The 144,179-nt window shown below is 48.2% G+C and overlaps 4 protein-coding genes and 2 pseudogenes across 7 annotated transcripts in view; 2 read left to right on the top strand and 4 right to left on the bottom strand.

The window, feature by feature from the left end:
- LOC144107604 (acyl-coenzyme A thioesterase 13-like) overlaps positions 1 to 16,777 on the top strand; it is a 17,971-nt gene extending 1,194 nt beyond the window's left edge. The window contains exons 2-4 of one of the 3 annotated variants that reach the window (XM_077640704.1): positions 3,402 to 3,589; positions 12,675 to 12,878; positions 16,382 to 16,777. In XM_077640704.1, coding sequence (XP_077496830.1) covers positions 3,402 to 3,589; positions 12,675 to 12,846 — 360 coding nt within the window. In that variant the 3' untranslated portion in view covers positions 12,847 to 12,878; positions 16,382 to 16,777. Of the gene's footprint in view, positions 1 to 3,401; positions 3,590 to 12,674; positions 16,303 to 16,381 lie in introns of those variants that run through there. The other 2 variants (XM_077640703.1, XM_077640705.1) reach the window with 2 other exon arrangements.
- Positions 16,778 to 16,833: 56 nt separating this feature from the next.
- LOC144107606 (heat shock protein beta-1-like) lies at positions 16,834 to 31,457 on the bottom strand (annotated as a pseudogene). The gene is made up of 3 exons (XR_013309329.1): positions 31,161 to 31,457; positions 23,262 to 23,600; positions 16,834 to 18,055 (listed from the first exon to the last, which is right to left on the bottom strand). The product of XR_013309329.1 is annotated as a heat shock protein beta-1-like (transcript).
- Positions 31,458 to 54,273: 22,816 nt separating this feature from the next.
- LOC144108799 (carbohydrate sulfotransferase 1-like) lies at positions 54,274 to 113,305 on the bottom strand. The gene is made up of 4 exons (XM_077641980.1): positions 112,274 to 113,305; positions 74,224 to 74,318; positions 59,349 to 59,637; positions 54,274 to 57,193 (listed from the first exon to the last, which is right to left on the bottom strand). The coding sequence occupies exons 3-4, from the start codon at positions 59,530 to 59,532 to the stop codon at positions 55,905 to 55,907; spliced, it is 1,473 nt and encodes a 490-aa protein (XP_077498106.1). The 5' UTR covers positions 59,533 to 59,637; positions 74,224 to 74,318; positions 112,274 to 113,305; the 3' UTR covers positions 54,274 to 55,904.
- LOC144106617 (solute carrier family 22 member 4-like) lies at positions 76,046 to 79,391 on the bottom strand. The gene has a single exon (XM_077639465.1). It carries the CDS (start codon positions 78,962 to 78,964, stop codon positions 77,606 to 77,608), a length of 1,359 nt encoding a protein of 452 aa, XP_077495591.1. The 5' UTR covers positions 78,965 to 79,391; the 3' UTR covers positions 76,046 to 77,605.
- An 18,705-nt stretch (positions 113,306 to 132,010) lies between the features above and the next one.
- LOC144108947 (U2 spliceosomal RNA) lies at positions 132,011 to 132,163 on the bottom strand (annotated as a pseudogene).
- A 1,758-nt stretch (positions 132,164 to 133,921) lies between these two features.
- LOC144108266 (protein unc-13 homolog 4B-like) lies at positions 133,922 to 136,219 on the top strand. Its single transcript, XM_077641539.1, has one exon. It carries the CDS (start codon positions 133,922 to 133,924, stop codon positions 136,217 to 136,219), a length of 2,298 nt encoding a protein of 765 aa, XP_077497665.1.
- The last annotated feature ends 7,960 nt before the right edge of the window (positions 136,220 to 144,179 follow it).

Below are 144,179 nucleotides of genomic sequence, written 5' to 3'. Positions count from 1 at the left end.
GGAGCGCAATTTATTTTCCCGAGACTTGAGGCATTCACTTGACGTTGCGGGCAGTGCTTCATGCATTGAATTGCTCAGTTAGGTGCCTCGAAGTACTTTCCCATTTCTGCTGCTCTGCTATTTTTTGCACAACATTTCAGCACAATTTCCACGTGCACAGCATTCAAAAAGCGACTGTGGTTCATGGCTTTACAATACACTCAGACGGAGCTGCTTGTGTGCTTGCTACCTAGAGTGGGTCCTCATTTGCATGAATAGACCTGAGCACAACCTGCGATAATATTTCTTCTAGATCCCACTTGCCTCTATACAAAATGAAATACACTCCTGTTAATAAAAAAAAACGAGGCCATTGTATATCCTGGCATAAATACCTGTGACTCGGGCTGTGATTTAAACCTGGGGAAAGTTACAGTGCATGCTATCAGTGAACTTATCTTTTTAGTCTGTTGCTATAAGTTTAAACACAGAAGTTTGTTGTGTGCCATATCTCTGGAATGGATTTTTCCTGAACAATGCATATTAGAGCCATGGCACAGTCAGTATTGCTGTGTTGTGTCACTGAGAGGGCAGTCCGTTTTCTTGTATGAGAGCTGGTTTATTTCTGCTTTGTCATATCTGGACTAAAGATATTGCGAGTTTCGCTGGAGGAACTTTGCTGCATATGCCCTGATCTAGTCTACTCTGCTGGTCATTTCCTCGCCATATAGACCAACTGTTGCATAGATAACTATGGCTTCACATCACAAGAAATGTGAAAGTGATAGAGCAGTTAGGATGAAAAGTCAAGACTCGTTAGAGTTTACTGATTCAATGCATAGCTATTTGCAATTAACTACGAGCTATATTAGTACCCTGATCAGCACACCCACCTTGACGGCTCAGTGGCTTTGGTGTTTGGCTAGTGATCTCAAGGTCGCATGTAATCCCAGCAGCGGTAGCCGTATTTTGATGGAGGCGAAACGCTAAAGATGCCCGTGTGCTGTGCAGCTGCTTTTAAGCACATATTTCTTGCTTGAACCATCTCCGTTTAAAGTAACCTCACTAACATCAAAGGGTTACAGTTGTCAGTGATGTTGCTCACACAACATATTCCCTACTTTGTGTTGTTTTATTGCCTAAGTTACTATTTTATAGTGGTGTTGTTTTGACATCATCTTTAAATAATTGTATTTTATTGGTGATGATGGTAACACATCAAGTGGGATCACAGTATCAGTAAATGAATAAAGTGAAGTGGTGTATGTGCTCTGTTCACAACTCTGGTGCAAAGTATACAATATGGGAGAGAGATTTACCTTACTTGGCACTCCTCATAATTCGCATGTGTTATTCTTGAGAATTATGGCATCATTTTCACATTACGTTACTGTCGGTGCAGTATCCGGAATAGGCAGCGTATACTATTTTATGAATTTTCTTGTCATTTTTCTCCCTTTAAGATATAAAAAACAATTCACAGAGTAGGATTGCAGTTTTGCGGTAAAGTATGTCGCATGCCATCTGATCACCCTGTGGCCAGCACATCATCTCTCATAGCTGCTCTTTTGCAGAGTACCAAAGGGAAAAGGAAGCTTTGCGTTTTGTGTCCTTACCATCCAGAGATTGCTGCTTGTGCCACATGCAGTTGGGCATGCTTATAACTGCAGTTTTCAATTGTGACAAGACAGCTGGAAAAAAATCTCCAGTTGAATAAAAGAGAGAACATTTGTTTACTTCTGGTACAGAATCAGTTTGAAATTAAATTTTGCAAAGTATTTATTTGTCATCCTTGTGTAGCAAACATATCAGTTTCACAGTGTTGTTGTAAAACTTTAAATTTCAAAGTAAGAGTAATTTTCTTTTTTTTTTGCTGCACGAACCAGGAGATAAATGAACAATGCTCTAGTGTTCTACCGACCAGCACTCTTAACCCATTCATTTCCGAAGCCGGCACTTTGCCAGCCGGTGGCAACTTGGTCAAAGCCCCAACGCCGGTGAATCAGCGACCGCTTTAAATATGTCTGCTTTAAAAAAATTATAACAGGCGACAGTGCTGAAAAACGTTTTCTTGTTTTTTTAGTAGCTTACACACCAGATGACAGTACTTGTTCACTAACTTCACAAAAAGTTTCATGGGGAAAAATTGTTTTTTTGGAGCTTCTTTTCAACGCTAACATGGTAATTGATGTCGCGAGGACGCAGGAATATCAGTGTTCTCAGCAGTCCATAATTTTGCAAATAAAAGAGGTGCAGCAAAGGAAAAGAAAAAAATTCCCAGCCAATCCTAAGACCTCAGGTTATATTGAATTATAATAAAAATATTGGGGGCACAGACCATGAGGGTCAACAGTTGCCATCATTCACCATACCGAGCTGGTATGCCAAAAGTTACAAGGCAGTATACTTTTGTGCAGTGAACTTGGCTGTTTACAGGAGATACATACTGTGCCAAAAAGCTACTGGGAGAAAAATTTGCTATACCAACTGGGAAGTTGGCCTTGTTGAACCGATTATTGAGGAGGCTGTGTCACTTGAATACATATGAAGGGTAAAATCAGTTGTAGCGCCATTCCCAATGCATCTAGAAGCTTGTGAATGTAGCCATTTTGCTTATCCAATAATTTGCAGTGCTGTTAAACAAAACCCATCGCATAAGTACCTAGCTTGCAAAGCATGGCAAAAAGAGGTAAAGTCTTTGGGAGTGTAAAAAAATGCTATGGTGTATTTCACATGCCTAAACATTTCAAGATTTTTCACACCAAGAAAAATCTCTAAATGCCTTAGATTTACTCATGTTCAGAAAAGAAAATGAAATCGGAATTGGTCAACTCTAACATTTACAATGCAATATTGTTTCTTTGTAGGCACCCGAGGTTGGTATAATATAGCAATTCTTTCTCAAGTTGATTCCACTTTTGAATTTCGTGCTCTTCGCCATTGGCTGAATTGGTGCCACGCCCTATGCTTCAACCAATAATGAAGACTGAACATGGGGCTTGACACTACTTTAGCGAATGGTGAAAGGTGGGAAATTCAAAAATTGCATGGGATCGGTTGCAGTACCATTATATTATACTGGCCCAGGCTGTGCTTCGTCCCCAAATAGACTGCGCAGAACACTGCTCTTGGAACCTGCACGAAAGCTTAGAAGTGAATGGGTTAACATGCAATAACTACTCCTGTACACTGAGGTAAAGATTCTTTGCCTGCTGCATCTATGCACTATTGCATCCGCGACCCATGGATTATTGCCACCTCGCCCACATAGCCACCTTTATTCATCGAATTGATTTCTTCCATGTCAAACGAAAAGTGTCCTGAAATGCTTGTTTCAGCTTTTTTGCTGCATTTATTTTTACCAGTGCTCTTTACAGAGTTGCACAGACTGTTCATCTTCCTTTTTGTTGTTCATACCGCAGCTGAAGCTGATTTCATGCCAGGATCAAGTGGCCCAGTTCGAGTTGCAACTGGAAAAGCCCCACTGCAACTTGAACAACACGCTGCATGGTGGCATGGCTACTACTCTCATAGATATTTGCACGTGTGTTTTAATGAGCACAGCGTATGAGGAGAAAGTGCTGTTTGCTACGACTGAGCTGAAAGCGAGGTGAGCATTGTGATTTTTTTCTCATTTCATGGGATTCTTTAACTGTAATGTAACAACAAATAACAAAGAAAGAACTGGAAGCCTGTTCCCAAAGCAGCACAAGAGCCAAGCAGGACCTCAAAAACAAAGACACTGTTTTTAAGAGACAGTTTTCCATAATTAAGAATGTTTAGCATTGATCACGGTGCAAGATTAGGGGAGCTTTCTGGACAGCGCGCCTTGAATATGGAGCTGGCATGTTGCGCCAGGTACGGACGTTTCAGCCACTCCCCGACAAATGGCGTGGAAGTAGCAGGGGCCTACAATAGCACTGCTCGCGGTTGGCACAAAGCGTGCTCTTAAGCTTTTTTCAGGTAAGTTTTTGTACGGCAGTGTTTGTAGAAAGGAAGCGCTCGATTTTTCACTGCATGACGAGATGCAGCTTTTTTGTCTTGATGCTTTTAGTCTGTTCGTCTCGAAGGTGATGACTGGGTGAACTCCACATAGAGCTTTTCAATGAACAACCACAAATAATATATTTGAGAAAGCAACTGTTTGATTGAGATTGAGGATTATTTATTTCTTGGCACCCAAATTTGATGTAGTCGGAAGAATTCCACGCTGGATCGAGGTATAGAATTTAGGATCTCGCTTCTTCATTGGACTGGTTGAGTATGTAAGGAAACAAAATGACACAGTGTGTAAAAAAATATCAAAGGTATGTTTATTAAAATAGGAGCCTACTGATGGCCTTCATTTTACTTTTTTTTCTGTTACAATATTTAAGGTATCTTCTGAAAGATTGTGACTGCGAACATTTTTCAACGTACAACAACTGTCATCAAGTTGAATTGAATTGGTTTTTGGGGAAAGGAAATGGTGCAGTATCTGTGTGGCATATCCGGGGACACCTAACCCAGGCCACGTCATCAAGTTCATATTTTTTTTATTCTTTCGGCTGGCTGGCACTCAGAATCACTGCTGGTCTGTATATCTTCACCTCTACAAAATGGCACCTGTTTAGAACTTATTCAAGGCCGCCAAGTATGTAAATTGTGGAGTTTAGTTTAGAAAGTTACACCCGTTCCGATGTTCTAAGAGTTAAAACTTGCCTTTGATTGCAACCCCGGCTTTACAAAAAGCTAGACAGCACTGTACTTTGTTGTCAGGACGGGAACTGGAATGCGTATTTGTCTGACCTCCTATATGCACCACCAGCAGCTGTAGACTGTGCGCATTATTATTTAGGATACCGAATGCTACAAAGCTACATCATGCCAAAAGGGCCATGAACACTTGTTAAACGAAAGTACAGATCACATAGAACATGCACGCTGAAACCTTGCTACCAAAGGCCTGTTCTAGTAGCTACATGCTAGAGGGGTGCGAAACGTGGCACAACTTCCTTGCCGCATGGACAGCATTCATGAATCCACCTATCATATTTTTCCACCGTAGTATTGCTTGTACAGTTCACCGTGAGTCATCATCACAAGACTGCTGCCGTTTGTCTCACTGCTAGGTTATGAAGTGGCTTAAAAATTAGCTTTAAAGAATGTGGAACACAAATTAAGGGAGGCAGAGAAATGGGCAGCAAGAACAACACGGCTTAAGAAAGTGAAAACATTTAACTTCAAGCAGTGAGATCAGCTCATAATTTAGTTACACAAATGTCTTTCTGTTCAATCACTTGAACTTGGAACCTACAAAGGGTGTTCAGAATGCTTTTCCTCCTTGATTGTAATTTTTTTTATTCAAGCGATGGAACTGACAGAGAATGTATTCACATTGTAGCTTGCAAGACTTTTTTTTCTATACGTCACCACTTTTCAATATAGTCCATACCAGGGGCGATGTACTTTCTGCACCAATGCACTAGCCTCTTCTATGGCTCTTTGGGAACATCCAGAAGTGAAACGGTGCAAGGTACAGGTTGCAAAACGGATGGGGCAAAGCGGTCGGCATCATTATTCGATAACAGTGTGGCAAGACTAGTGCACTATTGGCAAAACACTCCGCCAGTGCTGGTAATTAAGTCAAAAAATGTCATGCTCCCGGAAAAAGAGAACCTTCTAGTTTTTCATTTGACTGCAACATCTTTTGGTTTCATCACTTTGTAAAAGAAAGCTACTCTGCAGGTGGTAAAAGTTATTGAACAGCCTTCGTAGACAGAAAAATCTTCTGTGGTGGTCTTCCACTGACACAAAAGCCACAGTCTTGGTGTTTTGCATCAAGATATCCCGGGGCATCAAATTATTTGTGTCATAAACAATGGTGCCACAAGCAGTGTATCTCACAGTGGTTTTGTTGCAAAAAAAAAAAATACCATGACAGAGAACTCTGCACGACCTAGATGTAAAAGAAACTGTACTATTCCCAAATGACTCTGCAAAATCTGATACTGCATGACATGCTGAGAGGAAATACTCATAAGTCATACTGTATTTTACTATATTTCTTTCTCAGTGTCTGTCTTGTGCCTAGCCTTTGTAAACCAGTGAGCATTTCATTTGTAATGCCATGGGTAGCTATCTATGCTTTGGGAACAGGTGGAAAGATGTGTGTAAAAAAAATGGTATAAAGCAAGCAAATTTTTTTCAGTACATATACACAAGAGATTAGTGCTATAAGGCATGCAAGCATTTTTCACCTGCATTGCTGTATGTATTTAAATCTTTTTTTTTTAACTATCACCTAGCAACCTTTCCTTTCACAGACATGCATTACTCTCCATGTGGTAGCAATTCATAGTCGATCTCTTTCTTGTTTGTTTTTTTTTTGCCTTTTGTATGCCCACAATAATAACGCTAATTAAGGCAGTTGGCCCTGGGCCAACTCTGCCTTGACCTAGGTATCTTAGCTGCTGGATTCGAGAAGCACACTGATGTACGTGCCTTCCTATTTTGCTGGGCAAAAGTGTTTATTTGCTTACGCAGCACTTCAATTTTGTCTGTGCTGCCCACCAGTGCATTCACTTCAGTGCACAGTAGCGGAACGAAAGCAATGGGTGGCTGTGCATGGCTTTTGATACAACCATAGAACCCGAGAAACTTATTAGGTGCCCGGACATTTATACTGCTGCATCTTTCACATTTGCAATACAACTGACAAAGGACGGTACTGCAACATATTGTGGTATGGTGTTTTAGCTTTAGAGAAATACATCAGTGAGTGGCAAACACGCAGTGTAGAAAATCAGGCGTGATCCACACAGTGAATTTATTGCAGTTGTTGTAATACTTGGAAGATTAAAAATAGCAGGGCCTGCCCCTCCATGTGGCTTTTTGTGGTCACAGGCATCGTACCTAGTACTGAACAGCTATTTTCAGGCATTGCTGTCTTGCTCATTGAGTGCACTTGTTGCATATTGCATACAAAAGCAGTGGAGTCTGAATATGCTTATCCTTCTTGTTGTGCATTTTATCACATGATAGTCAAAAGGTGTGGCTGATAAAGCGAGCCTCCAGTCCTGAGTTGTCCACTTGTATCTGCCGTTGCAGAAAAGGGTACTGTCAAACCCTATCAAGGTTAACATATGTATTATGGACCCCTTGAAACAGTGAGACATAAGGTACACCTTGTCTTACTTGGTGGGAACACAAGAAATGGTTAAACCAGCTCTTAAGGAAAGTAGATTTCACCGCGAAGCAAAAAAAAGACACAAAGAGCTCAAGAGAAGCTTGAAGCCACATTCCTGCTTTGTGGGGAAACGTAGTAGTTTTTCAGCACGTTAAGAGCCTGTTAACCTTTTCTCGTGTTCCCTGTAAGTATGATGCATAATATACATTCCTATTAGTCAGGAATACATATTAATGTGTAATTTAATTCTCACTAGTAAGGCACCTTTGATGGAGAAATGGATAGAGTGTCCTTCCTTCACTAAGTTTAGTTATGCACATTGCAGGCACTTTGTTTGAGGTGTTTGTCAAAAACTCAGCTGCCTTGCGACTAAAGAAATAAAGCCTAGAAGTGGTGGATACAATTCTCTCATACCTGTTTTTTATTATGATATGCTTCAAGCCATCAGCTGTTCTGTGAACTCAGCGTCTCGTCTGGTGTCATGACACCAAAGTGTATCAGTATTACTCTTAAGCTGTAGCTATGTGTAAGGAAAGTATTGTAAGAATTAAAGAGAGGAAAGCAACATCACAAGGTCAAGTGGCTGGTGATCTTTGAAAGACAGCGGAGGTATTGTGTTTGAAAAGCCTGATGCCCTGTGTACACAATGCCTCATGACCTCAAACATATTGGGGACTTAGAAGAGTAGTGGCATGGTACTAGTACACATAGAGAGTCTGTGTGAGAGGTTTGAAAAATTATGGCCTATTTATCTTGGTGCCTGTTGCCTGCAAGGCAAGCGTACGAGTAGTTAGTAATAGAATTAGAGCTGTATCAGTTCAGTCAGCTGGCGAACGCGTTCATTTCAGTAAAGTACATCGCATCAAACAGGTTTAAAGAAATTTGTGGTATAACCATTTCTCATGAACATTGCCTTTATGAGTTGCAGAATATCATAAGATTCCATGCAAACATCAGCAGTCATACAGGCTTTGCATAGACAGAGCTTGGGGAAGGATTTAAATGTTACAGAAGGTATACAGGGGTTGCACAGTAAATATAGTTCCCCCATAGGAAGAATGAATGGATGCTAATCAGAAAGAGTTCACTGCACATCTCCAAGGAATGTTTTTTGGAGAGTAAGATACCCAAAAAGAAGGTTTGTAAATGATGTATCCTGCAAGTTCCCACTTGTGGTGTTGAGAGTTGTCAGTTATTGAAAGCACTTTATATAAACTTTAATCAAACTAAGTTTATTACAGTGACCGATGAAAAGAAGATTGTTAGGTGTAGTGTTGAAGGTATACTGAAAAGCCTGTCGACACCAAATTTTTGCTTGCATGTTTTCTTCTTTCAAATGATGCGTTACACTTTAACATATATATATGAATCACCTCGTGATATTCGCTTAAAACCACTAAATAATTAGTGATTGCATTTCTTCTTTACGTTGTTTCGGTTTCATCGACCAAACATTGGCTGTGACGTGTAGTTGACCTTTAGGTCATGTGAGCATGAAAAAAATGGCAATACAATTGAGCCCACTTCTAACGAACCTGATGGTAACGCGGATTGCGTTTGTTCTATCTGATGTTCGTACTAACTGGACTCCCCATATTACAGCCAGAAATACTGTCTTCCAAAAGAGGAATTCATTCCTTAAAAATTGCGTTACGCGTCTGTTTCTTCAAAGCAGACCCTACTGGGGTGCTTTCTAGGCCCTCCAGTGCGTTTGTGTTCTCCTCGCCGAGATACTTGCTACCAACAATCTGTTTTAGGAACGGGATATAAATCATCGCAACGGCTTCATCCGAGCATGGCTCTGTGATGTTCTCGTCCGCACGAGTGTAGTCATGAGAGGCAACATCGGGCCAGCTGTGCATTGCCACCAATCTGCATGCATATAATCCTGTGTGCCATCGACATCCTCATCTATCATTCTTTAGCCCATGCTGTGGCAAGCGCAGCGCAAGGCAGAAAGAATGTTTTAGCTGCGCTGTCTGCTATCTCACTCTGCCTGCACGTGGTAGCAGCACAATAGGTAATACCACCTGGCCACACGACGCATTCAACTTGAGCAGCGGGGCCAGCAAGACATTCAAACATTTCAAATCGCTGCCATTACTTGGTCTGCGACCATGCACAGTAGCTCTGCTTTTGGTGTTGCCTCTGTCTCGCACCCATCAAGCTTCTGCTTCTGTTTGGGATGCTTCGCTTGTCGCCGCGCATGCAGGCTATGACTTGCCATTTAGGCAACTAAATTTTTACCTCTACAGGCCTGGTCTGGCGATCTCCCCATTGTGTCCGTATTGTGCTGAGCCGGAAACAATAGAGCACTTTCTTCTCTTTTGTCGTCGCTACTCATCGATCCAGAGGCGACTATTAGAGGTCCCAATGCAGAATCTCAATTTGCATCTGTCTTCTGCGGTTGTTCTGTCTCTTGGCACTTCTATGCTTGGCCATACCAATGGGAATGTTTGCTCTGCCGTTCAAAATTATCTCCTAGAATCAAAACGTCTACCATCATAAGCTTTCGTATTTGGGTAACTACTTTTTGCAATTCCTACTCTCTCTCTCTCTCAAACTCTTTTTTTTTTTTACTGATTCCCTTACCTAATTTTCAGTTTGTTAGGTCGCCCTAACCTCCTGCAAGCCACCGCGGTGGCTGAGTGGTTACGGCGCTCGGCTGCTGGCCCCAAAGACGCGGGTTCGATCCCGGCTGCGGTGGTCGAATTTCGATGGAGGCGAAATTCTAGAGGCCCGTGTACTGTGCGATGTCAGTGCACGTTAAAGAACCCCAGGTGGTCGAAATTTCCGGAGCCCTTCACTACGGCGTCTCTCATAGCCTGAGTCGCTTTGGGACGTTAAACCCCCCTAAACCAAACCTAACCTCCTGCAACCTCCTCTGCTACAGAATCAGAGTTACACAATTTTTGTTAGGTCATCCCACGCTTGCCATATGCAATCTGCAATTTAAATACTCACCGCCTGGTTATGGCCAATCCCCCTTGTGCGTTTGTGCCATTTTGTGAGGGGAACAACAACAACAACAGTCGACGTGCGCTTGGCTCGTGGTTATGCGCAATTTCAATGCCGTCCTTTTCTTGCTTTTTTGGGTCAACACATTCTTTTCAGGGCGGTCTCGAAAGAACTGATAGACACACCGTAGGCGCCGCACAGGCTGGATTATGTCGCCTCCTCGCTCGCTATAACCCAGTGGTGCATCCACACTTGTTCCTTGTATCTGAAACAAACTGCCATTGCCTGAACGTATATTTTGACGGTATCACCGCACATGTTCGTAACAAGCGACTGTTCGTTATATCTGCGGCCGTTATAAATGGGCTCAACTGTATAACTGTTGATACATTGTTTGTTGTCATTCCAGCTCTTGAATCAGGCTGGATTAAGTGTTGTAGTGAATTAAAACTGTGTGTCAGCGTTTATATTGCAGGTCTTTTTTGTACCTCATTTGGCCTAGGGTCAACTGCACATCACAGCCTTCGTTCATATAATGAAACTGAAACTGTAGCAGTATGAGAGCAGAAATTCAGTTATAAATTATTTAGTGGTTATAGGTGAATACCACGTGGTGATGCATGTATTCTAATGTCTAACTTATCATTTGAAAAAAGAAAACATGAAACTAAAATTAGGTGCCTGTAGTTCTTGAAAGAAAATATAAAGTAACTACAAAGTCATTTAAATCATACTAGAGATGATTTGATTGCCTCGTGTTTAGGTGTTTTACTTCATGTTGTACAAAGTGAATATATTTCTAGCACTTTTCGAGTGTGTACCAGTCACCTGATGCTCATGCCAGGTGCAAATGCAGTGCCACACGTACTGCGGCCAGGTGGTATTCACCTTCTACACTAGTCTGTTTATTGTTGGTGGTGTGAGTACCATTTAAACATGGACAACATGAACATTGCCACCCTTGTGTAAGTGGCAGTTGAAGCAACAAGTGGAATTCAGCTTTCTGACTTTACTCTGATCATCGTTCCTTTAGCGCTCAGAAAGCAGCTGCTGTGCCTGGATTTACAGTAGCTGTGTAAATTGCAAGAGGAAATGAGAATAGGGCCTCTCCTTGCACTCTGGTTGAATGGTACCAGCAGTGCGTTGAGTGCTTGCATTCTAAAAGCAGCCAGAGAAGCCAGGCGAAGTGAATTACCATAGCATAAGGTATGCTGCAGCTGTAAATGTTGTTTACTATGCTATCAAGCTTGCATTCATGGGTAACTTCTTTGGTAAAAGGACTTAGCCCAGGGTTTGTTTTTTTGCTTTACGTTGCAGATTGCAGGGGCTTTTACATAACCTTGGCATCGCTGCTTCCTGCCTAGCCTTGGCAAGCATTAGGAAACTGTTATCACCAGTTTTACTTTGCAGTTCAATTCAGGCACTTCATTCCTTCATCCCCCTAGTTTATTTCAATTTGTGGAACACAAATTATGTGGTAAGGGCAGGAGTGGTTGGCATGAGGGCCGTCCCAGATGTGGGTTGCTGAGCTTTCCTTGGAGATGTGCAGTCTTGCTCGTCAGTGAATAGATAGCCTCTGAGCATGATGGTATAGAAGGAGTCATTGTATATCCTGGTTTGATGGGCTTTGAGTTGGTGCAGTAGCAGCTAGTTATTCCAGCAGGGCATACATGCACACTACTTTCAACACAACTGAGCTAATTGAGAAGTTCAGTTTATGACGAGGGAATGGATCTTGCTGCTACTCGACAAATTTATAATTTGACAGCATTAAGGCAGCTGACAAAAATATTGAAAATATTTTGTACCCTCTCATTCTTATAATCAGAAGACAACTTTTACGGACAAGGTAGCCTTCAGCATGCCTGAATACTTTAGCCGCTAGCGTGCAATTTGGAGAAGCCACAAGCCATCTCTCAGGGCAGGGTAAAAGCAAAATTGCTAATAAGTAGTACATTTAAAAGGCACAGGCGGGCTAGTTGGTGGTTAACAGGGGTACACAATTGTCCTGAAAAAAATTACCGACTCAGCTTAGCAGGGAAATTTTTGAAGCCTACAGCATTAGAAAAGAAAATGACTGTTGCATAAGCACCACTTCCGTATCCTTATCCAAAAAGGAATTCAACTATCTTGATGCTAACTTGTGCCACGCGCACCCGCATGCCAGTGTCATGTGATGGTGTCTGCTGTATATCAGGTGTGATTACGAATCTTGCATATATGTGGTTTTCCTTGTAGTAAACCTTAGCTGAAGTTCCGCGTTGTGTCTTGTGAATTTTTCTCTTCATCCCTGGTCGTTTTGCGCGGTTGCAATATGCACTCCCCTAAGAAGTAGTGCTGACAGGATTACACAGCTCTTCCTCTTTTGAATGCAAAAGTCATCTCTAAGCTGAATTGTAAATTGCAAATTGAGTTCAATTGCAAATATGACAATGGCGGAACTGGTTTATGAATGTGGTGTGCTGTGCATCGTCACGTATATGTATATAATTATTTTGTAATTAAGCGTAGTTGTGCAGCGTTACAGTTTTTGTTCATGCCTGCAATGCTCTTTTTGATTGGGTTGCAGGTATCTTCGCCCTGCCAGAATGGGAGACATTATCTTGATGGAGGCACGAATCATGCACCCGGGAAAAACAGTTGCCTTTGCTGAAATGGACATTCTTGACAAGGCCACAAAAAAGATTTGTGTTCAGGGGTCGCACACAGCACTTCTAGTTCCTCCAGAGTCAAGGACCTGAAGATAGTGATGACCATTTCAGTTTTGTTAAATGTATGTTCCAGGTTGTATATGTAACTCATACTATTAGGGACAAGAGTGTCCCCAGGGCATATGAGTGGCAACTGTAGCTGATAGCTCTGTTACCTCAATTCTGGAGGTGAAGGTGAAAGTCAGATTCACATGCTCTAACAAGTGGTAGTAAATAGGCATCATCGTTGGAAGTCATGGCAGTTACATGCCTAGATTCTTTTTGCATGTCCTGAAGACTTTTGTCCCTGACAGTAGTTGCATGTGGTATAGTACAGCCATTTGCATACAGGTGACTGCTTTGTAGCTTTGCCGCATAATTGAGCCCCGAGACACACCACGAGATGCCACTGATAGCTTTTAACTTCCAGTACTGCTAAAAGTTGTTTTATGATGTACAGTTTGTTGCGCACTCGAATTGAATCTTTCACCTAATTGCAATGCTTAAAGGGAAGCTGAAACGGTTTTCAAATCGCATGAAACGCTGTGGTTTGGAAGAAAGGACGTTGAAAATCATGTGTGTAAATTTTTTCCCGATTCTATCCGCGAACACAGCTGCAATCGCTTCTTAAAAACCCTCCGCCGGCACGCCCTCGTCGCTTCCGGAAGCGCATGGTGGGGGGACGGCAGAGAGAGAGAGAACTGGCGGAAGTGACGCCATTCACGGAGAGACGGCCGGCCGTCTGGCTGCGCTTGCTTCGCTGCGGCCCGCGCTTTACGGAACCACAGATCAATGTAATCTTCTGCCAGTACCGTTTACTTTCTCTCGTTCGGGCGTTCCGTGTAATGCTTCAAGCCTGTATATAAACCATTTTGGCATGGTACTCCATTCGAACAGTGCTCAGCCCACAGCTTGGTAGAATCCGTCGGTTGTTCTCCCCAAGCCTCTCCCACGTTAACCAGACAATCTGGAGGTACGCAGCATGTCGAAGCTGCCTGCACAAAATATGTGCATCAATATTTCTCTTTTCGTTATATTACTTTCTTACCTGTTTGTAAATGCTTTGCCTTTTCCAGCTGGTTGACATCCATGCTGAGCTAAGGCCACTTCCAGCACTGTCTTTGAGGCACACAGTCTTAAACTCTTTTGAGCTCGTTACGCACTGTGTGCCTTTTGGCTTTTTCCTGATTACTTGCACCTCATGGCAGCACAAGCAGTTCTCTTAATCTTCCATCAGCGCGCAGCACGTGCAGCTGCACCTAACTGAACAAAGCGATTATATAAACCTAGCATACTTGAGCAAAGCAAACATTTGCATTCATGAGCGCTTGGTCATGGCTGACGATCAACAGTGGCGCCAGAATTCATGCAAATTTGTCCTTGAGTCAGAACGGCAAAGTTGTTGAGCCGCGATACGCATATATCTACCACAAGCAATTCGGGCAGTTATCTCGACACGCAACAGCAGCAACTATATCTCGCAGCACACTAGTTTTGATGAGCAGCACTGCGAGCTCCGAAACGCAGCCATAATTATTGTTCAAAAGCGTGTTCAGCATGCAAAAAAAAACAACGTACGGGGGTAAGTGCAGAAGAGTCATGGTTGAACAGTAGTAGCCCGAACATGCGACAGAAGGAAAGTGCACACGGGAGCTTCCTCCCGGTCGCCTCGTCTCTTCGCGCTGCAGTACAGCAGTGAACCCACTCCAACTCATCCAGTTTGGCATTCTTCTCTAGTTCTAAAAGGCATTCGGGAGTAATTAGGCAAGTAACTATAAATAAATGAACAAACAAATGCTTTACCTCGCGTGACTTGTGTAAGCTTGCCGGTGATCTGAATTAGATCATGTTTAGAGGCGTTACAAGAAGTTGGTGGCCAGGTTTTATGCAGCAGCGGTACACAAAAACATTTCGGCGCAATTTACTTTTTTTTTATTGCTATTTGCACCTACGCACCTATATGCAACTACGCAAAACATACGTATCAGTCGAGATTTGGTTTTCGGCCCATACTGGGTTAACGAAATTTCCGGCTTGCAGGCGTCGCCATGCGGTCGCTTCTCTATTACTTAGCTTCTTATCAGGCGGTGGCACCAGTTTTCTGTTTAGTCTGTATAGTTCTCAACGATTTCGGAATAGGTTTGCGCGCGCTCGTTCAGGTTCCGACAGTCCGGCGGTTCCACAGTTACCCGGAAGCAGAGAATATGGGAATGCGCCGACTACCCCGGAGTAGACGAAGATATTGACAGCAGAGAAAGCTGGGGAGCCCTGCTGCGCAGCGAAGAACCCGCTCGGCAGGAACAAGCCAATCCACCTAGCGGCTGATGCCACGAAGAGATAAAATCTTTGTTAACCTTTAGTCACGAAGGCTCGGGCCCCCGCCCTCCAGGCCTGCGTGCCGGGGGCGGTGAGTAGAAAGAGGTCATCATTTCCGGTGGAAATAAAAGCTGTCATCCACCCATCCATCCAGGCGAGATTTCCAACACGTGAAAATGTCACGACTTGACTTTCTCTGCCGGCGCACAACGCGGCGTCGTTGATTCCGCCGTTTTCTGAAGCTGCTAATGGCTCGAACATGTATGGCGAAAGTCCAAACTGTTCAACACTGCTTGAATTAGCCATAATTTCTAAAACGTAGTCCTTAAAAGCCAGCTGAAGCAACGGGCTACGCAGCAACGCCGTTGGTGCCGGCCGGAGATCCCCGTGGATGACGTCATGACTGTCCCGGCCAATCGCAGGCAAGAGCGGCGTTCGCTCGGCGCCCTGAGGCGATGGGGCGCGTTTTCTTCTAAAAAACAACTTTTTGTGTTTATTTCCACTCTTTTTGAATGAGATATTCTTTTTCAGCTGACTAAAAGCTATAAAATGACGTAGAGAACTCATTTTTTTCGAAAAGTGCTTCAGCTTCCCTTTAAGGGCACCAATTTGAGCATGCAGACACTTTTTAAAAGGTATTGTTGTTATGGAATTATTAAAATGTTTTCTGGCCACAAGGCTCTCAAGCTATCTAGAAAATATTTCCTGGAACAGTGCACATTGCTTTTCTATAATATTTGCATACTTCACGTTGACTTAATTGTTTACGTTGCAACTTGTTAAGGTTTTTAGATTTTATCAAATACTAATGCCAATATGTACAGTATATATTGTTACGGGAATAAACGCCCGGGCGCGGCGTGCGCCGACCATGTGCCCTGCGCCGAGGAAGATGAGGCACGGGGAGCGGGCGAAGGAGCGAGCGCGCAGAGGAAGATAAAGATTGTAGCCCGCCGGGCGGTGTTCCTGGAGCTGTCTCCGAGCTGGCGTGGTTTGCTTTGGGCGGGACCATCGTCCCGTTTTATTTTCCCGTAACAATTATTCCCGTAACAATATGTATAGGCTGTGACAATGTTTTTGGAGCAGTTTATGTCTGTTCATGAAAGTGGCAGGCCAATGAGCATTTCAACCGGTGACACACTGTAAATGTTCAGTTTTGCAATAATGAATGGTATCTTTGATTATATTTTATTGATGTGTCCGCAGTCCACCTTTATCACAAGGTTTGATGCCCTATTGTGAAGAGCGAAAAAATTCGCCTTCTCTGCAGAAAGCCAGCTGAAAATGCAGCCAATGCGATTTGGTTCTGCGAGCAACCACTCGCACCTAACACCAACCCGGACTGTGCATGTGCTCCAAAAGCTGGTGGTTTGTTTTCAACCAGCAATTCGTGGGATACGGAAGAGGGGAAGAAACATGCATGTGCAGAATGGCCGTGTAAGAAACGCAGATTCTGTCCTGGGTAGGTACTACACTATCAAATGTACTTTGTGGATGTGGGCACTGGATTCACAATTCATTGTGGTTTTACTACAGCTATTTACAAACCTTTGGAGTGTGCAGGCAGCTGTAAACAATCTTAACTGGCTGGTATTACATCTGCTGGTTTATGAAACAACAACATGGCTGCACTTTTTGGATAGAATAAAGAAATTGCAGCATTTGGTACCATTGACTCGATTAGTGGCTTTGTGAATTACAAGGAAGGCTGACTCAGACAAATGGAGTTATGAGAATTCTTCTTTACTTAAGCAGTAAAATAAAGAAAAGAAATGCTTCTGAGAGATCACAGAACACAATAAACAGCCCTTGATGATGCTTCTTGAACTTGTGCGCTCCTTAGATGAGCCTGCAGTGATATCTCAGAAAACTTTCCCCTATTTTCCATCTTTTGGAACTTCAGAAAGGCTAAAAAAAATAATGGAAAGCTTTATCTTGGCACCCCAAGTATACCTCAATGTGCCAAGAAGGAAGTGAAAGTTTCTGCATTCTTTAATTGTCGGCAAAAAGCATGGGGAGATTACAAGCACCAAGATTTGTCAAGGAAGTGACACCATTGTAGCGAAAAAAAAAAAAGAACATGGCATTGATGTCAGTTTGTAACTGTGTCATCCTGAAATCCCATATTGCATTTAGGCGTAATGGGCTCACTAGAATCAATCGCACACCTTACTAACTGCCATTTTGACCCAGAAAAGCCAACACCATGACACTTTTTTTTATAGTTTGTGGCAAGCTCAACACCCATTCAAAATATTCGCGTTTCGTTTTATGATTGCTAAGTTCTCAGCCCTTTAGTATTCTAGGAAACAAGGTTTGCTGATACGACAGGGAAATCAGGTTCTTCTCAAGCCTTTATCGAGGTATACACTTCTTCACTGCATCTGCCTTTGGGGCCTGGTTGCACTTAGGTGATTTTTGTTAGGCCGCAACTTTTGCACGTGCGTTCGGCTGGCAGGGAAAAAGAAATTCTTGGCCAGATAAGAGGCTCCAGTAGGATTGCAGCTCAAGCCGCTTTGAGGCTGGTCGCTGAGACTCCACAAGTCCTGGCAGCAAGCCATCGTAGCCGTGGGATTGACTGCAATCCGAGGCTCATGTCTTAATTTGGCTCTTAGTTCGGTAGCGTTGTCGGTGCGAACAGCATCCCTGTGTGTACTGCCCCTTCTCTTTAGTACAGGCTCATGCGAACGGGGACGTGTCGTTCGTAGATGTTGGAGGTGTAGCGCGACGACAGGTTGCGGGGCGACTTGATGGTGAGCACTCCGGTGGGGCTGAGCAGCGCGCGTACAGTGAGCGGGTCGACGCCGTCGGGCAGCGGCACCTTGCGGTCAAACTCGCGTGTGATGTTGCCGTCGGTACGCTTGGCCGTGATGAACACCATGCCGGCCCTGGTCTTCACCGACAGGTCATCCGGCTTGAAGTGCAGGCCGATGTCGAAGGAAACCTGCAGTCGGTGGTAGGAAGCGAGAGAACCACAGCATTTAGACGCGTTGCATGGCAATATTTGATGGCACAGTGCCATGCGGTCAGTGCGTGACACTCGATGAAATCTTGAGAACTGAAGCCTTGAAAGTCCTGTCGACCATGTGTACTAACTCAGTGGAACAGCTACCTTGGCTATGGATAAGTTCATATGTGGCCTAGAAGTCTAGTGACGTGCCGCCCATTAGCGAAGCCACAGCGGTGTTTTGGAGCTAGTCACCACCTATCATATGAGGTCAAATCTTAGCAGTGCACCATAAGCAGGATTCTTTCACTAAAATTAAGATGTAGTTGATATCCTCAACGTCTTCGGCAATGAAGCAGGCCGGGCGAAAACCGCTGAGAGCATTCAGCCTGTTAGGCAGACTTCACGACATGACAACCGATGTACGGAACGACGGCTTTTCCGCACGACAGCGGTGTTACATGGAACATGGGTACGCTGGATCGAAGGCTACCCGTCCAGAGTTGTATGTTATGTGTTGCAGGTAACTGATTTCTTGTAATCAACTGCATTTTTTTGTAATTAATCGATTACTTTTTTCAAATGGTAATGTACTGGGAATTCAATAACTTTTTTCAAATGGTAACATATCAGGAATTCAGTAACGTTTTTCTGTATTTGGTTATTGGTAATCAGGTACTTTTTTTTCAAAAACAAGTTGTAAGGAACTGTACAGTTTTGAGAACCTTAAATGACGGCAAACACTGGTGCTAGCGAGGGTGTTTCCTTCATTGAAGTAATTACAGAGCGGCAACGGACTGTCTGCGGAGAAACATCGCGCGCGATCATGTCCGGACCATAGCCAGTTCACTGCAATCTTATACTGCAGTTCTCTTCGCGAGAAATATCATGTGACCGCTCTGTACAGATCCCCCGTCCTCTTAGATAGCGCCGCAACTTCCCGCTACACCCATGTCTGAGGCTTCCACACAAAGCATAGAGCTACAACGAAGGGCAGCGCTTCATAAAGGATTTGGACGCTAGCATCGATGCATTGTGCAACTACGAGCTGGTGCTCAAGGTGTTCATATGTTACAATACCGCCCTTTCTTCCAGCGCTTACATTGAGAGAGTGTTCAGTGTAGCCACAGGTGGTATAGGCTAGCACGTGTTGTCGCCATGTGCCTAAGGCCGCGCAGCCGACACGGCTGACACACGGTGGTGCCATTTTTCATTAAACGCGAAATCGATTTAGTCGAGAGTTTGACAGCAATCCATCCTCTTAGGCATGATGATCTGCTGAAATGAAGGAGCAGTCACTGACCATAGCCGAAACGTCTTTTCTTCTCGACCATGGTCAGTGAGACTGCTTCATTTCATCAGTTTACGAGAAATCGATAAATGCAAACAGTAATCTACTTTAGCATGGTATTTTCAAGGCGATCTTCTCACTGTTCGATAAGAAGTAATTAGATATATCCAGGTTCGGCTGTAGGAAGGGATGTTGACTCCTTAGGGTTGTTCTTGTTTAGTAAGATTAAAACAGGCAACAATGCTTTCATGCGATTTCACTGAAGCAAGGAAAAAAAAATCACTATGACGAAAGGGAATGTGGCAGCTTGAGTGATATAACGAGGAAACTTTACTGCTACTTAAACGGCGCGTGTAGTTTTTTCTTCCAGTACTTTTAACTGAATGCATGCAAAATAGAAAATAAATATTCAGCGTTCCTTCAAATTCTTAATAATGATGCTTACCTATACATGCTTTCCTGAGAATGAGCTCAGGCTCATCGTATACTGGCAGTGTTCGCATTAACGGGCTCTCTTAGATTTAACGAACTCTACTTGAGGTGAGGAGCGCTGAAAGCTTTGGAGTTGACTGAACACATTAGGCGATACCAGAAAGGAAATGTTCGAACACTTCCTAAATTGTAACTCTAACTTGCCTAAAGAATGCAGAATTATTGAAGCTAGAGCTAGCATCAGAATTTGGATTCAGTTAAATTGGTTCGCACATATAACAGCTGTTATCGATTTTCCAGCGTCCATGAGCTTGCCGGTCACAGTATAAAGACTTTACGTCGACAGCTGTGCTGGGCAGTCGCAAAATCCGTCGGAAGTGAAAAAGTAACTATAGCAAAAACACGGCACCTTGACATTTTCGCAACAGAAAGACTCAATGAGTTGAGATATGTGTGATAACAGTATGCTAACAATTTTTGCATAGAAGGATGCAGAAAACGGTTGTGCAATCAGTAGAGAACTGCAGGCTCTCAGCCAATGGCATTTGAGAATCGAGGTGTATGCATCGTGGCACTATTTCACGCGACACCTGGCTTGAGTCATCAGCATCGACAGATGTCTCCTTTGTTTTTGCGTTTCGTGCTTAGAATAAAGATCACCAATGACTTCTGGAGCTTACAACACAACACAGCAAAAAAAATGAAATTAACTTTGGGGCCCTTTTATTGGACACCGGGATTATCTGACCACAAGATGATCTGTTTGAATGTGCGGTTGAACACACAAGTTCGCAAAAAATCGCATGTTTTAATACGGGTCAAAGATTACAGCCGGGCAGACGATACGTCTATCTTAGACGTCTTAGAAGAAAACTTGAATCAGTTTGCAACTGCATCACACCATGAAAGTGTCGAGGAATTGTGGCAACGTTTTAAGGGCACACTAAAATATTGCATTGATAGGTTTGTTCCCACTCGCTCAAAGAAATCGAAGCAGCTCAATCCTTGGATCACTAGAGAGATCATTCAGTTAAAGCGCAAGGTAAAAAGGCTGCGAAAGCAAAAAAATTGAGCGACAGAACTTTCAAACATCAAAAAGAAGCTGAAAACAGTGTTATTAGATTCGAAAAAAACTTACTTCAATACAACACTGACTAATTTTCTCACAAGCTCACCACAAAAGTTCTGGCGATATTTTTCAGCGAAAAAGAACGCAATCACACAGGTAATGGATGGGGACGATGAGGTGACTGATAAAAATGATATTGCAAATCTGTTTAATGATTTCTTCCAGTCGGTCTTTAGTAGGGATGACAATGATATTGAGAGTGATCATACAATAATTTACCCGTTGCCATACTCAATGCACGAGATTCGCATCAATAGGGAGGGCATCTGTGAGCAGCTGCTGTCTCTGGACCCGAAGAAATCGAGCGGTCCCGATGAAATACCGACGGAATTCCTTAAACGGTATGCTGAGTGGTTATCATATTATTTGCAAATTTTATTTGAAAAGTCATTGCGGGATCATTCTTTACCTCGTGACTGGCGCAGCGCAATAGTAGTTCCGGTATTTAAAGGCGGTAATCGACTTCTTGTAAAAAACTACAGGCCAGTTTCACTCACTTCCGTATGTTGCAAGGTTTTTGAACACATAATAGCTAAACACATCCTTCATTTTTTGGAAATAAATGACCTATTGTGTCCATTTCAGCATGGTTTTCGGACCGGCCTTTCGACAGTTACGCAGTTAATTGAAACAGTGAACGACTTTTGCAAGGCTATAGATGAACGTCAGCAGGTAGATGTGGTCTGTGTAGACTTCTCGAAGGCTTTCGATAAAGTTCCGCATCATAAGCTTCTTTTTAAACTACGCAGATTAGGAATCGCTGAAAATATAGTACTGTGGATTCAGGCCTATCTAAGTAACCGCTGTCAAGTCGTCAAAATAGAAAGTGCAGTATCGGATAGGCGTGAAGTTCTGTCGGGGGTGCCACAGGGCTCCGTTTTAGGTCCGCTTTTGTTTTTATTGTATATAAATGATATTTCTGCTATCGTCGAATCGCCTGTCAGAATGAAACTTTTTGCCGATGATTGTTTGATTTACTCTCCTGTGGCTTCCCCGGCAGATCAGATGAACATAAATAGGTGTCTTCAGTCGTTAAACTCGTGGTGCCTGAAATGGGGTATGGAAATAAACTACAAAAAATCTAATTACATGCAAGTAACAAGGAAGCAGAATGTTATGATGTTTCGATACAATATCGGTGAAAATTCCTTAGATCAAGTAAAGTGTCTCAAGTACTTGGGAGTGACATTAACAAATAATCTTGACTGGCGCACCCATATTGAAAATGTCTATTTAAAAGCCTACCAGAAGGTCTGTTTCCTGAGGAGGAAGTTGCCGAATGCGACTAGAGAAATTAAATTGATTGCGTACAAGACGTTCGTGCGGCCAATCATAGAGTACGCAAGTGCAGTGTGGAGTCCTCATCAAAAGGGTTTAAAACGGCAACTGGAAAGATTGCAAAGGATGTCAGCACGTTTTATATGCTCTAAATACCGCCGCACTGATTCAGTCACAGCAATGCTAAAAGAGCGTCAGTTAGAATCACTAGAAGTAAGAAGAACAAAGCAGAAATTGAAACTTTTTTTTCTGATAATGAATGATAAAGTCAAAGTTAATAAACATCACTATGTTACACCTCCCCTGAAGCGTTGCCCTCGGAAAAATCACAGTTAGGTATTACAACCAATTATTACACGTACTGATGTCTATCGCTACTCCTTTTTTCCCGATGCTGTAGAAATTTGGAATCAACTACCAAGTGACGTTGTGGACCAAACAGATGTAGAAAAATTTGTGATAGGTGTGAACGCGTTCCTGGAAGATTGCTGTGCAAATCTGTAATTCTGTGCATTTGAGTGTTTCTTTTTTTTTTAGCGAAGAGAATTGCACTTGTGTCTATATATGTTTCCCTCCCTGTAATGACCCTCATGCAGAGGGTTAACAGTATGAATAAATAAAATAAAAAAAAATAAAGTCAGTCTCTGTTAGTAGATTACCACTGGTCTTGTGACTAAAAATGTTGTTTTCAGTGATAACGGAGGTCTTAAAAGCTGGTTGCGGTTAAAAGAAAATGGGATGCAGGTAGAGCAATCAGAGGCCCTTTTCGTAAGCAAACTGTGATGATGAGAAACGATACAATATCGCAGATCTCTTAGGCTAGGCCACACTACTGTCACTACCAAGTGTGAAACCGGAGTCTTTCAGTCCTGAATTCATTCATGAGTTTAAATCGAGTTGCCGGATAAAATTGTTCCATTTTCAAATCCAGTTTTCCGAGGAACAAATGAGTTTTTGTTGCTGAATAAACATCAGCGCAGCTTGAAAAACGCATAGAATAGGTTTTTACTGGGAGCAAACATTTGATAAAGTTGACCTCCACGCGGTATTGGGGGGGGGGGGGGGGCGCTCACCTTAAACTCCTCGAGGTCCTTGACCCGGGAGGGCCTGGAGACGTCCCGCGCGAAGAAGGGGGTCCGCGTCCATGCCGTCCAGACTGACGTCACGGATGATACGCCTTGAGTCGTGGTCGTCGTCGTGGTGGTGGTCACGATGCCTCCACCGGGGGTGACCCTGTGGCGCACCGTGGTGAACTCGGAACCAGCCGGTCGGGCCTTAGGGAAGTCGAAAAAGTCGTCGACGTCATCGCCGAGCACCTGGGCGCCGCACGGTCGTCACCGTGCGTGTCGGGATGGTACGCACCCTGTACGTCGACATGCTGTCTCTGCTCCTTGTGGCCGGCTCGGCTTGCGCTGCGAAGAGAAGCAGTGTTCAGTTGGTTTGTGGTACGCACGTATTAACTCCAGTTATTAACTCCAATCAGCGTGTGTGCTTGTCATAACGGTGCAAGCTTGAATGGGGGAGGGGGAAATCCCTGTTTCCCCCCACACGCAAAAGTGTCCTCTGGTCAAAACGTTGATCAGCGAAGTGAGGATTTCCTCCCGCTCCTAGTTCAAGTTTGAGTTGTCAAGAATTGCATCTTGTCTGCTCTGCCTTGTTTAAATGCGAAAGCTCTATTGGCCTCCTAACCTGGAGAATGCCGGTGTGTGGTGAAGCCTATGAAGTTAGTCACGCAATGCGGGAAACACTTTAAATGAGCGTGACCTTGGCTAACCTGGAGAAATAAAGTAAATATTGCCGCGACTGGGTTTCGAACAAACGGCGGCGCGAAGAGATCAGTTTCGCTGGCAACTGCACGAGAACACTATGCTATCGCGGCAGCCGTTGTTGTTGTTGCCTCAAATACGATGGCATATACCCACGGTGGGTGATTGGCCAGGGTTTGGTGCAGATCCAAACAGGAAAAAAACTCGTCCCAGTTTATCTCAAGCGGCTCATAAACATAGAGGAATCTGAGAGTTAAAGAAAATCACGAATTTTGAGAGATCTTGAGGAAATCGGAATGAAAATCGAGGTTACAAAGCAGTCTGCCGATCACGCCTGCTGCGCTTTGCACGTCGTCTTCAACAACATCCATTCTGTGCGCAATAAGTCACGAAAGGAAAGGAAACGCGCTTTCAAGTACTTGGCGTACTTCAAATATTGAGTAAAAACAGCGCGGAAAAACCTGCTTTTACGCAATATTTCGTGGTTGGCAATGCTAAACCGCCAGCAACTTTTGTAGCGATAGCTACATTACGGTAGCATTTCAAGCCTTCAGCGTGGCGGACGCCGCCACGCTGTCACGTGTTGCGGAGCAGCTGCCGGCGGCGCCGTGGCAGATCACGCGGTTGGTCACGTGACCAAGTTCAACTCGGCCAGCTGTAGCTAACGCGTCATTCCAGGTTTAACCAGAGCTAAACCACCGCCAATTTTTTTTTTCATAGTGCGCACGTTATTCGATGGTGCACTGAATGATGGAACTGAGAGGTGGAAGTGCTTCCTAGTCACATTATGTGTTCCCGTGAGGACACGTGACTGTAACCACTTGAAGGCTGTAACCTCCATCTTCATCGCCGCCTTCAGAAAACTTGCGCACCAAAACTTCGTTATGGCGAAAAACATGGAAAAAGCAGGCTGTCATAGCTTTATTAACGCAGACTGTGACCGCAGGTTTCTGCAGCCATTCATCTAAAGTGTCGCTCTGGTATCAGACACGCAGCGTACGATTGCATTTAGATTTTACATAGCTAGCTGTAATAGCCGGTTTCGCATCTTTGTTGAGTTTTCGAAGACATATTTTTCACTTTCGATGTCTATGACGATTAATAATAATTGGTTTTGGGGGGAAAGGAAATGGCGCAGTATCTGTCTCATATATCGTTGGACACCTGAACCGCGCCGTAAGGGAAGGGTAAAGGAGGGAGTGAAAGAAGAAAGGAAGAGAGAGGTGCCGTAGTGGAGGGCTCCGGAATAATTTCGACCACCTGGGGATCTTTAACGTGCACTGACATCGCACAGCACACGGGCGCCTTAGCGTTTTTTCTCCATAAAAACGCAGCCCCCGCGGTCGGGTATGACGATTTTGCCAATTCGGCAATTTTGAAAAGTGGGCTCAATTTCGACGTTTGATGGTTTCAATTTCGCAATAATTTTTGCCCTACAGTCAAAGTTTAAAAAGCTTGTTTATATATATTTAGTAATATTAGGTTTAGGTTTATGGCTTACTGGGGTTTAACGTCCCAAAGCGACTCAGGCTATGAGGATCGCCGCAGTGAAGGGCTCCGGAAATTTCGGCCACCTGGGGTTCTTTAACGTGCACTGACATCGCACAGTGCACGGGCTCTCTATAGTTCGCCTCCATCGAGCTTATGGTCTGCGTGCTACTGTGCCCGCGACGCGGGCACATTATGCGGGTGATGCGGGTTACTGTCCCCGCTACGCGGGCACATATGTAGCACGTCGTCGCGGACGCGGGCCGCTCAAGTACTGAAAGTTCGACTTCACAACGTCGGCGCATCATATGCATACTACGCGACCCGCTTGTAACTGATTTCTACGATGTTTCACTGACAGCCGCAAGCGGGACTCATTCATGGCACACTATAGTTAGGCCTAGCCGCCTGTCTGGCGGCTGCCCACCCGGCGCCATTTGCAAAGCAAGGCGGCGTGATCTGATTGGTCGATGGCTAGAAGCTGTTCTTCAACAGCGACAGTACAGTGAGGTACATTCTTGTGACGGCGGCGTCAGCGTAGTTTGTCGTGTCCTAGAAACCGTCTGTCCACGTGATGGCCGCCACGTCGTCCTTGGCCATAGATTCGCGAAGTGGGCGCTTTTGAGAGCATGTGCCATCTGTCGTAGTGAGGGCCTGGGCGCTGTCGTTGGTGGAGAATGTTGCGCTATGCCTACGTGGTCCTGGCAGTGCCATGTATTTGAGTGGGATGTGACGTGCCTGCATGTGTATGCGTGTGTGTGTGCGTGGGGGGGGGGGGGGGGGGGGTTCAGAGCTTTTTTTATCACACCATCTGCGGAACTTCTCACATGGCACATGCGTTCCGGCGGTCCGAAAGGTCGAAACTCAGAGGTTAGCTGACTGTCACGCCACCTGTGGGCAGTAAAATGAGCTGTGCACAAGTGAGCAGCCTATGTTGCAAACTCGGAGATGGCTGATAAGCACGCTGGCACCTGATGACAAAATCAGGGGAATAGAAGCAGGAACGAAAATTCGTAGATATCAGAGTCTGAAAGATACAAATTAGAACTGAGGCAAGCAATGCATTCCAGCGCTTCCGAAGTTAATGACGACAAAGGACGACAGCTCATTTGCCGTTCCTAGGCGGCGCTTCCATCTCCTATCCTCAGCGAATTGAACAGTACATTAGTACACTGTATCGTTACTGCGCGAAGTGGACGCGGGAAAGCGCCGTGTTTTGAAAAGGAATTTCACAACTGTTACGATCTAACCCGACCGCGGCGGCTGCGTTTTTATGGAGGAAAAACGCTAAGGCGCCCGTGTGCTGTGCGATGTCAGTGCACGTTAAAGATCCCCAGGTGGTCGAAATTATTCCGGAGCCCTCCACTACGGCACCTCTCTCTTCCTTTCTTCTTTCACTCCCTCCTTTACCCTTCCCTTACGGTGCGGTTCAGGTGTCCAACGATATATGAGACATACTGCGCCATTTCCTTTCCCCCCAAAAAACCAATTATTATTATTGTTATTAACTGTTACGATTAAAGAGCTAGCTGTGCGTGTTTGGAATGAGAGTAAGAAGAACGGGAACAGCGACCGCTGTCCCTTTTTCTCACCGGAGGATGGCGGAATATCTAGGACTTTTCATCAAAGGGCCGAGCAAATATCCACATCGAATTCACGCGCGCAGTTCTAACAAGGGGCTACTTTTAATCGCAAAGGCGAAAGTTGACCGCGCATTTTGCGGAACTCTTCTGTAGTGAAATATTGTTTTGGGTTGAGGGTGGAGAGGGCTGTGACATCTGCTGGGCCTTGGCAACTGTGCTTGTTTTTATATAAAGCCTCTGGCACCTAATGCGCGCTTGGTGGCGGAGACAGTACCCGGCGGAACACATCGCTCTTAGTGAGAACCCGAAGGGGGGGGGGGGGGGGAAGCTTACGCTATCCGGCTGGAAACAAAAGAAGCGACGAGCGAATTGAGCCTGGCAGCGGTTCCATTAGGCCACAGCCATCAGATAAAAACAATTAGTCTGTTTCACCACTGCGGCCCGCGTTAAAGAGCACCGTTCTTGTTGGGTCGCTGAGTGGTTGGACATCGCCAAGGTGCTATATTTACGATGCGAAAAATGCCACAGCAGTGCATATAAAGCGGTGCACAGCCATCAAGAAGCAGGCTTTGAATGTGAGCCAACTGCGACGGTGTCTAAACAATGGCGAAATACGCTTTCAAAGTGAACATAAACAATGCAAACAAGTATACGCTCCCTTCTACCATGCACGAGTCCCGACAGCTTAAGGGCGTTCGGCTGCTGAGCACGGCTTTGCGCATTCGACTCCATTGCTCCCCTCACGTAAGCATTTTGATAGCGACAAATAATGCCGATAGCCCCTTTGTCTTGACCTTAAAGAGTCCCTTGTAGTGCAAAAATTCAGTTTTAATTCCCTTTTTTATCTAGCCTATTCAGAAAGAAACGTTAAAACCATGGTTATTCTGCATGTATACAGCCCGAAATCTACGCCCATAGTCTTTGTACTTAACACGCCGTGGTGGCTCAGTGGTTAGGACGCTTGGCTACTAAACCGGAGTTCCCGGGTTCGAACCCGGCCGCTGCGGTCGCGTTTCGATGGAGGCGAAACGCAAAAGGCGCCCGTGTGCTGTGCGATGTCAGTGCACGTTAAAGATCCCCAGGTGGTCGAAATTATTCCGGAGATCTCCACTACGGCACCTCTTTGTTTCTTTCTTCTTTCACTCCCACCTTCCTCTCTTCCCTTACGGCACGGTTCAGGTGTCCGCCGATATGTGAAACAGACACTGCGCTAGTTCCTTTCCCCCAAAACCAATTTTCCAATTTTTCTTCGCACTTACTCGTGTATAGAAGAACTTAGATATGACTTCACCTCATGGTCTTAAAAGATTTTTATTTCTAACCTAAAAATTAAAAATGAATGATGCAGCCATGCGTCCGTATTACGCCACAGCGTGTACAGCTAGAGTTCGGTCGAAAAGCCGTCGGTGTAGTAGTAGTCGCCTCCGCGTGTCGGAAATAATCAGGGGCTGCGTAAAAAAATCGTATCATGGTAACTTGTGGTTGTAGTGATTGATGATTGACTGGTGTGTTATAGGCGACGACGCGTTAACTAAATCAATGTAATTAATTATTTAAAGATATGAAAAACTGAAAAAAATTGGGAAAAGGAGATTCGAAGGTGTCAAAATTCTCGGTATGAAATTCCAACGCTTGATGGTGCTGAGAAAGTTTAGAGTGTAATTGATGAATTATTTAATTTAGATAAATGAAAAAATTAAAAATGCTTTCAAAGGTGTCAAACTGCCCAGAATGAAAAACCTAACCCAATACGCTATTGCGTCACACCCTTAAGGCGGAGCTTAAGTGCCCGCTCCAATTTTTCTTGTTTGAAGAGGGGCTTGTTTATGTGAACACCAAGTTTGACGGCTTGCGCGAAAAGCTGCTGGACAGTTCTTGCACTGAACCGGGATGTTCATTATCGTTTGATATTTTTATTGAATCCGCATTTTCAAGTCAAAAGTCTTCCTTGTTCCTCGGATCCCCTCTTTGCAGTTGTTAGCCACCACAAAATGAACAGCCGCGAAAAAATTAGCGCAGTATATGCGTATGCAAAACTAACGCTAACTAACGAGGACGTTTTCTTGCGCTGACTGTACCCCCAGTTGAGGAAACAAGATCACGCTGCCTAGGATTCTCGAGATCTGTCTAAATTAAAACCAACTAGTAGTATCGTTTTCTTTTGAGCTCCTGCACTGCCGCTGTAGGTGCTTTTGTATGGTAATACTAATAGTATGCGTTCTTGTTCTTGAATAGTTAACGCTAACAGATGCTGATCGCCTGTATCGCGGTAAGGCTGTTTCGTTCTGGCGCTAAATTTGCCTTCACGACCTGGTGTTCAAAATTAACGTTGTCATCTCAGCAGCGTATGCTCGTCCGCGTGGGTGACATCGGCGTGCTTGTTTCTGTCTGGCAGATTGAAAAGGTGACACTAGTTAGAAAAGAGTAGGGATTGAAAGAGATGGTACACAGGATGCAAACACAATGGTATTTAACCGCGGCGGCTGCGTTTTTATGGAGGAAAAACGCTAAGGCGCCCGTGTGCCACGGAGCTTAAACCTTCCGCTGGTTTTGAGAACAGGAAAGGCTCACAACTCCCAATTTGTAGGTGGACGCCACCGCCTACTCGCAGGGCAATTGAGGTGTCCACTGTCCTGCAGTGAGTCAGTTACTCTTGTTACTCAGAGGCTTCACACACATACACAGACACACTGCTAAAAGCCGGGTATTGCGGCTAGAAGTGCTTTCGCATCAAAACCTAACGGAGAGGGGCCACAAAATCTTATCGCCTGAAAGATCCCCAGGTGGTCGAAATTATTCCGGAGCCCTGCACTGCGGCACCTCTCTCTTCCTTTCTTCTTTCACTACCTCCTTTATCCCTTCCCTTACGGCGCGGTTCAGGTGTCCAACGATATATGAGACAGATACTGCGCCATTTCCTTTCCCCCAAAAACCAAATAAAAAAATTTAACCGCTCCAATGTACGCTCTAATGCCCCTAGGTTCCGTGAGCTGCACTTTGCTCCTAGTGTTTCACTGCAAGTGACATGTGTGTGTCGTTTTCTGAGCGTGCTAGCGCAGCGAAAACGCACAATTTCGCGGTTTTAAGTTTAACAATCCTCTCAGGTGCCAGGAAAGTAAATATTCCCGGGACCCTCACGCTTTCAATGGGTGACAGCACCTTGCGGGTCAGACCACTGTCCTCCGAAATTGCATGAGTAGCCTGCATGGTACTTCAACGGTCCAGCGGTTCAACATTCATGTTATCGCGCGTAATAGTACAGCACACATATGGTTTGTACACATAAACGTGGATATTCAAAATGAGTAATCGAAACCGAAATCTCGGGATACACACGCGATCGTGTCAGGTTATTCCCAGTTTACATAGTTTCACTTTCAGAGACTATTTGGGGTTTAACTCCTGTCCACTTGTAGGATGGTCGTTCTCAGGCCGCGCTGCCATGAGTACAACGAAGAAGTGAACTGGAGCAAGTGAGCGGGTTTACCAGTGAGTTCCTCGAGGCCAGTTGTAAAGTTTTCAGACCTGTCATATCGGTGCAGTCACTAATCGCCACACTGTCTCCGCCTTTGCAAACATCTACGCAACCAGAAAGCTGGAACCCGATGGCGTACCCAAAGGTCCGTCATACACAAGCAACAAAATTCCCCTTCTTTGTGCTTTAACAGTTGCAGTGGAGTCGTGTACTGCGAAGTTCTTTAGTAAAAGGAAGGAGGTGGAGGAGTTAGAAGCTGGGATGCCTCAGCGGTCAGCGTTGGGTTCATTCGCTCACAAAGCCCTGACAAGCAGCAGCACGCAATCTTCAGACAATTCCTCGCAGCAATTTACTTAAAACCCTCCTTCCTTTCTTCGCCCCGCATAACGGTTCTTCCTGTGAACGAGCGAAAATTTCCGCTGCCGAGTACGACCTGGGACCTCTCAGTTTTCTGGCCAGCGGTTTACAGACTGAGCCCTCAACGCCCTTTTTTGTTTCCTTGCTGTTATTTCAACTCGGAAGTTAAGCGGTTAAACGGACGAGCACAAATTCTTGAGAAGAATGCAATACTGTTGTTCCTAATATCCAAGTGTACGATAGAGATGACAGGCGCGTAAATCTCTCCTCCAGTGCAGTGTCTGGCACGTGGCGCGTACTCACAGGTTTCCGAGGTGGCGGTGCGGTGGTGGTCGTACGCGCTAAACCCGGGCGAGAGCTGTGTCGACGCGCGGCGACTGGAGGGGCGGCCAGGAAAAAAAGCCGGGGATGCGCGGTGGCTGGGAGAGGGTGGCGAGTGGCGGACGCCTGCCGGCGCTGGCGTAAATATTCTTGACCCCTCGCCCAAGACGCGGGCGCCAAATTTGGCCTCGCGCGAGCCGTCTTTCTCGCGCGCGCACCAGCGCTCGCGGGGCGCGGGAGACACGTCAGAAGGGATCCTCTCCTTTCCAACATCCCCGTGTTTTCTTTTCTTTTATTCTTGCTCTTCTCTTCGTGTTGTGGTTGCGTGCCCCTTCCCACTCTCCCCCTAGCCCCCGCCACTTGCTCATGAAGAGCGCCTGTCTGGAAACTCCCGGGCTTCGCCAAGAATTTGGAAGCCCGCGTCGCACCCTCAAGTCCGCTGCCGCTTGAAGGTCCCGGGTCCCTGCCGCCGATGATGACAGTGCGCAAGCGGGTCGGCGGGACGTGACATCACGGGATTGGGGTCGCGAGCTCTGGGTGTGCTCTCTGGTATCTGGGGTGGCGCTGTCGCCGGATATGACGTCCGGACCGTGGCGTGGGGTTGGAAGGCGAGAGTAACTCGCTTGCTTCCGGTGCAGGGGGACTGTATTCTTTGCCGGACGTGATGCCCAGACGTCGGTTCGGGGAGGCCGAGGCCGGGTCAGTGCTGACGCTTGGGAGGCGGCGCTCTGCCCCGAGGGTTGTTATGTATAGACAGTTACGTCATGAGACAAAGAAAGATTCGACGTTGCTTTTGTGCGCTGAGAAACTGGGTCTTTTCCAGCAGGGTAGATGTCTAGGTTTGCAACGTAGAGATTTAGGTCGTGGTTGTCCTCCACTGGGGCTGTATCGAGCTTCAGGAATTAGAAAAAAAAAGCAGAGACGATCGTTCGTACGATTCTCAAATTTTCAGCATAATCACCCCATTCAGCAGAGCATACGTTATCTGAAATGCCACAGTAAGGCTTTCCCGTGCACGAGTTCTCCCTGGCAACTTGTAGGATCCACAGGTGACGATCAGGCCAGAGGGGGCGCTGTGAGCACGGAACGGCGACGTCTCCATTAAGACAGTTTAGAAGAAGCCTGCCAATGGAGCTATATTTCCGCCAATGTACTACTATTCAACGAACCCGTGAACGCAGCTGTGTTGGACATCAGCACTTCGACATCTGGACAGTTTTGTAATTTATTTACACTTTTTCCTACTCCTCCTTTCCCCTTAAACGCCAACTGCAGAAGTTTTGGAATACAACGAGCTTTAAGCGGTCGAAAGCGTGAAACTTGCAGGTAAAGCGTGCAAAGTCTTTTTGGGTTAGCATTTGAAATAGTGACGTAATCGTCGGTTAATATGACGACGACCTTCAAGCTTCTACGTAGCGCCAAGTGGGAGGCTATGATGTCATCTACACTATTGGTGCAATTCCAACGCATGAACGCTTGCTTTCAAGGAATAAAACCAGTGCCACCGAAGGGAAAGCCTGCCGACCGTTGTTTGGCAGCATCCATCGACGCACGGCAGGGTATGGTTGACGGCAGTAGAAATTTGAAATTTTACTGTCCATGACCTCATACCGAGCTTCTCCGCAGTGCTCTGTTGCTGTGAGGAGAAGTCTAGAAATTAATCTTCGATTACGTCATTGCTTTAAACACTAGCGAAAAAAAAACTTGGCATGCTTTACCTACAGTCTACATAGATTTGAATCCTTGAATGTCGCAGGATTCTTAAAAATCGGTGCACTTGCCCGTTCACACTTCGTCTGGTGCAAGCTATGCCTTCATGATGAAGCTAAGGAGCTGCCTCCACCAAGGCACAGCAGGGGCAAGGTGGCCATCTTAACCTCTGTTAACCGCGCGACTTGTGTTTCAGATGCTTCGTTCTGTCTTCTCAACGTCATCTGATGACGCGTTCAGCGAATATGAACGCGATCCCGTTAATGCTCCCGTTGTTGCTGTTGCCTCTGAAGGAATTGGACCCGTCTGCAGAAAATCCGGCATCGTCGTTGTTGGCGTTGTGGGCAAAAAAATTCCCGAGCAAGCAACCTAGGTGGCCCACCTAGGTCACGTGGTATTGTGGCGCCATCACAAGCTGCCCACCGGATTGTGAGCAAACTGCGCCATGGCAGGTGGCAGTTAAATTAATGGCCGGACTCGAGAGGTTGCTCAAGAAGAGGAACGTTGGCCGTACAAACTCCACCGGTGACAGCACCTGCCATCGCAGGGCAGTGGCGTGCCGCTTAACTGCTGCACCTCTTCGCCAGGAGTGGTATGAGGACTGCCAAAGATCACTGTAAAGTCCAGAATGATCAAATCTGTGTGCATGGGTATTAACCCATTAACGCTTTTGCGTCATGCCCTTAAGGAGGAGCTTAAGTGCTCCCTCTGTTTTTTTTTTTTTTGGTGCGCTTATCAGCTCTTCTTGGGTGCCTCCTGACGAGCCCACACCCAAGCACACGCCGGTAAAAATGCCTGTCCGACATGCGAGTCTCCGCCCACTCTAGAAGGTTTCAGAGTCTAGAATGTCTCCACACACCTCTCCACCGACGAGAAGCCATGGCAAAAGCAAATTCAAAGACGCAGTGGGAAGTGATCGATGTAAAAGCGAAACGAATAAGCAATATTGCTAACGAAGATTTGTCGCATCACATATTATGACATCCAATGCATTTTGTATACAGAAGTAAACTCGACATCTTTTAATGCGTAAGCATTACTTGCCTCATGCGTGGCGTGTACAGAAAGTGTCTACACTTTCTGTCCACAAACTAACTCCAGCTAAATGCGGAGGATGGCCATTATGAGTGCTAGCGCACTAAAAATTAGATTGTGGCAGAAAAATTGGAGGGCATACCTGAGTTCCGCCTTAAGGGTATGAAGCGGTAAGCGTAATGGGGTAAATCCCATATAGGCAGTAGATCATTTTCTTCTGTACATTCGTAGATCCCCGAGAGTTCTCATACCCCTCCTGGTGCAGTGCAGCGGTTAAGCGATGCACCACTGCCATGCGATGGTAGATGCTCCCCGCGGTGGTCCTTAACTGTGCTGCCCAGGTTCCTCTTCCCGAGTGACCAATCGATAATTTCACTGCCACCTAACACAGTGGGCGGTTTGCTCACAATCCGGTGGGCAGGTTGTGATGAGGCCGCAAGGTCACGTGACACAGGTGGCCCACAATTTTTCGCTCACAACGCCGATGCCGATAACGCCGAACCTGATTTTCTGGAAAACGGGGCCTTAACCCTTACAAAAATTTCTTTCGACAGTCTATAGACTATCCATGAAACTTCGTTATATAAAGCCTAAAGGCTGTATATAATAAAATCCGAGAGAATAGTCTATATGCAATAAAAATCCTATAGACAGTCTATAGAAAATCTGTAGGTTTATGGCCATACACGTTTAATAGACGTTTTTCTATAGGCACTCTATAGAATATGAATACACAAAAAGAAATATCTATGGGAAAGCAATAGACTTTATAGGAAGTCTATAGACTCTCTGTAGACAATTTTTATTAGGGTTTAACGCGATAAAAGTTTTGGTTGTTGCAGTTACAGCCATTCCAGTATAACGCTGCTAGCAGCATTACTCGAATGACTTAGGGTGCAGATGCAAGGTGCTAATATGGTGACCTGCCTTGCGCCACCGTCTGCGGAATCTGGAGGCTTTCAGCCGAGACGGAAAGACGGCTGTATGAGACACCGAGAGCCACTTGTTCATCCTAGACTCTTCCTGCTTTCCGTGTAAACTCCTCAACGGCATCCGTGGCTCATCGTTTGCGTTTTGCAGCGGTTCAATTCACTCTTCTCTTGAGCCGAAAAGTGCACTGTTTATGAGCCTCTTTTTTTATTGTTCTGTTTTTACAGCATGACAAGAGTGACGGGACCCAATAGCGGCACAAACTAGCCCCGCAGTCTAACCACAAGCTAAACCTTTGTTTTCCACTGCCGAACAAAGTCTCCGTCTTGTCTACCGTCTAGAGCCGTTCACTGTAAACATAGCAGCAGCAGGTGAGGTGGTTCCTCAAACATTCGCTGCTGGGGTCCTTGCGCCCAGCGCTCTGATGCTGCGTCTATTTCTGGGCATGTGCGGCCGTCAGCAAACTGCTCATCGCTGCGTGCTCGTCCATTCACCTCTGTGCGTTGTCTCTCGTTCGGTCTCGCTCTCACGGGCGGCTGGAGACCGAAATAAAGGGTTAAATATACTACGCCCGTGTAATTACCCTCCTGTTACAGGAGGCCCGCCCACGCCCAATTTGGTTATCACAGGCGCGGCGTTTGAAATAGCCGTCACGATTGACGTTGCTGTGCACAGTGGCTCCAATTGAACGTCCACTTCCGTGTCCGCCTCATTCGACGCTGGATTAAACATTTGCTTTTTCGCTAAGGTGCTACCTCCGTGTTCCGCAACTCGACTCGTGTGACAGGACACTCAACACTGATGCGTGTGTAGTAATTTGTACCTCTCTCCCCTTTCTATCGCCCCCTCCGTTCCCCTTCCCACGTGTAGGGTAGCACACTGGGCGTCGCCTAGTTAACCTCCCTTCCTTTCTGTTCATCTTGCTCTCTCTGTGTACCAGTGGGTATATATTCTTTATTACATATTCATTAGCCGCCGCGGTGGCTCAGTGGTTATGGCACTCGGCTGCTGACCAGAAAGACGCGGGTTCGATGCCAGCCGCGGCGGTCGAATTTCGATGGAGGCGAAATTCTAGAGGCCTGTGTATTGTGCGACGGTGAACTTTGCTTGTGGTCGAAAGACCAGGTCACAGCTCGAACTGGGTCCATATATTCTAATGTTTCGTTTTGACATCATTTGGTCCTCTGCCGTATAGGCGTCGTCCGCCCCGGCCTACGTGGCCTGGAAGCCACGACCAACGAAATAGAAGACGAAACTTTACTAACTTCGAGTCCTGGCTCCGGATGCTCTTGCACGCATCTGAAAAGTAGGCTGTTTCGATCTTATAGACTACAGTCTGCGCATCTGTAGTTTCTTTAAACGCCTCCATCGAGGTTCTAGAGGCCCCTGTACTATGCGATGTCGGTGCACGTTAAAGAACCCCAGGTCGAAATTTCCGGAGCCCTTCACTGCGCCGTCCCTCATAGCCTGAGTCGCTTTGGGAAGCTGAACCCCCATAAACCATATATTCCTTATTCATAGATGTACATATTTGAATTGTCGTGAATAGATTACCTTCATGTCCTCTCTTCCTCTCCTGTCTTCTTTAGCAGTCCTGTCCACTACTTCAATTCTATCGTTCTTCCTATATCCTCTCTGACAGCAGCTTTTTAGATGCAGCCACAATTGATGTGAAGGTGATCGGTTTCGTGGTGGCCGAACAAAACCAATAGTTCACTTGCGGTCCAGTAATGTGACAGTACAGAGGATAGAAGATAATAGTGCGCAGACATGTTTATGCATTTTTCTCGTACCTTCGTGCGATACAAATGGCGGTTAGCCGCCTTTATGCCGCCAGAGTAGACGTAAATTATTCGCTTTTATATTGGTTCGGTTGGTTGACTCAGTTGACCAGCGGACGAATAGCCGTCGAAATTTGATTTTGTGTCCTAATTAATGAATAAATGCTTTAATCAAGATTCTAAACAGGTACGTACATCCACAAAAGTTTCTGGGATGCGGGTTCGCATTAAAAAAATAAATATATATTTCTGCGTGATCAGGCAAAGCAAGTCAATGAACATCTAAGATGCATGATTTTGCATACGTGCTCCATCCGCTAGAACGAATAGCAGCGAGCTTTATAGCGATGTAAAGCAGAGAGAATTATGTTTTTTATCGTCAGTCCGCATCCCGCAAACTTTTGTTCCATGACTGTACATATGCGTGCATAAGTGCATCATGTCCCCTAACTACACTACTTCGCGCTTAGTCTCACAGAGCTTGGAAAGGTAAAGGGAAAGGTCGTTGGTGGAAGTCGTTGAGACTGGTTTCCTCAGCGAACTGCGGCCATCCCTGCAAATAATAATAATAATTGGTTTTGGGGGGAAAGGAAATGGCGCAGTATCTTTCTCATATATCGTTGGACACCTGGACCGCGCCGTAAGGCAAGGGATAAGAGAGGGAGTGAAAGAAGAAAGGAAGAGAGAGGTGCCGTAGTGGAGGACTCCGGAATAATTTCGACCACCTGGGTATCTTTAACGTGCACTGACATCGCCTTAGCGTTTTTCCTCCATAAAAACGCAGCCGCCGCGGTCGGGTTCGAACCCGGGAACTCCGGATCAGTAGTCGAGCGCCCTAACCACTGAGCCACCGCGGCGGGTCAACCCTGCAAACAAGAACCCAGAAGAGAGGACAATTGCAAATGACGGTTGCCAGACGCAGAAGTTAGTCACACCGCATAAACGTTTGCGCTAGCCGGGACAGCCGTCGTCTGATTCCCTCACTGTGCCGTGAGGTAAGCCGTACGCGTAAAAAAGAGCAACAACACGGAGAATTGAAGCGAAGCTGGTAGCCAAGACGAGACGCACTTTTTATTGTTTAGTTTCTACTGGCTTGTATATGATGTTTATGTAACCTGCACGGTAGAAGGCCCTCTCCTGGGCATTAAAACTTAAACGTGGCCCATTGAGTACTCCTGAAATTGCTGACTTCAATGGACACTTACTTAGCTGCTTTAAGCGTTGAAAAAAGCATCTGGAAAACAGAAAGAGAAGCAGGAGCTGCTGGGGGTCCACTGAGTACGGAACAAAGCGAAACATCAGAGGTGTTTCGTAACCACGTCTTCTGTTTTGGCGGTGCGGAGCGCTTTGTTCTTGGCGTGCTCCCAGCAGTGCTGGCCATAAACTGCTGCGCAGAGCTTTGTCCCGCGTTTAACTGTCCTTTAGCGCTTTGCATTGCAGGACGACTCCTGGGGCATTCATTTAACGTGACGTTTGCAGAGCTTTGTCCCGCGTTTAACTGTCCTTTAGCGCTTTGCATTGCAGGACGATTCCTGAGGCATTCATTTAACGTGGCGTTTGCTTGCTAGTGCGTGTAGAAATGGAGGCGCGCTGAGTCGAGGGAAATTGTGTTCGGCTGCCAGGCACAAGGACGTGGGTTTGATTACCGGCCCCAGAGGTTTTGGTGTAGGCGAAATGCAAAAATGCCGCTGTACTGAGAGGTCGGTGTGCGCTTGAGGACCCCAGGTGGGCGAAATATATCCGGAGCCCTCCAAAACAGCGACCGTCGCCTCCACTTTCTTGGCTTTGGCATGTGGTTACGCTCGATGAAAGGTTAAAATTGACGTAAGTGCAGGCCTATGCGCTGGCATCCAATCGCGATGATCAGATGGCCGACGTCGAAATCTATCTGCAGACGTCGAAAAAGCGATGAACAGCTTAAAAAAAAGGATAATAATAGAGGTCTTCGTGCGCGGTAATGAGTCGAAAACTGAGTTACGAAAATGGCAGCAGCTCGTCGGTATCCGTCAAAATAAACGTATATAACGTGTTTGCATTCGGCCATTATGAGTAACGGGAAAGTTTGAAGTGGGATTGAAGGCAGCTCAACGAAGCATGGAAAATGGTAGCGCAACGTCGAGAGAGAGAAAAAGGCGTGGACCGAGAGTTCAAGTTAATGATATGCTAGCGGAGAGCGAATGGAGAAAATGTAGTTCAGAAGGAACGTGTAATTCGGGCCGATGATCTGGTTGGACAAGAGAGTGGATTTTAAATAATAATAATAATAATAATAATAATAATAATAATAATAATAATAATAATAATAATAATAATAATAATAATAATAATAATAATAATAATAATAATAATAATAATAATAATAATAATAATAATTGGTTTTTTGGTGAAAGGAAATGGCGCAGTATCTGTCTCATATATCGTTGGGCACGTGAACCGCGCCGTAAGGGAAGGGATAAAGGAGGGAGTGAAAGAAGAAAGAGGTGCCGTAGCGGAGGTCTCCGGAATAATTTCGACCACCTGGGGATCTTTAACGTGCACTGACATCGCACAGCACACGGGCGCCTTAGCGTATTGCCTCCACAAAAACGCAGCCGCCGTGGTCGGGTTCGAACCCGGGAACTCCGGATCAGTAGCCGAGCGCCCTAACCACTGAGCCACCGCGGCGGGTAGGATTTCAAGAAGAGGCGAATATAGGTGGCAGCGGCAGAGTGTCAAGCAGGCAGATGGCACGGCTTGTTGGAGATGAAACATAGGAGAGGCCTTTGTCCTACTATGGCCGTAACCTAGATCCTGCTTCTGATGATGGTCTCACATTTCCTTCTAGTGTGCCCATATTTTCCTGACGAGCGTCAATCACTGCTTCCGAACTGGTGAAGATTGGGCCCTCTTAAGCGCGTTCTCGTTTGAGTGGGGCAGTTTCTTTTTATTCTTACAGTTACGAGCCTGTGAGTTTTCGCAGCACGGGCTATGAGCGCTTTGTGCGACACGAAAGTGCTTCTACTACGTATTCAACACGCATGACGCATGCATCTGCGCTTGGTATGGCCCAAGTAAATTCATTTAATGAGGCACTGCGCGTGCGTCAATACTTACAATGGATGGATGCAGTTAACAACTAATTGGAGACTAATCGCCTGCCCCGCCGCGGTGGCTCAGTGGTTAGGGCGCTCGACTACTGATCCGGAGTTCCCGGGTTCGAACCCGACCGCGGCGGCTGCGTTTTTATAGAGGAAAAACGCTAAGGCGCCCGTGTGCTGTGCGATGTCAGTGCACGTTAAAGATCCCCAGGTGGTCGAAATTATTCCGGAGCCCTCCACTACGGCACCTCTCTCTTCCTTTCTTCTTTCACTCCCTCCTTTATCCCTTCCCTTACGGCGCGGTTCAGGTGTCCAACGATATATGAGACAGATACGGCGCCATTTCCTTCCCCCCCAAAAACCAATTATTATTATTATTATTATTATTGTTATTATTATTATTATTATTATTATTATTATTATTATTATTATTATTATTATTATTATTAGTCTAATCGCCATTGTTTCCAGGTGTTCCGTGCTGCCATCTCTAGGCCTTCTTTCTCAAAAGATTTACAACGCATGCTTCGGTCAACGCTGTCATGTTGCGAGCTGCATTGAGCGTGAGTATACCCTATGGCTACGTACGGCACTTCTACAGCTGTCGGAACAAAAGAGATGGAAACCCTGTGCTTTCATCGGTCTCCCCACCCTCGACACCGGCCGACCGCGACGCGATAGAGGGTGGGCCCGGTGCTTTTTCCTGTCCAGTGACTCAGTTCGCAGGCGGCGTCTTGCACGAGTCTCAAAGCCTCCCGGCTCGACCTCGGCCTAGGTCGGTTGCGCAAGCACTGGGAAAGGGAGACGCGGCCCGTTGGGCCCGTCTGTGGCAGCCGGCTTCGGCAGGTTGGGGCCGCACGCTCTGCACTGATTTCTGGCGAGCTGCTGTTGAAAGCCGGAGAGGTGGGTTATCGGGGTAGAAAGCAAGCTGCTGTCGTCAGATGAAGGTTAGCTCGCATTGCGAAACTGTGGAAATAAAGAATTGCTGTGGAAATTAAAGAAGGCGATGAAAACTTTATCACGATAGAGATGACGTATTTTTGAGAAACCCCATGTCCTCACTGGTGTAGTTTTTAATCTTGATGTAAGTGCGAATATTTGCTTAATGAGTTTGACTGAAGTTAGCTGGTCTGCTAAAGTAGCCGCTCGAGTCAACCACACATGTCGGAAGACAAGGACAGATTTACTGTTCCTAAATTATGTGAATTACTTTTTTATGCACGGTAATGCCATAAAGTGTACGAGGAGAAAAAAAATAACAATAAAGAAATATTTAATGAAAGGTCGAGTTTCAAGGCGAACGCTTCCTGAGGTAAATAGTTCGACGAAAACTTGTCTGATAGGGTACTGCATTCATATTAGATTAGTGCTTGATTTATGCGTAAGTCTTTCTCTGGGTGAACAAGGTATCACAAGAAGGCGATTTTTTTGCCTGATTTTTTTCCCTGATTTCCTGATTTTTTTTCTGGAACGACTTTGCGCGCGACATCTTTCAAGCAGACAGCGCTCACAATCACAATCAACGCCGAACTTGGGTCACCTGCTATAGAAGGAAACTTGCGAATAATTGCATATTGTAGGTGCATCTCCATGGCTGAATACAATAGGACTAATGGATTGAGAAAAAAAAACATAGTGCAGTTCACGGAAATCGAATCAGTTACGAACTCAACAGGACGAAAGCTATTCAGACGACAATCTTAAGTATATGGTGTTCACTTTTCCCTATCAAAATTTTTGCCCGCGATTTTTTCTACAGCAGTGGTTAAAGTATACAACCCCCGCAGAGAGAAGCAGAAAAGCCTATCGCTTCACCATACAGAAAACAATAAATGCAGGGCGATAAATACCTCAACATTACTCACGATGTTCGCACCTATAACACGGCGCATGCCATTGCATAGTGCGCTTCCGCGGAACTAAAAGGCCAAGCGCGCGTGCAGATTTAACTGGAGCAGTGAAAGCAAAGAATAACGCGCAGAGGGACGCGTTTCGCATCAGCGTCAACACAATCGTGGCAAAACAAGACGCAAATGATATGCCGCAAACTCGCCCTAGGGTATACAGGCGGCCAGCCGTACAGTGTCGAAATGGGGACTGTAATTACTCAAATGCGCCTAAATAAGCGGCTCTGATTCAGTGGCTCGGCAATGTCTACAGAGCTGCCGTGGCTCTGTGCACGGCTCGGCGTCTCTGGCTGTCGCTGCTGCTGGCAGTGGAGAGGGGGGCGTATATTTAGCTCGTCGCGGCAGAGTTGCGCCGGTTTTAGAGGCTTTTATTTATTCCCTCGTATTTGCGTTTTTCAGCCTGCTTTTAATTTTTGTTCTCATCTCTCTCCTAAAATTTCTTCATCGCTCCTCCTCCTCCTCCTCAGCGACGCCTCTCCACACCTGAGTGTCTCACCCCCAGCGGCGGCTGTCACAGCCTGTCACAGGCAGCTTGTTGCCGCAGGCACCGAGGGAAAACACGGTCACTGCGCACCCAGACTGATTAATTGCGTGCAGCACTGTCGAAGCTGGCATGGGACGGAGGCGTGCCTGTTTGAATGCTTCCGTGCAAGAATGTAGAACGGCATCTGCTTAGGACATGACGTTGAAAATAAAAATAAATAAAAGCAGGAAATGCTTTAGGGATATGGGCTAGTTTTGTTTAAATGCTCCCGACTGATTCTGTATATGTGTAGATAGGCTCTGTGGTGTAATTTTCGGCGCTGTCTGCCCCTTCAATTTCTTACACGCCTTGGAGTGCCGAGTAATGTGCGAGACATACCGAAGGACGCCTGGGCACGATTGTTTTAATGTCAGTGCTGTCGGATATTTTTTTACTAGTCATAGTTGTAGACTGATGTACGTCGCGGTTATCTGTGTTTGTTATATTGAGATGCTGCAGAGGTAACCGTCGCGACCTTGCTATCGAGTTGCGTAACTGGGCGCTTGGGCCACAAGGCGTTACGCACGAAACTGCCATTCCTTGCGCAACTGACGTGTGGCTCGTCTCTTACGTCTTCCCACTTAATACCGCGTCGTTAATTCCCACGCAGACATCTTTCGTGCTTAAATTACCAGCTGTCACATGCCTGAGTGGTACAGCCATACTTCGCATGACTGCCTGTTATCCTTTATTACCGCTGCCCCAGCTCAGGTGCTTCAGTATCGATGGCAGATGCCGGGGCTAGCAAAAATCTTTTCCTTCCTTTTTACTATTATTTTTAATATAACCACTACCACCACCACCTACATTCAGAAACAATATGGCGGCATGTGACAAAGTCGTGCAGCCTTCACTGAGCTATCCAGTCTCGTGTTATTGGATACACGCGCTCGTTGCTCTTTGCACACTGCAGCACAGTATTACGGCAACGTGGGTAGCGGGTCGGCTGCCAGAAAGAAGGCAGACCTTAAAGCAGGAAAATGACCGAAAAGCAAAAACGTTAAAAATAAAGAACGCAGGGGCAAGTTTGTGCCGAAGCCCGGATGAATGACGTGAGGTCGGGGCCAACCAAGACACACGACTTGGGGCTGTTTGTTTTTTCTTGCTCTGGCGCAACTTCGTTGCGAGGAAAAGTGTGGAAAGAAGGAGGCCGCTGCACCGAAGTCATCGAAATCGGAGCTCCAGGAGTGTTGCCAATCTGCTCCGGCACTCTAGCACAGTTGATCGGCATCAGCGCTGGCGGCTTTCCGCTACTGAACAGAAGTAAAATACGACTTGAGAATAGGTGGTGAAAAAGAGCGGGAAACTTTGAAAAAAATTAGCCACAATTAGTTTGGCTTTAATCTCAGGAAACTTGTAAAGAAATACTGCGCACTTATAGTAAGCAAAAGTTAGAAATTCGAAAAACAAAGAGACCAGAAAAAAATTGGAGGCGACACTTAAACTCCGCATTAAGGGTATGACGCGAGAGCGTATCGGGTTAATTCTAATATATGCAGGAGGTCACTCTCTACTTCACATGCACAGATCCCTGGGAGCCCTCATACCCCTCCTGGCACAGTTGTCCAGCGGTTAAGCGATGCGCCACTGCCCTGCGACCAATCATTAATTTAACTGCCACCTGCCACGGTGGCTAGTTTGCTCGCTATCCGGTGGGCAAGTTGTGGGGACTTCAGTAGGTCACGTGACCTAGGTGGCCCACCTGCCTCCTGGGTTCCTCTCTGGGCACCACCTGCAGGGTCATGCTCGTGATTTTTGGCTTACAACTTCAACAACGCTGGCTCCAGATTACATGGACAACGGGGCCTTTAATGCTAAGGCATTAAATCACGTGGTGCGAACAATAGCCACAAGTACTTTGCCCGTATTACCAGGAAAAGTAAAGAAATACTTCGCACTTGCAGTAAGCTGGAATTATAAAATCGAAAAATAAAGTGACCAGAAAAAAAAATCAGGTGCGGTGCACTTTGAAAGGCGGCACCGCTTCGTTTCGAAAGATGATGATGATGATGATGATGACGACGTCGACGACGATGATGATGATGCTGATGAAAACTTTAAACTAAAAAGGCTCGGGCTGCGGGAAGACTGGTCGGTTTGTAGTCCGGGACACAGTCGGGAAAAGCCGCTGGTCGAGCTCTTTCGACGAGCGGCATCGAGGTCCGAGCTGGACAGGGCCATCTAGCCCTCTCACGTTGGCTAATTTATTATCTCAATACTGCTGTTTTCTTGGAAAGCACATACTATACGGTATAAGTCTGCCTTCTGTCCACAAAATTTTCACTGCGCCGCGGAAGACCCGTACTCAATGGCGTGGGGCTTATAGCTGGATTATAAAACAACATAACTTGTATAGCCGCCGGAGGTGGCACTCTTCTGATTTATTAATACCCTTAGAGGGCCTCGGGAGTGCCTGCCCCTCAAGGCGCAAATGCTGCAGCATCGTTCCAAAAGAGAATTGCTCACTATCCATGCGTGCAGTGTGGAACCCCGTACGCGTGACGTGGTAGCCGGCACGAGACCAAGCGTGGGCCTGCATCCTCACAAGGGCACACACTCTCCCTTTCGCTGTTGTCGTTGTGGTGTCGGCGAAAGTGCGCAGTGGCGGAAGACCTCGAGCAGGAGACGTGGCCACTGTCAAGGTCTCTTTCCCGCGTGGGCACCCTCGACGTGACGTGTCCTCCTCCTCCGGGAGCACCCACGTGCTCATTTGTTACCTACAGCGCCGCGCCAGCAAAGCGCTCTCTGGCCTTGTCGCGAGGAATCACCGCGTAGTCCGTCCGCGAGGGTTTAATTCCTCCTGAAAGAATGCGTCGACAGGTGTGCGGCTGCCGCGACCGTTCGCGAAAGATGCGTGGCTGCACGCCGAGAACCCTGTGCCTTTGTAATAGCTTTATTTGCGCCACGACGCTCGCGCATACCTGACTGCCGCACGTGACGCAACTTCAAAGACAGAGGACACTACGAGGGAAGCGGATCCGCATTTGTCTTTGGAAAATTGGTTTTTGGGGAACGGAGATGACGCAGTGTCTGTTTCGCATCTCGGCGGACACCTGAACCGCGCCGTAAGAATAATAATAATAATTGGTTTTGGGGGGAAAAGAAATGGCGCAGTATCTGTCTCATATATCGTTGGACACCTGAACCGCGCCGTAAGGGAAGGGATAAAGGAGGGAGTGAAAGAAGAAAGGAAGAAGAGGTGCCGTAGTGGAGGGATCCGGAATAATTTCGACCACCTGGGGATCTTTAACGTGCACTGACATCGCACAGCACACGGGCGCCTTTGCTGCCGCCGCGGTCAGGTTCGGACCCAGGTACTCCTGATCAGTATCATGTAAAGAAATTTATTTTGTTAGTGATATATCAACTGGTCCAGCACCAGGTCCTCCTGAAGGAAATCACATTTGACTGCCTATGTTAGTGTTTTCTTTTTTTTTCGCTTTCTGCTAGATTATGAGTGCATTCCTTCCCGAGGAGAGCGCTCGCTAGGTAGCTGTCCTGAAGCACCTTTTGCGTCCTCCAGCCTGATCACCAATATATTGTGGGCCGGATGCATCATTTTCTGAGCGAGCAAGCAGAATATATAAATAAATAAAGAACCAGAATAAATGAATGAATGAAGGAATGAATGAATGAATGAACGAACGAACGAACGAACGAACGAATGAATGAATGAATGAATGAATGAATGAATGAATGAATGAATGAATGAATGAATGAATGAACCAACGAACGAACTGTCATAGAAAGCCATGGCGAGGGTCAGTAGACTGCTGAGGATGCAAGTGTACATGCAGAATATAAAAAAGAAAAGAACGAACTATTCTGACCAGCGCGGATCGCGCAACCTACAGAGCTAAATTTGCGTCACTGCCGGTTTATGTGTGCCCATGTACGAGTTGGATTAGTTTCTGCGAAAGTTGACAGACTCCAATGGGTGAATTTGTTAGAAAAGAGATGAACCCGGGGATTACGTTAGGCTAGTTAAGTATAGCCCTCACGGTGAGGGTAAGCGTGGATGCGCGTGCGCTTTCGCACTTATTAAGAAAGCAGACTGGGCAAGTAAGTAACGATACATGAGTAAGCAACACAAAAAGGTAGCGGACAGCACCGGGGCAGGTATTAGACGTGTGCTGACTCCACAAATTTGATCTCCTGTTCAGTACCTTGCTTACCAGTGCTTATGGCCTTCGGTCTGCTGAGAACAAGTCAGCGGTATCGAACCCTGCCACGGCGACCGCAATTTTACGGAGGAAAAATAAAAAAAAACGCCCATGTGCTGTGCGATGCCAGTGCAGTTTGAAGAACACCGGGTGAAGTGGGAATTGCCGGTTGTAGACATGGCGCCAGGGAGAAATACGAAAGACAGCGCTGACTTACGACTGAATTTGTTCGAAACACGAAAGCAACATTTATGGGAAACTAATTATTAAATCGTTTATGCTACTCTTTAACGCATTGCAAAGAAACTTTGTTCTTTATCGGTGAAAGCAATTGATGACGTGCTGGTTTATGACAGCCCGCTGACATCGGTGTCCAATCCGTCCAAAATTTCGCCCACGAGTCTGTCGCTGCCTCTGCTCATCACATAGTTGCACTCTCTAGATTCATGTCGCACAATGGCAATCCCGATGGGGGATAGCCAGGTGGCCTGTCGGCATCTAACGGGCCAGCTTCTTCAGCACAAAGTCAATCTTAACACCGTGTAGTCGAAATTAATACGAGGTCATCCACTACGGCGTCCCAATAGCCCATGTGTCGCTGCGGACGTTAAATTCACATACCGTGTGTTATAGACGCACCCACCAACGATTCTTGTGTTTTAATAGGTAATCGGCCCAATATTGGAAAGAGAAGGTTTCACACTTGTCCTTTGTAGGACCAGCCTTTGCCAATAAGTTTCCAACATTGGGCCCATTCCTTGTGTTGATCTTTGTTTGGTCTGCTATAGCTCATAAGAGCTCTCTTTTCGGTGAGGGTGGTCTTCGGCCTTGTTATTAGAACGCGGTACCACACTGATACAGCAAACCTTCCAGTTATCCTCAGCGTCCCTCGAAAACAGTTCCACAGTGCACGTTAAAGATCCCCAGGTGGTCTAAATTATTCTGGAGCCCTCCACTACGGCACCTCTTTCTTCCTTTCTTCTTTCACTCCCTCATTTATTCCTTCCGTTACGGCGCGGTTCGGGTGTCCAACAATATATGAGACAGATACTGGGCCATTTCCTTTCCTCAAAAAACCAATTATTATTATTATTATTATTATTATTATTATTATTACTTAAGCAAGCAGCGTGGACTAACAGGAGCGAATAAGACAAAGAAGGAGGACAAACGCATGCTGCAAAACTTAGCAAATTTGGTTGTAACGTGTGTTTATCTCCCTTCTAAGTCTCCATTTTTGTAAGGTGGAATGGCAACAACTGGGGCATTATGCTATACTGTTCAAATAGTTCAGGATGGCATATTCAGCCATCAGGTTGGTTGCCATGTTAGCCCACATGACACCGAAGTCTGAGCGTTATGTCAGAGACCCTGCCTGGTAGGTAAATATCCTTTCGTGAAAATTTTTAAGTTAAAAATGAAGGATGACTTTGATCTTCGTTTAGTTTCTGTTTGCGCCGATATGCTCAAGCGACTATATCTGCTGCATTTCTTCGCATATTTTAGTTATAGCTTCGGAAAAGAGGTCAATCCTGTTCATCAAATGGAGGGAGTAAATGTACGGGTCGGTAAAAAGTTTCTAGGCGATAGTGTCTTCTTTTCGTCGCTATATCCAAGCACTTAATATGCCCATAAAGCTATCAAGGTTCTCAGAGGTTAGAACGATGCTTCTTCTACCCTCCACGGATATTTTGAGTTTCGGGTATATCGTAACTTCCTGACTATACGGCTCAAGAGCACATCCTGTGGCCTGGGAACTTTTCACCGACCCTGTACATTACTGCTCTGTCAGGGAATCGAATCTTAGAAAAATCGGGTCTGAACTCGTATATTTCGTTTATGCCTGCGTGGCGTCCTCCCGGATGCTCAGTGCGACTTTTCCTTTACAGTGGTAACAGTAGTGCCTCCCGTGGGGCCCGTGGATGTCCCAAGAAACGCGAGGTCGCGTGGTCACTGATGTCACCAGTAGGGAGGGGTGGTCACGTGACCCGATGAGCCGATTACCTGCTGCCGGAATGCTCGTTTACTGCGAAGTGGTCTACAGCTCTGCCAACTGCGTGGACAAGTGTCGCCATCTGCCGGGGCGAACTTCAGAGAGAGCTGCACGGATCGACCGCGCCGCTCTTCGTCGTGTGCAGTCCTCCTGACACTTGATTTGAACTCAATAAAGTTCTATGCTATGCTATGCTATGCTATGCTATGCTATGCTATGCTATGCTATGCTATGTTATGCTAAGCTAAGCTATGCTATGCTATGCTATGTTATGTTATTTTGTGCTATGCTATGCTACAATGACCGATGATTTTTGGTACGGACAGTCTGCATAAAAACAAGCAGGGGAAAGAGTGGAATCTCTATTGTTTTAATTTAAAGGCGACCTAAAAAAATTATCAGATTACGCAGCGTGCTCTTTTATACACATGATGTTGACAGGGCTTAAGGGGCAGTTCGCATAAACCGGGATTTCGAATTAAGCGAGTTCGCAATAACGAAATGCCGTTGTAAATAAGACGTATAGACTATAAACTATGTCATTCCTTTCGCAGGAGAAAAAAAAAAATCCCCCGAGTGGTCGCGGAAGGCGCCACGTGTATAACCGGATATAATAGTCCTACCCGCTTTCCTTTAGAGCCAAGTGGCAGCGATAACTGCCGCACGTCAAACTCCCGCCACGATGACGTCACGAATCTCAAGGCCGGACCAAAGGACACGGCCACAAGTGGTTCACTCTCGATAACGCCCACTACCCACACATGTCATTTATACCTCGACTTAGCGGAGAAAAATTGTTTCCGGGCAGCAGGTGAACGCGGGAGTGGTCCGTTACGTCATACTTTAGTCTGGTACAACTGAAGAACGACGCTGCGAATGCCCCTCAAAGGAGACCCTCCAGCCAATGGCGTCGATCGATTGTCGTGACGTTCTTGAGTTTTCTCCGGCTATAGAATGCCTTTGCCGACGGCGATGCCACTTTTGCTTTAGAAAATATTCTGTGTACCTATTACTGCAAAATGTATCCCGAGCGATGCCACACCCATGCACCACAGCTGTCGCGGTCTCACAGGGAGCGGTTTCCGCAAATGGCAGTAATCTATAGGTGGTACGTGTGGATCATATTTAAGAAATAAAAAAAAATTAGTAGCCTATATCGCCGTGCATTGCAGCAAACGCGTAGAGTATCAGGATGGCTCGTGGATAGTGGCAGCCGGTCAGCAGTATAGGCCAAATCCTTTGCCTGCCGAATGTGTCCCTGTCTTCGCCCACTTCTGTACATCGAGCGAAGCATAGCGCATTCCCTCCCCGGCTGCTTTATTTATGTTGAAATGTTTTGCAAGTTAGTGTTTGACCCTACCTTGATTAGATGAAAACACTTTGTGCCAGGTCGCTGTTTGGCCGCAGATGCCCCTGTACCACAAAAACTAGTATTCACCATCATCATGAAACAAGTGGCCATCAGCCGCTTTTCTTATCTGGGCTGCTTGCTCGGCTTCGTTCGCCGCTTTCGGTGCTTTATGTGCCACCGCATTCAGCCTCTTTCGCTTTTCGTGATGGGCAGCGCGCTCAGCGTCGACTCCTGGCTGCTTTCACTGTTTGACGCGCTGCAGTGCTCGCCAGTTCGTGATCGGTCTTAGCGACGCTTTCTGTCGCCTTGGCCACCTTCTCACCTTAATTCGTATGTGGGTACGTAAACCTGTTTTCGGGGACACAGTCGATCCTTCCCATCTGAGGCAAGGCATCCGATTGACGCTTGCCTGAATTTAGCCACAAAAGGAGCTAAAGGCTCATTGAAAAGTATATCATAAGGAAAGCAGTAATGCATTTAAGACATCGTAAGTTAAAAAAAAAAAGGCTGTGCAGGATCATTTCCCAAACGAAGATTTTCGAATAGCGAAATAGCCCGTTTTATTCCAGTTTATATCAGCGGCGTGTTTTTTTCCCCGCTTCATTATCATATGGTGAACGAATTGCATATGAGTCTTCGAGAATTCCTGTCACTGATTCAAAAGATTGGTGGAATCAGTGGAACATCCAGCGAGCGCTGCATTGTGTCGGTCACGGTTGTGTCGGTGCTAACCAGAGCAGAGGATTTTCGCTGTGCATGCTCTGCTTTCGTCATGTGGCCGCTTTTAAGATTTATAGCGTAAATGCCTTCTCCAGCTTAGGTTCTAGCACAGCTGCTACTCTCCTCACTCGTGGCTCGCGAGCTGGGCGGGATAATCGAAGCTGTAGGAGGAGGAGGAGGAAACGACTTTATTCTACAGAAAAAAGCTCATGCGACTAGCCCCCTCACAGGAGAGCGGGAGAAGGTTTTAAGGAGTGCAGATTATCGTAAATGGTCGAATAAAAGAAGCTTTCGCCTAGCAGACTGAAATGTAGCGCCATCTTACAGTGAATGTGACAATCTCTTTTAAATGCGTTTCATGAGGTTTTCGCCAGGTGGCGCTACACAAAGCACCCTTCGGCATGCAGAAGACGAGCACGTGCACGCTTTCCCAGGCAGCGGGGTTCGCTTCCCAGCCGTTACACGCCGCGGTGACTCGGTGGTTAGCGCGCTGGTAAAGTGAGCCGGTCTACCCGAATTCTAACCCGACCGCGGCTGCCGCGTTTCGATGGAGGCGAAACGCGAAATGCGCCCGTGTGCTGTGCGATGTCAGTGCACGTTAAAGATCCCCAGGTGGTCGAAATTATTCCGGAGCCCTCCGCTGCGGCACCACTTTCTCTCTTTCTTGTTTCACTCCCATCGTCCTCCCTTCCCTTACTGTGTAGTTGAAGGCGTACACGATGGGTGGGTCATTTGTGACTTTTCTGTCATGAAGTTGCTTTGGCATAACCACCAGAAAGCTGTTTACCCTGAACGTACCCATAGCACAACATTCCAGCAATCGTTTTTCTTGAAGGCTGCCCCACGCCTGGAAAAACCTTCCACCTGATGTGGCTTCAATTACTAGCTTCAGTGGTTGCAGCTTTTAGAGCGTGAAATAAGACGAATACCAGGTCCAGAGAAAGCCTGTACCCATTGTATGGCTGGTGGGTACCCGGTGGCACTGGGGGTCGAACCCCACACTTTCCACATGCGAGGCGGATATGCTCATGCCCCTAGCTCACCGCTGCGGTACCATTGTTTCATCGTTGCCGTCTGCATAAAATGACGCCATCATATAGACATGACTCATTGTCCCATGTCACGCGACCTGCTAGTCGCCTCAATGCGTCATACAATCCTTTCATTTCTATGTGTGTCATAGATTGACAGTAGGTTACACTACCGGTTAAGCTCTTTGCACATACATTACCCTTAAATTAGCGTCACATTAAGCGAACAATTGAGCATCTTGACCATTTTCTGGGACACTCACGTATATCTTGGCGCAGTCTTGACGATGCTCCGGCACCTGTGACGGCACAGGCCCACCTGGCTTTGCACGCACTGACTAATTCGAGGAGGGAAACACATAATGCGCGCCATGGAAATCGTTTGCACCTGCGTCGCAGCTTTTAAACAGCTGTTTGTGGCTTTTGTGAGGCGAGAGCGGCATACTCATTTTTTTTTTTATCCAGCATACTGGCCCAGCTAGCACGTAACATGAGAACAATATGTTATGAAAATGTTGTGTAAGTTGCAGGAACGTCGCTTGTTTCACTGAAACGCTACATATTAGTGGCAAAAATAACGAACTGCGTTACATGCTTTGTCGATGACATTTGTTCATGCCCAACAATTTTAAACAAAACCATTATTGATCGGGAAAGAATTTATGAGTACAATTTTTCATATATTTTAAGATTTCACTATAACAATCAATATAGCCGCAGATCTCCAATCGACAGGCTTACATTTTTCCAAGTTAACGTTCTTGCTCTCCTCAAAAGCGTTCCCCGTTGGTTTCTGTGGCAGTCTTTACTGATCGATGCGAGTGATGGAAACAGTGCAAAGGAAAGATTTTGCTGCATATCAGAAGAATTGACCATGATCTTCAATATTTCATAACAGTAGCAATATTCCAATATTCAAAATTTTTGTCCAAGAATGTTAGACACGAATTATCCTAATGCTTGCTTTTAAATTCTATTGTAATGTGAAATTGAACAAATCGTGGCAAACGTGGTATTATAAACAATAGTGCAACCCTTCCTGACCTTATTTTTTTTTACGTCCAGAAACAAATTTAAGTCTTAGCTAGAACTTGTTTTCTGAGAACGTTCAAAACAAAATTCAGACCATTTTCTGTCTCTGTGTGCATTTTATAGCTGTGTTGAGAGAAATACAAAGAAGGCATCAAGTGAAAAAAGTATTTATTGAACACACACACACACACACACACACACACACACACACACACACACACACACACACACACACACACACACACACACACACACACACACACACACACACACACACACACACACACACACACACACACACACACACACACACACACACACACACACACACACACACACACACACACACACACACACACACGCGCGCGCAGCTTCTCTAGCATGCATGCATTGAGAGGGAACCGTCGCATTGGACAGTTATCTTTGCTCCTTGCCTGCCGCAAGATTTACTCCAGCGCCACCTTGCGCTAATTTGAGTTTTTAATTATTAAGTAACCGGAGTAGCACGCAAAAACTTGGTCGTTGGCAGCGCAACGTCATCCCACGCCCTTCGCGGCGCACGTCGGCGGAAACAGACGCGTGGCGTGCTGCTTTTCACATGCGGCAGCACTTGTGTGCTAAAAGGAACCCCCCTCCCTATGGGCCGTATTCTATAAGCTGTCTATTTTTCATTGCCCATTTCGCGTCCATTCGCTCCTCTTTCAGCAGTCACTCGGATATACCCGCGGCTTTCAAGCGTCTGTGGCAAGCGACCCAGCCATTGGGTGCTTGGCGACCGGACCTCACCATTGGCTGCATATCGTAGCCACTGGCAGCCATGGAGTGGTCAATTCTGGTCGTCTGCAGTAGACAGAGCTCTGACAGAGTTCCGAATGGACACGATATGGACAACGGAAAATGGACAGCTTATAGATTACGGCCCCAATTCTCCAAGGATCACTAAGCTCGAGTGCAATACTAAAAGCTTCATAAAAGAAAAAAGAAATGGAAACGAGTTTTATTTCGCTAAAAAAAAACTTTCCGAGCCGCCATTGTCCACGGCGTGCATGCAAGCACCTTCGACTAAGCGCATAGCAGACGACGCGAGGCAAGTATGCCCTTGTGATATCAGAGATCAAACGCTGCCAAACCAACCAGCTGTTTTCTAAAGAAAAACAAAATCATCTTAGAAATATATACCTCCCTGAATGAAGTCAGATTTCGCGAGATAACAATTCGACTTTTGGGGATTAAAATGCAGCAAGCAGTTCATGTTCGAAAAGTGGCTGTCATGGGCCCCTTAATGCTGCGTAGCAATAAAGTTGTTTCTCGCTCTCTTTCCTTTCTTTCACTTCTTTCGTCTTCTACTCTCCTCTTCTTTCTCTCCTATCCTCAGTGATAGTGGCAATGCTGACGCCACTTAACAGGCTCGTGCTTTCCTAACTTACTGCTACGACGTTCGCACCACAAAATGGCGATTGCTGTGACGCAGGCGCATCGTTAGGGATTCATACTGTTTCTTGTCTAGCTGTGCCTGTGTAGCCCAGACAAAGAAGCGCGAGCGCTCATGCTTGAAATATGCGATGGCAGATGGCGCCACCAGGCAGAACAGATTCATCTAAAAGCTGAACCTCTCATAGTGGCGTTCTGTAACTTCTTCGTCTCCTACTTCTTTCTGTTATTCATCTTCCTATGCTTCCAAGCTCACTTGAACAGTAAGGATGACCTGTCCCCCTACTAGCAAACTTAAAGGCGCAGAGAAGACAACTAGAAGATCTAAATGTAGCGAAGACTGAGGAGATGGCAGCAGGAATATGCTCGCAGCCTTCCACTCCACTGCGATATCAGTGAGGCAAGGGAGAGGTGCGAGTTCGCTTTTATTAACTGGCCGACAAAAACAGCCTGCGGCGTCATTCACATCCAGTTCCTGCTGGATAAGCAACAATGGACAGTCTTTCCGAGTCAGGCTCGCGGCGAACGTGCATGTGGCGAGGTGCAAGGTGCGCTCACACTAGAACTTCGACATGATTGGAAGACGTGCTCTTCATCCTCCGTCCACATCACACTTTAGCACAGCTCAGGATGAGTGTGTCTGCGGAACACCGGGATTACGGCGTGGCCGCCGTATATACACTCTAAACACGAATACGCCTGTATTGGAGTAAAAAGAGAGTGCCCCAGAGGACAGTTTACACCCTTCTGTTTAGAGTGTAGTAATAACAACTTGTCCTTGCAGTCGACGCTGCACCAATGTGTTGCGGTATAGCAGTACATATAGTAGTTACACAAGTTCTAGCCGAACGCTGTGAAGTCACCCAAGACTAGCACTCCCCTGTGCACTAGTAATTTTTTTACTCACATTTAAAAACACGTAAGTTAGACTGCTTCGACAGCATTCACGTAGGCAGATTAACATTTCAGACATTCACACAGCTGATACTATCTACTCCTATTTCACTGCGTGCCAATGTTCTTTAGCGATAGCTACATTACGGTAGCATTTCGAGCCTTCAGCGTGGCGGCGGCGGCGCCACGTGGTTGGTCACGTGGTGCGGAGCATCTGCCGGCGGCGCGGTGCCGTGGCTGATCACGTGGTTGGTCACGTGACCAAGCTCCACTCAGCCAGATGTAGCTATCGCGTCACTCCAGGTTTAACCAGAGCTAAACCACCGCCAGTTTTTAATGACGAAGTTGCTTGACTCAAATCTTGAAATTAAGCATGGCCGGTATGACGGCTGTATGATCTCTAGCCTTTGCTCTGTCCGTCGTCTTTTGGACTGTTGCAGCAATGCTAATTTCCTACCAACTTGTCCAACTTTGTCCTGTCATTCAGTGACATCGATCATATAATTGCCAAACGCCATTTCCAAGCTTGGGAGTGTACTAAGTATCAAGAAGTACTACTTTTTGTCTTTCTTGGGTGTGGCGTTTGTATGCTGCAACTACGCTTACTCGTTAGAGCAGACAATCCTGCGAGATATATGTCAAGGTCAGTAAAATCCCTAGTTTTATCTTATCCTTTGTTCAGCACAACGAACCCTGCATTTAACACGCACTCGACATGCCGCTGTCGCACTGTGCACGCAATGGCGAAAAACATGCAGCGGTTACAATTCGATATAACATCCAGCAGTTCAAATTCGAGCTTTGAAATGTAATTCACAGCTCTGGCCAACGGCATGAGGTTATTTTTAAGCCAGCTCAAGGAATGCGATGCGCTTAATTCATCACGCATTCGGGGCTTTTGAAACACACACTGTCAGTTGCTTCACACAGTTGCACGTTCACACACTTTATCAGTCTGCGCTCACAGAGCGTAAAGTCACCGTTTAGGAATGTCTTCTCCCCACACCTTCACATGACATCACAGCATCTTACCCGGATCACAAGATAAAAGTCGAAGAATGGTGCGAACTCTTTCACTCTGTACTGTGGGGTATGGAAACATGGTGACCACAGCGATGGCGCATTGGGCAGCCATTCTGCCACATTCACTAGCTTGCACTGCCTTCTGACACTCTCAAGGTAGTACGGACACTAGCCGCTATCAAGTGCGGCACCGGAGCTATGGGCACTTCGTCTAGTAGTTCGTTTTCGCTCGTGATGGTCTTGTAACCCAACCGAAGCAGCACATCAGAGCATGACCTCTGAATGTCCGCGATGTCCTCGTACCTCAACTTGGACCTCCACTGAAACGCGACCGTGGATGAATTCCTCCTGGTCGAGTACGGGTCCAAGGCGTCGGCCTTACGAGCCTTGGTGTGTGTCTTAAGAAAGTTGGACACGTACACCGTGTAGTTCAACCCCAGTGCACTAAAGAGCTTCACTGCCTCCTTCTTGGGATCGAGAGAAACGTCTTCGTACCGAAGTCGGTACGTACTATTGGGAAATATCATTTTGAGCTCTTCGAATGTGTCGAGGTCCGCACGAAGCTCCGAGCAGAGTGTGTCTTGGTGCGCACAGCTCTTGGACTCGTTGCACCAATCCAGAAGCCTCCTCGAAGCGAGGATGCCTCTAGGGTCACGCACGAGGTGGAGAACCTTCACTGATCCGGCTATGTCCGGGTTGTTCACCAGCCAGTCTCGGACTTGGGACATGTGCAGCCGCGTGACCTTCATAACCTGCGCCGGTGCCCGCATACACACCTTGGACACGTAGTCCGGTTTGAAGCAGACCGGGTGCTGTCCTCCGCACAAGGCCCAGAGGAAGTGGTTCCTTCGAAACAGGAACTTCTTGTCGGACGCCCAGCGAACGTAGTGCTGCACCCTCTGGAAGTCGCAGCGGAGTAGGTGGCCGATCAAGTCGGAGGCGTTGCTCGCCGCATTCCCATCGAGTCTGGCGTCTTTGCTGAACATGTGCAGTGGCTCGAAGTGGTAGAAAGTTCGCGGTGTCGAGGACAGGATGTCACCCACGAAAGTAGAGCCGGCCCGGAAGTAAGTGACGACAATGACCCTCTGGATTTTGTCGGCAGGGACAGGTGGGTAGTGAGCTATGGTTCGGTCGAACATCTTGAGCATTCTGGAGAGCAAGAGTGGCTTGAACCGGTTGATGGGCGCCTTGCTGACGGAGCCCTTTTGGCGAATGACGAAATGTCGGAATTGCATAGGTGCTCGTACCACTGAGATGGAAGTCGAGGTCACAACTCCCGGCCCGCGGAGGCTGGATGGTGTCACTTTCGACGGTGCCTTCTTTGTTGCTACTGCTTTTCTACTGGACTCCTCCACTGCACCAATGACGTGCGGTCCCTTGGCTTTCAGCGCAACGTTACCCAGGAACGGCGTTCCTGAAAAAATCAGTTGAACGACAAACCACATGCTTGGCATTACATGGTTTGCCATTCGCTTTACATCTGTGAACACTTGCTTTAAACTGTCGAGCTAGTTGATTTCTAAGTTTCACTTTACTGCTGTTTCCAGTGTGGCAAGTTCTTAATGGTAAAGGCATCGTGGCAAAAGAAGTGGAACGCAGGAACCACAAACTCTGACGTGTTTCGAATTGAGTGGCCAGTGCAACACACAGAGAGGAAACCAGCAAGACGATGGTTTTCTCTTTAATAATTCTGACAGAGACTTCATGACAGCGAATATCTCATTTTAAAGCTGAACAGTATCGTTATCAAGGCATGAATCCGCATGTTCGAAAGAAAAAAAAGTTTATTGTCAAATCTAGCTGAATAGCGTGTGATGACGTCACACAGGATATCTCTTCTATTCGAGCTGATATTCACAACTTGCACGTACGGTGTTGCCGCCATGTCGCTACCTCGATGATACCGGCGAAAGGCGTCCGGCTTGGTCCGGCGTGTTTCGATTACCCTCTGTACTGTTAGTGGAGTCGCGCAGCGCTTTTATCATTTGTTTTTTTTTGCATTTTTGGTTCTGTTTTGCACACAGCCAGGAAAACAGGTTAAAATAGTATCAATGCTGCCGCGTAAAGCGCACAATGTGGGCAGCAACCACAAAATCAATCGCATCTCCTGTCTGCCGCACCGGGAATTATGTGGTCAAAGGAGATATAAACCAGCTTACGTTCCCTCCAGACTCTAGACTGAAAAAGGAGTGGATAATGAAGTTGCTTAAAATCTCTGCAAGATTTCGACCGCTTACCACGCGAGAAACGCACTGACGTTGCCGTCCAGTCATGCGCAGTAGTCTCCTACTAGCGTTTCTCTCTGACATCGCCAGGTGGCGCCACGATGTACGGACATTGCCAATAGAAGAATTTATGGCACCGATAAAGTAGAAGTCCTTAGGTACCAGTGAATTGGACAAGAGTTCAACGTTTTCTCGGTATTGTTATTTGCTCTCCGCGTAGATGTCAAACGTTTCCCGCCGCTGTTCATGGAGCGACTAGAGCCGTCTCGGTACATGGCACTCCTGCTGCTCCAAGCCGTCTGCAGCTGAATGCTTTGCATAGCAGACCAGCCGCACGTGTGCCGTATGGTACTGAACGTTTGCTAGACGAATACGTATACATGATTGTTGGGTACTACACCAAAGAGAGCGTGGCTAGGCCTTGCAGCTGCTTTTATAGGGCGTCGGAGGTGGCACAGTAGGCTTGTTGGTTATTATACCAAAGAGAGAGAGGCTAGGCCTTACAGCTGATTTTACAGGGCTGAGTAGGTGGCACAGTAGGCTTGTTGGGTATTATACCAGAGAGAGCGAGGCTAGGCCTTAGAGCTGCTTTTATAGGGCTTAGTAGGTGGCACAGTAGGCGGTCTATATATGCTTTTTCTGCTGCTTTATAAGTAATTTTCTTTAAGCGATAGATTAATCTAAGTATTAATATCCGACTGGTCAGCACAACACATTAAAAATAATTACATTCCCCTATGCACATTGGTTTCGGTGACTGTTCGCTCCCTTAATAAGTTTGTCAAACGAGTCCCTCATTTACTTTACCTTGTCTGCTAATAGCTTAACGAGGGTCTCGGTTCTGGCAGTCTTGTTGCCATAGGTAGCATAAGAGGGCTCTCGCACAGTTTCCGCCCTCGCCGTTAGATGACGTTCCACGTCACACTCGCGGTATTACAGGACGTGCTACGTCCGCCGCTATGGACGAGGGTGGCGCTGGTGAACACTCTCAAAGTTCGCTTACACCCAATAAACATAGATACCCACGAAAGCAGCAGATTGGACAGCCGTCGCCGTAGCTCAGTTGATAGAGCACCGGACGCGATATGCGGAGGTCGTGGGTTCGGATCCAACAGGCGGCATGGTTGTTTTTTCTGCTGCTTCATAAGTAACTTTCTTTAAGCGATATATTAATCTAAGTATTATTATCCCACTGATCAGCACAACACATTAAAAAATAATTACATTCCCCTATGCACCTTTGTTTCGGTGACTGTTCGCTCCCTTCATCAGTCATGACAAAATGTCTGCGCTGCCGCTCCCCTGTAGAACAGAGAATGCACATAGACACTTCGCAGTACGCACCCGTGGGATCTTGCCCGGGGCGCAGCGCGTCGACGGTGCTGACCCTTGTTATCAAAGAGTTGATGGAAGAAACTGCGGGAGCCCTGACTGCAGGCAGGCCCAGGTCCGGAGCTAGCTGGACGACGGCCAGGAACAGGGCTGCTCCCAGCGACAGAAGCAGCAGCAGCCGCCGGTGTCGAACCATGGCCTACGGTGAAACGGCGGCAGGTCGCGGGTTCGATTCAGAAGCCTCCCGTTCAGGACATGGCTGGCCGCCTCCTCCTCTGGTGCCGTCGCCACAGTTGGCTCCCTGCACGAAACGAACAATGATCCGTCGTGAATGCAAACAAGGTGCGAACCCATCTTGGTGAATAGAGTGCCACATTTAAATAATAAAAAGAATAATTCGCACTCTTTGCTATCAAGTAGGAGATAATGCGCCCTGACATCTAAATCGGCTGCTCTTGCTACTGGTGTCACCGCGAAGAATTAGTTACAGCTGCACGCTTTGGAAAAGAATCTGACACACGGAAACGGATATCAGATCTCTATAACTAGATTTTTAAAGCGATAGCATATTAAAACCGTCATCAGGAAGAAGTGTGTTGCTGTCATAAAAATTAGCCTATTGGATGGAGGGTGAAATGGCGTCACCAGTCCGTAACCCATTAGTTGGAGGGGAAGTGACGACATCACAGAGGATAATGGGCGAGGTGCGATCTAGATTCAGCGCAGATGATCATGGGAGATTCGTCTGGTACCTCTACTTCCGGTTCCAACTTCCTCCCCCTGCTCGCTTGCTTCATGGTAGTTGCTGTGTTAATATCACTTTTTACCCTAATTTATTTGAACTGCAACACCGCTGATTGCATTGCATCATCGCCAGACCAATGCGACGTCGACTTTGCTCTGCTTCGTAGTGTGCTTTCGGACGAAATGCAACCAAAATAATGTAAATGGTAGGAGGATTCGATTGCGTATGCAATGCGACGTGTTGAGATACGCTGCGCGCAGTGGCATGTACGCATAAGCAAGGCAGCAATGTGGGCTAGTTGGTTGTACATTTGGTGTGAATAACGCGCTATACACTGAGAAAACGGCAAATGGAACGGGGGACACAGGACAAGCGCGCAATAACAACTGAGATTTATTCTGGTGTGAGGGTACATAAATACATTTCATGAACCTGCTGAAACAATCAATTCATTGCCAACGGCTGTGTCGCACGCTCCTTCGTTTCTTGATTAGATGGACCTTCTCATTTGATAACAACACCGAAGCCTTTGAGATATTGGAGGCCGGTGAAGACGAGTGCGTAAGCACACCCTCGGTGTTGTTATCAAGTGAGGAGGTGCATCTAATCAAGAAACGAAGGAGCATGTGACACAGCCGTTGGCAATGAATTGATTGTTTCAGCATGTTAGTGAAATGTATTTATGTACCCTCGTACCAGAATAAATCTCAGTTGTTAGTGCGCGCTTGTCCTGTGTTCCTCGTTCTTCCAGTTGTTGTTTTGTTAGTGTGTAGCGCGTCATTCAAACCAAATGTATGCATCGTTTGCTAGTGCACTGGATGCTTTTACATGCTGTGAGCAAAATGCATCTATCATCTGCTGAACTGTGCACGTTTCAGCCCTTTTTTGCCTTTGTAGCGGGAAAAAAAGCAAATGTGTAAAGACCGCCGCGTTAAACTATTCGCATTGAACGCGCGTGAACTGATTGCCATGCATACACAGAACAACCACTCTACGCTGGCATATTAATTACAATCACGACAAAACACTCTTTGAATTTTATTTGAAAAGTGTTATTTGAAAAGCGTGCCACGAGCTATTCGATGGGAGATTCGGCGCGTATGGACAAAGCATTAAAGTATCGATTTTGTTTTCGCGAAAAAAAAAAACAATGTTTTTAAGCGCGAGTGGGTAATCTAAGCTTAGAAACCGGCCGCCCTCTGTGGTCTTGGATACCAGATCAAGCTGCATACGGCAAGAGTGCAAGTGGTAAAGATATGACCGTGACATAGGCGTCTGTTTCACGTTTTACTCATTTTACCGCGAGGCGGCGGATAATCATTCGGGCTGCATAACTGTGTGCGTGGATGTGTCAGCGTGTCGGCATGTGTCGGTGTCGTCGGCTTGTTCTCTCGTGGATTACGTTTCCATCGAAGTCCAACTTAATCGTCCACTTACGGCAAGTTTACACGATTATTTTTTTTATTAATTTTGTCTCCTGGACCACTCTAAGCACAGATGTGTGTGCAGAACAGATTATGTGCGCAGCGACAAACTTCCTATCCTTGTTTGTAAGCGGCGTTATAAGCAGCGGAAGCCATTGGGTTCTCGACTAATACCACTTACGTCTGTGCCGCTATGTCTTCCCTAACGCGCGGAAAGGCAGTCGGTGCCAAACCCATGATGTTAAGCCGTTCCTCGCGAGCTGTCTATTGGCTTTTTGGTGTTGAAGGTAGATGCAAGGCGAGAAATATCGCTTATCTCGTGAATGACAGCCGAAAGGGAACTATGCGTTAGTTAGCGCCATGTGAGCTCGATTTACTTGGCACCTCCGGAAACGCACACTCACGTTATGAGGTGTATTACATGCTTTTTTTTTTAATCTTCGTGTCATCGCCTGTCCGGACCATGGAGTGCTGTTCATTGAGAGGTGTGCATTGCTTGTTACGCGTAGACGCTCGCTCGGTGCGCGTCGTGGACAGCGACGTTTCACCAGAGATGTTTTATAATGCTATAGACTGGAGCACGGGGCGTTTGTCAAAGTTGTAGTCAAGCGGCAGTGGAGGAATGCTTATAGTGTTATGGTTGAATAAAAGGCGCTGCCAGCGCGAATGGTCAGCGCGTACAAACACTGCGAAGAACCTACGAGCTGCATCCCGTCTCCCCTTTGGTTGCACACATATGGATTCATCCATCCTTGTTATGCGAGCCGTTGGGAATCTATCTTCCTTCTGATAGGGAATCTATCTTCTTCTGATAGGGAATCTATATTCCTTGCCCCCTATGCGCCTAGGACATGCGTCAAACGTTGCTCGCCATTTTGAAGTGAACAGCGCTGGTATAAATAGCCTTTCAGCCCCTTTTAATGCAACGTGATTAATTTTCCCCCGGATGACCCACTGGCAGCGTGATGTGACACCGATACTATCCGCTTAAGTCTGAGCCATGAAAGACGTGGCGATTGCAAGGAAGTCATGGGAAGGTCTCATCCAGGGACAGTGGCCCCGATCAACTGAAAATGAGCAGACCTGTGAAAGTAAGTGCGAAGACAGAGTGCACTAGAGCTTGCTCTTTCACTTCTGAACCGTTCAAAAGTGCGAGGGGTTTGGAAGCAGTATATTACATACTTTCCCTCTTCAGTTGCAAAGGCAGGCCCCACGACAGGCTTTGGTGGAAAGCCTTGAGTGCGATAACTGGGAGATTAAGTCTGCGGCATTGTCGTTCAGGGAAACAATTACATTTCTTATATCCATTGTTTCGGAATTGGCCATTTCGGAGTAACGAGGGCGCTTCCGGACATTTAGGCATGTTAGCAGCAGCTTTCGCCCAAAATCGGGTGAAAATTTGCGCTAACATATTCATCGTCGTCCCCTTCGTGCGCTATCAGTTAAAGCGGTAGACACTAAATTTTAGGGCGCCCGTTTTTTGCTTGAAACAGGCCTATTATCTTACTGATCATGTAAATGAGCTCTAAACACCAATGCGCAGTGTTAGTAATTCATTACAGATGGTCACTGTACAGGAAGTTTCCGTCTCGATCGGCGCCATCACAGAAGTGCACATTGACGTCACGGTCGATCGGCCAACCTGGGCTACCACGTTCCTGATAATGGCGGCGTCGCCTACAAGCACTGTTTTTTCCTGTGAACAACCACGTGGTTCGGTGACGTCACAATAATTGGGGCACGTGCACCTTAACTTCACTCGACGCGGGTGGAAATTCTAAGTGGCTCCTTGGACAACATTCACAATCGTATCAAAATCCAGAAGGCATCTCCTCGCACCTATGAAACAAATCATATCGTTTGTTGGCGTTTGAAATTTTGTGTGCGTACCCCTTCAGGCCGCGGAACGCAAATCTGTTCCAGCGAACAGCCACGCCTGGAGGCGCCGAGATTTCGCAAGCGCCATCCGGTAATGTACAGTGCAAGGTAGAAACAAAGAAAGAAAAATTGGGTGGAAACCAGACAGGGTGGGCCTGCCGTCGGTAATGGCCGATCTGGACGTTCACCCACACGGTTAAATTAGGTCATGCGCAGAGAATGTTTGCTCATATCTTAATCGCTTCTTTATTTTTTCTGTTCGCGATTGATATCTGGTATCGGAGGCTAATGAACGCCAAAGTTATTCTCTCTCGGGTTTGGTTGTGTACTACTGAGGCGGAAAGAATTCATCGGAAACAAAACAGGACGCGGGAGGCACGCAAGAGACGTGGAACGGCGCTGACTTTTAACAGTTCATTCATAAAAACACCAAAATAATTTATGCGTGTTTGCATAAACAAATGAACAAAAACGCTTCAACTAATCAAATCATGCAGTTTCTTAAGACGACTGTTCTTCGAAAGCCTGGACTACAAACTAAGGGATTTAAGAAACTGCAACTCGGATAAAATTTGAATGCAACCATCATTTTCATCGGCGTTGAAAGTTGCATGGTTGTATACTATACTTTACATTGGATTCCTCTACACACATATTTAAAGCCAGAATCGGTCGACCGTCTTCAAGCGCCATTTGACCTTGAAACTACGCGTAGCTTTTTTTTTCCATGAGTTGCAGACATACGTACCACATTACAAGTAATTTATTACTACTAATAAATTATATTTCCTTTGTATTTTGTTATGAATTGTTTGCTTTTTATGCGGCGCGAAGTTCTCGGTTATTCAATTACATTTTCAGTAGGCGATGACTACTAATCTGTTACATTTTCTTTTTCCGAAGCCAGGTTGTACCAAGTGGTATTGTGAGATGCGGAGTTCATCCCCATCCTGGTCCTGGAGCTTCGGCGCATGTGTCAGCCGTGGTCGTCGGCCGTGAGTTCTTGGTCTGCGTCGCTCGGCCGTGCCCCAGCCTTTCAGACCTGAACCGATCTCTCCGTTCTTCTCCCGCCCCGTCCACCGCCCAGACCACTCGACACGATGAACTGAACCTGACTCAAGCATCCGACCCCATCGACCCGAGACGCTGCCCACACGTGACGACACCATTCCCCTGTCCATGCCGTTCGGCGCGTCCTGGGGCCCCTGCCGTCGGCTCTTGGTGACCTATGGCCACGAAGCTTCGCGGGCCAGGAATCATTCAGCCATGTCCTTCATCGTGGCGGCCAGCACCTCACCACTTTATGCTTCCTGCCCAACCATCCTCTGAAGCCCGTAACCACTTCGCGCGTCTCTTTGTCACCGGTCGGGACGATCGCTCGGTGTCCCCGGGTAGTGGGACGAAGAAGACGAAGTTGGCAGTGTCCCGAGACGGAGCGCTCGCGCTAGGCCAGCGGCCGTTAAACCATCTCACGTAACAGTATAACTACGAGTACCTGAACTCGGTGGCAAACACTGGAGTAGCCTGCAATTCCCTAGCGTTCCAGTTACAACGGTCTAGCATGCGGGGAAGCCAAGCGCACGAAGGAATCCGCGCATGCAAGCCCGAGCGGTCTGCGTTTTTAGCCCTCTGCGCTTCGTATTTCGCGTTTCAACACGACGGCACAGCGGAATGCGATGTTTAGTGAGCTTGGGCTTTGTCCTCTCGGAGCGCGAACAACAGTGAAGCCAGGCGCTCTGCCTTATTTCGATGTGGTGCGCAAGGTCTTCGTATGTTAAAGCAACGCATTTCCATCTGGCGTGTTCATCGATACTCTCCAGTGTCGCTACTGGTGTTTTCACAAGGAACCGTGTAAAAAACGGTTAAAACACAAACTTTGTAGAACAACTGCAGGTGAAATTACGAGCTTATGTGCTGCAAGAGACTACTGATCAAGCAAGCCACACCAGCTCATTCTCGTTCACGTAGACATGCGCTAAGCGAATAAAAGACTAATAAAATTAACGTAATAGTAATTGATCGCTTCTCTGCAATTGTTGGGTTGCTTTTCATGGGCTGTATTCAACCACTGAAGTCAGTTACATCTACGATGAAGTAATCGTAATTGTAATGGTTATACTCGTTTTTTGAACGTGCACGAGACTGATCAGCGTTGATACCCATAATGCAACAGCTGCAATGGTTGCGTTAAGATTTTCTAAAAGTAGACACTGGGCTTAATTTTCGAACTCGTATTAAGTGTACAAAAACTCGACACCAGTAAGACGTGCTAGACGCAGGTTATCGGTACCGCACCAGGTTGCGAAATTGGCACGCTGAATCAGTGTCCTTGCTTCCGTTTGGCTGCTGTCCCCAAACGATCTCACGGTACCGAGGAAGCAAAAAAAAAAAAAGTCCATATGCTCTAAATTACGGAAAACACGGGATATTATCATAAGGCACTACTTCCCAACGCAGTCAGCTTTTTAGAATGTATGTCGTCAGATTAATTGAATTCGTATATTAAGCACAGCATATGTCTTTTGCTTTGGAGTGCGCGAGGGTTGTACCTAAAGAGCGCGCGCCACATCATGAACCCGAGTAGCCTGCAACGCGCGAAGCATATGTTTTAGGCAACGCCAATTCGAGACTTGCGGAAGCTATAATCTCATTGATTGGCATCTTTGGCTGGCGGTCGGTCACTGCTATAATAATAATAATAATTGGTTTTTTGGGGAAAGGAAATGGCGCGGTATCTGTCTCATATATCGTTGGACACCTGAACCGCGCCGTAAGGGAAGCGGTAAAGGAGGGAGTGACAGAAGAAAGGAAGAATAGGTGCCGTAGTGGAGGGCTCCGGAATAATTTCGACCACCTGGGGATCTTTAACGTGCACTGACATCGCACAGCACACGGGCGCCTTAGCGTTTTTCCTCCATAAAAACGCAGCCGCCGCGGTCGGGTTCGAACCCGGGAACTCCGGATCAGTAGTCGAGCGCCCTAACCGCTGAGTCACCGCGGTCACTGCAGACGTTTCTGAGTAGACCTCAGAAACTAGTGGTCTGGAGAAGATAATCGAAGGCAATGCGCCGCAGTGACACTTAGTTCAGTATTATACGTAGGGAGACTTACAGGTAATCTGCCCAATATAGGGAACGTATTGGCAAATGCTGGTCCTACAGGGGACCAGAGAGAAACCATCCATTTGCAATACTGGGCCGATTAACTGTGCTGCTTGGGATTGCTTCAGCTCTTTAACCCGTTACTGCCTAAATTGTGAATTAATCAAAGAAAAATTCAACATATCTACATTATTCTATAGCTAATGTGTACCCACATTCGGAAGCCAACGTCAATATTTTGTTCGAACCGCTAAATTTTTTAAAAATTGGCAGATCGCCAATTGGCAACAATCAGCATTTGGTCCCTTTTGTGCAACTATAGCCCGAGCTGTGTGAACGACCCAATCGAAGGCCTCGAACGAACTCGACGTCACAGACACAAACAATTTTTTTATCCAGCAAATGCCCTCCTGTTTTTCCCGCAAAGGTTATCAGAACTTGAGAGACGAGGAATTATTGGAATGCAGGCTGGAAGTCGGACATTAGCGGCGACTTTTTTTTTTTCATGCAGCTTCCTTACAGTGACGCGAAACGTTTTGACCGGAAAGCGCTGGCTACTCAAAACTAATTGGAATCGGCTTGGTTTGGTTTGGTTTATGGGTGTTTAACGTCCCGAAGCGACTCAGGCTATGCGGGACGCCGTAGTGAAGGGCTCCGGAAATTTCGACCACCTGGGGTTCTTTAACGTGCACTGACATCGCACAGTACACGGGCCTCTAAAATTTCGCCTCCGTCGAAATTGGACTGCCGCGCGCCGGGATCGAACCCGCGTCTTTCGGCTCATGCGCGAGCTCCAGGAAGTAATGAATGCACGGCGTGCAAATGGCATGCCGTTAAATTACGACACTTGGCAATAAAGGCTTAATTTTAACTGTAACACTAGGTTAAAAATATCTCCTATTCAACTAAAGGCCCAGATTCTAGTTTCGGTTCTCACAGACACTATATGCTGGTGGCCCATCTGTTAATACAACAGGCCACTGCCTTGCATGTAGCTGTCATGAACAAAATTTAAGTAACAAAAACCGCAGTCTCTATGGCTTTCATTATGGGCTGTTAATAATTAATTGATTTCTCGCGCATATCAATCAGTACTGTCGCGTCGAAGACAACGATACGAATTTTCCCACCGACCCACTTACCTCGTTCGAAAGCTTCACAGATGCCAAACTAGTGGGGCTGGGAAGCACTCCAACCATTACATCCGGCGCGCATTCCGCAAAGCACCGCATGACTTCCTCAAATCTGTCGCACCAATCGCCGCTGCGATCTTCACCGGACGCACACACACAGTGTAGTTCACGACCGGGCCGTCGGGTGGCGCACGACGCGACCCACTGTCCCCGTCCTGTCCGGTCCCGGCGGTGGGTGGCGGCATGCAGTAGCAGCAGCAGGACCGCCCCGCCTACCTTAGCCCGTAGGCCGAGCGTGTACACGGAGCCAAAATCGTTAAATAGGCCCTGCCTTCTCGCCGCTATCGCTTTCCGCCCACTCTCCCCCTCTCCCATTAGCGAATCCCCCCTCTCTCTCAGAGGTGCGGCGCGCGGCCAACCGCGCGCAATACGTCACACGTTTCTGCCGATTTGCTCTATGCATCGCCGTGTGGCCGCTTTTTTTTCGCTCAGCTCTTGTTTTTGTTTGTGGTCGCTGCTGTTGTTGCGCCGGGGCTCTCTTTGCTCTGCAGTGCTCTCTGCATGTGGTGTCCATTCGTTCCGCTCTCTTCTCCCGTTGCCTATTTATTTATTTTCTCTCTCTCTCTCTCTCGCCAGGCGCACTTTTCCCGCCGCATTTACGTGTTTCGGCGGCCTATGGCTAAAGAGGTTACATGCGGACAGTGCCTAGAGGGGAAGCCCGCGTGCTGCAGCGACCGTCTCACCGGTAGGGCGAGCTTTGTAGCGACGGCAGCGGTTGTAGATCTATTTTACATCCAGAATAGTAGGATGCGAGGGAAAAAATGTCAGTCGATTTGGGTAATTAGGCCAAATGCGTGTATGTGTGCGGGCATGATGTGTTTCTGTGCTGCGCTGCTAGGTTTAGGTTAAGGTGGTTGTTGGTGTGCGTGTTGTTTCATGCAAAAGTGAAACGAGGACATGGCAACACCTGTCACAGTACCTGCCTTGTGCCACTGTTCACCGGCAACGCCTTGGCAAGTAAGCCACCCGGTGGGCAGGTGAGCACTGGCGGAGCGCTACAAGGCAGGTGCTATGTCAGATGTTTCCATCGGTAGGACTTGGATTTCTTTGGTAGGGTTGCGACCCAGGTTGCTCTCCCCGAGCAGCCTCTCACGATTAAATGGGCTGCCGCCTGACAGGGTGGGTAGGTAAGCAGCCTGTCACAAGACCGGCTTCAGACAAAAACACAATGCCCAAATGGCCAATGGACACTATGAGTTCTAACGTACTAAAATATGAAAGCAGGGAGAGAGAGAGAGAAAGAGAAAGAGGTGCCTTAGTGGAAGGGTCCGGTTAATTTCGACCATCTGAGGTTTTTTGACGTGCAGTGACATAGCAAATAGTGCGGGAGACTTTTTCTGAATTTGGTGTCTGTCGAAACGCGGCAGACGCGCCCAGGTATGCAATGCTTTGCGGCGACCTTGGGTTCACCAGTCGAACGCCAGATCAACGGTGCGGAACAACTATTTTTGCCACTTTTCGCCACAGGCGAAATTGTCGGAAGGTCTGAGATTTTTTATGAATGCGCTTTTGTGCCTTGCACGTGAGCGGTGAGGCATGCGATGAGAGACGATGCCACATTAATTTCTATACTGCCCTGAGTTGCTTAATGTAATGCGCGATTTCACTCGCACCGCCACTTTTGCGTTTAACCTAGTCCACGAAATGCCGCCGGCAAGCGGGTCGTCTAGCTTGTTGCTCCTACGCTATCACGTTTTCTCTTTGTGAAGTTACGTTTAGTTACGGTGAGTTGTTGGGGGAAACAGTGCGGGAACGCAAACACCCATGAAAAACAAGATATAACGCAACGTGCTTTCGTTGTGTGCATCATGCAACGAACATTAATGGAAGACCACGGCGCGAATTTGCTTCGGGTCATGGTTGGCAGGAAACAGGGAAGGTACAGTGGCGACCTTCACGCTCTGCGGCAGAATGATTAGCGTTCCTCGTGGCATCGTTTAATTCCAAATGTTGCCGCTAGCGAAATTTATTCCTTATCAACGCAAGAAGAAAAATAAACGACTCGACAGTTGTGACATCCGTGCGTTCCGCTCGTCTGGTTCTGCGTTCGGTTCCGACGAGTGTGGCCACCACGCGGTACTACTTTTCAGGTCACAAGTCGCATCTCTGACGATATGCAGCCCGTGGCCTGTTTGCCTGACACTGTGCCCACTTTTTGCGTTAGTCGAACGTATAGTGTGAAGAGGACAGCAGTTGCAACGGATTTATCTTGCATAGCAGGCGATCCTGTTTTCAGATTGCTTGACAAGCTTCGTTGATTTTTAAAACTCAGAGCGAGGGTATTCCCTTACAAAAATATCTTTAGACAGTGTACAGACTGCCGACAGACTTCTATCTATAAAGTCTATAGACTATTTAAAAAGAAACCCTAGAGAACAGTCTATAGGCAATATAAATCCTATAGGCAGTTTATAAATAATCTGGTTAACATCCCTGCCTTTCCATCCTCCTCTTTATCTATCTATAGATTTTATGGCCGGACACTTTTGGTAGATGTTTGTCTATAGACAATCTATGTAATATGTATAGACAAAAGTAAATATCTATAGGAAGGCAATAGAGTCAATAAGAAGTCTATAGAGCCGCCGCGGTGGCTGAGTGGTTATGGCGCTCGGCTGCTGGCCCGAAAGACGCGGGTTTGATCCCGGCCGCGCCGGTCGAATTTCGATGGAGGCGAAATTCTAGAGGCCCGTGTACTGTGCGATGTCAGTGCACGTTAAAGAACCCCAGGTGGTCGAAATTTCATGAGCCCTTCACTACGGCGTCCCTCTTAGCCTGGTCGCTTTGGGACGTTAAACCCCCTAAACTAAACTAAACTAGAAGTATATAGACTGTCTATAGACCAATGAGGCGAACATGCTTGTCATCCGTCGCTACTTATTGCTTTCGAAAGTCTGCGAAATGAGCTTGACGAAATTAAAAAGGGTGGAGCCAACGTGGAGTGTGATGCTCTTAACACGAATGATGCCGGTAACATCACAGTACCGACAGCAGTTACTGACAAGTCAGAATAAACGCAACATCGACGCGACGTTCATGAGATAATGCGCTGTGAAAGAAAGAAAGGCGCAGTAACAGCCTAACTCAGGCCAGACACATTAATAGGGATGTAAGTTCCTAAAAAAAAAACATAAGATTGGCGGAAAAAAGACTTTTTCCACACCCCAGAAGAAGGGATAGAACGCCAAAATTTGAAAACGTAGTTTTTTGCACAGTATCACCACACTACGCACTGTAAAATGAGCTGAAATTTAATAATAATAATAATAATAATAATAATAATAATAATAATAATAATAATAATAATAATAATAATAATAATAATAATAATAATAATTGGTTTGGGGGAAAGGAAATGGCGCAGTATCTGTCTCATATATCGTTGGACACCTGAACCGCGCCGTAAGGGAACGGATAAAGGAGAGAGTGAAAGAAGAAAGGAAGAAGGAGGTGCCGTAGTGGAGGGCTCCGGAATAATTTCGACCACCTGGGGATCTTTAACGTGCACTGATATCGCACAGCACACGGGCGCCTTAGCGTTTTTCCTCCATAAAAACGCAGCCGCCGCGGTCGGGTTCGAACCCGGGAACTCCGGATCAGTAGTCGAGCGCCCTAACCACTGAGCCACCGCGGCGGGCGCCAAAATTTGAAAACGTAGTTTTTTGCACAGTATCACCGCACTACGCACTGTAAAATGAGCTGTAATTTAATAATAATAATAATAATAATAATAATAATAATAATAATAATAATAATAATAATAATAATTTGTTTGGGGGGAAAGGAAATGGCGCAGTATCTGTCTCATATATCGTTGGACACCTGAACCGCGCCGTAAGGGAACGGATAAAGGAGAGAGTGAAAGTAGAAAGGAAGAAAAAAGTCCTCTATTGGAGGGCTGTGGAATAATTTCGACCACCTGGGGATCTTTAACGTGCACTGACATCGCACAGCACACGGGCGCCTTAGCGTTTTGCCTCCATAAAAACGCAGCCGCCGCGGTCGGGTTCGAATCCGGGAACTCCGGATCAGTAGTCGAGCGCCCTAAACACTGAGCCACCGCGGCGGGTGTAGGACAGCCTATCCCCTTTTTACTCCCATATAGGCGTATTCGTGTGCAGAGTGTAAAGAGTCCAAGATGCGGACACGACCCTGTGTGCCGAAATCTGGAATTCGTTGTACGTCCACTCCGTTACCGTTCCAGGCACAACGCCAGAGTCGGCCGCTGTGTCCGATAGACAGGAGCGAAGGGAAGCAGTGGCAAGACGGAAACTTCCCGCGCGGGACAGCGGAGGCGGACGCATATGCCCGACTCTGATCCATTCGGCTGATGGGCCACGGGCTGCCATGAGTGGCGCCCAAAGTGTCGTGCAGGGAAACGGAGTGAAGGCGAGATATGCCAGCCTAGCTTCTAACCCCGAGGGCCGAATTAGCCTCATCTCTCTACCGTGTGTCATTATGACGAGCATTTATCTATATGCCACCTTCGGCAAGGGGAAACGGCCGCGCGGTGCTAATCGTCCTCTTTGCGGCAGACTCCTGTCCGTTCGGGTGTCTGTGACTGATTTAGTACACCTTACTTGTGTACCTCTGTGTTGTACTTGTTCTACTTGTGTAATGATAAATTTAATATTTATTTGATATTGTTTAACGTGAGATCCAATCGCAGAGCAATTGGCAAGCTGCTGGGAACACACTGGCAAGGACATGTCCAGAATTTCTGGGCAAAAATTTTGAATACTGAAAAATTGTAAGGAGCTTTTATGGAAGTATTGAACTTAATGGTCCATTTTTCCGATGTGTAGCAGAATTTTTCTTTTAAAGATTTTCCATCGCTCGCATGCAGCAGTTAGGCTGCCATAGAAAATAAATGGGGAACGAACGATTTTGACGATCACAAAAACATTAACAGCAAAAATAATATTGCAAGCCTGTGGACGGGAGATCTGCGGGTATATTGATTGTTTTAAGGAAATCTTACAATGTATAAAAAGAAACTGCGTTCATAAATTATTTCCCGCTCAAAAATGCTTTTGTGCAGAATTGCTAGGTATGTCTGCATGCACGCCAGAAATTGGGTTCAGTTAAAGGTGTACGTTTTCCCTCTCTTTCTATTTGACTTTAGACAGGAGGAAATACGGTAGGTAAATGAAATGCAGGAGTATTAAGCGGAGCTTCTGACACATTTCGTGCTTGCGCTACTTCAGAATACACTGTAAGCAGAGACAAAGGAATCGACGAGCCCCATACATTGGTTCTCTTTAGTTTATGGACTTCGTAGGGGACCCATCTGTGTTTGCATTGTTTTCTGTGAAGGTACTTTCAAGCCATAACCGAGAACGAGCACTGGTCACAAACAAAATTCAATCTTTCCGGTTATAGCGAGCAATACACGTACTCGGTACTCGTGTTCAAATTAAAGTACTTTGCGAACTGTACGTGTACGAGATGCATGTTCTTGGGAAAAAAAAAGAAGTGTTTGGGCTTTAATGTCGTTAAACCGAGTAGACGAGCGAAAGCCCGTGTTTAGCGCGGTTGGCTTTGCTGGATCGTCGGCACATCTGGCGACGATAGTAGTTAGATAGTAGTATTAGTTAAAGAAGGCGACGATTTGCAGTGCACAACGGCGTGAGAGTGCAGTTTAACACGAGGCGTGATCGGCTGCTACAATAGCGTATATTTCTCTCGTGCAGTGGCCAGCGAAGCTGACATGGTCGCGCCGCCACGGGTTCGAATCCAAGTTGCGGTATTTTATTTACTTGTTTATGGTTTGGCCAAGGTCACCCTCAAGATCAAGCTTCACAAAAACTCGGTGAGCCGGTTAGACCTCGTGAAGTAGTGCTTTCGGTCTGAAATATTGTAACACTGTCTCACGACCCAGCCACCTCGTAGTGTTACCAGCTGAAGAACCATGCAGTTTCTAAACGCAACTCTTAAGACATTTCCGGCGATTCGAACGCGTGGCTGTGCTACAATAAACAATTTTTCCCCATACCCGCGTCCAGTAAACTTTCGCGGCCTGTATTATATTCGTAAATTAGATACACATTGACGTGGCGCGACACATTCGATCGGAGAATAACGCACAACGGTTTCCGCGACTTAATTCCGCCTGGTACTACATTATGTGCTGAAATGTCACATCATCTCTTTAACTCATGATCGCTGTAATACTAAGATTTGTTTTGCTACTTTTTAAATTGGGTAAGTGGTTAAAGCCACAACGATAAGGAAACTAGATCAGTTATAAATGATATCCGACGTGCACAGCAAGAAAGGAGACATGTGCATAAATATTATCAGTGGTCTATAAGACCTGTAAACTCCGACTACTGCAGGGGCATAATAGCAGTAGTTTAGCTTTGAAGTTACTGTACAATTACGTTTCATAGCCCCAGGAAGTTTGGAAACTATGTGAAGAAATTACAACACTACACCTACATGTGTGTATGTGGTGGTGGTGGTGGTGGTGGTGGGGGGGGGGGGGTATAAAAATCATTTCTCCACAATATCAGTTGCGGATAAATTGAACGTGCTCCGCCTTACCTTGAGCGTCAGAGCAGAATGTGCAGTGACGTCTGGACGAAGGAATTGGGGTTGACTTTGGCATCGGAGCCAAAGTGCACATTGTAGCCTCATTCCTGCAATGACAAAAAACAAAATGGGTAGCATTAGAGACCAGGCACGCTCAAGATAGGACGCTTCCGACGAAAGCATGGCTAAACTGGATCACTGCTAAGCGAACTGTGGCAGCTCCTTAGAACCGCACCATGGACTGGCGACTGTAGTATGCAAGAGAACACAGCAGTTTTTACAAAAGAACGGGATTTGCTTGTCATTTCTGCGTTCACTGAAAAATTTCGTATCGGTATTATGATTTTTTTATTATTGCGACAGCGTGCTTTCTGGCATCAAGTATTATTCGTCCGCAGGTAGACTGTTTAGAGCAAAAGATAATGTGGGCTGGTCGCGCATACTAAAAATAAAAACAGATCAATTTTTTGTTTTGAGTTATTTCTTTTGGATGATGCGTAGCTGGTTTGAAAACATTGACAGCCACGTGGATTGCCCCAACAGGCGGTAAATGATTTGTAATTTAATTATTTTTTTTCATATAGTTTCGGAAATTTCAACTGCAATGACCTTACGGACTACCTGAGATCACGTGAGGGATACACAAACTGCAGCATGGTCGCTGCTTTCTTCGTTTTAATTCGTACCAGCTCTTAACGCGAGCCTGCACGAGTTGTAATCGTAAAAAAAATGAACAAGCAGCGATTTTATGGCAGTTTCTGCATGACCCACGTGACCTCAGATCGTCTGTGACGTCACAACTGTCGTTTAGCGTTCGAAGCCGAAACTAAAACAGCTGGAGAAAATTATTAAACTATAAATTATTAAGCTGGCATAGGCGAATTCAACGCCGTGATTCATGTACACTACTGTCGTGCTCACCGTTTCAAAAAAAAAAAGGAACACGCGTTCAAAACTTCGGTGTCTCTAAATACTTTAATGCTATCTTTGGTTGAATGCTCATAAAATGTTTTCTTTAACACTCCTTTAATGGGCCGCAGAGGTCTCTGCGCTTCGGTGCGAGGTTCGCCATCCGTTTGCTGTCGGATGCGGCTCCCGTGGCTCCTGCTGCTAAAGGTGTCCCAGGCCCGGTCCCCGTTGGTCCGGTGACTTCCTCCCATAACAGTCTCCGGCTAGGCTACGCGTCCTCTGTGCTATGTTCTCTGGGGCCGTTGGATTTGCGTACGCTCAACGGCGCTGTCCCATGAGATGCCTACCGCATCCAATTTCACGCCATCGCGGCAGCGAGTGGACTCGGACCTTGGCTACCGAGCCAACGTCCGAGTGCTGGCGACCAAGTTGAGTGGCCTTGCGACGGAACTTCTCCAGAACACGCCCCCTGACCATCTGGGCCCGTACACCATGCTGGCGGGCCTCCTTGCCGACTATTACGGCGTGGAGAGGCACCTCCGTGTGCAGCACCAGCGCCTCCGAGCTCACCGCCAGGACCCCGGCGAATCCTTCCCCAACGTCGCCGCCTCCACTGAGCGGTTGTCCTTGCAGTCGCTGCCGGAAGAACACCATAGCCTTGATCGATACCGAAGCGTTCCTGAATTAAATCCGGGACTCCAGGGTCTAGCTCTTGGCTCGCTTGGGCAAGCCTTATTCGGTCCGCGAAGCCATGACGCTCGCCATCAAAGCGGACATGGCCTTGCGGGCCACGACGGGGTCACCAACATCTGCCGGACGTGGCTTCGCGAGGCCGGCTCCTCGGACAGCTCCTACGGTGGTCTCGTTCAGATGTGGTCGCGCCTGCACGGGTGTGATCTGCTTCCGCTGCGACCAGCAGTGCCTTTACCCGACCTACTGAGTGGACGGCTCCACGTCGAAACTAAGTCGACTGACACGCCAACCACAGAGGCGTCCGAAACGATGGAAAGGACTTCCACGTTACCACGTAGACGAGCGGAACTTCGGGCAGTCCCTACAGTTACTATGGCAGCGTGTCAACCTTCCCCGCTTTTTTCGACAACTCTCGCATTTGTGATCGTCACCGTAATGAACGCGCTTTATGTAACACACACGTGTACAACGCATTCTCTTCAAGTGACAAGTGAGAAGCAATATATCGAAAATATAGAGCTCCGCTAACACAAGATGAACTTTCGCACATGGCTACACAGAACACAGAAAACATCGCCGCACACGTCAACCGTGATACATCAAGCCGCCACGATATTTACAAGGCTCAGACAAAGGTGCTCGAACATGCGAAGGGCAGGATAAATGAATAAAATTGGCATCTAACCTATAAACTGCTGGAATGCGCACGCATTGTACTTTTCATAGAAAACGATGGACCTTGTTTCGCGTTGCTTTGGAAAATATACGGCGGTTCGGCTGCACTGTCATGTGAATAAAAAGAGAAAATAATTCGCGCAAAGAGGCTTAGAGTCACAGGCATCATCACAGTGGCAGACAAACCATCCCAGGCGTTCCACAAACATGTTGAAGTCCACCTATCCACACCCATCTAATGACGAAGGCCAGTCATGTGGCCGGGTCGCACTATTTTCAGTCCGGGTGACCTTGGAAAATTTGGTGAGAAAGCATCCCACTAATGTCGCAGCAAAGTAGGAGCAGTTCTCTGCGAATAGAGATGCCCCAGGTGAACCACAATCGGCCGCAAACACACTTCGAGTTCATAGTTTGCTAAACCGGTTAATACATAAAACAAATCGATTAATAGGACACAGTCTAGGAGACAAAGAAAAGATGGTGACAGGTAAAGAATATAGGCCAGTAGCAAGAGTAAGAAAACTATAGCGTAGCGTTCAAGGTTTATATTCAGCAAAGGCTGTCGATACTAGAGCAAAGATTCCGGCATGCAGTCAGCAATCAGTGCTGAATGACTAGCGAAAATCCCGTTAAGAAAGAGAGAATGTATACAGGAAGGAGGGAAAGGAGCTAGGAGGAGATATTTGGAAACAGGGATCAGCTGAGATGGACAGAGGCCGATCTCACCAGCCCTAATTGCGGGTTCATTGGGTTGCCACTCGAAGGGAATCGCAGATTCGGGCTGGACAGGGCGCTGGCGTTGATGCTGCGCCGCTTCTTAAGAGCCTTGGCCTTCGTCCGGGGTTCCAGAGTTCCCTGCATTTCCTTCACGACTTCGGCGGGACTCAGGGTTCGAGGTGGGCTTAGCGTCGCGTCATGGTGGAACGCGGTGGACTGACTCGGCAGTCGTTCGATGACGTGGGCCGACAGGAACAAAACAGCAGCTGCAATGCCCAGGACCAGGTCTTCCAGTCCGGCCGTGCGCAAAATTGATGCTCCCGATGCGAACATTCCGCCCAGCCGGGCACAGGTGTAGTAGAGGCAGCAGCCCGAACCGCGGACTGCCGACGGGAAAGTTTCAGCAGCGCACAGCGTTGTTATGACCACGGCCACGCCCGTCACGCCTTTGGCTAAGATCAGCAGGACGATGCCCAACTCTTCCGGCACACTGCTGGTCAGTACGAAGGCCAAGAGGGAGCAGCTGACGCCTGCCAGAGTGAAGGCCGTAGCGGCGATGGTCACTCTGCTCATCCTGTCCACCACAGCCAGGTACACCGCGTTGAACGCACCGTCGATGGCGAGGGACGTCCATCGCATCCAGGGCTTCTTCCGGGCCGCGGACGTCAGGAGCACCACGTAGTATGCGCCCATGACGTTGAAGGACGCGAAAAAACACGACCATGCCCCGACGCAGTACGGTGCCGGTGATGAGGCTCTTAAATTCGCCCGTCGCAGTAGCCATCGACGCCTTGGCGTGCTCCAACTCTTGGCTCCTCAGCCGCTCGATGAACGCAGAGGCGCCGTCTTCGGGGAAGCCGTTCGCCCTCGCCACCTCGTGCACCACCGCTTCTGCACCTTTCAGCTTATGGCGAGCGATGAGCCAGCGGGGCGATTCGCGGATGAAGGCGCAGCCCAGGGGCAGGAGCAGCGTCGGAGCGACCATGAGGAACTGCAACGCGATCCAGTTGAGCCGCACCTCGCGGAGGACTGCGAACCAGGCGTCTCCCAGCCACAGGCCAGCGATGCCGGAGAAGCTCACGTGCACGGCCCGATGCCGGTTGGTCGACACCTCGGCTACCAGGACGCCGGATATGATGCACAGCGTGCAAGAGGCGCCTGAGATGAAGAAACGGGTGCTCACGTATATGAGGTATGTGTCGGCGAAACATCCTCCGAACGCTGCCAGCATGAGCACACACGTCGCCCCCAGAATGGTAAGCTTCCTGCCGATGATATCCGCGACAGCACCGCCCACGACCAGGAAGCCCAAGGAGCCGGCCATGAAGACTGCGATGGCCAACGGGAGGAGCCACCGGCGATGACACACCAGGTTCCAGCTGCTCACGATGGTGGTGTGAGCGACCTCGGCGTCGTAGTCCCACTGTTCGCAGTGGACGACTGCGCTGTCGTTATGGTCGTCTGGACTCGCGTAGACGGTGCATTGACTGCGTCGTCCGTCGTCTTCTAGGGGGATGGCCGAGCTCTTCCAGGCGTCGTCCGAGACGTTGACGTCCCTCGGTTTCTTGCACCAGTGGTCCAGCTCGCCGGAGATGAGCGGGAAGGAGAGGGTGTGCGCGTGCATCACCCACACGCTGACGATGGCGAATAGGAGCACGCCCCTCTGGAAGTTGCCATACCCGAAGGCCTCGCCGCAGTCGAAGCTCTCGCTTATCTCCAGGGCGTGCGTCATGAGCAGGTGCGACTTGAGGCGCTCCATGTTGGCGCCGTGAATAGCCTGTGGTGTCCTTCGTACTGCTTGGATGCAGCAAGGCCGCGGAGGGAACAGCTGCCGTGGTTTTCACGCTGGACCGCTCATCGTAGGCCTGAATTAGGGTCGCTCGTCTCCTTCTTCTTCGTCTTCTTGCTCCTCGTGTTCCTCGCGCGTAATTCCGATATCTCAATGGTACAGCATAACCCAGCTTCCGGTTTCGCCTCTCAGCAACACTTTAAATGGAAATCTCATCTCAAAAGCATCTCAATACGCAACCTAAAAGGTAACACACATTCGAAGAAGGCGACATATCATTTAAGAGCTAAGTCAAGAACAACGCAGCCAGCCATGGAAAGAAAAATGACAGGTGTGACGTCAAGAGACCGGAAGCGGGCAGAGCGGGTGAGGGAACAAATGCCGGTTAATGACATCCTGGTCGAAATCAAGAGGAAGAAATGTATTTGGACAGGGCATTTAATGCGAAGGCAAGATAACTGCTGGTGTAGGCGAATTCAACGCTTCGATTCATGTACATTATTGTCTTGCTCCATATTTCAGAGAAAGAATTACACATCCAAGAATTTGGTGCCTCTACAATTTTGGTTGAATGCTTATAATGTAATTTCGTGTTTTCTCCGTGGGTGAGGGAACAAACGCGGGCTACTGACATCCTAGTCGAAATCAAGAGGAAGAAATGGGCTCGGGCAGGGCATGTAATGCGAAGGCAAGATAACCTTTGGTCCTCAAGGCTAACGGAGTGGATTCCAAGAGAAGGCAGACGTAGCAGGGGGCGGCAGAAAGTTAGGTGGGCGGAATGAGATTAAGAAGTTTGCAGGCATAGCGTAGATGCAGCTAGCAAAGGACAGGGTTAATTGGAGAGACATGGAAGAGGCATTTGCCCTGCACTGGGCTTAGTCAGGCTGATGATGATGATGATTACCCGGGCAGAGCAATCTGGGTTTCACCAAATCTCCTAGATAAGCTGATCCAGGGACTTTAGATTTCACATGCCCCCAGCGGTCGCTGTGTTTAAAAACAGCTACCTGGTTTGTTCATCGCTAGGTTGTTTGTTAATCGCTTAACCGTTGCGCCACAGCGCCGGTACACTGGTACTACGAGGACTGGCTGCGATATATGAATGCACACATTTTTCGCAGTTGAGTAGTCGGAATTGGAATATAATCAGAAATGGATTATACTGTGTAGTGCAAGACATCGAACTCAGATTTTTTTTTGAATTTTTTAATTGGTTTTGGGGGGAAAGGAAATGGCACAGTATCTGTCTCATATATCGTTGGACACCTGAACCGCGCCGTAAGGGAAGGGATAAAGGAGGGAGTGAAAGAAGAAAGGAAGAAGAGGTGCCGTACTGGAGGGCTCCGGAATAATTTTTACCACCTGGGGATCTTTAACGTGCACTGACATCGCACAGCACACGGGCGCCTTAGCGTTCTTCCTCCATGAAAACGCAGCCGCCGCGGTCGGGTTCGAACCCGGGAACTCCGGATCAGTAGTCAAGCGCCCTAACCACTGAGCCACCGCGGCGGGTAATAGAAGCAGAATTGGAATAGATCTGAGAGCGACAGAAGGTTGCTACTGCATTTCCTCCTTATCAATCCAATTGATCGTCCCTATTTTTTTTTCCTTTGCGCGACACTGACGGCACTGGGACACCGTGCGTCACACCACATAGCGTGCAACCAAGGGAAGTGCAGGCACTTCATTTCACTCGGTTTTTCTTTCGAGAGTAGCCCGCACGTGCTAATCAGAAAACGGCACGGATAATGCCGACAGGCGTGGGATAGGAACCCCGCGCAACACGCCACCGTACACCCCGTACACGTCTGGCGGTTTTAGTTCTTTTTTGTTTCATTTTCTGTACACGCCACTTGTTGCGGCAGCCATGGACATCGATCCTCCGCTTTGTCTGCCTTGTGTTAAGGAAGTTGGCTAATGGCGTCGGCGAATTCCTGCGTACTAGAATCGGGCCGCATGGAAGAAGAAGAAAAAAAGGAAACATCACCTAGTCGATAATTGCCATTGTGTGAGGACAACAACAACAACAACAACAACAATTGCTCTAGAAAGGAGACATTATTTTCAATAAGCGATGATATATTTTAATTGATGTGAATTTAATGATTGAACCTCGTAACAGGAAATTCCTGCATTCGCTAGCTGACCATTCAGAGATTTATTCAGGTGAGACCACAAATCATGTTCTCAGAGAATTTTTCCCTGCATAATGTCACATGATCCAAACAGGTCTGACTCAAGTGGATTTGCAATCACACAACATTTCTGGAGAAAAACATTTTTCAACGAGAAAGAGTTTACGTACGCAGTTTTTTTAGTATATTGCACGTTTTCATCGTAACACTTAATACATCCGCAGACACGCCGTGAGCAGGCCGACATTTTTTTGGTAACAACGTTTTCCGTATTGTTAAAAGTTTCCTCATTGGCTTTTTATTGTAGCTTAACTGATCGATGCTAGCGATGGAAACGCCTGAAAATAATTATTTTTCTATGCATCGGAAGAATGGACCATTTCCTTCAATATGTTCATAACAGTAGCTTATAATATTCCAATATTCAAAATATTTGTCCAAGAATGCTGGACATGTATAGGAAGAGGGCAGAGTAGATGAGGGAACAAACGCGAGTTAATGACATCCTAGTCGAGATCAAGAGGAAAAAATGGGCTTGCGCAAGGCATGTAATTCGAAGGCAAGATAAGCGAGTTGCGTTTTGAAGTTGCCCTCCTTTTTTCAGCGATAGCTATCAGTGCTATCGCTGGCAGCTGTCGCCAGTGATAGCTGCCAAAACTGCTCCCCAGGTCCCAACAGAGATGCTCTTCAAAAAGCCCCCTCTGTCAACCTGACTTCTTTGTGACCTTCAGCGGCATATACCGTTAGAGTATACTAGGTGTTCTGGTCCTGAAACACCGGGATTTCTAACTGCGTCAGATAACTTGCTGCTGATCCTCCCAAACAAGTCAGCCAACAATATTATTTTGTCAGAAGAGTTGTCTCTTTCATCACAAACGTGGAGTAATAATAATAATTGGTTTTGGGGGGAAAGGAAATGGCGCAGTATCTGTCTCATATATCGTTGGACACCTGAATCGCGCCGTAAGGGAAGGGATAAAGGAGGGAGTGAAAGAAGAAAGGAAGAGAGAGGTGCCGTAGTGGAGGGCTCCGGAATAATTTCGACCACCTGGGGATCTTGAACGTGCACTGACATCGCACAGCACACGGGCGCCTTAGCGTTTTTCCTCCATAAAAACGCAGCAGCCGCGGTCGGGTTCGAACCCGGGAACTCCGGATCAGTAGTCGAGCGCCCTAACCACTGAGCCACCGCGGCGGGGCCACAAACGTGGAGCAATGCGCGTTTGCTCCACAAACGTGGAGCAATGCGCGTTTTTGCTCTCAGGTCTTCTGGAAGTTTTTCATTGCTTCCACAAGAAGGGCCATTTCTGGCAATGAGAATCCGTTGGACCTCTCGCAATGCACGCTCTGCCATATCGAGTTCCATTAGGAAACGATTATCCGTCATGTGCCTCACATGCCATCGTTCATGACCGTATTATTCAAGAGATAGAATGATGGAAGAGCCCAATATTCGCTTTGCATATATGCAGGTATAGGGCCCATTTGCCTAATGTACAGAGGCGCCAGCGGGACAGGCATTCCGCCACCCCTCTTGGACAGCCCTGGAGTTAGCACTGTGCCGTATTCATTTGACTGCTGAGCTGAGGAATTCGTCCGTTTTGGTGTTTAAACGGCTCACGTAATAATTAAACACTCGCGCTCTGAATATTTATTACCATAAGCGAATTATGTACGTTTAACCCTCATTATTTTCCCGTCGCGTCTTGGAGGAGCTCATGAGCTCATAATGTCACTTTTCTGAGGTTTTTAAGCAGAATGTAACTTCGTCTAAGTTCTCTTTACTGAGACCCTTAAACAACTCACGTGTACGTGAGTTGCTTAAAAGCCACAGCAAAGTGACCTTCACCTTTTTCTTGCGGCCGCAGATGCTCTTTGGAAGTACATCAGCTGCGCATACTAAACTACAGCGTACTCAGTCACCGACACATTTAACACGAACGCTCTTCGTGCATCTTTGAACGCCTACTGTAGTGGCATGCATAATATGTCACTTAAGAAACGGGAGAGCGATAAATGGTTTTCATGACCTCACGGGTAGATTTCGCAATGAGTAAAGCTGTGTTGACTCAGGTTGTGATCAACGCCTTTATGATCACAGCGGCGAAGTGCCACGCTTCTAGCAACCGCTCTCAAATAGGCGTACTCGCCTTCCTGTGAGTCATCATGACGGTGTTCTGTGGAGACGCCCGTATTGGCACTGACGCCCAGGACACCAGTAGACCTTGTGGTTCGCGATCAAAATAATAAAAGAACAAAGCCAGCGTTTCGAGAAAAGCTTGAAAAAGCAGTGAAGAAAAAAAAAAAGAGGAGGTGTATGCCGAGCTGCAACGGCATTTTCAATCTTCCCGGAGTCGACCGCCGTGGCAAGCGAGGCGTATCTGGCGAGACGATCCCGCCGCGCGTCTTCTCGTCGTCTTCCTCTCCTTGCGGCGCGTAGGCCACCGCGCAGTGCGAAAGGCAGAGACGGAGGGCAGCCCTGGAAATCTGGGTCGAGCCCCGGTGGGTGAACCGGTTAGCATTGCACGCACGACACACTCTCTCTCGGCGTGTCTTTCGCTGCCGGGGCGGCGCTCAGCCGTCGGAGTTTGTTGTCGGCTTGGCCCCGGCAAGCTTGCGCCACAGGAGCGAAACGGCAGCGATGAAAGAGCGCTTGTCGCAACGGTACGCTTCGAGAATCCTTACGGTCCGCGCGTCCTCCTGGTCCGCTTTCCGGGAGTAAGAACGGTGTGGGTCGCTCGCTCCCGGTGCTATATGGATACTGCCGGACTGTTCCGTTAGCATACGCGGCGCTGGCGTCGCTTAATAATAATTGTTTTTTTTTTTTGTGAAAGGAAATGGCGCAGTATCCGTCTCATATATCGTTGGACACCTGAACCGCGCCGTAAGGGAAGGGTAAAGGAGGGAGTGAAAGAAGAAAGGAAGATAGAGGTGCCGTAGTGGAGGGCTCCGGAAAAATTTCGACCACCTGGGGATCTTTAACGTGCACTGACATCGCACAGCACACGGGCGCCTTAGCGTTTTTCCTCCATAAAAACGCAGCCGCCGCGGTCGGGTTCGAACCCGGGAACTCCGGATCAGTAGTCGAGCGACTCGTTACAAAGTTCACGGAGGTTATCGTAAGAGCGCCGCATTTGGGAGCGGGGGTCAGAGGTTGAGACGAGGAAGAAACAATAGTTAAATATGGCGACCCACTGACACCTATAGGTGGGCACTGCACGGTTTTTCGCCGTACAGATTGCAATCATTCTAAAAAAAATCGCAGGATTACGGCAGGAAAGTTAGGCTTCGAAAGTGACCATTCGCGAGCCGCCAGAACGTCCGTTGTAGGAATAGTACAGAATTTCTTTTTTTTTTTAATGGGAGGGGACGCTTCGCCTCAATGGTATGACGCGATGGCGTTGATGGGTTAATGTCCGTATATGTGGAATTGGTCATTGTCTCCATTCATAGATCCCCGCGAGTCCTCATACCACTCCTGGTGCAGTGGCGCAGCGGTTAAGCGATGCTCCATTGCCCTGCGATGGTGTTGCCACCGGTGCGGCTTGTGCGACCCAGGTTGCTATTTCCAGCAACCTCTCGGATTAATTAACTGCCGCCTGCTACGATGGGCGGTTTGCTCACGATCCGGGGGGCTGCAGGTTGTGAGGACGCCACAAGGCTACGTGATCTATGTGGCCCACCTGCCTCCTATAGGTTGCTACTCTGGCATTTTTCGTGAATTTTTCGCTCGTGGTCAGCTACGCCTACGACGCCGGATTTTCTGCGACATTAGCTCATTAACGCTATCGCGTTAAATAACGAGAGGTCTAGGTCGGTGTTTCTCCGCTATTTCCTCAAACCTTTCGCCACTTCTCTTGTCTCGGGTGTTCCGGGGTTTCTCGGCGTACGACCTTCCAGCGTTCCCCGAGTCCACGTTTGGGTGATCATCAATGAGCCTTCTCTTTAGCCGCACGTGCAAATCGCAAGTGACACACACCCGAGCGCAGTATTGTGGATGTACAATCTAAAGCCGCACACCCTTCTCAAGCTATCTACGGCTCTCGCTGTCACACCTTTGGCGTCGGAGGGGAGATTGTGGGAGTACGCGTTCCACAGCAGCGCTTGCCCATGCGGACGTTGGAGTGGGCACTACGGCATCGTGGTGATCATATAATGGACATAAACACAATCTCCATGACTTCTCGCGCAGCGGAGGGGCTTATTTATTTACTTGTTTATTTCTGTTGAGAAGATCGTCTTCCCTGTTCAGCATACGCGGTGAGAGCACAATGCAAGGGCGACGTAGCGCCGTCATTCGGGACAAGAGAGCATCGAGCGAACCTGAGGGCAGCAGCTTTAATTCTCCATTGTGTGGAGCCTCGACAAAGTGTCGGTCGGCCCGAAACAAAAGCAGCAAACAACAGGGTCAGGCGCGCGAGGGCGAGGAATAAGGAACCGGTTGCCGTTCTCACAGTGAGCGGGCACAGCATAACAGGTGGCCGGGCAGCGAGAGCGCTCGACGCTTAATCACCCGCCCTCTTTATGCTCCATTTCGCTCACGGCGCTTCTGGGAATACGACGGCGCGCCTATATTGCGAAGAAGGGTTTCACTTTCAGCAGTGGCGTTCCTTCTTTCCTTCGTTCCTCAGTACGGCCCTTTCTTCCTCACTCTGGCTTCCTTGATTCTCTTCTTCATTACCTCTTTCCTTCCTTCATGTTTTCTCTTTTCTCTCTCTCTGCCTTCTTTCCATGCTTTTCTTTCTTCATTCCTTCGTTAGCTCCTTTCATCACTTCTTCGTTCCGTCCCTTGTTTCTTCTTTCTTTCCTTATTTCTTCTCTGTCTCTTTTATTTCTTCCTTTTCTATTCTTTATTTCCTTTATCTCCTTCCTTCATTTGATTCTTTTTCATTTCGTTCCTTAATAATAATAATAATAATAATAATAATAATAATAATAATAATAATAATAATAATAATAATAATAATAATTGGTTTTTCGGGAAAGGAAATGGCGCAGTATCTGTCTCGTATATCGTTGGACACCTGAACCGTGCCGTAAGGGAAGGAATAAAGGAGGAAGCGAAAGAATAAAGGAAGAGAGAGGTGCCGTAGTGGAGGGCTCCGGAATAATTTCGACCACCTGGGGATCTTTAACGTCCACTGACATCGCACAGCACACGGGCGCCTTAGCGTTTTGCCTCCGTAAAAACGCAGCCGCCGCGGTCGGGTTCGAAGTTCCTTGCCCCATTCATTCATTTCTGCCTTTCTTTCCTTCCTTCTTTAATTCTTTCTTTCTCCTCGCTTTCTCCTGCCGCCAAGCACGAAGCGCATGTCTTTCTTTCTCTCTTTCTTTCTCCCTTTCTTTCTTTCTTTCTTTCTTTCTTTCTTTCTTTCTTTCTTTCTTTCTTTCTTTCTTTCTTTCTTTCTTTCTCTTCCTTTGTTTCTTTCCTTCTATCTTTCTTTCTTCTTCGCTCTCTTTCTTTCTCTCTCTCTCCAGCCGCCAAGCGCGAAACGCATGTCTTTCTTTCTTTCTTTCTTTCTTTCTTTCTTTCTTTCTTTCTTTCTTTCTTTCTTTCTTTCTTTCTTTCTTTCTTTCTTTCTTTCTTTCTTTCTTTCTTTCTTTCTTTTCCTCCCTACTCCCCCTCCCTCTACCTCTTACTTCTTTCATTTTCTCCTTTCATCAGCCTTAATTTCTTCCTCTCTTCGTTGTTTCCCCTCTTCCTTCCGTCCCTGAGCTTGCTCCGTGAACATTGTTGCCGCACTGCCCGATCGTCGGATGCATTAGCATACAAAAAGACAGGGTTTCGCTCAGTTCGGTCGCACCTACGCACGAAGTCGTGCCCACGGAGACTCTATACACACGTGCTCTCGAATCGTAAAAAGGGGGACTAGGATGCTCACTCTACGGCCGTCGCACCGCCAAGCCCGTTGTGTGGGCCCGGCGATTGTATGTAAACAAGAGGGGGCTCGCCTGTGCTTAGTATTCACCCACGTCCGAAGCCACTTAGTGTATTCTCAAGAGACCCTTCCGTATACGTGCTAGGCAAGAGTGTTTACATCCATGTGAGAACATAACTCTCGCGAGAGTCCTTACTCGGGTGGCATAAGGCTCTCGCAATTGATTACAGCTCCCACTTGCATCACTGCTGCCAAGCACGAAGCGCATGTGGTGGCCATGAGAGTGGGGCCGATGCTGCCGTCGGCGTCCCACGCTCTGCTGAACTGTGTCCGCTCGCGTCCCAATATTTAGGTCAAGAGGCACAGAGTTGCTGCGTCGCGGCAGCACGGATCTATGATTTGACCTTTGATCAGGCACGGGCATTGTGTTCCGCAGGGGAGTTTTCATTTCACGAGAAGTGAGAAATTGTTCTTGCACACTGTGCCAGTGTGGCCGCAGACGAGACGTCGTCTATTGTTTCCTTCGAGGCGTTCGACAAATCAAGACGAATTTGCATGGAAGCAAGGGCGGATTTTTTATTCTCTGTAAACGCTGCGGCTGGTGAGACGGCGTTCGTATACTGAGCGTGAGTTCGTGGTTTCCAGCTGCATCAATAATGGAGGCGAAATGATAAGCGATCGTGTGCTGAGGTTTACGTGCCCGTTAGAGGGCCGAAGGCGGTCAGAATTATTGCAGGGCCTTCCATTGATACACGTAAAGATACTTTTCTCATTAACCACAATTTATTATTTGGATATAGTTTGGGTTTTAGGACTTGCCGTCGCTAGGGGGAGAAGCGCGTCCTCTAATAAGACGGGTTCAAGCTTTGCTCCGTGTACGCATGCAACTGTTTCACTCATTCAACTTGCGGAACTAACGCGGAGATTTTAAATCCGCGATTCGAGATGGCTTGCTTAATCTTTACCCTCTCAGGCCGAGGCAACGGGAGAGTTCTCATGCGACTCCTGATTTTCCGTGGAAAAAAATCTTGTAAACCGACAGTGTAAACTCGTTTTTCTGAGAAACTCTTCATCCTGTGCTAATCATCAACTAACGTGAACGTACAGGTTGCAGAACATCAGTCAAAGATTACTTCTTAAGCACGAGTCAGAAGCATAACTTCTAACTTAAAAAAAATCATCATCATCATCATCAGCCTGACTACGCCCACTGTAGGGCAAATACCTCTCCCATGTCTCTCCAATTAACACTGTCCTCTGCCAGCTGCGCCCACCATTTGCCTGCCAACTTCTTAATCCCATCCGCCCATCTAAGCTTCTGCCGTTCCCTGCTGCGCTTGCCTTCTCTTGGGATCCACTCCGCTACCCTTAAGGACCAGCGGTTATCTTGCCTGTAAACCTATAAACCAACTACCTAATTATTTATAAACAAAGCATAGTTTTATTCCATTTTAAATTGAATGTAGAAGTAGAAATAAATTTCTGTCTTGACTATGAGGTCTCCCTTTTCGTATTGCATTAATGCGTGGAAAATAAAATGCGACCTTCAAAGACAGCACATGAAGAAAACGACCGAGGAGCAGGTCCACATGATTCAACATTCAACTTCTGTAGTGTAAACACAAAAAATGGACGGATTTTCTTTGACCCATTCCTGAGGCGTGAATAAAAAACAATTCGCAACTTTCACGTTGGGACAGCGCACGCCCATACGCCTGTGGGTATTAACTGCAGGTATCGACAGGCAGAAAAGCACAACCGAAGCCTACCTTTTGAAAATGTGTATAGGAATGTTCAGCAAGCAGTATTATGGCACATTTCGTTTCGCTTTTAGGAATAAGGTCCCAAAGCCACCCAGGCTTTGAGGAACACCGTAGTGGAGGATTCAACATAATTTCTACCGTTCATTAACGTTCACTCACATCGCAAAGTACATAGAAGTCGAGTTTTCGATTCTGGCCGCGGCGGTCGAATTTCGATGGAAGCAGAATGCTAGAGGCCCGTGCACTGTGCGAAGACAGTGCCCGTTAAAGAATCCCAGCTGGTCGAAATTCTCCGGAGCCCTCCACTACGACGTCCCTAAGGAGGCTGAGTCGCTTTGAGAAGTTAATTCTATGAAGCCAAATAAAATCTGCCATATTCTTATTTGCTTACCTGTTGAAACCTATATACCTTTTTTCAGTAGGGTAATTACTCTGTCTTATTTTACTTAAAACTGTTTTTTATTTGTTTATAAAATAAGTACTCATAGCAAAGCCATAGACTGCTATGTCTTCCCCTCTTCGCTCCTTAGCACTTCGGCAGAATTGCACGCAAAGCCAGCGTGATGAAACCTTTAGTGCTCGCTCCATTAGCGGCGGGCTTCCTTCCTGTATCGTTTCATCATCGCCCTGAGCGGTCGTAATAACCGTGCACCGCCTTTCCGAGTAAGTCGAGCCAAGGACGATCGGCCGAGCGTCGCCCAAGGGAGGGGGGGGGGGGGGGGGGAACCTTTCCTGCTGCCGCATTCGACGCCCCGCGCAAGCGGACAGACCACCTTTGGAGCCAACCATTGTGTACACACCGGCGCAGCCGGAACACCAGTGACGGCTATCTCTGTGGTGACGTCGACGAAGTGCGAAATTGTACGACGCATTCGAAGACTGCGTAGCTCTGCCAAGCGCTTTACCATAAAATAGCGATTAGTTAAATAACATTAGCTAACGTTTATACGTCGACCAGCGTTATTTTGAGCCGTGAGGAGCCAAACACTTTTTGTATCACGCGGATTTCGGAGTTCGAACGAACCGGAAGGTTGTATCTACGAGCTTTCAGAATAACGACAATATTTGAAAACTAAACATTTTGACGGACTTGCCTGTCTGGTTGGGTTTGAAGACTTATAATAAACTGAACATCTCCAACCAACCGAAACAAATTACCAGAGAGGGCTCCTGCTGGAATCCTGGCACATGCAAACTACCCCGAACAACATCAACCGCACAAAAGGAAACCTGCCCCCAGTGTATGCCCAGGGACTTCGCTCTGCAACTCAAAAAAAGAGAAGTCGCCATTAACCACCTCCTCACAGTGCGACAACGTGACTCGCTGCAGTAGCCTATTTTGACCTCCTGCCCTCTATTCGCTATTTTGACCTCCTGCTACTACCCTCAGTCACCCCTGATGAAGGAGCCGAGCCGGGTTCGAAACATATGGTTTCAAACTGAAGTTTTTGGCTGAATATGTGCAGTTTATTATAAGGCAATATTTGACTCATAGCAGCAGGAGGCGGAAATAAGAGACAGACTTCAAGGAAAACGCGAACAATGGGAGCTTATAGTTGTGGCTGTCACGCCGATGCGTCGCTGACGTCAGCGTTTCTAATCCCAAAATTTGGCGAGAAGCTGACGCGTGAGTTCGCGCGGATCTCCTTCGCCCACGTTCCGACCTTCGGATACTTTCGAAGCGGCGATTTTCATAAGTGTAAGAAGAGAACGCAGGCAGTGAGGCGTACGTGCGCGACAGTGAGTGGACGCCTCAAATAATCGTAAACGTACATCGCAGGCACGGAGGTGGAATCAGTTGAGCGTGTCGGAAGCCTTTCGGGAGTCACCTTTCCAAGGTCTGGGCATAGTGTACCCAAGTGTGCCGAGCCACGTCGGTAAATGTGGCGATAAAAGGCTGCACAAAGTGCCTTAGAAGGCTCACAAGAACGGACTAAAGAGGCCGCTTCTATCTCTGAAACGTCCTGTAGCTTTGAAAAGAAGACTCGAACGCGCACCTTGACAGCGGCATAACGAGGAAAATGCGGTGAGTGCTCGTTTTATTTCTCTTCGAACCTTTAACGCCTCGGTAATCACGAACGCGCAAAACAAATTCGATATATATATATATATATATATATATATATATATATATATATATATATATATCGACGTACTGAAGTCCTGGAAGAAAATTTCTCGGAATGCCTGTGTGAACGCAAGGTCGGAACATTTCGCGCGTTCTCCTTCATTGCCTGACGTACTCTTGGCATAGAATGACACCAAACAGCAAAAATGAACTGGTAAGTCCGGGAAGCTAACGCTAGAAACTAGTGGGAAAAAAAGAGAACACAATATGTAGACCGTGGCCGACGAACAGATTGCAGGAAAAGCCTGCACTGATCTAGAGAGTCTCCTTAGAGAAACATTTAGTAGGATACAAATGCACTAAAAGACATGCGTCTTTCGAAGTGTTGGAACTACCTGAGGTAAACTTCTGTAGTAGAAAACTAAGTTGAGAAATGTCGTTCAAGCAGTGAACTTCCAGAAAAGCGCGGAACCAACGTCTTAGAATTTTGAGTCTGTGCTATACTAGGCTGGAGTCTTTCTCTTCCGGCATGGTTGAACGGGGTGATGATAACGGTGAAGACGGTGAACTTTGCTTGTCGTCGAAAGACCAGGTCACAGCTCGAACTGGGTCCATATATTCTAATGTTTCGTTTTGACGTCATTTGGTCCTCTGCCGTAGGGGTCGTCCGCCCCGGCCTACGTTGCCTGGAAGCCACGACCAATGAAATAGAAGACGAAACTTTACTAACTTCGAGTCCTGGTTCCGGATGCTCTTGCTTGCATCTGAAAAGTACGCTGTTTCGATCTTATGGAATACAGATCACGTATCTGTAGTCTTTAAACGCCTCCATCGAGGTTCTAGAGGCCCCTGTACTATGCGATGTCGGTGCACGTTAAAGAACCCCAGGTGGTCGAAATTTCCGGAGCCCTTCACTACGGCGCCCTCATAGCCTGAGTTATTTCGGACGTTAAACTGCCATAAACCATGAACCATAATCGCGGAACAGACACAGTTGTCATCCGGTACCCATGAAAGTGTGCCTCAAGGAAGAAAAGCTTACGGTCTGTTCCTGGATGCCTCTCTTTTTTCCCCTGTTAGTTACGCAACTACTATTTTACCCTACCTAACTTCTTGCCACGAACACGGCGTCACGTACGCAGAATACGGAGCAGAATAGTAAGGGAAAAACGTACACGAAATTTCCCCAGCCCGTGCCACCAAGTATAAGAGACAGAGGCCAGTCTAAAGTGAAACCCTTCGTCTACAGAGTAAAAGAAAAAAGAAGGCCATCAAAGAAAGCCGAGGAGGAAAACCCAAATTGCCTCTACGAAACCAAATGACGTAGCGGTCGCTAGGCTTCCTTCCGCGGTGTACGATGCGCGCTCCTGGGTCAGGTGTTTCTTTTCATTTTTGTTTTCATCTTCGTTCTTTTTTTCGCCCTCCTGTCTCGCCTAGTGACTTTCATCGTGACAGAACGCCGAGCCACGCTTGAGAATCGTGACTGTAGCCGTGAGGAGTTGAAAAAAGAAGGGCAGTGGCAGGCGTTGCCGTGAAGATGTTTACTTCTCCCGCATAGCTGCGTAGAGTTCAACGGGCTGCTTCGAAGCAGCGCTCATCCTGGCCCGACCACGCGCGATCGTTGCCACATGGTAACGCGCGCGCGATGAAGCCTGCCGGGGACGGCGTCATCTATTTTTAAGTCTTCCTTTCAGCACTTAGATGCTCAGTCACGGTTTGATTCCTGGGTGACTCGGAAGAGCCCATTGTTTGAGCTGCGTTGTCGGGAAAAAGGCCGGCCATCCGCACGACGGTAAGTCACGCGAGATTTGATCTCTGCGCGAAGGCAGTTATGAAGCCTGTGTAATACAGCGAAAAAGAAGAAAATAAATGAGGGAAACATGACGCAGCACTGCCTGAGCTGAATTCACGAGCGGCTTTCGCGCCCGCGGAGGCTCGGTGGTTAGGGCGCTCGACTACTGATCCGGAGTTCCCGGGTTCGAACCCGACCGCGGCGGCTGCGTTTTTATGGAGGAAAAACGCTAAGGCGCCCGTGTGCTGTGCGATGTCAGTGCACGTTAAAGATCCCCAGGTGGTCGAAATTATCCCGGAGCCCTCTACTACGGCACCTTTCTCTTCCTTTCCTCTCCCAGTCCCTCCTTCATCCCTTCCCTTACGGCGCGGTTCAGGTGTCCACCGATATATGAGACAGATACTGCACCATTTCCTTTCCCCAAAAACTAATTATTATTATTATTATTCAGTCTATAGGCCACCTATAAACTTCTGTCTATAAATTCTATAAACTCTCTATTGACAAGACCTAGAGAACAGTTTATATGCAATACAAATCCTGTAGGCAGTCTATAAGTTTGTAGCCATGCATTTTTAGTAGACATTTGTATATAGATAGTCTACAGACTTCGAATAGACAAAAATAGGTATCTATAGGAAGTCTGCAATACGTCAGAATATGCGTCCACACAGGCCCTAACACACTCTTCTTCCACTATACACAAGAGTGTTTGGGTTCGGACCTGTATCGACGCATATTCCGGCGCATTGGAGCGTAATGAAGATGCCTGCTTTGAATCGAACAGTGCGTGTTTCTTCTGTTGGTTCCTTACACAACGCCGGACTCTCTCAAGACGCTACTGTGGCCGCAGGGCAGTGCGCGCACCCGTGAGCGAACCTTGGTGAGCCTCTGTGCATTCCTCGAACAGACTAGCTTGACGTCCCGTCTGCTCTCCGCCACGTAATTACGCGCAGTGACCGAACGCTCTGCGAGTGCTACTTTGGACGATTAACTGGACCCATGGAAAGTGAGAGAAGCGCAAAACCAGACAAAGGGACAGAGAAAGACAGACACAACACAGGCGCTAACTTCCGACTGAAAGAAACCAGGGCGGCCAAGACGAACGTAATCCGTGAGGGGAAACAGGCGCATGCGCCCAGAAAGATAATGAAAAACAGGTGAATGAGGATCTACGGATGTGCACGATTCAGCGTTTCTTTAAGAAGGCCAGCTCTCTTTTGGACAGGGAGATAGACGGCTTGCTTACACATTTATCGTCCAAGGCAGCGATACGAGCTGCTTCAATAATCTCTCGCGTTAACTGATCCCGGTGTCTGGCAACGATCGAGCACTTGTCCAGAAATGGCACACAACCACACTCCTTGCAGTGTAAAGCCAGATTACTGCCAGTAAAAGTTCTCAAGTTATTTTTGTGTTCGCGAAGTCTCTCATTCAAGCACCGACCTGACTGACCAACATACCGCTTACCGCAAGAGAGAGGGATGTCATAAACAATGCCTTCAGTACATTTCACGAATTTCTTTCTGTGGTTGATGGTGCACTGCAGCTTTTGGGGACGTTTATCAGCGGGCAAAGTTTTTTTGGAAAGCGCACTTAGTTTTTCAGGGGCAGAAAAAACGACACGAACATTAGCTTTTGTCCCAATTTTCTTGAGATTGTGGGACAGGCAATGAATGTAAGGAATAACGGCAATTTTGTCTTTTTTTCTTTCTGAAGGCACGGACGGCAGTTGACCTTCCTGGCGCTTCTTCTTTAGTATGCCTTCGGCGACAGAAACACAAATATCAGCTGGGTAGCCTGCTTGATGGAACCTTGCGAGTTGAGCGTGAAAGCTCTCGCTGATGAGGTGGGGGCATGACTTTTCCAGAGCATTCTTCAAGCATAAATTAATAATGCCCCTTTTAACGAGTTTAGAATGGGCAGATATATAGGGGAGTAGAGGTTTGTTTGCCCGAGGTGCATAGCTCCAACACAGGTGGTTGTCCAGGAATTTAAACCGGATATCAAGAAAGCGAATCTCGTTGTCGGTTGGCATTTCGTTAGTCAATAGCAGCGGTGAAAAACACTCTTGTACCTTAGCTAAAATACCGGATGCAACTTGCTCTAAGCACGATGGCGTACACTCAACAAGGAAAAAGAAATCGTCAACAAAACGAAAGATCTTGACGACATGAGGGCTGGTAAGCCTCTCTTGGAGGCTCCTGTCAAGATGTGCCAGATACAGGTCACTAAGTACAGGGGCTAGACAAGACCCAATGCATATTCCCTGTTTTTGAATGTGAGCAGCGCCTTGCCAGTTTATGAAAGTGGAGCGGAGATAAAAGTGTAGCAATTCTAAAAAACCACTGACGGATAAACCGGATTCATTCTGAAATGACACAGCGCCGAAATGATGGATCGAATCTTCGACAATTGTAAGCAGGTTATGATGGGGCAAGGAGTAATAAAGATCTTTCACATCAATTGAGAAACCAAGAAGGCTCTTGTCAGAAAGCGATTTCACAGCACTTAACACTTCCTCTGAACTACGTACTAGAAATGGGTCATCTATCGTCAACATGTTTAGTTTTTCTTTTAGAAACACAGCGATTGACTTTTGCCAAGTGTCCTGTTCGGAAACGATTACCCTTAAGGGAACGCCAGCCTTATGCGTTTTTGCGCTGAAAAACACTTCTAGGAAGAGGCGTTTACTACTTTCAATGCTGCTGGCTAGTCTTTCGAGATTAAGCTTGAGACAAAGTTTTTTTGCTTGAACCTTAAGTTTGGGAAGTGAAACACTTCTTCCACATTTAAACACTTCTGTTATGGCATGATTGGCTTTTTCATTGAATACACCGTGGGGAAAGACAGCAAACCCGCCCTCTTTGTCAGAGGGGATGACGCAAAGCGACTGTTCGGCTAGGTAGGACACGACACGATCCACACGAACTTTTGAAGGACGAGGCTTACAGTACTGCAGGACGTCTACGCCATCGGAGGTGCACCGGCCAGAGTCCTCTTTGTCGGCTAGGCGAGACACACGTCGCACCATGGAAAGTAGCTCATGCGGAGTCTTCGAAGTCTCCCTTGCAAACGTGGGTCCAAGGGACAACAACCGGTTGACGTCCTCAGGAAGGGTGACTCCTTCGGAGACGTATACGCTGTTGCATTTTCTCGACCCCTTAGGTGGGCAGAGGGATCGAAGGGATCGGAGTTGAAGTTGCCACAGGGCTTCAGTTGTTTGGTCCGCTAGAAGCAGATACGCTCGCAGCTGACGTTTAGCGGCGTTAGGTTCCAGTGCCTGTTGGAGTTGCACGGCTAAGTGCTCCCTCAGAAGACGTACATAACGATGACATTCAGATTTTACAATCTTGCATATTCTGCGGGAGTGCCCAGTGGAGGGGTTGAGACCATTGAAGAGAAGTCTGACGTCGTCGGGTAGAATCCCGGAGCGGAGGCAAAAAGCTGCAGCACGTGCTTTGCACACAGTGGCAGCAATAACGGACACGGTCGCACATGGGCCTTGGGAAACACGTAGAAAGACGCCCGAAGAACTAGAAACGTAATTCACAAGGGTAGAAACTTGGGCGAGTCGGTAACGGTGATCCATGGAAAGTGAGAGAAGCGCAAAACCAGACAAAGGGACAGAGAAAGACAGACACAACACAGGCGCTAACTTCCGACTGAAAGAAACCAGGGCGGCCAAGACGAACGTAATCCGTGAGGGGAAACAGGCGCATGCGCCCAGAAAGATAATGAAAAACAGGTGAATGAGGATCTACGGATGTGCACGATTCAGCGTTTCTTTAAGAAGGCCAGCTCTCTTTTGGACAGGGAGATAGACGGCTTGCTTACACATTTATCGTCCAAGGCAGCGATACGAGCTGCTTCAATAATCTCTCGCGTTAACTGATCCCGGTGTCTGGCAACGATCGAGCACTTGTCCAGAAATGGCACACAACCACACTCCTTGCAGTGTAAAGCCAGATTACTGCCAGTAAAAGTTCTCAAGTTATTTTTGTGTTCGCGAAGTCTCTCATTCAAGCACCGACCTGACTGACCAACATACCGCTTACCGCAAGAGAGAGGGATGTCATAAACAATGCCTTCAGTACATTTCACGAATTTCTTTCTGTGGTTGATGGTGCACTGCAGCTTTTGGGGACGTTTATCAGCGGGCAAAGTTTTTTTGGAAAGCGCACTTAGTTTTTCAGGGGCAGAAAAAACGACACGAACATTAGCTTTTGTCCCAATTTTCTTGAGATTGTGGGACAGGCAATGAATGTAAGGAATAACGGCAATTTTGTCTTTTTTTCTTTCTGAAGGCACGGACGGCAGTTGACCTTCCTGGCGCTTCTTCTTTAGTATGCCTTCGGCGACAGAAACACAAATATCAGCTGGGTAGCCTGCTTGATGGAACCTTGCGAGTTGAGCGTGAAAGCTCTCGCTGATGAGGTGGGGGCATGACTTTTCCAGAGCATTCTTCAAGCATAAATTAATAATGCCCCTTAAATTAATAATGCCCCTGAAAAACTAAGTGCGCTTTCCAAAAAAACTTTGCCCGCTGATAAACGTCCCCAAAAGCTGCAGTGCACCATCAACCACAGAAAGAAATTCGTGAAATGTACTGAAGGCATTGTTTATGACATCCCTCTCTCTTGCGGTAAGCGGTATGTTGGTCAGTCAGGTCGGTGCTTGAATGAGAGACTTCGCGAACACAAAAATAACTTGAGAACTTTTACTGGCAGTAATCTGGCTTTACACTGCAAGGAGTGTGGTTGTGTGCCATTTCTGGACAAGTGCTCGATCGTTGCCAGACACCGGGATCAGTTAACGCGAGAGATTATTGAAGCAGCTCGTATCGCTGCCTTGGACGATAAATGTGTAAGCAAGCCGTCTATCTCCCTGTCCAAAAGAGAGCTGGCCTTCTTAAAGAAACGCTGAATCGTGCACATCCGTAGATCCTCATTCACCTGTTTTTCATTATCTTTCTGGGCGCATGCGCCTGTTTCCCCTCACGGATTACGTTCGTCTTGGCCGCCCTGGTTTCTTTCAGTCGGAAGTTAGCGCCTGTGTTGTGTCTGTCTTTCTCTGTCCCTTTGTCTGGTTTTGCGCTTCTCTCACTTTCCATGGATCACCGTTACCGACTCGCCCAAGTTTCTACCCTTGTGAATTAACTGGACGCCCCACTTCAGTTGTAGTCAACATAGTACTGTGCACGTGCGTTTTTATTGCTTCATCATGAACTAATCACGCGCACAACCTGGACACATTTCTTATTGTGTAAATAGTTTGTACATATTACTTCTCCCCCTATCCTCTCTTCCTGTCCCCTCACCTCTTTCATTTAATTTCTCCATTCTGCCTGCTATCCTTTATTACCTCCGCCCCAGCTCAGGTGCTTCAGTATCGATGGCAGATGCTGGGGCTAGCAAAAATCTTTTCCTTCCTTTTTATTATTTTAATAAGCCACTACAACAACAACACTGTGCACAATGGATGGGTGATTCCAGCCCTTTTGCGGTAAGTTCGCGCAGTCAATGGCGCGCGAAGGGGATCGCGTGCTTGTATTGCCGCACTTCTTCCTTTTCTTCCGTTCACGCACGGCTGAGCTTCGGCGGCACGCATCGCAGCCCCCTAGAAGGCCCGAGCGCTTGTTTGGAAAGCGCTTAAAAAGAGGGGGAAGAATCAACTTATCACGCTAAGCCTTGGCCTTGAGGGACGGTAAATGTTTGGTCTGCACGCAAAGTGACGCCAACTGGGACGTTCCTGAGTACTGCCGTGTGGGCGGTGCAAGTGGAGCGAATAGAATTCACCCTAGAAGCACAGAAAAAACGAGTAAAAAAAGATGGCGACGGTAGCAGACGACAGAATGCGTGGCAGAAGGACAGGGGGAAAAAAAAGGAAAGATGGCGGCCGCGGCCGGTGGCAGACGACACAGAAAGACAAGGAGAAAGGACGTATGGTGTAACGAAAAAGGTTAATGGGTGAGAACGAAAGAGGAAATGAATAGAAGCGACAGTGCACTATTAGGAAATAAATGAAAGAGGAATGGATGGATGGAAAAGAGCAGTGGCGCACAGAAGCGGGCAACATCAAATGAGGAACACGGAAAGAAGGCCTAACTAAATAAATATAAAAGAGTGGTAGATGTAAGAAGAAAGGAGTCCACTGCGAGTTTTTCAGGCGAAACGGTTCTCGGTGTTGACACAGTGACCTGCGAGCGTCGCGTGCCAAACGAACACGACGCAGAGATGACATCGCGGTTGGCGACACGGAAAAGTTGGAAGGACGGCAAAATAAAAAGGGGGCCGCAGACGTAGGAGCCAGGGGCCGAGCGAAAACAAATGGTATATACGCAGTGGAAGGGACACCTTGGTGGTGTTTACCGTAGCACGGGGAGAATGGCGAAACATATGTACGAACACACAACCGGATACTGCACACACACAGAACCCCTCCGGCGGTCAAGCAATTTCCGGGATCAAAAAGACGTCGCCGACCTACACGCAGTCTGTCTGGGAAGACCGAAGCTGCGAGACTTCGCGATGCCTCACGCGTCGATGACGAAACGGTCGGGGATGGCCGCAAGCATGCTGACCCAGGGGTCACGCGGATTTATTATTGCCTGGCATCGGATGGCGCATATGCGCGAGGCATGATCGTGCGAGTATGCGCAATGTCAATGTTTGTATTTCGAAGAAGCCAGCGAATAATTCAACGCAGGAGAGTTCGCAGTTTTCTGCCAGCTGCCCTCCAAATTATTCGTATAAGTATAGACTTAAGTTGGGCACCTTTGACCGAAATGCATACCACTTTTGATCAGTAATGCTGAAGGAAGTAGTTGGTTGTACTTTTACAAGAATTATAAAGTCTTATGTGTATCCCGCTTACGATGCCATTTCAAAACGTTCGCGTTATCGAATACAAAGCGATAACAAAATGATTTCAAGGGCGAGCGCGCCAAGTCGCTGCAAACACTCCGTTCACACGAAAAGCAGATCCAGCTTACGGAGCATGCATCGGACGTGGATAACCACCTGATACACCTCTGGGAAGCTCGCCGCAGCATCACTAAACGATGGCGGCGGCAAAAACACAATCGTAAGCTCCGCGCTCGCATCTCTGACCTCACGCAGCAAGCTGCCGAGTATGCTGCCCAGCTCGCTGACAATAACTGGGTAGGTAGATGCAACAGCGCAGCAAGACAGATGTCAAGCCGCAAAACTTGGCGGCTCTTTAGGAGTCTCATAGGCCCCACACAAACACACAAACACGCTCGGAAACCCAGAAACACCTCACTCGTGCAATACACAATTTCCAAGGAAACACAGAGCAGCTAGCGAATGTCTTACGCTCAAAATAACTCAGTCATGATCAAGATCCGCGCGGGCAGGATTATTCGTATGCAGGCAACGATAATTCGGAACTGGATCAGCTTTTCCAGCTTGACGACCTTCGCGCGGCTCTTGCCAAAATGCGCAGGGGGACGGCGCCCGGGAGGGATAAGGTCACAGTAAAACTGTTGGCAAACCTCCCCGATCGGGCATACGGAACCCTACTTGAATATATCAACGCCATTTGGACCGGGGACACTGTTGCCACCTGATTGGAAGACATCATTGGTAACCTTTATCCCGAAGGAGGGGAAGACGGGAAACACAGACAACCTCCGGCCCATCTCCCTCACTTCATGCGTAGGGAAACTTATGGAAACGATGGTCCGTGACCGCCTCTCGGAATATCTCGAGAACAAGAACACCTTCGCCGACACCATGTTCGGCTTCCGACCTCATAAGTCCGCACAAGACATACTTTTACAGCTTCATCGTGAGGTTCTCGAACCCATAAAACACCCACACAATGACAAGATAGTCCTAGCACTCAATCTAAAGGGTGCGTTTGACAACGTTAAACACAGCGTCATATTAAAACATCTTAGCGAGACCAACTGCGGTCCTCGTACATTCAACTACATCAAACATTTCTTAACAGACCGCTTGGCCTATATACGCTTACAAGAGACCGAGTACGGCCCGTTTGAGATGGGAACGCGGGGCACACCACAAGGCGCTGTGTTGTCACCGCTTCTCTTTAATATTGCCATGATGCACCTCCCAGCGCAGCTGGCGGGTGTCGGCGGTGTTCAGCATGCACTGTACGCCGATGACATCACCATCTGGGCTACTACGGGAAACATAGGAGAGATGGAGGAATGCCTGCAAGCAGCGGCGCGCACAGCAGACCACTATGCTACGTACTGCGGCCTCCAGTGCTCCCCGTCCAAGTCTGAATTTGCGCATATTCGACATTCTCCGAAATGCAAAATCTCCATTCAGCTCTATCTCACCAGCGGTCCCATCCGTGAAGCGCAGGAGCTACGAATACTCGGTCTCTTCATTAATCAGCATCGAAAGGCAAGACACGACCCTTGCCAAACTCCGCAGAGTCGGCGACCAGGTGGGCCGAATGGTTTGCCGCGTTTCCAAAAAGCGAGGAGGGTTGCGAAGTAAGGATGCGGTGCGGCTCGCCCATGCCTTCGTAACTAGTCGAGTACTGTACTCGACTCCTTACCTCCGCTTACGGAAACATGACGAAGATTGCTTGGAGGCTGTCCTCCGCAAAATTTTCAAGAGAGCCCTCAATCTCCCGATCTCCACTTCCAACGCGCGACTGCTCGCGTTGGGGATGGTGAACACCTATAGGGAGCTTCGCGAGGCGCATCTCGCTAACCAATACACGCGTCTCGCTCAGACCGTGTCCGGTCGCCGCCTCTTGGACCGGTTACACATAAAACATGACCATCATACAATGGAACGGGTTCGAGTGCCCGTACTGTGGAGACGCGCCCTCTACGTTCGACCCCTTCCGACTAAGATGAACAAGGAGGACCATAATGGCCGGCGCCAGGCGCGGGCGGATGCCCTGCACCGCCACTATGGCTCAAAGAAACACGTCTTCTACGTCAACATTGCAGGCCCCTACCACCACTCTAGGGGGGAATGGTACACGGCTGCAGTCGTACACGAGGGAAAACAGGTGGACGCCCTCTCGTTCAGGGCGCCCAGCTCAACTCATGCGGAGGAGGTAGCGATCGCCCTCGCAGCCTCCCATCCCGACTCTAAATTCATCCTCACAGACTCTTGCGGAGCCTGTCGTAACTTTGAGTTCGGTTGGATCACTCCACTTGCTCACCAAATCCTTCATCACAGTACTCGCGACTGCGATCCAACTCACCGCTCAATCATATGGGTCCCCGGCCACCAAGGCATGCCAGGTAAGGAAGCCGCCCATGAGGCAGCCCGCGCACTCACTTACCGGGTACCAGGCGTTCTTTGGGAGGACCTTAACCTGGATCAAATCCCTCTTCTTTCTGTTAAAGATATCACAGCACTATCGCGCCGAACACCGGCGCTACCCGGTTCCTATGAAGGGACTGGGTAAAGCTGGCGAACGAACTCTCCTTAGGCTCTTTACAAACACCCTGCTGTGCCCGGCGGTTCTCAAGCACTTTGACACTTCTTTTGACGGCCGCTGCTCATTCTGTGGGGAGGTGGCAGACACCTTTCACGTGGTTTGGGCATGCATTCAAAATCCTTCTCTGCCCTCCATCACCCCTTCCCCTACCCGAGAGGTCTGGGAGGCGGCTCTGCTCGGCTGCAAGGAACTATCGGCCCAACAGGCCCTGGTTCGGCAGACCTGCGCAGCGGTCAGGACCAACGGGGTCCCGGAATGAGCGACTCCGCCTACTATTGTAAGGGTCGATGCCCACTAGGGGCCTCTCCCCGAACAACTCACTGTACATATAGCCTAATAAATGCTTTTCACCACCACCACGTTAAGTCGCTAACATCTGGCACGGTTTAGAATATGGCACTTCATTAGAAGGCTTGTTGCAATTTTAACGCCACGTCGTAAAGGAGCTCGTGTCGCAGAAAAGCCGGTGTCGTCGGCGTCTTTGCCCGTGAGCGAAAAATGGCGCATCTCGGTGGACACCTGAACCGCGCCGTAAGAGAAGGGATTTTCCTTTCCTTACGGCGCTGTACGGGTGTCCAGCGAGAATTGTGAGACAGGCATCATTTCCTTTCCTTAAACCAATTTTCATTTCTTTTCCTTGCGGGCCGGTTCAGGCGTCCACCGATATATGTGAGACAGGCGCCCTTTCCTTAAATTGTCCAACGGGCGTCGCGCCGAACGGGCGTTGGCGTTCCGTGGACCCCTTGGCAGCGCTGCAGCACGCTTTCGTGTCTCACTCTTAAAGGCGAAGCTTAAGCGTCCTCCAAATTTTTTTTTGCGACAGCCGTTGTCAGTCGACAGCCACAAGACTTCGAAGAGCTTTTAAGAATATTTTAATGCTCCGGCGTGTTCTTCTTTGCGGTGCTTGTGGTTATTGTCTTGTGGTTGTTGTCGTGGAGGTGTTTAAGCAGAATTATTCGTAGCATACACGAGATATTTTAGGTTTTGTGGTCATTAAGATGTCCGGGGCTTGCGTCAGTAGATTTTACGCTTGCTTTATTTGGGTAAAGAAGATACCTCCTGGAATCATCTTCGATAAACTGTTCAGCATTGTAGGTTTCTTGACATAAACTTTGCTCCTGCATAGCAAGATAAAGCCCCCCCCCCCCAAAAAAAAAAAAAGAAATTCCACCCTATCTTGCCTGGGTGGGAGTCCTCATTTCTCAACTCTCCTCTAAAACCCGACCCAGTGCATCCAGTAGAGTTTTACCACCACCACCCTATCTTGCCATCGAGCAAGCGTAAGGATGAAATTCATTGCAGAAAATCGTAGCTAATTCTAGGACGGATCCTAATCATGGCTTCAAAATATTAAAAGTGACACACCAAGCCTGAACCGAGCTCGTTCGCTTAAGTAGCTCAAGTATATACAGAGCCAACAGTATTTCTCTGTCCATTTTTCAGTCTGCGTTGTACACTCTGGGCACGCGTCCTGAATACCGGAGAGTGCCCGCAGAGAAGGTGCAACTTGCGGAAGTGTGGGTACTCTAATAATGGGCGAGAATCAGCAAAATTACCCGCAGCACCACTGCATGCCAGTCATGTGAAATGACTAATAATTGGTTTTTTTTTTGGGGGGGGGGGGAAGGAAATGGCGCAGTATCTGTCTCATATATCTTTGGACACCTGAACCGCGCCGTAAGGGAAGGGATAAAGGAGGGAGTGAAAGAAGAAAGGAAGAATAGGTGCCGTAGTGGAGGGCTCCGGAATAATTTCGACCACCTGGGGATCTTTAACGTGCACTGACATCGCACAGCACACGGGCGCCTTAGCGTTTTTCCTCCATAAAAACGCAGCCGCCGCGGTCGGGTTAGAACCCGGGAACTCCGGATCAGTAGTCGAGCGTCCTAACCACTGAGCCACCGCGGCGGGGCGTGAAATGACTAAGAAAATCGTTTTTAACATGAACGCCTCCGCGACTGGTAGCTCTGGTAGTATGTTAAAAACGAGCTTATTCGCTGACAAAATGAATTTGTATTGTAGCAATGGGTCAAAAGAGTAAAACTGAGACGTTTAAGTCAGTGTTGAGTTACGATGAGGAGACAGGACTTCCAAGGCAGACATAGCATAATCGAGCGACTGACAGGACGAAATTTCTTCTACAGGTGAAATCTTGCCATGCTGGTGAATGAAATCTGAAAGCTTGAACTTTTTGCCCCCTTTTGATAGTAATTTGCGCTTCCAGGGGATAAAAATCTCTTCCACAATGAAAACGTATTTCTACAATAAACTTCATTATCACTAACCACGTCGCTGTGGCTTGGCCATCATCGATCAATTGCCTAAAATTATCTTCTAGATTTCACTCCTGGTTTTCCTTTGAGTCTGGAACAGCGTGTCAATCCGGAATGTGCTGTCAAACGATTAAGCCTCAGGCGGATTTAACCAGGGGGAAGGAGCTGCCGCCACACACCCCGCCCCTCACCCCCTCCCTGGCTTAGCGATAAATTTTCTAATTACCACTTGAGAAGGCGAAGGGACAAATACCAATGAATGAATCAAATGTCTCGAATTTCGTAGTTACACGGAAGCAATGAACATAGAACACCACTTCATGCGCTGGTCAGACGTCTAGGGTAATCCCCAAGGGTGGAGAAATTTTTAATAAAGGTTATTGATCAATTCTCTCTCGCCCTACGATAAGCTTGCCGACCCGGTTAGCTCAGTTGGTAGAGCGACGGTGGTCCCGGGTTCGAACCCCGGAACAGGGCGATTTTTTTTTAACTGTGAAATTTCTGAGAAAGCTGTATATCTTTCCTTTGTAGCCGTATGGATGCGCTTGGGTGGAAGCTAAATGAGTAATTACCCCCTTATTTCATTTCATGCGCTGTCCGGCGCTGTCTCTTTTCGAATAAAATGTTTCCTGTACCTGCCTTGTTCAGAGATGCATCTCTGTTTTCACGCGTCTGACTTTCATTGTTATGTCCAGCGCTTTCCACATAGCGTTTATTGTCGAGGTAAGCGTGAAAGTTGTTTGACTGCTATAGTCTTGGGGATGCGGAAAACGTTCTGAATATCCTGCGAATCCTTAAGATAATGCATACCCGACAATTCTGGACAAAAGCATTTTTGAGCGGGAAACAGTTTATGAACGTAATTTTCTTATGTAATGTAAGATTTCTCTATAACAGTCAATATATCCGCAGATCACCGGATGGCAGTGTTGCTTTTTTCTATTCACATTTTTGCTACCGCCGAAAGCGTTCCCCATTGGTTTTCTACGGCAGTCTTAACTGTTCGATGCGATCGTTGGAAACACTTTAAAAGAAAGATTCTTTTGCACATCAGAACAATGAACCCCTACCTTCAATATTTCCATAACAGTGTATTACAGTATTCAATTTTCAAAATTTTTGTCCGAGGATTGGGAAATGGAAGATTATATTTACCTTATCTAATTTCCCACGAGCTCACAGAAGCGAAAATAAAGAGTGGAATTCAGTCGCGACAAGCCAAGTGGCCCCGCCGCAATTATGTGCGCTGAAAGCGTTGATGACTCCTGCCCTCAGTCGAGCGGGGGTGTCGCCATATGCAGTCATAAAAAAAGCAGCCGTAAAACAAAAAAAAAGGCGACGAAAAATGCCAGGTTCATGCAGGCGCCTCCAGTTTACGACTGGTCACTCGCATCCTCTAGAAGGAAGGCGCAGCAGAGGTCGTCGCTGCGAGATAACAGGCGCATATTGTGGCGACTGCAGGGCAAAGCGTGTTATTGTCCCGTTATTACGAGCGATGTCGTCTGGCTCGTGACGACGCGCGACAGGTAGTCGCCGTTGTAAGCCGACGCACCTGTTGTCGCGCATTGGTGCTGCGTCTATCCAGCCTGCCCTGCACATCCGCTCCGTTTTTTGGTCTGCACATTCTCTGGGTTGGCATTCTTGTCGTTTACGTTCTCTGATAACAAAAGACAGTGAAAATAAGCATCTTATGTTTCGCGATAACTTTGTCCTGTGCCCGTGTAGCTTTGGTGAGTACACGGTGAGAAGAACAATTTCATTTTAAAATGCATTCCAGGGCTTAAAATGTCAAGTTTTCCCTTACATCTCAAACCACCCCTTAGTTCGCTCTGCAGCGCCAAGATTACTCCGATATCATTGAAAATCAGCCTTGTCTCTAAATACGCACACAGCGCACATGGCAGCAGGTGTCTGAGTTTATGGGGGTTTAACGTCCCAAAGCGACTCATGCCATGAGGGACGCCGTAGTGAATGGCTCCGGAAATTTGGACCACCTGGAGTTCTTTTACGTGCACTGACATTGCACAGCACACGGGCCTCTAGAATTTCGCCTCCATAGAAATTCGACCGCCGCGGCCGAGATCGAACCCGCGTCTTTCGGGCCTGCAGCCGAGCGCCATAACAGCCGAGCCACCGCGGCGGCTGCAGCAGGTGTCGAAGAACCGGTTGTCCATGTTATTCAGGCGGAAACTGTATGAAGAATAAGTTGAAAGTGGCGAAGAAGTGTGGACGAAGAAGCAGATAGCCCAGATATGAGGACGAAGAAGACATAATACAGGGGCTTCTGTGGGAAATTGGTGAGAGATGCATTTCTTTAGCAGTTACACCCAACGTTTTTTATGCGCTTATGTCAGGATTTTTATGCACTTTACCCCCGGAAGTGTGGTCCCTATTCAACTTCGATGAAAAGGTAAAGATAACTTTGGTTCTTACGCGTGGGCTTGCTGCCACTGCGCTGCATTGAGTGCGGATGCATTCCTCTTTTTAATGACGTCAGGATCATCCGTGAAAGGAAAGATTTCACGCCACCGGGAGGTAGTTGGGGCCTATCGGATATACGTAGAAAACTGGCTCCAGATATCCGATATAAAAGACAAGAAATTGACTACCTTTATAAGAATGACAAGACTGTTTCGCTTAGTTAATAAGGCTCCCCCTATCACTTCCCGTCGTGATGTGTCCTCCCGCATGCTGCATTTATGTCCGCGCAAATGTTTGTCCGAGTAAAAACTCCGTCACAAATACAGTATTTGTCCATTCGGCTTTATTCTTGTACACCTACGCCTTAAATCGTTTGTTCTGCACAATTTATACTCCACATGGCCCAGCAGAGAGCCTTACAGAAATTTTCTAGCGAAATTCATAATTACATGTAATTTATTTGTAGGCTCCACTGGGCTCCTCAAACAGGGCATTATAGTATTTATGCGCGAAGACGCTACGCCGCGGTGTCATAGTAATAATGCGAAGCATCGCGTAAGCTTGAGGTAACGCGCCATGGCCTGAACAATAAAACCAAGCATCTCAACAAAGGCGCATGCGTTCGTTTCATTGAAGAGAGATGGGCACACACGGTGGAAGTTGTCGCGAGCTGTGGCGCACCTGCTTGCGGATGGATGGATACGGCTGAACCCTTTAAATCGGGCGGTGGCTCAAGCCACCTAGCCATGTCTTGTGAAATTTTACTCCTGTCTTGCTTTTAGTCACCAATCAGATAACCTTCGCTTGGTTACTTCTACCCGCTTAAAATCTACTTTCCCTTCACTATCCCTAAACCCCAATGCCTTGGGTAAGTCAGCCCCGCTGCTTTCCACTGTAGGGTGAAGCCCTGTAACTTAACGCCAACGCCATTTTGCGGCCTAGCGCAATCGTGTACCATGCTTTGAGAAAGAGGACACCGTATAAAGCGGACACAGGCCCCGTGACACTGCGTCGAGGAGAAGACCTTGGGGCTAATTTGAGCCACTTTAAACGTGGGCTTCTCTGGGCCTGTACTCCGCCACCCCCCTTTCACGTTCTCTTTGCAACTGCAGGCGCTCTTCTGACCCCGTATTAAAGCCGTGACCTCGATTTCAGCCACTTTCTCTGTACGCGCAACGATCCCGTGTCCATTCCGTGTCGTAGATTCCCGGTTTGATTCTTGCTTTTTCTGTACTTTTTTTTACTTTTTCTCAGTTTTCGTAGAAGGTACACAAGAAGAGAATTTCGGGCTCAAGAGTAACACTAAGATATACGCTGTGACATTGTAGGTTCTAGATGACGGTAACGGGCATGCATGCGCAACGGACACGTGGACATAACTGGAAACAACACGTGTGCCTGTGGTTGTTTCCTGCCCAGTCCGTCTATTTTGAGCTGCACTCAAAAACTAAAGAGAGGCGCTCTATTTGTCACTCTTGTGACTCTCATAGGTCGAGGCAGGCAGCAATCTTCGTGCCGGAACGACTGGCCATAGCTCCTCTGGAGATGCATTGAATGTTGATGGTATAGTTGCTTCAAGTTATGTCCCTCCAGTTAAAAGCAGTGCAGTTTTTGACCACACTCCGGTCGCAGCAAAATTGTGCTGGCAAGTTGGCACAGCCCCGCCGCGGTGGCTCAGTGGTTGGGGCGCTCGGCTACTGATTCGGAGTTCCCGGGTTCGAACCCGACCGCGGCGGCTGCGTTTTTATGGAAGAAAAACGCTAAGGCGCTCGCGTGCTGTGCGATGTCAGTGCACGTTAATGATCCCCAGGTGGCCGAAATTATTCCGGAGCCCTCCACTACGGCATCTCTCTCTTCCTTTCTTTTTTCACTCCCTCCTTTACCCTTCCCTTACGGCGCGGTTCTGGTGTCCAACGATATATGAGACAGATACTGCGCCATTTCCTTTCCCCCCCAAAAACCAATTAAAAAAGTTGGCGTAACAGTGTACAGCGGTTGTCACGTCCTGACTATCAATCCAAAACAAAGTAAGCATGCGTGATGTTAACTTCACCGTCTATTTACGCGTTTACCGGCTTACAAGCTGCGCATCTGCAAGAAAACAGTAAAGTTAGTCTGGCCATATAAACATCAGTACAATTTAGTTCCCTCCATTAAGTTCCTTTGTTCACAACTGCTTGATATTGTGCCGTACACACAGCCTTACTCGGGCTTTTCAGGTGTTGATTCCTACCGATCCAAGCCAAGTGACCTTCTATCGAGAAAAGTCATCTTAAGCGATCTTGATCCAGACGCAATAAATAACTGCGATATGATATACAATATGAGATAATATATACATCATCTCCAAAAGAACACAACCTGTTGCCGGCATCCAAATAATTCTTTACTAGCCTTGTGAGTGACTAAAACGTCCGCGTAGAACACACCCTATATTCTCCTCGTTCTAACAATGTGTGTTCACACTGACGATACACAAAGGTGCTGGAGTGCGCAGTCAGACTCCGCGCTATGAAGTGAGCCTTCTTTTCTTGTTTTAGATATTGCAGCGAGAGCTGCATGAGAGACACTCTCATGAATAGATGCATCGTAATGTAGTCGTAGTCAAAATATCCCCCCCCCCCCCCCATCCCCACTCAGCAGTCGCACAGGCAGAATTTTGCTCAGGTAGGTTTCAGCCATAACACATAAGTGCGTGTTGAACCACAGTGTGGTTGCTCTGAAATGTACCGGCTATGGTAACGTGGGCCACGCTTGCCTGGGGGTGGGACAGCTCGTGGGAGAGGGGAGTGAAACACGGTATAGCTAGCTATCTGTTCATTTCTTGGGGGAAAAGAAAAAAAGTCTAGAATAACGGCAGATTGGGCGAGTTGGAAATGCTCCATAATGTTAAAACAGCGCTAAGCTACAAGGACGAAGAAAGAAAAGAACACACACAAATGCGCTGATATTGTGTGTGTTCCCTTCTTTCTTCGTCCTTGTTGCTTAGCGTTGTTTTAACATTATGGAAAAAAGTCTAGGAACTTCGTCTAACTGCCGTGGTCTCAAAAGCTGTAAGGGCCCCTGACTTCGGTTTGTGCATCCATCTTTTTTTAGTGAAGCGTCGCTTGTCACACTACACCGACATTGCCATATTACCCCAAAGCAAAACTGTTCCTCCCCCGCCGTTGATACCGGTGGATATAAGAATGCCCGCTAGTCACGACTGTATCTTATAGTCCTTGAGTTGCAATGGCGAAAAATGTGCTTTAAGACTGTCCACAAGAAAAGGTCGCACTGGTCGCTATTGTGTATAAACCTTGGACAGCAACAGCCAGATCCCCTGTACAAGACTGTAGAAAAAAATTCAGACAAAAGCAAGAAATCTAGGTTGCAGCGAAGAGTCTCGAACTGGTCTGGACTTGAAGCAGCGGGACAGCAATCGCGGAAGTTATTTTCGGAATTTTTTTTCTCCTTTTATTTACTTTTCTTCTTTCTTTGATCTCGCCGTAACACTCGCTTCTGGAAGGCTGAACGAAAATACCCGTTCTTAAGGCAGGGAGAAGGGAAGATTGTATATACCCGCGCACAAACACGGGCACTGCGCGGAATCCCAGCAAAAAGGTGTTTTTTTTTTCAACCGCTTTTTCCGGCATTCGTTCGCATTGCCGAGAAAGCAGCACACTCAACTTTTCGTAACAACCAAGACATTAGTTCTTCCTGTTTTTTCAATCTTTTTCTGGAACGAGCGTGAAGAACAGACCACAACGGAAAACCGGAAGACATTTTAGAGAAAAGCGCGTTCACAGCGCAGCTCGCAACTACGTCGTGTTGTAGTTTTATTTTGTCCAGTTTTAGTCAACGGTGAGGCGAACCCAGCGATATTCAGGCTCAAGTCGTGTGTAACGTTGCGAAGGCTTATCAGATTATCAAACAGCCTTATCGGTTTGTAGGCTTATCGCTGCACGTTAACTGTTCTCGTTAAACGACAACTCGGCGTAAAGGTGCAGACGAAGATATACTGACAGTTACAATTCCCCTAAAGTTCAAAAGTTTGCAGTGTCCTTCGTGTAGTTGGAACAGGTATTATTACTTATGAAACAGTATAATCAGCTTACTGCAGCACGTTAACAGTTATCGCCTAACCACAACTCGGCATAAAGCTGCAGACGAAGAAATGCTGAATGTTACAGTTCACCTAAAGTTCAAAGTTCGCAGTTCCCTTGGTGTAATTAGAGCAGGTATTATCACTTACCAAATGGACTTATCGGTTTGTAAACTTATCAGGCCATCTTAATAACCCTCATTAAGCGACAACCCGGTGAGATGATGCAGGCCAAGATAAGGTGTTGGTTACAGTTTCTATGGGGTCAGCGTTATGCAGTGCCGTTTGAGCAATTAAGGTTGGCGACTTCAAAACGGCTGATCTCAATGAAGCTTTCGCAGGCGGAGCTGGCAGTATATCGCATGCCTTTTCCCGCTCGCGCAATCGTGTCTGTTATGCAACCTGACCTGCTCTACTCTGATTCACCGTCGCTTGACGGGTTTTAGTGCGATGAGAGGTGTGTCTTTGCATCAGGAGGAAAGAGTCCTCATGCATCATTCATCTACGCAAAATGCCGTACTGTGAGGTTTTAACTTCCTTTTCTCACTAGACTTGCACTGCATGGGCATAGAAGATCGTGAACAAGGACCCAGTTGTTATTCGTCTGATCTGTTTTAAACATCAGACTCCTAAAAAACACCACCAATATTGATATGTATCCGCTCCTTAACACGTCCAGGGCGTCGTGGACCACCGTAGGGTCACATCTTTCTTTATGCCGTGTAGCCACGAATACTGGGTCCCACGATGAAGCCATAGAACAGATATTATAGTAAGGTCCTCCTCCTTAGACCTCACAACAAAATCTCACCCATGGCTTCATTATGTGACCCAGTATTCGAGGTCGCTCAGCATGGATAGATGACGTGGCTCCTGGTGACGCACGACGTAGTAACGGCGTGCTAAGCTTTCTTTACCTCTACGCTGCACCATATTTTAAGTAGTGCGCCGCACCAAACACGTAGTGGCGTAAAAAGGGCTCGGACAAATTCTCTGTACTACCATCTGCCGATATAGTTGTGTAGCGGCAAGCTGTATTAAGGACTGCTAACCGAAGTACCTGTGTTGCGACGCAATTTGGGAAAGTTAACATGCTTAAATACCATTTGCACGTCGATGTCTGCGGGCGTAATCGAAGCCAAAAATCTATGATCCTCAGAAAGAAAACAAATAAATGTCTACGAACGCCGCACACTTTTTTCGTTGTTTCTCTCTATATATATCAGTGCGCATAAATAGCTGTCACAAAGCACCTATGATCCCATAAAGACAGGGAAAAAGGTCGAAAACCTCGCCACCCACCCAAAAGGAACGACTTGCCTCTCAGACACGTGGGAAGCCCGTGGGCCGCAACGCTACGTACACTGACACGGAATCCGGATGCGCAAGAGTGGAATGAACTCACCTTACAAGCCGCCCCGTGTCCACACGTTTTCCGTCCGATGCGGACTTCCACCAAAGTGCAAAGCTTCCTCGCCACTGAGACGCGCACGGCGTCGGTGTTGTTCCCCCGGCAGGCGTCGAAACGGGACTGCAGTCTCGTAGTAGCTGCTGCGGCTACGAACACACCTCCGTCAATGGCACAACGTAGTACACGATCCGTAGTAAGGGCTCGTTAGGGCCGACAGAGCGGGAACATCGCATCTACAAAACGTGACGCAAACTCCGTGAAGACGGTTATCTCGCGGAAGCAACGGACAACGCCGGTCCTCTGCGGGCCGTTCGGTCGGTCGTCCGTGTCGTCATCGATGAAGCTTCCGATAGAAAGCGGCCGACGAACGGGTCCTAACGTTGAGAGCGAGTTGTGCCCGCCGCGGAAGCAGAGACGAGTCGCACGGAGCGAAGGAAGGAGAAATAAACCAGCGAAACACGCCGGAAAAGGCCGACCGACGGGCGAGCCGGTTCGGCCAGCCCCGCGTCCTTGCCGCACTGCTTGCGGCACGCCGCCCTGGATCACTGTGGCAACCTGGACCTTCTTCTTTCCCTCCCACTAAACGAATGTGCGCAGCTCCACGCCAAGAAGAAACCTGCCGCGTTGCCGCGCGTTGTCCGCGGCACAACTCTACGCACGGACCACGAATGATGAGGGCCCCCTTAGGGGAGGAGGACAGCAGAAGGGGAGAGCGCATTACGAGGGGAGGGAGCCTGATGCTGCACCCTCCTTCCTGCACAGCTTACGGCGACTTGGCGGAGAAGGGCGAAGGGAAAGGAGTTGCGGTAAAGGAGTTTTGTAGGGGGCCGTTATGGGGGGAGCTCGGCTCTTCGTATTCTCTCTTTTGATTTGTCGCTTTGTTTTTTTCTTTCTTTGACCGCTATAACTTGTCCGACTCCGAGTGCCTTGTCTTCCTGGTCCGCGAATCTTCGGCGTCCTCCTCGCCTATCAGCCAACAGGTCCTCCAGCGCTCCTTCCTCTGTATAGCCGGCGGGCGTTGTTCTCAGGCGATCACCGCCGCTTCTTTCGAGAGCGGTGCTTACATGTAACCTTCCTTCAAGTGGAAACTCTTCTTTCTTTCATTCCTGCGAGGAGAGGAGAACGGTGCCTCCTCGAAAGAAAGCATGGACTAGGGGGGTGGCAGCCGGTCTTGATATACGTGTGTGTCTCTCCTCCTCCGCGTGCCCTCCTCATCTCTTTTGAAACAGGAACCAGTTTGATTCTTTCGGTCACTTTATTACTTCGCTACGTCGCTGTTCGTGTCGCGGTTCCTGCGGAGGGTGAAAGTGCGCCGCAGCCACACGCCAACCGCGCGATTAGGAGAAAAGTCGCGATCGCGTGCCCGTAATAGCACCGACAGAGAGGGGTGCTCAAGGTTCGCGCTTTTCTCTTGTTTTCTGTTTTCTTGTTGTTGTCGCAGTTATAAAAGTGTTATCGTAATTGCCGCCCCCCGCTCATTAGCGGACAACTGACCGAAAGTCGGCGGAGCGGAGATGAGATACGCAGCTGCCAACGCACAAGTGCAGAAGGAAGCAGTAGCTCAACGACTAACAAGTAAAAGGAAACTACGAGAAGTTTTTAGACGCCGCGGTAAACGGAGGAATCGAAGCAATTAGTAGCGAGAGGCTTATGTGATGCTGTCAAACAAAAAATATTCGCTGAAGAATGGTGAGAAAATGTTCGCGTTTTTCTTCTTGCGGCGCAGTAATGCCAAAGCTAGTGAAAGATGGAACAACTTATCACAATTTATTTTTTTCTGTGGACGCCTAATAACGAGGTAATAACATGCGATATTTTTTGCCGAAATCTAGGCTTTACTGACTTCTTCACTTGAGGAAACACGGAGCACAGTCGAGCTAAGATAAATATTCGGTTATGGGGAAATGCAGTGGGGAATCCAGTGTTTAGTGTCTTACTCTGAGCTGGGAAATAGCTTTGACTTCTTATGTGAAGTCGCTGATATTATTATTTTTTTTATCAGCACATATATAAATGCGTTGATCACTAGCCCGCCTATAGCGTAAACTGATAGCCGCTATGTGAGCGAAATATTTTTATCAAATAACCAGTTATGTCAAGGTGCGCAATTTGCTGTTAGTCTTAGACAGCTGCCGCTTCTGAAATGATTGTCAGGACAGTGCTCTGGAAGAGCAGGATATGCTGAATTTTTGTTCAATGAGGCTTGATGGTGGAGTGACGGATATACTGAAGTCATTGGCGTCACGCAGTAGAGTATCACAGCGCAAAATATTCTGCACAGAATTCCTGAGGAGTACCCGGCTCCCGTCTGTGGCTGTAAAATGTCGCTAATCACTCGAAGGAAGTGTGCCTCTAGTCGTATATTCCGTTGGTCATATCAGGGCGCTCTGAGAGGTGACCGCACATTCGGCTGGTCGATATCGGGCGCTCTGACTAGACTCGGCTGGGCCTTTCCGAGCGCTCGACTCGCGCTCCGGCTTTATTCGAATAGCGGCTGGGGCGCTCTGGGTCACGTGGGTACTTATCACTTGCATACGATGGAGCGGACGCCGGCGTTGTATGGCGAAGTGGCTCTGTGACATTGCTTTGATGCTCTTGCACTCGAGTTGTGCACATGCTTCAAGCCAATGAAGTTCATCAATATATGCCGTTGTCTCAGACCGTTTCTTCACTGTGCGTAGCAGTGGAGACCACCACGCTAACGCCGGTAACACCGAAACACGTCGTGAAAACGAGCACAAAGCTACACAGAAAGAAATAACTTACTCGCCAGTAAAAGATGAGATCCCTCTATGTAATTCGGCGCATCTTTTGACATTCTCGACATTGGTGTAAATTGATTTCTATACAGCCGCAAACGGCTGAGATTATGATATGCAGATCTTTATAATCCTGCTAGTTCTATTATGCACATCAAAAAAAGTGTTGCAAAACCCACAAAGGCTAGGAAATACGCAATAATGACCGTGGACATCAGGTCTATCATCACGCCTATGCTGTTAATGACATCCTGGTTGAAATCAAGAGAAATAAATGGGCTTGGGCAAGGCATGTAATGCGAAGGCAAGATAACCGCTGGTCTTTAAGTGTAACAGAGTGTATTCCAAGAGAAGGCAAGCAGTAGCAAGTGGCGGCAGAAAGTTAGGTGGGCGGATGAGACTAAGAAGTTTGCGGGCATACGGTGGGAGCACCTGGCATAGGACAGGGTTAATTGGAGGTGCATGGGAGAGGCGTTTGCCCTGCAGTGTGTGTAGTAAGGCTGATGATGATGATGATGTTGTCCTCGGTAGTCAATCCAATGCCATTCAATAAACTTTTACCTTCTTCCACACAAGCATTACTCTGACTTTGTGCCAGCGATCAAACTCTATCATAGCCAGCACCGGCATCGGTGGCTGTGTAGCTTTGACGTTAACGTTAATCCTAAAAATATTATATTTCCACGCGACAGAGCACCTACACGTGGTGTGAAGGACGGCCTAGTGCAGGGCTCCGGATTTATTGCAACCACACAGGGCTTCATAACGCATGCCTAGGTCCCATGCACGGTACCCCATACCACACAGCATGGGGATAGTGGCCTCTTTTTCGAAGGGGCCGGAATTCGATGCCGTCAAAGTGCCTATTTTTGGTGCACGCCAGTAAACGACAGCAGTTCTAAATCATCCCAGTGACCTCGACTGCGGCATTGCTCGCAATTATCAATGCAGCTTTGGGAAGTAGGGGCACATTAATTACAACTGTGTGCAAGGAACGTATACGCTCCGGGTAAGTCCCGCAATTCGACGTTGTTAGATGAAGCGGTGGTGCGCATTGTGAGTGACTGCTTCGAATGATTATATCTGCAGGAACAATAGCGTGCCGTGCAAGGTCTAGCCTTAGGCCGTTGCTTGGTTCCGCTTTTTTTTTTGTTTGACTATGAATTCTTATCGGGAAGACCTCGGCTTTTGGTCCCGTTATGTCGACGAGTATCTATTTTTGTTGACTAGCTCTAACATTCATTTTTTCTCCTGATCATATGCATACATTTCACTCGCCAGTTTATTGGTTAGAATTCGGATTCGTTCAAATGCGCAGGGGTGCCTATAGTTTTGATGAGGATGAAAAGGAAGAAACAAGGAGTTACAGAATGTGCCATGTTTTAAGAGGAGGAGGAAGAAGAAATAGATCGAAGATTGGGCAGAGGCGGGGTAAACTAGACGTGACATCGATTTGCAGTACAAAAGCACTCATACGCTCACAAACACCGGCCAAGAATCTTGTCACCGTACGTACGTACGTACGTACGTACGAACTTGTGTCGTTGCCTAACAACCCGACTTACTACCGGAGCTTACCCGAGTATACTCGGGTATACTCGGGTATGCTCGGGTAGTAACTCGGCTAAGTTCGGAGGAGCATCGCGTCAGCTTCGTGAGGGGTTGCTCGGTAAGAGCAACACAGGTTGCACAATACCTACGAATGGCTGTGAGAGGAACAGCCACCTGTCAGTGAAGTAGCGCATCGCTTAACCGCTGCGTCACTGCGCTGGTTAGTATGAGGGCTGCTAAGGGAGTATGAGGACTGATGGAGTATGAGGACTGCTGAGTAGAGAATGACCAATTCTGCATACATGGGCATTATCCCGATAAATATATCACGTCATACCCTTCAGGCGGTGCTTAAGTGTCAATTCCAATTGAAGAATGAACACATGCTTTCGCACGTCTACTAGATTTAACTATACGTTAAACCCCTGCCAATTTTACAACGAAAGTTTCTTGTAAGAGTTCCAGTGTACATGATGTAACAAATGCTGGCCAGTAAGAACTTGATTCGGGTATGCCGGGAAGCAAGCCCATTTGTGAGAAGATTGTATTGAATGGGACTGAAGGGAGCTTGTATTGGATTGCATTCAACGGCTTACTGCTGTTGTCGCCTTGTTTTCATCCAGGAGGACAGCACTGGCAGTTTTAACAAAAGCGAAGCTCGAAAAGTATTGACTGATGTTGCTGAGAGGAACAAGGAAAATGATAGTGCACGGGACTGCCTACTGGCTCAAACCGAGCCACGCTTGCTGCCGCGTGCCTAAAGTGGGAGGGGTAAAGGACAGGAGAGCAAAGAGTGAAAGAAAAGAGGCGCCGCGCTAATATGCCCCGGGCCGATCCCGGAGGCAGTGCGATACCGGGCCGACCCGTGCCAGAGTGCTTCAAGCGAAGCACTCCGCAATATTCCAAAAATATGTTTAGTATCTTAGGTCCAATGACCCGCTGAAGATATTAAATCAGGTGTCAGATATCATTGTGGTGATACAACCACCCAGAACCTGGAAAAGTATTGTGTGCTCGAATGAGGTACGGAACGGAGAACGCGAGAATACGCCTTTGTTTGACTGAACTTAGAAAGCGGATAGACTTCACAGTAAGGAGTTAGACAGAATGCTTGTTGTAAGTGTTCTCATTTATCCAGAAAAAAAAAAAACATCAGAATCTTGTAAATGTGGCGTAGCCTGCACACCATGTTTTCAGAGGAACACCTTTCCTTCCACCTCGGCTTCTCTGTCTCTGCCAGCATGCCTTCCATAGCCTGCATCATTAGAACACAACGCGTCTGCGACAGCCCACGACCGGCGTATATATATAGTAAACGGAAGAACCAAACACCGTGTCTTTTTCAGCTTCGCTCATTCCCAAGTCAAGGCGTGCAGGTGTTTCGTGCCAGCGTGTTGTTTCTGCTTCAATTCGTTGGCCCGATGAGGAGGTGCGAGGGCAAGGTCTCGGAAACGTCTTCATTCCAGTACGCAGACACGTGACGGAATAACGCCGGGGGGCAACTGCTGCGCCTGTAGTCACAACGAGCCGAGCGCGATACGACAACACGTCGGCCCTGTAGGCCGTACGTTTTTATGCTCTCTTTCCCTTTCTGGACAGGCGTTAACGAAGTGAATGTCGCGTGACAGCAGTCGCCGTACAAACACACCAAGCACACAAACGCACGACATACAAAGACACAGGAAAATGGCCATATTGTAACGAGACTATATAGCGCTTGAGACGGGGACGAAGAAATAGAAGAAGGCACACTCTAAACACGAATCGAGACCTGGAGAATTTTGTGTTAAATCATCTTTCCCTTCAATTTGCTCTCAAATTTGTTTATTTACGATTATCACTTTTTAACTAATTTCTTTTAACCCTCACCTCCTTGTTTCCTCGATTTTCATTCCAATTTCCCCAAAACCTCTCAAAATTCGCTATTCGTTTTCCCAGATTCCTGAATTTTTATTTATGACCCGTCTGAGATAAGCCTGGATCAGATTTAAGGGCGTTCGCTCATATTTATCAAGTTTCTCGATTTCTTCGGGTCTGCTAACACCTCCCATCGGCGTGAAATTTTCTTAAGACCGAGGAATTCAAAATGCCGCTCTCCATGATTGCCATGATTGCCATAATGCAATAGCTCCACGACGCAGGTTGGGAAAGTTCATGCAAGCGGGTTAAAGAAAATGCGGAGTTTCTCGCTGCACTCCTGGTTAGCCAACACGGCACCATCGATACGTGACCTGGTCCTGCCACTAGATTAGTATCTTTTATTCGTTCGGCCCAACCGCACACGCATAATGAGGGCGTCCGTCGAATCCCAAACCGCAAATCGAACCCACGCGACTTCCGCCGCAAACCAATATGCATACGCATCACGGCACGAGTCGTGCGTTCCGTCACGTATACGTGCTTCACATCCCAGTCAAGCAACGCGAGGCAACAAGGAAACAGACCCAGATGGAAAACACAGCGCGCAAGATGCTATATAGGCGTGGGAAGCCTGGAAGCATCTGCCCTAATGAGAAGACGATGCTTCGACGCATCGACCTTCACGTGCTTCGCATCCCATTCAAGCAAGGCGAGGTAACAAGGAAACAGACTCAGAAAACATAGCGTGGAAGATGCTATACAGGCGTGGGAAGCCTGGAAGCATCTGCCCTAATGAGAAGACGATGCTTCGACGCATCGACCTTTCCGCGAGAGGGACGCACTCGCGGTGCGAGTCGATGACACGGGAGTGCTTTCCACTTCGACCTGGTTGCCGTTAGGGCCGCGCGGGTTTCTCGGAATCGTCGCTGTACACCTGGTTGACGTGGATGTGATTGAGAGGGTATACGCTGCGAACAACCCCGGCACGCTCGCACGACGTGCGACGGCAGCAAAGGTGCGTCGCGACTGCAGTTTGGACGACGGCCTTCGGTTACCGCGATGAGGACAGCGATGCCGTTTGACACGGCACGACAAATGCAATCACCGGCTTCACGCCATACCTCTGGCGGGCTTGTTTACTTCACCCTGTATTGCTGCTGCCGCTACTGCTGTTATTGACTACGGGCGAAAGCGGTACAGATGGCGTCTGTGTCAATATGGGTCGGGGATGGAAGGCAGCCAGCCGTTAGTGCACTCTGGCTATGCCGCAGCCACACAACTGGCAACTTTGCTTTGTTGCCGGCAGTGAATGATCGTGGGTGATAAGACAGCTTCTCCGCAGTCGTCTGTAGAGGGCTCATTGCCTTCTAGGTCTTCTGAGGAGAATGCGGAATGCGGTCGGTTTTCGTGTAGGAAGCGGGTCGGCGTAATAAAGAAACTCCAGCTCATTGAATGCTACGACGATTATTTACCCTATGAAGACCTCAACGCAAATTCGTTAGATATGGCAAAAACATCCTTGCATAATTAGTACGCTGTTGTCTTTCCGCGTTCGTACACGCTCCAAATGAGCGCAGCGTACCCGCCGCGGTGGCTCAGTGGTTAGGCCGCTCGACTACTGATCCGGAGTTCCCGGGTTCGAACCCGACCGCGGCGGCTGCGTTTTTATGGAGGAAAAACGCTCAGGCGCCCGTGTGCTGTGCGATGTCAGTGCACGTTAAAGATCCCCAGGTGGTCGAAATAATTCCGGAGCCCTCCAGAGAGAGAAACAACTTTATTGCCATAGATTGGCGGGATTTAGGGCAGGTGGGCTTGGTGTGGCCCCCAGGTGGGGGCGACTTCCTGGGCCCACGAAATGAGTGCCAGTTGGATGCTCTTGTCTGGCCTTTTGAGGAGTTCGTTCCATCCATCTTCGGAGGGAGCTGGCAGTAAGGTTCGAGGGGGCGGATTTCCCGCGCAACCCCAGAGGATGTGAGCCTGGGTGGCGATTTCTCCCTGGTAACAATTTTGGCAGACGGGGTCGTATTCCCCGTCTGTGATGAGTGAAAGTCTAGAATGGCTAAGGATAGAGTGTGTCTGCAACCTGCGGAGCAAGGTGGCTTGCGCTCGGTTCAAGTCGGGGTGTGGAGGCGGGAACTGGCGTCTCATCTCTCTGTAGAGGTTGGTAATTTCGGCAAAGGTCTGGGGAGCCTCGGCAAGAGCGTCTGGGTCCGTGGGGCCGGCCGCCCGGTTGGTTAGTCCTCGGGCTAGTCGGTCGACCCCTTCGTTTCCAGAGTTTCCCGCGTGGGCGGGTACCCAGACCAGGTTGATCTTATGGTCGGGAGTGCAGCCGCGAAGGATGCGTGCAGCGGGGTGGCAGATAAAACCTGCCGAGTAATTTTGTATTGCTCTTTTGGAGTCGCTGAGGACTGTGCGCGTACGTGGGTCAGCGATGGCCAGCGCGATGGCGGTTTCTTCTGCCGCTGTCGGAGAGTGAGCTACTACTGTGGCGGCGGTGACGAGAGTAGACTGTGGCGTGGCTGCACAAGCCACGTATGTGTTTGCACTTTGCCGTGCAGCATCTACGTATATTGCGTGTTCGTCGGCAAGGTATGTGGCATCTAGTGCTTGGGCTTTCAGCTGACGGCGCGTATCATGGCGGCCAGGTAGCATGTTTTTGGAGATTGGTTTTATAACTAGGCGGCTATAGACCCCTATCGGAATGGGCGTCGTGGGGTGGACGTCGCCTATGGGGTTGATGTTGAGACGGTCAAGTATGAGCCGCCCGTGTTTAGTGCGGGAGAGGCGGTGGATTTGGGCGGTCTTGTGTGCCTCTGTGAGTTCTGTGAGCGTGTTGTAGATGCCGAGTTGGAGGAGGTGCTGTGTGCTGGCGTACTGAGGTAGCCCCAGTGCCGCTTTGTAAGCTGAACGTATAATGCTGTTCACAGCTTCCTCGTCCTTCCGGCGGAGGTGATAGTAGGGGTAGGAGTAGACTATTCTGCTAATGAGGAAAGCTTGCGTGAGCCGACAGAGGTCATCCTCCTTCATACCTCTGCGGCGGGTGCTGATGCGGCGGATAAGGCCGTTGATCTGGTTGGCTGTGGTGCGGAGGCGCTGAATGGCCTCCGAGTTTTGCGTGTTGTTCTGTATTAACATACCCAGAACGCGAATAGTGCGGACCGGAGGTATGGGATGTGTGTCGACTTGAAGCACAATAGGTTCTTGCGGGTCGGGGACAGGCAGGCGAGCTCGTCTGTCCCTGATGACTAGTAATTCGGACTTCGTGGAGGAGCATGTGAGCCCGTTCGCCTGTACAAAGGAGTGTACTTTATCGATTGCTGTTTGGAGGGAGTTTTGGATTTCCCCGTCAGAGCCAGAGTTGGTCCACAGGGTAATGTCGTCGGCATATATTGAGTGTTTAATGTGAGGTATCTTTTCCAGGAGCAGAGGGAGGCCTCTCATCGTAGTGTTGAAAAGGAACGGAGATAGGACTGCTCCTTGTGGTGTTCCTCGGGTGCCTAGTGTGATCTTCTCACTGTGGAGGTCTGCAATATGAAGTTCTGCTGTACGGTTATGAAGAAAGTCGGTGTTCGGAGCCCTCCACTACGGCACCTCTTTATTCCTTTCTTCTTTCACTCCCTCCTTTATCCCTTCCCTTACGGCGCGGTTCAGGTGTCCAACGATATATGAGACAGATACTGTGCCATTTCCTTTCCCCCTAAAACCAATTATTATTATTATTATTATTATTATTATTATTATTATTATTATTATTCGGCTCACAATGCACTCTAAACACGAATACGCCTATAGAAGAGCAAAAAGGCTCTAAGCTGTCACTCGCCGCGGTGGCTCAGGGGTTAGAGCGCTCGGCTACTGGTCCGGAGTTCCCGGTTTCGAACCCGATCGCGGCGGCCGCATTTCGATGGAGGTGAAACACAAAGGCGCCCGTGTGCTGTGCGATGGCAGTGCACGTTAAATATTCCCACACAGTACACGGGCGCCTTTGCATTTCGCCTCCATCGAAACACGGCCGCCGCGGTCGGGTTCGAACTCGGGCACTCCAGCTTAGTAGCGCCCTAACCACTGTGCCATCGCTGCGTGCGTGACCCTTCACATTTTATATATAATTATAATTGGTTTTTGGGGAAAGGAAAAGGCGCAGTATCTGTCTCATGTATCGTTGGACACCTGAACAGCGCCGTAAGGGAAGGGATAAAGGAGGGAGTGAAAGAATAAAGGAAGAAGAGGTGCCGTAGTGGTGGGCTCCGGAATAATTTCGACCACCTGGGGATCTTTAACATGCACTGACATCGCACAGCACACGGGCGCCTTAGCGTTTTTCCTCCATAAAAACGCAGCCGCCGCTTTCACATTTTGCAAAAACGCCGCTGCTCTCTCGACGATGTCATCGAATTCAGTCCGTTATTCTTCCAATTGTTGCCTACTTTTTTTTGGTAAAGGTCCAATGGTATAGATACATAAAAAAAGATTGACACAGGACTCGAGGTTTAGAGATTTTCAGTGTGCATGGGCTGAACCACTCAAGAAGTTGTGATAAAATTGACTACATTTGATTTAACTAGCAGAGCACCTTCGAGCGTTCAATTCAGTGTGGTCGCCTCAGCTTCCAGAAGTGTTCGGCTCCATTGGCACTCTGATGAGCTCACATATGTGTGGTGCATTTGTGACATGTACAGTGTGTTAAAGATAAGGTCATGGTTTAATGTTTTGGGGCGGCCACTCGTTCTGTATGCATTTGTTACGCCCTCAGTCATGAGTGTGTACACATTGTTTTGTCTGTTTACACTGTACAACGAAGGGAAACTAGGCTGCAGACGCCTGAGCCCGCGCGCTCAGTCACCGGGCATCGCTTCGGCACTCGCCGCTTAGGTATCAGAACCTAATCCGGCTATCACTCACAAGGAAATTAAGCAATTACATCAGACACAGCATAGCCGCTTTCATCCCCCTGCGAAAGGGCTAACCAAAAGCGAGGAGCGTGGGCTCCTTTGCTTATATATCAGTACGGTACCGTGACCAGCAGTGCTGTAATATTTTAACGCGATAGCGTTAAGGAGCTCGTGTTGCAGAAAAGCCGGTGTCGTCGGCGTCTTTGGCTGTGAGCGAAAAATGGCGCATCTCGGTGGACACCTGAACCGCTGCGTAAGGGAAGGGGTTTTCCTTCCCTTACGGGACACGGTACGGGTGTTCAGCGAGAATTGTGACAGGCATCATTTCCTTTCCTTGAAACCAATTTACATTTCAATTTTCTTCTCTTACAGCCCGGTTCGGGCGTCCACCCAGATATGTTAGACAGGCATCCTTTCCTTTCTTTAAAAAATATATCTTCATTTTTCTTGCTTTACGGCGTGCTTCGGGTGGCCACCAAGATATGTTTCCTTTCCTTAAATTGTCCGGGCAAGGGGTTGCACCGAAGGACGATGGCGTTCCGTGGATTCTTTGGCAATGCTGCAACACGCTGTCGCGTCCTGAAGCGTCCTCCAAATTTTTTAACCCAGCTTTTAACGGGGACCCGCCGTGGTGGCTCAGTGTATAGGGCGCTCGACTACTGATCCGGAGTTCCCGGGTTCGAACCCGACCGCGGCGGCTGCGTTTTTATGGAGACAAAGCGCCAAGGCGCCCGTGTGCTGTGCGATGTCAGTGTACGTTAAAGATCCCCAGGTGGTCGAAATTATTGCGGAGCCCTCCACTACGGCACCTCTTTATTCCTTTCTTCTTTCACTCCCTCCTTTATCCCTTCCCTTACGGCGCGGTTCAGGTGTCCAACAATATATGAGACAGATACTGTGCCATTTCCTTTCCCCCTAAAACCAATTATTACTACTAATATTATTATTATTATTATTATTATTATTATTCGGCTCACAATGCACTCTAAACACGAATACGCCTATAGAAGAGCAAAAAGGGTCTAAGCTGTCACTCGCCGCGGTGGCTCAGGGGTTAGAGCGCTCGGCTACTGGTCCGGAGTTCCCGGGTTCGAACCCGACCCCGGCGGCCGCGTTTTGATGGAGGTGAAGCACAATGGCGCCCGTGTGCTGTGCGATGGCAGTGCACGTTAAATATTCCCACGCAGTACACGGGCGCCTTTGCATTTCGCCTCCATCGAAACACGGCCGCCGCGGTCGGGTTCGAACTCGGGAACTCCAGCTTAGTAGCGCCCTAACCACTGTGCCATCGCTGCGTGCGTGACCCTTCACATTTTATATATAATTATAATTGGTTTTTGGGGAAAGGAAATGGCGCAGTATCTGTCTCATGTATCGTTGGACACCTGAACCGCGCCGTAAGGGAAGGGATAAAGGAGGGAGTGAAAGAATAAAGGAAGAAGAGGTGCCGTAGTGGTGGGCTCCGGAATAATTTCGACCACCTGGTGATCTTTAACATGCACTGACATCGCACAGCACACGGGCGCCTTAGCGTTTTTCCTCCATAAAAACGCAGCCGCCGCCTTCACATTATGCAAAAACGCCGCTGCTCTCTCGACGATGTCATCGAATTCAGTCCGTTATTCTTCCAATTGTTGCCTACTTTTTTTTGGAAAAGGTCCAATGGTATAGATACATAAAAAAACATTGACGCAGGACTCGAGGTTTAGAGATTTTCAGTGTGCATGGGCTGAACCACTCAAGAAGTTGTGAGAAAATTGACTACATTTGATTTAACTAGCAGAGCACCTTCGAGCGTTCAATTCAGTGTGGTCGCCTCAGTTTCCAGAAGTGTTCGGCTCCATTGGCACTCCGTAGTGCTCACATATCGGTGGTGCATTTGTGACATGTACAGTGTGTTAAAGATAAGGTCATGGTTTAATGTTTTGGGGCGGCCACTCGTTCTGTATGCATTTGTTACGCCCTCAGTCATGAGTGTGTACACATTGTTTTGTCTGTTTACACTGTACAACGAAGGGAAACTAGGCTGCAGACGCCTGAGCCCGCGCGCTCAGTCACCGGGCATCGCTTCGGCACTCGCCGCTTAGGTATCAGAACCTAATCCGGCTATCACTTACAAGGAAATTAAGCAATTACATCAAACACAGCATAGCCGCTTTCATCCCCCTGCGAAAGGGCTAACCAAAAGCGAGGAGCGTGGGCTCCTTTGCTTATATATGAGTACGGTACCGTGACCAGCAGTGCTGTAATATTTTAACGCGATAGCGTTAAGGAGCTCGTGTTGCAGAAAAGCCGGTGTCGTCGGCGTCTTTGGCTGTGAGCGAAAAATGGCGCATCTCGGTGGACACCTGAACCGCTGCGTAAGGGAAGGGGTTTTCCTTCCCTTACGGGACACGGTACGGGTGTTCAGCGAGAATTGTGACAGGCATCATTTCCTTTCCTTGAAACCAATTTACATTTCAATTTTCTTCTCTTACAGCCCGGTTCGGGCGTCCACCGAGATATGTGAAACAGGCGTCCTTTCCTTTCTTTAAAAAAAATATATCTTCATTTTTCTTGCTTTACGGCGTGGTTCGGGTGGCCACCAAGATATGTTTCCTTTCCTTAAATTGTCCGGGCAAGGGGTTGCACCGAAGGACGATGGCGTTCCGTGGATTCCTTGGCAATGTTGCAACACGCTGTCGCGTCCTGAAGCGTCCTCCAAATTTTTAATCCGTCTTTTAACGGGGACCCGCCGTGGTGGCTCAGTGGTTAGGGCGCTCGACTACTGATCCGGAGTTCCCGGGTTCGAACCCGTCCGCGTCGGCTGCGTTTTTATGGAGGAAAAACGCTAAGGCGCCCGTGTGCTGTGCGATGTCAGTGCACGTTAAAGATCCCTAGGTGGTCGAAATTATTCCGGAGCCCTCCACTACGGCTCATCCTTCTTCCTTTCTTCTTTCACTCCCTCCCTTATCCCTTCCCTAACGGCGCGGTTCAGGTGTCCAACGATATATGAGACAGATACTGCGCCGTTTCCTGTACGCCGATGACATCACTCTGTGGGCCACACAGGGCAGTACAGGAGACATTGAAACCAGCCTGCAAACAGCGACGACGATAGTAGACCGCTACGCCCGCCGCTGCGGTCTTCAATGTTCCCCTCAAAAATCGGAATTTGTGCACCTCCGCCCGTCACAGAAGTGCACAACTAAAATATCTCTCTCGAGAGAGAGTGGTCCCATACGCGAAAGTGATGAGATACGGGTACTCGGACTCTACATCCACAAACACAGGCGGCCAGACACTACATTGGCCAAACTCCGTAAGGTGGGGGACCAGGTGGGCCGCATGGTCCGCCGGGTTTCCAACAAACGCGGAGGGTTACGAAGTAAGGATGCCTTGCGGCTGGGAAACGCCTTCGTAACTAGTCGAATTCTCTATTCGACTCCTTATCTCCACCTACGGAAACAAGAGGAGGACGCCCTTGAGGTCATCCTTCGCAAAATTGTTAAACGTGCCCTTGACCTCCCCATCACTACTTCAAACAGCCGGCTTATGGCTCTTGGGGTGGTGAACACTCTCCGGGAGCTCCGGGAGGCGCACCTTACAAACCAGTACACGCGCCTGTCGCTAACGGAGTCGGGTCGCCGCCTTCTTGCTCGACTCCATATCCAACACACCCCTCCAATGGAAGACAGGTTTCGCATCCCGGAACTGTGGAGACGTGCCCTCCACGTGCGGCCTCTTCCAGCAAACATGTCACACGAAGACCATAATGGTCGGCGCCTGGCACGAGCGGAAGCGCTAGCCCGATATTATGGCAACAAAACAGGTGTCTACTACGTGGACGCCTCCGGCCCTCACCACGGGGGATGGTACACGGCCGCGGTAGTTCACAACAGCAACACAGTTAACGGCCTAACTTTCAGAGCCCGCAGTGTAACACAAGCAGAAGAGGTCGCGATTGCTCTCGCGGCCTCACATTCCAATTCAAAATACATAATCACCGACTCGCGAGGGGCCTGTCGGAACGTCGAACAAGGCTGCACTCCCTTCCTAGCCTATCGAATATACCAAAATTGCATACGGGATACGGACCCCGCACACCGTTACCTCATATGGGCCCCTGCTCATCAGGGGTTGGCAGGAAACGAGGCAGCAGACGCAGCCGCCCGCGCGCTCTCTCACCGGGCTGTTTTCTCCTCCCCATCCGATCAGGAACCCGATTTTAATCCGGTCTATACATTCAAAGATATTACAACATATTATCAAAATTGTCATCGCCTTTACCCTAGTCCATGTAAAGGCCTGATGAAGGCGGATGAGCGGCTCCTTCTCCGCCTTCTCACCAATACATTGCTGTGCCCGGCAGCGCTAAAACATTTTGACCCCTCCTTTAGTGGCAGCTGCCCACACTGTAGTGCAGTGTCCTCTGACACCTATCACATGGTTTGGGCCTGCCCCTCCAACCCCGCTATTCCCCCCATCCCCAACCCAACCCGGGAGGACTGGGAGGCGACCCTGCTCGGCTGCCACGACTTACAGGCCCAACAAGCCTTAGTCGGGCGCGCCCGGGCGGCGGCAACCGCCACTGGGGTCCCATACTAGGGACCTCCACCTAGTGCTTGTACGGATCGGTCCCTTACGGGCTTATCCAAACATACCTCCTATTCATCCGTAATAAATGTTTTCACCACCACCACCGCCGTTTCCTTTCCCCAAAAAACAAATTATTATTATTATTTTAACGGGGAGTGCCCGCATTGTGGATGCGCATTCTCGGACGTGTAGCACATGATGTGGGCATGCCTCTCTAACCCTGCTTACCCCCTTTTCCCCTCACCTACCTGAGAGAGCTGGAAGGCTGCTCTGCTCGGCTGCTCTACGTTAGAGAGCCAAAGAGCCCTCGTGGTTATGGCCCAAGCTGCCGCAGAAGCCATAGGGGACCCGGACTAGGGACATCTCCTAGAATTTGTAAGGGGCTGGCCCTTAAGACCAGTCCTCACTCTCTCCTGTAAATAGTTTTAAATAAATGTTTCCTCCACCACCTTCAGTGTTCACGGCGGTGTTTTTTTCTTCATTATTCTTCGCGAACTTCATACGTGACCTACAACCACGCCGTCGATTGCGTCAATCAAAAATCGGTTTAGTAGCGAAAGCTACGCTAGGCTCGTCAGCGGAGAATTTCGGGTAGGCGTCCCTAGTCACCACTGCGCATGCGCCACTAGTTGCACCGAGCCACAGGTGCTCCGCCGCGCTGTGCTGTCCAAGATGCCGGGCTAGCAAAAATCTTTTCCTTCCTTTTTATTATTATGTTAATAAAACCACTTACTACAATTTCCTCTTTCTCCCTTTCTTCCTTCTCTCCCTCCTTTATCCGTTCCCTTACGGCGTGGTTCGGGTGTCCACCGAGACATGTGCAAAAGTTATGTGCAGTTTCCTTTCCTCATAGACCAAACAAAACAAGTGAGCCGGTGGCGTACATTGGGTTCATTGGCATTGACAACGTTGCAGAGGCCGTTCATTTTCACGAAACGAAAGGCGCACAACCGGCTTCGTGGGTCAGTGGATACCTCAATCTCGCTTTCATGTACGTGGCGTTGGTGTCCAACTGCGAAAACCTGCTTTGGTTGCGTTCCGCACACTGGATAGGCAGCGCGCCCACCCTTCAACCCTGGGAGGTGGCAGTAATGGTTAGTCGCGGAGGTTGGTCATCAAATGAACGCTGTGGCTTATTGCTGCAGTGCCGCGTGTCTACCACAACGCTGTGAGCGCTGATGCATTCAGGCCACATCTATCTCTCCAGCGCCACATGCATGAAAGCACGAATGAGGAGTACACTGACCAATAAAACAGTTACGCGTCCTCCCTTTCCTCAAAATCATCGCCGTCTACAACGTTGTCAACGCCAACGCCAGTGAACACATAGAACGACGACAGCTTATCCTGAATTAGCTGAGCTAATACACATTCATTATTCTCAGTTTTCTGCCCTCTTTGGAGGCTTGAGCAAAAGATTACAGGATTGCACTTGCGTCTGCTTAATAGCGGGAATGCGAAAGCCTTTTGCTTTCAAATATCAATGGCACAGCTACCACTGACAGCAAGCAGCAACGTGGCAACTTGGCAGTCTCTGCAAGTCGCACCGCGCCCTGAAATCGTAGATCTGTGCCCGCAGACTACACTGCGCCGTGTACGTGCGCACCACAGGTGTTTCCGGATAACCTGGCGCCGTTACGTGAATCACACACACGCGCTCCGGCACCTCTACACGTCCTCAAATGTGTGCGCCGACGTCAGCGCACACGTCCTAATTTGGTCTCTCCTGGGCCTCAAGGACCCGTCTCTTTTTCGCCGCGACGTGACGGATGAAACAAAATTCATATTACATGAAGGGCGTCATTGGATCCTCCGGAGGGAACTTCAGAGAGACGTCGCAGTAACATGCAGTGTTGTGAAACGCTCGCCGCCTCCTTGAAGCCAGGTACGCAACGCGCCCCTCAGGATGCCCGAGAAACTGTATTCGACGTCGTTAAAAGAAAAAGTAATACGAAAGAAATTGCCGCAACAGTAACGCCGCTGAAAGTTGCCCAAGGTTGGCAGCTAGGCTGTTCTGGTAGGATTATGCGAGCTCTTTCGAGACGCGTGTGAAAGGGGATTTCTGGGCGTCCTGAAAGTGCGCATAAATCTGTTCGCGCGACGATCGCACGATCTTGTCGTGCCTGATGTCAACGCCCGACGGAGTATACGAGCAGTATGCGTGCATTGCGGTACTGTACTTGAAGGCCGCTCTTGTGGAGGATATGCGCGCACGTACACTCCAACCCACGCACGTACTCTGTGGACGTGCGGAGCTGGTGGCTCCTCAATGTGGGTGCGCTCAAGAGGCAGGGTATGGGTGCATCCAAGCAGCCGCACACGTCCGACCGATAAAGGCGTGAATGCAGCGAGCTTAGCAGACGACGCACTGCAATACGCTTTGCAATTTTTCCCGCGCTATCGAAGCGTTCTTTTTTGGTAATTGCTTCCTTTCCTGTTATCTTTTGTTTTTGCAGTGACACCTATTACTGCTAGTGCATTGCGATTGCAATACACTATCGGTTAGTTACACTGTTGTTTGAAGCCAAAAGTAGTAGTAGTAGTAAGTGGTTTCGTTAAAATAATAATAAAAGGAAGGGAAAGATTTTTGCTAGACCCGGCATCTGCCATCGATACTGAAGCACCTGAGCCGGGGCAGCGGAAATAAAGGATAGCAGGCTGAATGGAGAAAATGAAAGAGGTTAGGGGACAGGAAGAGAGGATAGGGGAGAGGTAATATACACAAACTATTTACACAATAAGAAAAGTGAAGCCAGAACAGCTCGATCCTGGAAGACCAGCGCAAGCTGAGTAACCAGGCCAGAAGGCAGCGTAAGCTACCGGCGCCCCGAACTAAGAATGCTGACCACCGGACCGGACCTCCGATTTTTTGTGGATTATTTAACGAAGGAAAATGGCGCTGTAACTTTCTCGCTTCTTGGGCAGGTGGGTACCCCAACCGCGCCATCAGGGAAGGGAGGAAATACTTGTGACTTTCGCATACCAGGCAATCTAAACAAGCCTGACCATAATTGCCCGCATCAACTTCACTTGGACGTTTCATACACAAAATAATTTCTTCATAAAATTGGTGCATCAAGCAGCCCTCTGTGCCCGATCTGTGGCGTTCGCGATCTTGAACACTTGGTTTGCTGCTGCTAGATTTTCAATACACACCGCAATACATTGAGTAATTTAGGTCTTCACCAGGACACCGCTGTGTGCCTGGTCTGTCTGTCTGTTGTTGCCAGGAAGAAAGAAAAGGAAAGTGCACAGGCCTGCTCACTGGCTCAAGCCTAACACAATCGCTACCACGTGCAGATAGTAGGAGAGTTGAAAGATGGGATAGAAAGACAGGATAGAAAAGACGGGCTAAAGACAAGGCCGATCCCGGAGGCAGTGCAATACCGGGCCAACCGGTGGCGGAAGTGAGTCCTTGGACACGGATTTGGCAGACACCCTTTGATGATCCTGTGCGTTTGTGGCTCACAAAGTGAACAAAGGAGGGAAAAGCTTTAGGGTGCTTGCCTGTGTTTCGGCAAGAGGACTTGTCTTAGTCTGGGCAAAGCATTGTTGTTGCCACTGAAGGAAGAATGAAAAGGGCCTGCCCACTGGCTCAATCTGAGCCATAATCGCTATACCCGTGTAGACATGCAGTAGGAGAGTTAAAAGAGAATGAGCGGAAAGATTGAAAAAAAGGACGCGCGTCGCAACAACCGCGTCATCTGGAGCGACGGCAACGGTTTAGCAGCAGATACCCCCGGTGACAAGGAGCCCTTGCCACATGTGCGAGAGCCCCTAGACCCCAACCCCGTAGGGCTAGGAAGCCACCTCCCGGAACCCCCCTCTGGGCAAAGCATTTGTCATTGGCGGGGTTTATATAGGGCCTTCGCTCTGAGGAGGAAGTCCCGGCGAAGGGGAGGAGGGAGTGAAGTCGGAACGCTTGCGTTAGGATGGTTGTTGCTGTTGTTGACAGTAAGAATGAAAAGGAAAGCACGGGTCTGTCCACTGGCTCAAGCTGAGCCACAATCGCTGCCACGTGCTGAAAGTAGGAGAGCTTTAAGGATAGCAGAGCAAACATAGAAAGAAAAGACGCGCGGGCGCTATTACCTATAACCAGGGCCGGTCCCGGAGGCAGCGCAATACCGGGCCAACCCGTGCCGGAGTGCTGCAAGCACTCCGCCGCATTCCAAAAATAAGTTTAATATCTTGGGTCTTCACAAGACCCATAGCAGATATTAAATCAGATATTCAGATATCGCCATGTGCGTTCACCTTGCGTTAGGATGGGGAGAGTGAATGTTGTCCAGGCATGGTAGCTGCTAGAACTTAACCTTTTGACCTGCAAAACTGTTAAAGGAAATAGGTCAGAAGGGAATTCACGGGTGTGGACCCAGACGAAGACAAGTCTAGCCCTTGTCGAAACGTTGGCAAGCACCCTGAGGCTTTCCCCTTCCTTGTTCACTCTGTGAGTGTCACTTTGTGAGCATCAGAAAACTATCTGCCTGTCCTCTCTCTACCATGTGTGTTTGTGAGTGCGCGAGTGCTGTGTATGCTTGAATTCACTTTTTCCTTTTATTTTTTCATCTTTTTCACCCTTTTCCTTCACCCACATCTGGAGTAGCATGCCAGGTGAACTACCAGGCACACCTCTCCTGTAATCATTAAAATCGATCTCTTTTCCTCTCACTCCCTTCTTCCTCCCTTCTCTCAAGGCATGGTTGAGGTGTCACCGAGAAGTGAGACCATTACTGCGCCATTTCCTTTCATAAAAACCGCTATTGCGAGCAACTAAATGGCGTAGAAAGCGCTGCCACGGCGGTAACGACCTTGCACTGCGCACATATAACCCTAAACAGAAAACCAAGCACTAACAATCTCACTGTTTCACTCGGTGTTGGGAAAGGACCTTCTTGGCGTCGAATTCTTAAATTTATCGGCGCACTCCACTTATCATATGTCCATTAATGAGGGTGGTAAATTGCTCACAGTGCTGGAGCGCGCGTTCTGTCAGTGACTGTGCAGCAGAGCGCGCAGTGAATCAGCGGTTACCGCCTTTGCTTTGCAGTATACGGGAAGGGCGGAAAGAATTTTAAAGCGAAAGCTTTACTGGCCGCAGGTTGAGAAGTTTCGCGTGATTCCCAGAGAGCTGTGCTGCGCATGCGCGAGCAGCAGTGACGGCACACGGCGAATTTCTCTCTCTCGCTCTCTAGTCACAGCTGCCCATGCGCCACTAGTAGCACCGAGCCACAGACAGGCCAAGCCGCGTCTACTTACCCGATACACTGCAGCTTTCGCTCGCTAACTAGATTCAGCAGTAGTTGAATCGCAGCTAATTTTTTTTCCTCAGCGGAATAAGTGACGGAAGTGTTTTGCCAGACACGCAGGTCGGAAGTAACCATATATCATATAGTTGTGCTGCGTTATACAGGCGAAGAACATACCATACTCTATCTCACGTTGCCTGTAGAGGGAGTGCGCAGGCATTTATACACTAGCTCTGCGTGGTTGCATTGCACTTTTTGTACAATTTAGATGGAACAAATAGCTGGTGAGAGAGTACAACAGCCAGTTACTTTTTTTTGAGACAGTTCCTGCGTTTAGAGTTTCATGCCATGAAGATGACATAGGCTTGATGGCTAACTACAGGAAAGTAGAAGATCCACAAAATTATTAGCATTGTTTTTGCCATATTTGTCTGTGGCTTAGTTTTATTGTTGCCTTAGTGACATGGCAAAACAAATACCAGTTCTCTTCTTCATCTTCTTCTCCGCCTTCAAAACAACTGCAACGCATGAAAATGAAAAGCTGCCATTTGTAAAGCCGAAGCAACCACCCTTGAGCTGTTTTCAGTCCTATGTGAAAACAAAACCTACGAACCGCCTTGGCAAGGCACATCTTTCCTAAAACTCGTTTTATTTATTTTGCATGCAAACAAGCCGAAGACAACGTTTCGCAGCACAAAATCTCGCTTCGTCTTCTTTGTTCGACTTTCAACGAGGCCTAGTGAGTAGGACACTGCCATGGAGGATCTGAGCCAGGGTACAGCGCTGCGTTTGTGCGCCCACTGCGTTCGCCTATGCGAGGACCCCGTGGGCAAGCCAACGCGGCCTCACCAGGCGAGCCCCGAGCAGCTGCTCGACTTCGTGCGCCGCCTCTTCGCCGACGTGTTCGAAGCGCACGGCGAGTCGGCCATCCGCCAGCGGGCCGCCGCGTTGCTCACGCCGCGGCTGCAGCTCTCCGTGGGAGTGGTCCAGGCCGACGGCCTACGCGAGCCTGCCGACACATTCGTGTGCGCCTGGCTAGAACCGGACCACAAGGCTAACACCTCCGTGCGTTGCAACTCAGCCTCACCCCGCTGGGACGAGCAGCTGCTGTTGGACGTTCCCGAAGACTGGCGCCGTGCGCAGCTCAACGTGGAACTGTGGCGACGCGGTCGTGGCTGGCGACCCCGGCAACTCGTGGGCCGCGTTTGCCAGCCGCTCGCCGATCTGCCCTGCGTCGCCGTGGACCGCTGGGAACCACTGGCCGGAGGAAGACTGCGGCTGCGTCTCGAGTTGCGCGGTTCCGAGCAGCCGCCGGAGGCGACCCGCGACCACGTGGCGCTCAGCCGGCTGTTCCTGGCCGACGGCGTGGCCCGCGCTGGTGACAGGGCTCTCGAGTGGATCCGCTGGGAGGACTGCCTGGAGCGCGAGCCGCTTACGCTGCTTCGCCAGCACGCCCTACAGTGGGGGCTTGGTGCCGGCGACGAGGCCGCCTGCCGACTGCTGGCTGCCACGGCTGCGCGCACCTCCCACGGCCGGCTGAGCTACCGGGTGCTACAGGCCCTGCTGCAGGAGCTGAAGGCCGAGTCGCCGCCGGACGCTGCGCTGAGGGAAGTCGAGGCGCAGACACGGGGACTGCTGGGCCGCCTCCACGACGCCTTCTGCCTGCGCGACGTCCGCCAGGCCCTGGATCTGCTGGGCGTCCTCTCGTGCTGCAGTCTGTGCGAGTCGCTGGGCGGCCGCCCGGTCGGAGACTGCGCCCGCCAGGAAGTGCTCAAGAGCGCCCGCCGGTGGCACCTGCAGCTCGCCGTGCTGGGCCTGCGAGATGCGACGCACGACTCGTTCGTCGCGGACCTGGGCCGCGTGCTTCTGCTGCTGGGCCAGTTCCACGGGGCCGCCGACGCCGTGTTCCGCCAGGCGTGGAACCAGTCGTACACCGAGATCACGGCGCGCGAGCTGGACTGCTTGCTGGAAGCCCATGTTCGGCCGCGCGTCGTGTCCTTGTGCACACTGGCGCGCGTGGGCAAGGGACCCGAGCGGGACCGCCTGGTGCAGCGCTCGCTGGACTCCTTCCAGCTGCTGCGGGCCTTCGTTGGCGCCGTGGGGTCGCAGCTGCCCGCGCAGCGACCGCCGCTCGCCATGGACGCGTACACCAACTGGTTCGGTGCGCCGCTGGTCATCGAGTGGTTCGAGATGGCCCGCAAGCCCCTCCTGGCCTCCATACCTGCCGCCGTGGACTCTGACAGCCTGGTGCCCTGCGGAGGGAGGGCGGGATCTTCAGCGCGCTACGCGGCCGACGCCATCGAGCAGCGTCTGGTGTGCCTCTGGACCAACCTGGACTGGCCGCAGCCCGAGGTGGCGCGCCGGTTCGCGCTCCTCGTGTCTGAATGCGCGTTGCTGTTCGCCCAGAGCACGGAGCGGCGAGCACGCCGCCAGCGCTTCTTCGCCACCGCCAACGGCCTGGTGTCCACTCGGCTCTGCGTGGCTGTCAGCAACGTGGAAGCCCTGCTGCCGACACTGGCCCTGGTCCAGGAGAGCATCCTGCGTTGCTTCGACGCGCGGCCCGAGTGGGACGACTCTCTGGCCGACCTGTGCGCGCCGGTGAAGCGTGCCGCCGAGTCGGTGGGCGCGTGCGCGCGCCGCCTGGCAGACGGTCTCCTGCGCGAGGCCCAACCGGAGCTGGGACGCCTGCTGACTGCAGCTGTGCGCTGCAGTGGCGGACCGGCGGCCCAGGAGCGCGCGCTTCTCGCTCTGGCCGCGCACCTCAACGCGTGCCTTTCGGCACTGCACGCACACCTGGACAAGGCCGCTTTCGGCAACGCGTTGCTGCGCCTCTGGCAAGGCTTGCTGGACAGCGCGAGCCGGCTTCAGCGTGCACGCTTCCGCCGTAACAGGCCGGAGCAGGCCTCGGCTCTGCTGGATGCGCTGCGTCGAATGCGCAAGATTGTGTACGCGGATGGAGCAGGGCTCGCCGCTCACCAAGTGGACTGTGACCTCTACCGGCAACTGGAGCGTGGGCTGAGCCTTAGGAACGATGCTGCTGAGCGCATCGATTAGGATCGGTAACTGGTCGGCGCTGCGGACAATTCAACGAGTATTGTCGAGTATATGACTGCAGTAGGACTTATAACTACAGCCGACGTAATAGGTCTGACTTTAAGCGTTTTCCAAAGAGCCTTTAGTCATTTGTTAATATTCTTGGTTTCGAATATGTTGAACAACATACACCAGAGTCACAATTTCAGACATCTCGAATGAAATTTGGCGCGCTGTTATTTCTCGTTCATAAAACGTCGGAGCCCAGGGAGAGTTGGTCATAAATGGCGCAGAATGGGATGACTATGTCGTTGTTTTTTTCTCAATAAAAGGGCTGTGAAAGGGGCACATGTTGCATGGAAGCTGGATCAAATCCAGGTCGCGGGAGCCATGCTCCCATGAAGATAAAGTTTTCTGTGCTCTGAGGTATCTGTACATGTCTCAAATGCTCCAGAGCTCTGCAGTGAGGCGTCTGTCGTTGCCCCATATTCCGCTTCGAGACGTTAATCTCGCATAACAAGCACGCAAATCATTTTACTCAAAATACGAATATGCGCACTCTAGGCGCAAGCTTTGTTGCCTTAATGTGTAATATGCGTTCAAAAGTTATCATACTGGCACGCCTGCGGCCATTATGAGACGTCCGACGCATCTTCTCATGACGCGGCTGTGCCGGCTTTTTCGCCCAGGATCGACAACAATAGCAGGGTGCCTGTTTCTACTCTTTTGATCATAAAACCTGGCAGCTTGAGAGCTCACTGGGCCGCTGTGCGGCCCTGCAGCCGCTCTGATCTCAGGTTCTTTGCAACAAGTAATACTGTACCTGCGGTAACGTGCGCATGAGTCGCTGTGTTCGCCGTGAGGTGCGCGCTGTAGACGATTCAATCACGACGCCGAAATTTCGACGCCCCCTTAATCCGCATGAAAGAGTATACGCAAATGTAACGAAAAATATTTATTAGGGGGTGCTGACATCCTGACGTCCACATGGCAGTTCGTTAGCCTGCCGCTCTTCTCGCCTCTGCCCTGTGCAATAAATTGCAGCGAGCCCCCCTTTCCAGCTGAAGCGCCCATAGAGTAGCACTCCTTTGAAATCACCTGCGACAGCTTATCTCTCGCTCCTGTCGCTCGGTACCGTACAGTTCGTGCACAGCAGATGCGCTTGCGATCATATAACCATTACTACAAAATACTACGTCGCCATTAAATGCGTGTTGATCCTAAAATGATAGTTTTAGGGCGCAGCTGTTAGGCGCCCTTTCGGGGATTGCGCGTCGTCGTCGTACTCGGCATAGTCGGAGAAAATTTCGTAACACGCCACCTGGCAGGTTGCTGCCTCGGGAAAAATCAAGGAGGCAGCCAAGTGACTATGGCATGCGAAGAGCTGCGGTCAGATTTCGCATTACTGACTGTCATAATCGACTGTCAATTTTTTAGAGAAAGAAAAAGGGAACTGGTGCTCACTCCGGGCACTTCGATGAATTTTCTCCTGTTTGGATCCGCACCGAATCCTGACCAACCCCCCACCGTGGGTATGAGCCATCGCTTTTCAGACAACAACAACAACAACAACAACAGCAGCAGCGATGTCTTGTGCTCCAGCGTAGGACCTTGCGCGGCCCAGGTTACTCTTTCCGAGCGACCAATCATTAATTTAACTGCCACCTGCCACGGTGGGCAGTTTGCTCACTCTCCGGTAGGGAGGTTGTGAAGACGCCGCAAGGTCACGTGACCTAGGAGGCCCACCTGCCTCCTAGGTTGCTCTCTGCAGGCCACCTGCCAGGGCCATGCCCATGATTTTTCGCTCACAACGCCGACATCGGATTTTTTAGTGAATGCGGTCTTAAACTCTGTCGCGTTAATATAGGTCCGCATTCTCCCCCAGAACTAACATTGTTTACTGAACGACAGTGTGTTCATGGCGTTTAATCTAGACGGGTGAATAAAAGTCTGTGTAAGTAATCGCCTCATGTGAACTTCATGTTTTTTGGCTGACACCCAAAGCTGGAGGCGGATACGTGGGATACAGGGGATATGTTCGAGTCTGTAATATTGCATTGCTCTTGTGTCAACATATATTATGAGCATGTTTGAGTATTGTAGCTTACCGGGAGGAAAAGAAAGAACCTGAGGGGAAAATGCTCGGGCGACAGTTTGAGCACACTCAATCCTCACCACCCCTTGATGGCCAGGCACTCAAAATAGGTGTTTAGTTTGTCTCTCTTACGTATGTTTTGCATTTTCGAGTATGGCGCTGCCAGCGGGGCATCGTCTCTTTGGCGAAGTTTCGGTTTGCCGACTACAAATCTGTGATTATCCGTTGTGAGGTTGCGTGAATCACTGCTAACGCAATAGCAATCTCATTTGCTTCACTGGGGGCACTGCTTGCGGCCAAAGCTCCGTCTATACAGTAACCACGTATTCGCTTACTACTGCTATTGTCGCAAGGCCGTTCAGTGGACCCGCAGCCTACACCTATGGGCGTAATGTTTTTGAATAGCCGTGGCTGTGGCCTTCGACTTCCATCGTGATATGCCGGGTGGATGTTTCTCGAGAGGTCGACCCTACACTCAGTATTGCGAAAAAATGGGATGCGAAAATCAGCGAAGACTCGTCTTCCTATCTTTGTGGAATAGCGACTAAAAAAGGGTCACTGTGACCGTAGCTTTTCTGAGAGTACACTGTACAAGTGGTGACGAACTACTAGGCTCGACACCACCTGTACTGTGTTCTCGGTCGTAGCGGCCTTTCTTCACCCGCTGTCCCCCATTATAATCCTTCATGAATACCAGTGAAAACGTTTGCGTCATTGAGTGGGTTGAGGTTAGTGCATGTTCATATCTGTAAATTTCTGTATCCGTGTTCCACCTATGGTATATCATCATCAGAATCAGCATCATTATCACCATCAGCCTTACCACCTCTTCAATTAACCATGTCCTGTTCCAGCAGAGGCCACCTTATCCCGCAGACTTCTTTATCTCATCCGCCCACCGAACTTTCTGCCTCCCCCTGCTACGCTTGCCTTCTCTTGGAGTCCAGTCTTTTACCTTTAACGATCATTGGTTATCGTGTCTCCGTATTACATGCCCTACCCAAGCCCATTTCATCTTCTTGATTTCGACTAAAAGGTCATTAACTCGCATTTGTTCTCTGACCCACTCTGCCCTCTTCCTGTCCCTTAACGTTGCTTCTATCATTTTCCTTTCCATAGTTGTCTGCGCTGACATTTACTTCAGTTAAACCCTTTGCGTTATCCTCTAAGTTTCTGCCCCATAGGTGAGTACCGGTAAGATACAGCGGTTGTTTACTGTTCTCGGTAGGGATATTGGTAAACCGCCATTCATGATATGAAAGTACCTGCCATATGCGCTCCACCCTATTCTTACTGTTCTAGTTATTTCCCTCTCATGATCCAGATCAGCTGTCATTAATTACCTGCCCTAAATAGACGTATTCCCTAACCACTTCCCGGCTCTCACTGCCAACTGCAAACTGCTGTTCCCTTGCGAAGCCGTTGAAGATTACTTTGGTTTACTAAGTAATAATTTTTACGCCCACCGTTCTGTTCTGCTATGTCTGTCAGTCATTGATCGTGCTTTGTAATTCACCCCCTGAGTGACATAGCAAGGCAATGTCATCAGTGAATCGCAAATTACTAAGATATTCTCCATTAACTCTTATCCCCAACTGTCCCCAATCCAAGCCTCTGAATATCCCTCGTAAAACAGGCGATGAATAGCATTGGCGAGGTCGTGTCACCATGCCTGACGCCCTTCCTTATTGGAGTTTTATCGCTGAGTTCCGGAGGACTAGTTCGCGTGCAGTATTTTGCTGTACGTATTTGCGTCTACACAGCCAATGAATTCCCTGCATATAACTCACTACAGCTGCAAATATCTGTCCGTATGTTTCCGTGACATCCATCGCTCAATTCCTTGCATGCGCTGTACAGTATTGTGCGTTTTTATCGTGAAGACTTTCAAAAGTTTCCCCGCTTCAACCGCTGACTCATTTGCGATGAAACTGCACACAGAGCTTGCGTATTATGGTAACTTTTGTACCGTAGCAAGTTTGATGACGGTACTTACTGAGCTGAGCCGTGCATGATGCGAAAACGTAATCGTCTACGTAGCGATCGGTGAACCAAAAACCGCAGACGACGTTTTTGACTTCATGGCGGTGGGGGCGCCATCTGTTTTTAGAAGTCGAAAGCGTCACGACAAGGCCGCCGAGGCGAGCGTTGGAAGAAGCGCGGGCCCTTTGAATATGCCGTTCCGGTCGTTTTGTCTTCTTCAACTGTTTTTGTGCCCTAGCCTTTCTTCTGTCTGTATCATAGTGTGGATGCATGTTTTTGGGCAGAGGATTTTCACGAAAGATTTTCAGTTCAGAAAGACACGGCGCATGTGGACGTGGCAGAACATGCGGACAGAGACGCCTTTTCCCTGGCAGTTGTCGATCATCGAGGTTCTCCCGTTGTATCGGCGACAATCGATAAAACAAAATTTTCGGAGGAGGCCGAAGAAGCTGCCATAGCTTTAGCAATTACCTCCACCACTGCCAAATACATCATCAGTGACTCTAAAACCGCAATTCGAAATTTTTGCAAAGGAAGGGCCCACTCAGCAGCCATCAATATATTACAAAAAATCTCCAATACCCGCCAGATCACATTGATCTGGGTCCCCGCCCATTCGGGCCATCCTGTAAACGAGGCGGCGCACCAATTTGCCCGAGGATTCGTAGTTAACCGGGAGGTGCGTTACCCCGAGCTCAGGTCGGCCAAGGAGCGAATGACTTTCCTACAAAGAAATTACTACCCACTTCAAGAAAGAAAGACAAATCTTCCCAGACCCACATAGATCTCAAAGTAAAACACAACAAGTCAGTTGGCGGCAGCTCCAAACAAACACTTTCTTTAATCCGTACATGTACACCATATGGTTCCCAGAGCAGATCAGCCCCATCTGTTCTCTCTGTGGGCACCATAAGGCAGTCACACCCCACATCCTATACTCATGTCCTCAAGATAAGCCGTCGAACAGTCTGCAGCTCTCTACCCAATCTCAATGGGAGGCCGCGCTGCTCAGCTCGGACCCGGAGGTTCAACTCCGAGTCAAGGAGCGGGCCGATGAGGTCGCCGAGCGACATCGTCGGTCGGCCACCTGGCGTCCGGCCTAGAAGAGGTGCCCACCGCGCGGAGGGGAACGTCACCCCAACCCGCGCCAAAGACCTTTTCTTTAATAAAGTTTACCTCCTCCTACTCCTCCTCTTCTTCAACTGAAGCACTTACAACATTTTCGGCTAATTGAGCGGAAAAAATATCAGAACAACTAATATCAGAACAAAGAATATTGTTTGCAACGCTCGTCTCGGCGGCCTTGTCGGGACGCTTTTCACTGCCGAAAACAGATGGCGCCACCGCCGTCCTTCAGCGAAAAAAACGTCGTCTGCGGGTTTTGGTTCGCCGATCTCTACGTAGACGATTAAGTTTTCGCATCATGCACGGCTCAACTCAGTAAGTACCGTTGTCAAACTTGCTACGATTCAAAAGTTACCATAATACGCAAGCACTGTGTGCAGTTTCACCACAAATGAGCCAGCGGTTGAGGCGGGGAATTTTTTAAACCTTTCACGATAAAAACGCAGAATACTGTATATACTTTTCTTATCTTTAGCAGGTATTTGTACATCCATGCATATTTATGTTTTGTGTTTATGCACTGTATCCTCTTTCGTTTTCATGTCCACAGTATTCTATGTTCTCTATATTCACTGTTAAGTGCATTCGTTTCATGTTATATGTCAATCTTTTTCTCAACAGAGAGAGAGGATGAACTTTATTTAATAGGAAAGCTGAAATATTAATGGTCTAATCCGTGCTGCGCCTTGATTACCCCTCTGCAGGAGTGCTGCATGTTACAAAAGGCTCCCATAGATGGCGCCAGCCACACCAGCGACGAGCCGGGTCTACGGCAAATGCAGCAGCCGCGAGTAGCGCGCCAGACGAACTAGCCGTCAGCCGCCGCCTTCTTCCTCACTCTCACGTAAACACGGAGCAGACGACGTCTCACGTTGCAAGCGTCGCCTCTCGAGCTGATACGCAGCAGACCCATATATGTAATCCTTCTTATCATACCTGTGTAGCCGAGACAGAAATAAAATCTCAGTCATCCCCTAGCACAGAGAAATCCTCAGTTTATTAAGCCATCCTGCTGTAAACAGGCACGAAAAACTGCATACACAAGAAACAACACAATGTGATTTGTCACTGAAGAAACCTTAATGAACTTCTTTCGTTACGTCACCTGTATGCATCTAGCGATGACGTAGCGTGCACGACACGTCGGCAGAATACCAGTGGTCAGAAGTTGCATGCAACTTCGAAGCAACTCCTTTGATCCTCCGGCGGGGAAGTTGCTCTCAGTATCCCTTTAATATTCAAAGCGAAGGAGAGAAACTTATTTTATTATTCAAAGTGCATTTCCCAAACGTGCGCAGTACATCTGCAGGTACTCTTTTTTTATACTCAGATAAAATAAGTATACAATTAAGAACGCCCGCATGGAAGCGCGCGCAAAACACTGACCCTACGCGGCGCACTATTGAACGCCGACAAGAGCAAGGCTATTTTTCGCAAGATTGCAATCCTTTGCCTTTACTGCCTGTTCCGAATCGGTTATCTTTGCAAACGAGAACAGCTACGGGTTCCGCTGTCACACGAGCGAGAATCTCTAATCGTCTCTTCGTTTTGATATAGCCTCCATGTAAAGATTGGTTTAGATCCACTTCCAACTAGAATCACTGCTTAAAATGACTACACAAGCGCCATCTACCCTCGCGGCTCTCGAGCGTGCCTCTCGGAGCTCTCTTGTATGCTCCCCAGAAGGGGACACGTTTGCAGGACAACGTTATTCAAGAGTATATATATATATATATATATATATATATATATATATATATATATATATATATATATATATATATATATATATATATATATATATATATATATATATTGAACGCCGACAAGAGCAAGGCTATTTTTCGCAAGATTGCAATCCTTTGCCTTTACTGCCTGTTCCGAATCGGTTATCTTTGCAAACGAGAAAAGCTACGGGTTCCACTGTCACACGAGCGAGAATCTCTAATCGTCTCTTCGTTTTGATATAGCCTCCATGTAAAGATTGGTTTAGATCCACTTCCAACTAGAATCACTGCTTAAAATGACTACACAAGCGCCATCTACCCTCGCGGCTCTCGAGCGTGCCTCTCGGAGCTCTCTCGTATGCTCCCCAGATGGGGACACGTTGGCAGGACAACGTTATTCAAGAGTATTTGTACGACATACTGGACACATTGGGATATATATATATATATATATATATATATATATATATATATATATATATATATATATATATATATATATATATATATATATATATATATATATATATATATATATATATATATATATCGTTCGTACCCACCCAGGAACTGCGGATCAGTAGCCGAGCACTACCCGCCGCGGTGGCTCAGTTTTTAGCGCGCTCGGCTACTGATCCGGAGTTCCCGGGTTCGAACCCGACCGCGGCGGCTGCGTTTCGATGGAGGCGGAACGCTAAGGCGCCCGTGTGCTATGCGATATGTAAGTGCACGTGAAGAATCCCCAGTTGGTCGAAATCATTCCGGAGCCCTCCACTTCGGCACCCCTTCCTTCCTTTCTTCTTTCACTCCCTCCTTTATCCCTTCCCTTACCGCGCGGTTCAGGTGTCCGCCGATATGTGAGACAAATACTGCGCCATTTCCTTTCCCCAAAAACCAATTTAATTTAGCAGCCGAACGCGCTAACCACTGAGCCACGCGGCGGGCAGGTTGAAGGCGCCGCAACGCACAAACCAGTTTTTGTCGCCGCTTGCGAACCTGTAGCATTTGTGTGCCATCTTGACGCTGATGTAAGCAATCTCCGACGATTCTA

The sequence above is a fragment of the Amblyomma americanum genome, chromosome 10 (assembly GCF_052857255.1).
Source record: "Amblyomma americanum isolate KBUSLIRL-KWMA chromosome 10, ASM5285725v1, whole genome shotgun sequence".
Classification (NCBI taxonomy): Eukaryota; Metazoa; Arthropoda; class Arachnida; order Ixodida; family Ixodidae; genus Amblyomma; species Amblyomma americanum.
This window is presented reverse-complemented; position numbering and strand designations above follow the sequence as displayed.

What these genes read in the sequence shown, in the direction of transcription:
- LOC144108799 (XM_077641980.1), bottom strand. Translation starts at nt 59,532, where the DNA reads ATGGTTCGACACCGGCGGCTGCTGCTGCTTCTGTCGCTGGGAGCAGCC. An exon ending in CCCCGGGCAAGATCCCACGG is followed by an intron (nt 57,194 to 59,348) that starts GTGCGTACTGCG and finishes TGATTTTTTCAG; the next exon opens with GAACGCCGTTCCTGGGTAAC.
- LOC144106617 (XM_077639465.1), bottom strand. Translation starts at nt 78,964, where the DNA reads ATGGAGCGCCTCAAGTCGCACCTGCTCATGACGCACGCCCTGGAGATA.
- LOC144108266 (XM_077641539.1), top strand. Translation starts at nt 133,922, where the DNA reads ATGGAGGATCTGAGCCAGGGTACAGCGCTGCGTTTGTGCGCCCACTGC.